Source organism: Amblyomma americanum, chromosome 8 (genome assembly GCF_052857255.1).
Source record: "Amblyomma americanum isolate KBUSLIRL-KWMA chromosome 8, ASM5285725v1, whole genome shotgun sequence".
Classification (NCBI taxonomy): domain Eukaryota; kingdom Metazoa; phylum Arthropoda; class Arachnida; order Ixodida; family Ixodidae; genus Amblyomma; species Amblyomma americanum.
Genome location: NC_135504.1, coordinates 108,557,328 through 108,701,506, shown reverse-complemented (window position 1 = coordinate 108,701,506; position 144,179 = coordinate 108,557,328). Strand labels below are relative to the sequence as shown.

The 144,179-nt window shown below is 44.4% G+C and overlaps 1 protein-coding gene across 1 annotated transcript; it reads left to right on the top strand.

The window, feature by feature from the left end:
* The first annotated feature begins 37,514 nt into the window (after positions 1 to 37,514).
* CCAP-R (Crustacean cardioactive peptide receptor) lies at positions 37,515 to 119,850 on the top strand. The gene is made up of 7 exons (XM_077633505.1): positions 37,515 to 37,950; positions 83,274 to 83,403; positions 99,720 to 99,823; positions 108,072 to 108,165; positions 110,040 to 110,291; positions 114,211 to 114,312; positions 115,921 to 119,850. Exons 1-7 carry the CDS (start codon positions 37,885 to 37,887, stop codon positions 116,151 to 116,153), a joined length of 981 nt encoding a protein of 326 aa, XP_077489631.1. The 5' UTR covers positions 37,515 to 37,884; the 3' UTR covers positions 116,154 to 119,850.
* The last annotated feature ends 24,329 nt before the right edge of the window (positions 119,851 to 144,179 follow it).

The following is a 144,179-nucleotide window of genomic DNA, read 5'->3' as shown; positions in this document are numbered from 1 at the left end:
TAACTGGTGCATTTATCGGCAGCTGGCGCCCAATTACTACCACAACAGGATGGTCAACTGCTGTTGCTGCTGGAGGAATGAGTTGTTGGCTGTGGTCACCGGGATCAAGCCGCTCCAGAGGCCTGCTTGTGCATTTCCATCAACCTCCGTTTTTTTTTTTTCAAATACACCTTATCCATAATTCCATTCCCTTCGAGAGATGCCAAACACTGTAGGAGGAGTGCCTTTTGAGAATACCCATTACCAAATTTCTACAATACTTTCTTCAGTTGATCTTCACATCCTCTCTTTAAGTATTTGAAATGGGTTTCTTCGCTGCCTATCATGGCGGCTTGCACTGCTGTTCCCGTGTCCTTTCGAGGCACGTATTGACCTTATATCTATTGCAGTGCCATGTCGATCTTTTCACTTCGCAGTTCTTTCGGCGTCTGCAAAGCAATACTGTTTTTCCGAGTTAACTTGAGCGTCTTTGGCTAGCGCTTCTGCACATAGATTGCGCTGCACTGTAAATTGTTCGAAAGTTTTCGCAACGCATCGACTGCAGCACCTTGAGTGACTTTTTCATCTAAGCTGTCGTCCAACGATTCAAACTCCCCTAACTCAGCTTCGAAGAAACCTTTTGAGTAGCCCTCTCCAATGTCGCCTTTTGAAGTGCCGCAACCTTTTTATCTTTCGCTTTGGTTTGTATCATGTACTGCACTCCTCCTAGTTCTTGAAACTCAAAAGGTTATTTTTGAAATCTCGCGTACGTTATGGATAATCTTGATGTTTTTGTTTGCTGGCCTGTCTTCTGAATTCAATGGGAGGAATGCCGCGAGATAGCCAGAAAAGGTTTCGGATGCGTATTCACTCAAAAAGTTTATTTCCGCGTTCCTTCACGAGTCCTTCACTCGGTATTCGTCGAGAGCGTAGATAACACAATCCCTCTCGATCGTTGCAGTTTTCATTCAACTTCTTTGTACGACTGCTTTCAAGTAAATATTTTTCCTCGAACTGACATTGTGCGAATTTTTTATCACAACTCTGCATTGCAGGTTTAGAAAGAGCATTGTGTGATATTCTGTCTAGTCTCACCATTTGGCTGAAATTTTAGATTCAATCAGTATACCTACGTTTTCTTTTCTAAGAACTCACCGCCTCAACGTGCTGAGCTTTGAAGATTCAGTCCGAGAAATAGCCGGCCTGTAAAAAGATTCTCTTCACTTTACAGAAAACCAGCAACGGGATAACGCAGGAACGAACCGTTAATCTTTACATGTGAAGTATAGAAATATGCCTCTAAAATTCAATAGCAGCACAAACATTGCTGCTAAGCTTTAAAGATATACATTCACACTGGTCTTATACCAGTTTTTTTTATCTCTGCAAATATTTCATTAGGAGAGTTATTAAAGATACAATTCAGTCTGTACAGGCAGATTCTGCGGCCTAGAGGACATTATGGCTGCGTTGTTAGACAGCTGAAAGGGAATTTGTCAATACGGATAATAATAATAATTGCTTTTGGGGAAAAGAAATGCCGCAGTATCTGTCTCATATATCGTTGCACACCTGAACCGCGCCCTAAGGGAAGGGATAAAGGAGGGAGTGAAAGAAGCAAGGAAGAAAGAGGTGCCGTAGTGGAGGGCTCTGGAATAATTTCGACCACCCGGGGATCTTTAACGTGCACTGACATCGCACAGCACACGCGCTAAAAAATTCTTGTTCTGTGTTTTATTTTTGGGCACAGTGTTTTACTACGAAATTGGAAGAATTTTAAATTGTAGGCGTATCTGCTGCTCAAATTTTTAAATCGACACTGTGGTTCAATGTACAGAGCGTATATTTACGCGTGCAATGTGAACCATGACTAAACTAGACTCTCGAGAACGGCAGCAACTTGTGTAGCCTCCATTCAAGCCGAAGGGCTGTAGATAATCATACCATAATGCACGCCCTAAATATGTACTCTGAGAGCCGTGCACTTGACTCGCAGCTTTCCTCATTAGGTGTTCTCGACTCGACCACTAGACAGAAAAACGACGGAGGGCTCTTAGGACTGCCTACGTGATGTGAATGCGAACGCATTCAAGCGGGGTGTTCGGCTGCGGCGATGGCGTACTGTAATGCAGTGCCCAGCGAAGCTCTTATGTTGCGGCCTCCCGAATGGAAGATGATAAATGCAACAATAACCAAACCCAGCGCTAGATTCTGGCAGTTCAGCGGTTGGCATATTGGTCAGCGGTGATGTGCGGAACCCTTTGACGTTTTCACTATAATTGGATTACACAGACATCGTGAATCTGTTGTTTCTAAAAAGACCACGTCCGTCGAATGATTGCAGACCAAAAAAAGTGTATGCCCAGGCCTATTTCAAGCAGAAGAGGCACTCACTCTTAGTGCTGGGTTTTTCACTGCCTTTTTTCTATTTATTTGTTGCTTAGGTGTGTCTTGTTATGCATTGGGATGATCTATCATTGTTTCCTATTCTTTCAACATAGTTCATGAGCAGAAAACATTGCATCACTGCACGAAATACCATCTTTAAAAAAACGATGATGGGGTTTGTGGCCAGCGAAGCTGACCGGTTCACGCTAGCATTGGATTGAAACCCATTTAGGGAGACATTTTATTTAAGATGTTCTGTTTTTCTTTCTTTCGTTATGGTATAAGCACTGTGGATGACGTCATGACGAGACATCAGATTTTGGTTCGTTTTTAGTTGAGGGTCGTTCAACGTCATGTTGTGTGATTGATGAGCCATATAGTGTTTGGTATTAATATACGTTTTCATCATCCCACCATACTGTGCAGTCAGGACGGCACTCACTGCATGGCAGACGCGCTTCATTTCACCAGTACTGCATGCTTCCGCAGCGTTCTTGCGAATAGTGAAGCGGAGAAGGAAGAAAGGGCGACCAGATTCGCTTGTCGCTTCCACCATGCTGGCCACAGAATTTATCCCGCTGCGGAGCTACTAAGCATGGCCGCCTGTTGATGGGGGTGAAACGCCAACGCGCTAGCGGCGGCTGTATTTTGATGTCCTCCCTTGAAAAATTGAGGGGTGGTTTAGCTCTAATTAAACATGGAGTGGAGCGATAGCTATAGCTGGCTGAACGGAACTTGCTCAGTTGAATTGCAAAGTCAGTCTTTCGCCGCTCTGTTTACCTGGGTGTTCCATCTTCATCTTCGTCCCACTTGACACGGCGCATGCGCAAAGATGTGGCAACTCGGTTTCACCGGCGCGCGCCGCCGCCGGCAGCAGTAGCTGCTCCGCATCACGTGACCAACCATGCGACAACGTGGCTCGAAGACTCGAAATGCTACTGTAATGTAGCTATCGCTACAAAAATTCACTACTTCTCTGACACAAAATATTCTGATTGGTCGAGAGCAGTCACGTTAGTTTGTGACGTCATCACAACCTGCCCATCGTGACAGTTGGCAACCTTCTCACCAGACTATGGGCAAACTGTCCATCGTTGACAAATTCAATGCATTTACCACCTGCCAGCTCTCGCGCTACACATAGACCTCACGGGAGCTCGGGAGGAGGAACCTGGGTATCACATTCATCATTGCTGGCTATGTTCGAAACAACCACTCAGCCTGTGCAGTCCCGCATCTCTTAACCGCTGCACTTCTGCGCCAGTAGAACTACGAGGAATTTTTTGCCATCTATAAACACGAGTGGGGGATACTGACATCTATAAAATCATGTCGCCAGCAGAGGAGAAATAATTGGGCACCGCCATATCTGAAAATCTCAAAACCCCATAACGTGGAAGTTGTCCAATTTCACAAAATTTCAAAAAGACACCAAAAATTTTTGAATAACGCCCTCCCCAGAAAATGAATTATAGTGGATTAGTTCGGATTAAAAGGTTTTAATTATAATAAATAAATTGGCCATAAGTATAGTCTCATAGGATAATCCAATGGAAAGTACTAGAAAATTCTAGAAGGTGCTGACTAGTAAGGGCGATAGAACCAGTTTCGACTTAAATTTTGGCAGGAAAATCTCAAGAACTGTCTGTATACACTCAATCTAGACGCCATAGAAGCAATGTATATGCTATATCATTTTCTTTTTTAAGAATGTGGTCAAGACGGACACCAAGTTTTTGCCGGCGCATGCCTCGCATTTGTTGGATATAGGCTCGTTTCACGCGCATAGTTCCAAGTTATATACATCTCTAACCGCTATGGCTATTTAGAAGTTAAAAAAAAAAACTGAATTAGCTCGCAGTCCAGTCTACCTTCGATTCTGCTTTATATTAATGTATTATATTATAAATAATAAAAATATGATTTTTAATGATAGTTAACCGGCCGCGTTTCATATGCTTACAATAACAAACATAATGTCTCTCAAACCGCAGTAGTAGACCACATTGTGGTATATTTTATAGAATTTGATCGAAAAACCCCTCAATAAGCAAGCATGCTAAAGATAAAAAGCAAATATGTCAGTCGATTTGGATATTTAGGCCAAATGCGGATGTATGTGCTAGCATGACGTTAATTTTTGTTTGGAGCTACGACGTACTAGGTGGTAGCAGGCTACCGCCCAATTATAGCTCCAACTTTTTCTTCCGTTTAGCTACTGTGCAAGTTAAATTCAAATAACGCTCTCCACCTAACCACTGCTGCTCATTCAGATTAGCTAGATGTGCTTTGGGGCGGTTCCGCCTAATTAGCGCCACAGGTTCTCGCCTGATTACCACTGTCTCCATTTTTGCAAGTAAGCCATCCGGTAGGCAGGTGAACAGTGGAGGCGCTAATACAAGTGTTACCTTCCGTGGGACTTGGGTTGCTTGGGTTGGGTTGCGACACATGTTGCTAATTCCGTGCAGCCTCTTGCGATTAACTGGACTGCCGCCTGGTACGGAGGACAGGTTGCCGACCACCTGGTGGGTAGGTGGGCAGCCTTCGACAAGCCTGGCTTCAGACAAGCAGACAGACAAACACTCAAACACACATTGCTAAAATGCGGGGAAAGACCGCTATAAGTGCTATCTCAATAAAAATGTGCTTTCCAGACCATATGACTACACCGCCTTACCCATGCTTAACTGTAGGTAGCCTTTCCGCAATAAAGCCAGGATATAAAAATAGTTATCTGGGGATCCTCTGTTGTATGGGGGAAAAATATAGGGCTACAGATTGCATATAAAGGGTACTCTCCGACAACAACATCACAAAACTGGAAAAAAGATGAAAAATTGGGCGACATAGGTTTTTCTCGCAATTAACAAAAAGCCCCAACATCTTAACTTAAACACTTATTCAAGCCCTTTTTATTGCGTACATCCAGAAAACGTCCAGTTGATAATTTGCATTCATGAGCTGCGCGGACATATTTATTTATTTATTTGTAGATACTGCCATCACCACACGGTGATTTTTGGTAGGGTGGTATAAGCATAATTTCAAACAATGGCATGTAGAGAAAAAAATGCACTGAAGACTGGTTATACAATAGAAAGCACAATAAACACACAAGGCACAACTGGGCTGAACGAAAACAAAAAAATAAAATCGTTAAATTATCCCACATGTTTACTGCAAAGAAGAAAACTAGCAAATAATACATGAAATATAATTATTTTCATTTTGATAAAAACTCAGTTAACGTTGGTGCAGAGACGGCATTGTTTTTAAGTATTCATGATTCGCACGCTCCATAATCGAGTATTATCACCTCTCAGCAGCGGTTATTTTCTGCCGAAATTTTTGGTCAGTTTAGATCAGTGTATTTCAATCCTGACACCAGCGTATCGTTTGATTGGAGCATTTTATGCGATAGCGTTAGGAGCTCGTTCTGCTGAAAAGCCGCCTCCTCCCGCCGTCCAGACCGCGTTGTGGTAGTTCGTCGCACTGAAACCAATAGTGTGTATCTGTACGAGCATGTAGTGGCGTAGTATGTCGTGCAGTGTAACCTATATAGTGACGGGTGATTATAATCAATATTTATGACTAGCTGATTCGTAATCAGTAATGTTATAAATGTGATTGCAGTTAATGACTGTGATCGGTAGTGTGATTGAGAATAAGTAAAAGGTAATGATGATTTGTAATCGGTGATTAGTGATTGCTGATGAATTATTGTAATAGATAAATGGAATTAGTACTTGGTAATTAAAGGCTCTTTATGACTGATAATTGATAATTGCGGTTTCAGAAGCTTCAATTCCATCTACTCTCAAGGCGAACCGCATATTCCTAATATTTTGCAACCCTTTTGTGCAAGCGCGGTTCCGTATGCTATGTTCTTACAGTTTATGCTTATTTTTCCTGTAAACCTGATCTACTTATGTATAATCTATTATTATTGTTGTTCTTATTAAAGTATTCTTTTTCTGCGCTTGTTAAGTCGTTGTGCTATTCCATATTTTAGTGGGAGCCTCTATGGAACCAGCCGCACGTTTCAATTATGTTTCCTAAAAGCATTGAAAATACATACTAATCTGCATCTGTATCTTCCGATATTGCAGTACGGTCTAAATCAATAAACAGAATTATATATATATATATATATATATATATATATATATATATATATATATATATATATATTGAGCTAACAAACTTAAAACGTCCATCTGACGCGAGACCCCTACAGTCCTGAAGAAGACCGCACCGCGGTCGAAACGTTGATAAATAAAAGTGTCTTTGTAGAAGTGCCCACTTCTCTTAAATATTTATTCTGCGGAGCCAACGCAACCTACGTTCGTAACACACACACACACACACATATATATATATATATATATATATATATATATATATATATATATATATATATATATATATATATATATATATATATATATATATATATATATAAACTTTGGTTCAGCATGGTCAGGTGACACATTTTTGCCTGTGACTAGAAAGTTGTACAGCAACATTGTTGGAGACAGCTGAAACACTTTAACCTAGAACGTACGCTTCTTTAAGAAGCCACCTCCTTTTCAAGAAAAAAAAAATCATTCAATACTTTCATGGACCAGTCAAAATATTCGAAAATTTGTTAGCAGGAAACTAAGTAGAAATATGTGCTAATTTAAGATGAAGCTCCAGCAAGGTGAACTATACGGCCGTTAGATGCGGATGAAACTAACGGTGAAAACAGAGGCTAATGCTTTCTTCGAAAGGTATTGGTGGAGATGGGGAATCTCAACAAGTGGCAGAGGTAGTGTCTCTACAGCGGATCTGCGCACTTATATCGGGCAGGTCAGTTATGTATTGTTCAGGTCACATCACAAGTTTCAGGTCAAATTGTTCTACTAATACAGACTTGCCTGTCACTTGCAGTGGTGTTAACAGTGCCAAAAGAACAAATACGCGTGGAAAGAAGAGCAGGACGCGCTGTCTCGCGTTTAATGTATTGCAAGAGAAGCCTATGCATTGTAATAAATTGTTGCGAATCAGCGCTGGCCTTTCGCCTTCTTTCATCTTGTCTTTATTGTTTAGAGCTGCAGCTGATAGTACGGCGAACGGGGATAGACTCGTCCAACTCGCTTTTATTACGACACAACAAACTATAGAAGTTGTAGTGCCCCTAAAGCACCTTAAGGAAATACACACAAGCTTCACCAAAGCAAGAAGGAATCATGTCCAACATTCTGGGACAATATTTGGAAAATTGAATAATTCTACCATACTCTTAAGGAAATATTGAACATAATGATGCATTCTTGTGATGTGCAACAAAATATTTCCTTTAGCACGTTTTTATCGATTGCATCTAGCTGTTCAGAACCCCGTAGAAAACCAATGGAGAACGGTTTTGATGAAGGCACAAATGTTAGTAGCAAAACACATGCAAGACTGCCGTCGGGTTGTTGCGGATATATTGATTGTTGTACTGAAACCTTCCATTATATGAAAAAATTGCGTTCATAAACAGTTTCGCTCTCAAAAATGCTTTTGTCCAGAATTTCTGCGGATGAAAACGACATCTTCAAGCTCTCAAACTTGTTGAACTAAAGCGACATGCTTGAGAGGGAGATTTATTGACCGCAATAGCCGATTACAGTAGGAGATGACTTCAGCGATAGTCAGGATAGCATAAAACGAAGGTTACGGATGAGGGGATGTGAGGACTTCTCGATTATCCCGCCTGAAGCTGTTCCTTCCTGTAGTTCCAGTTTTGCTTCTTTTACAATTCATATCGCGCACAGCAAACTAGGAGAGCTATCAGCTTTACGTAATATGGTGACCACTGTCAGTGTCATCGAACAAAGCGCCCACGTTGGCACGCTCTTCTACGCGTCGTGAAACAAAAGCGTTTGGGCTCTCATCACCATGTCAGCATTGGGAAGGGAATGCGCCAGAGTGAGCCGCATTTTTACTCGCCCGTTTTAGGCACCTGTAAAGCGGAGAACCCGGCTGCGCCGGCGGCGTGCCGAGAAAAACCCGATTGGTCGATATGGTCGTGACGTCACACTTTGAGCTGTGGAAAGAAAATGATTAAAACAAGAGTTAAATTGTGATTAGAAAGTTCTTTCCTGAATCAAATGTCATTATGACATGTAAGTTATGTAAATCTGTTACGCTGAACAGAAAGTTGATTGAGAATCGAACTCATGACGTTGCGTTGGGAGTCAGACACTGTCGCAAGGCCATTGAGGAACGTTTGTTCGACTGGATTAAATGAAGAACTTGCGTGTCTTGCGGTGCGTCACGTGTTCAAGCATGATTAATGGGTGTATGCTAATGGTTGTGAGCAATCAATAATAGAGGTACTAAGTAAGAAAGTAGGAAATAAACATTGTCGTGGTGCGTCATACCCTTAACGCGCATCTTGAGTGTGCCTCTAACTATGGTAAAGGCCATATCTTTGGTGCTTTTCTTATAAGCTTTCCAGGTGGGCCATTAGTGCCGCACTATGCGTTTCTTGCCACATCATAATCCAGGCAAACGTAGTCGCACAAAATGCAAGGTATCGACAAATGATGTGCAGACAAATGACTTATTTGCGTGCTCCCTTTGGAAGGTTATCAATAAGCAGCGCGCAGCCGCTAAAGTACTTACGTGCGTGCTTCCACGCTCGTGTACACAGTTCGTAGTGTTACTCCTGCAGAAACTGGGTGGCAAAGGTTCTTCTTGGCGGATTTACTATGCAGCACTACCGGAAAGCGGAACATGTCGGGCACCACTGTTGCCTCCCTCCATATGGCTTAAGCATGTTGTTTCACGGGTGGGTTATGCTAGATCCACTCTGTGGCAGATTTCCTATGGCTGGGATGATAGCCCCCTAAAAATCGAACGGGGGCATTCCTACATGCATTTGGTGTTTACTGAAGGATTAAGTACTCATTTAAGCAAGCTTACTCATAAGCTAGGAAGCGTGTATTCCCTCCTGTTCGGGATACGAAATTGCCGTTAATAAATCTCAAAATATGAAACTGTAAACATAATTACGTCATTACTGCTTCCATCTAACGTCTAGCCATTATAAATGTATGATGAAAGTTGTAGATTTGCAGCACTTCTTTCTTATTGGTCCTTGCATATTTGAGGCCCGACCAAAATCGCACTGCTATTGATGGATGCGTTCGTGCCTTACAAACGAAGGCATTATACTTCGATAATTTCTCAACGGTCACAAAACACAAAACCTTAGACGCATACTCCACCTTGCGTATTAAATCAGTAAGAAAGTTTATAATCATTACATCACCTTCTCGTGCTCGGATACTTCCGTCGAAAATTTACGTGGTTTTGCTGCTCAGATTATCTTTCAAATCAGTGACTTTTCGAAAATACCTCACCATTTTCAGTCGCTGACATTTTCAGTTTACGACCAAAAATATATTAGGTAGTAAGTTAGGTAGCTAGTTAAGTGAGTGCAGCTGAGTTTTCATCTTCAACTTGAGCGACTCGAAAAGGCGGGCTTTCCGAGCTCACTGTTAAGGTCTGTATCCAAATTGTTGCTCAGAAAGCTCGCCAGACGGCGAAACAATGGCACCTTTTCCCATGAACCAGCTAGCCGAAATGATTATGTACTGTTACCGTATCTTCCTATTATTTTGCACAATATTAAGAAGATCTCAGAAGATATTCGTTGACGTGGTAATGTCTACGCCTTGCTGGCTTTCAAAACTCTTCAATTTGATGGGAAAGCAGACTTCAACGCCTGTATGTTGCGGCATGAGGCATTCGTAGAAGTATGTCTCATGCGCAACAGGGGTGGCTTATAGGATTCCCCTCAGCTGTGGTCGATTTTATATCGGCCAAACTGGCAGGTGTTTAAACATTCGTTTGCAAGAGCATGCGCAATCCTTGAGAAGGCCCGGAGGACCTGCCCTGCCCGTTCACAGTCGCAGTTGTAAGGGCTGCTATCTTAAGCTTAATTGCACAGAGATCTTAGGAAGACGAAAGGGGCAGTTGGAAAAGGAAGTTGTTGAGGCTGTTGCCATTCTGCCATTCTAAGATTGGAGCCAGACACGTGTGTCAGCAAGCCTTCTGTGTCTATTTTTCAGAAAGAATTAGCGTTTCTGTCAGTGTTTCACTATGTTGTTTTTGTTTGGTTCTGCGCAAGTTAGCTGTGTCATCCTTTCTTGGTTTCCTTCCCTTCGCCGTACCAATTGTTTTCGTCATGGTTGCCACGGAACTGTTTTCTCGTGCTTCATCTTCATTTTACGATTGCTTGCCAGATTACACGCGCGACTGATCCATATAAGCTCTGCGTTTTTTTTTTAATGTTCAGTTGTCAGCACTACCCTTGTTGTCGCCTGCCTCAGTCTTGTCCTGTTTTGCGGTCGTTCTTGTCACCAGATTTTTCTCTTCATTTCGAGATCGGCGTCTCACAAGCTCTTATGCTGGTGTTTACGTCTATCATGGCGCTGACGAGAATGACTCACTGCGACAGAACTACCCCGAACAATACCTCGCTTGGCTATGCACTTAAGGAAATCTTTTTCCACGAATACCAGTTCGACTCCTCAACGTTTTCATGCTTGCCTGCAGGGCAAACCTCACTTAAGGACGAGAGCTCTACATTTCTGCTGGCCACAATGTCCGCAGTGTCATGCTCTGCGGTGAAGAGGCGTTAAGAGACGACGCAACTTGCGGCGTGAGAGCTCAGCTTCAAAAATTCTTTTGTCGCTTTAAGCAAAAATTACCTCGGCAAAATTTCAGAAATAAAACGCAATAAGCCGTTGTACGTAACCCGCTATTGTATGTATTTTTATTTTCACCACCTCAAGGTGAAATTAACGGGTGTTTTTAGCTCAAAACAAACTTTTTGCAGCTTTAGAATTTTTTTACCTCGATGTAAGCAGTTTCACCACCTGTAACACTTGTTATAGGTACTAGACAACTATAGAAACAAAACGGCTATTTCCGAGTTTCCGAGAGCAAGTTCATATTTACAACGAAAAAAAACGCAAAAAAATGGTACATATTCATAATTTTATTTTTTTTAAAATAGTTGTGCCATATAAAGCTGTATGTTCTGAATTATATCAAAGGCCAGAATTTGAGAAAATGTCAATGCAAAAAATTCTGAAGTGTTTGATAATTTTTTTTAATTCTTGATCAGTGCCTGGTTTCTTTCCTTTTCTAAATATTCAAACTGCCCTCATCTCACGAATTATTGTTTTCGGCAAAAATATTTCAATCTTTGTTTACGCACATAAGGATAAGCTTCCATAAATTTTTTCAACAAATTGGAGATGGTCGAGCGCAACGTCTGGGACATCTGGCGTGGAATGACCTATACCGGTCAACATGACTCGACAGGGGCACGCAGCCGACAATCAAAACTACCAGGAGGCCGGCACGCTGACGACGCTGGAGAAATGAGAAACGCATAGTGTGCAGTGTTAATTGAGTACTGGCGCTCCGTACGTATATGGTAGGCGATGTTCTATTTTGTCGTGGGCCGGTATACGACAAAGCAAAGTTGTTCGCTCAGCAGTGCAACGTCGCTCTGTCACTGATGTTGCACTAACCAAGCTGTGTTGCGTATATTCCTAGAATAGGCACAGTTTGTGCGTGTTGTGCGATATTTGTGCACGCCAAAGAACCCCAGGTGGCCGAATTTATTCCAGAGCCCTACACTGCACTCTCTCAACGATACGCAGATTCCGGACGTTAAACCAGACATATTTTATCGTCTTTCTGATCCCGTACTAAAACTACAATGCCGTCCATGGAAAACAAGAGAGATGACTGAAAGGACCGACGCGAAGCATGTCTGCATGAGGAGTGCGCGCATGTTGGAGCCAGCACGACACGGCAGGTGGGCTGTATACAGAATGTTTCGCAAGCGACAACGCTCGCAATTTCTGCCGACACGGCGGAAAACCTGTTTCGAGTGGGTGTGGTGGCTTCAGCGGCCGTAGGGACAGGGTTCCAACAAGCTGGAATTTTGTCGCCGCGCCTCTCATTCGCTTGCATGTGAAACAGCCTTGAAGAAGGCAGAAGCAGACAACTGCGACGTATGCCACGACGCATACGCGTTCTTGCTGAATAGAGGAAGCCCTAGCTCTAGACGGATGGATGGATGGATGGATGGATGGATGGATGGATGGATGGATGGATGGATGGATGGATGGATGGATGGATGGATGGATGGATGGATGGATGGATGGACGGACGGATGGATGGATGGATGGATGGATGGATGGATGGACGGACGGACGGACGGACGGACGGACGGACGGACGGACGGACGGATGGATGGATGGATGGATGGATGGATGGATGGATGGATGGATGGAAGGAAGGATGGAAGGAACGAAGGAAGGAAGGAAGGAAGGAAGGAAGGAAGGAAGGAAGGAAGGAAGGAAGGAAGGAAGGAAGGAAGGAAGGAAGGAAGGAAGGAAGGAAGGAAGGAAGGAAGGGTGGATGGATGGATGGATGGAAGGAAGGGTGGATGGATGGATGGATGGATGGATGGATGGATGGATGGATGGATGGATGGATGGATGGATGGATGGATGGATGGATGGATGGATGGATGGATGGATAAATGGATGGAGGGATGGATGGATGGATACGACTGAATCCTTTAAATCAGGCGGTGGCTCAGGCCACCTAGCCATGGCTTATGAAATTTTACTCTTCTCTTGATTTTAGCCACCAATCAGATAACCTTCGCTTGGTTACTTCTACCCACTTGAAATATACTTTCGCTTCGCTGTCTTTAAAACCCAATGCCTTGGATAAATCAGCCCCGCTGCTTTACACTGTAGGGTGAAGCCCTTTACAGAAAAGTATCAAGTGTTCAGCCGTTTCCTCCTCCTATCCACACGCAACGCACAACGTGTCTATCTCCTGGTTCCTGACTATATATGTCTTAGTACGCAAAACTCCCGTCCTGGCCTCAAACAACAACGATCTTCCCCAAAAATTATCATAGATATTTTCTTTGGCAATTTCCTGCTTGAAAATCCTGTATGTTCCCAGCGCTGATTTCGTCAGCATCCCTGTTTTCCACAGAGCTCTCTGTTTCTTTAACCTTTTTTTTTTAACCGATAACTGCTGATATGCCCCCTACTGCTGTCCAGATATTTGCTTGTAAATTTTATAGTTCGCTTTCTCCATTTGGTATGAACATTCCTTATATACAGGTATCTGAAAACTTTCCTAACCCGCTGCTATTCCCCTATTTTTCTCAATTGCTCCTCAAATGCTATCTTACTGCTAGCTTCTCTGCTCTCGAACGACGCCCATCCCATATCACCCTGTATTCCCTGATTTTTTGTGTTGCCATGTGCTCCCCAAGCTAGCCATTCTAGGTCACGTTGTTTAATTTCTAATCTTGCTTGAACATCTGGTCTCATGCACAGCACCGCATTACCGAAAGTCAGGCTAGGAACAATCACCCTTTTCCGGATCCCTCTCACCATTTCATACCTATTGTAATTCCACCGTGCCCTATTTTTATGACAGCTGCATTCCTACTAGCTTTATTCATTACATATTTTTCATGCTCTGTCAGATACTTAGCACCGTTATTTATCCACACTCCAAGATACTTGTACTCATCCACTACTTCTAGCGTGAACTCCTGTATTCTATGTTCGCCGACATCATCGTTAAATATCATGAGTGCAGATTTTTCCTTACTAAACTTGAAACCTAATCTATCTCCCTCTGTACCACATATGTCTATCAACTTCTGTAAATCTTCCTTGTTGTCAGCCATTACTACTATATCATCGGCGTATATTAGTCCCGGCAATGACTGTTTATTCAATTCTCCTTGCTTGAAAAAAGAAAGGTTGAAGCCTAGTCCGCTCCTCTCTAGCTTGGTGTTCAACCCTTGCAGATACAACATGAACAACAAAGGAGACAGAGGACATCCTTGCCTAAGCCCCCGCTGTATCTCTACAGGCACTGATATATTTTTTTCCCCATTTTATAAGCACTCTGGTACCCTTATATATATCTTTTAAAAGATTAATTACTCCCACTTCCACATCCAATATTCCCAGCATGTCCCACAGATACTCTTGATTAACGTTGTCGTACGCTTCCTTAATATCCAGAAATGCCAGTCATAGGGGCCTGTGTTCCTTTTCAGCAATCTCTATACACTGCGGCAATGACAACAAATTGTCCTCCAACCTCTTTTGTTTCCGGAACCCATTTTGTAGCTCCCCAAACACCTACTCGTTCTCCACCCAAGCCTGCAATCTGTCCTTTATAATCTGCATCACCACCCTGTAAACCACAGATGTCATTTTTATGGGACGGTAGTTACCTACGTCAGCTTTTCCCCTTTCCCTTATATATCATATTCATTCTACTTTATCGCCATTCATCGTGGACTTTCCCATCCACTATCATTTTATTCACTACCTGTATTAATGTTTGCTTGGATTTTGGTCCTAGCTTCTTTATGAACATAATCGGAATACCATCTGGTCCTGTACCCGCCGCGGTGGCTCAGTGGTTATGGCGCTCGTCTACTTATCCGGAGTTCCCGGGTTTCAACCCGGGAACTCCGGGAAAAACGGTAAACGGGAAAAACGGTAAGGCGCCCGTGTTCTGTGCGATGTCAGTGGAGGTTAAAGATCCCCAGGTGGTCGAAATATTCCACAGCCCTCCACTACGGCACCTCTTTCTTCCTTTCTTCTTTCACTCCCTCCTTTATGCCTTCCCTTACGGCGCGGTTTAGGTGTCCAACGATATATGAGACTGGTACTGCGCCATTTACTTTCCCCAAAAACTAATTATTATTATTATTATCTGGTTCTGTTGACGTGCCACTAGGGACCTTCTTCTCTGCCCTTTCCCACTCGCTTTGCTCAAGTGAAGCTATTGCAGTAACCGGTCTATCCTCCGTCGATAAATTATGTGCAACATTTCTTTATTTAAATTTTTCTGTCATCCTTGTTCCTATGTGTTTTATCCCTTCATCCCATTCTAGTCGATTACCCTGATCTGTAACAATAATTTAAACCTTTGCTCTAACCTAGTCTTATTACTCATTGCATTTAGATGTTTCCGGAATTTTTGAGCTGCTTTTCTGTCCTTTTTGTTTACATTTGACATCCATTGGGCACTTTTTAATTTTCTCGTTAATCAAATAGGATGCTTGTCTTCTACACTTTAAGAAGGTATCCCATTTTGTCTACTTCAACTTCTGGTTCCCCCCTCTTCTTGGGATATCTGTGTTCCCTGGACGCTTCCTGACGTTTCTCTATCGCCCTCTTGACATCCTCGTCCCAACAACTCTTGGGTTTGCGCCTTTTCCCTTTTAGCTTTACTCGCACCTTAGCTAGCTCTAGCTCCAGTAATCGAGTTAATTTGGTATAAGTCCATTCTTTTTCACTATCCTCAAAAATTATTTTCTCAGTTTGTTTCGCTGCTGCTTCCAATTGCTTTTATGAGTAAAAATTCCTTTCTGATTGTTCATCTCGCTTCAGTCCTACTTTGGTTTCTCTTTTGAAACTGAACTTGATACGCTTGTGGTCACTACCTAGACTTCTGGAACCATGTTCTTCTATGCACATTACCCCTAATCTATTATACATCCTCTGTGACATTAGTGCATAATCTATCGTCGAGTGCAGACTCTCTGCCTCCCATGTAATGAGCCCTTCATACTTCTTGGTACTGTTGCATAAAATTAAATCATGCCTGTCACACATGTCCTGCAGCATGCTTCCTGTCGAATCTGTGTGCCCATCCAGGTCTTCTAAATCTGCGTTCATGTCGCCTAATATAATGATGTCGCCCTGTCCTCCTAGATCATTTATGTCGCTTGCAATACATTCTAACATTTTCCTGTTTTCCTCTTTGGCATTAGCTCCTGTCCACAGGTATAGAAAGCCAAGGACTGTTTGCTCCCCTGCCGATTTTCCTTTTAGCCATAAATGTTCCTTGCATCTCAGTTTAACCCTTTGGAAAGTCTTACTGTTATGAATGAATGCCCCAATTCCACTCCCCTTTCTGCTTCCCTCGGTTCTATTGCAATATTCCCATGCGTAGTCTGGGTTACAGGGTGGTTGCTCCATGTCTCTAAGATGCGTTTACACTAAACCATATACCATTAATTCCTCCTGCCTTAACTGTTCTTCTATTTCCTCCAATTTCAGTTATTCCTGACACCTTGTATGTTAATGAAACATATATCTGAATTAACTTGGCCCTGGCGCTTGTGTCTATTTCTTCTCCTATGGTTCCATCGTCCCTTTGATCTTGGTTCTTCCTTCTCTACACTGGTTCCCTCCGAGCTCTGGGTCCACCCAAAAAAGCTTGCCAGATCCGACAATGCCAGACCGAGCGCCATCTATCGGGCGCCCCAACAAGCTCTTTTCGGTGTAGCAAAACTAAGCCCCTCTTATCAGCGGAGTGGGCGCTTCTCTCAATCTTACTCGGTGCACTCAACAAGAATCTCCAACGTAGCCACAACTTGTGGCCTAACCCTAACGAGACGGTCGAGCGACACAAACAACTCTACATGCACTTACATTTCATTGCATTTTTAGCTGTATGTGTGAGTGAGGCCAGGTACCGGCCGTTTCACGAATATGTGTGGGGTGGCAAGATCATCGATTGTTGTCCGAAGGAGAAGCTGCCCACCACCTCACATGAAACTCTGGCACCACGACGAGAAGCACCATGACGTGCCATATAGAGGCTATTTCCATCCATAATACCAAGATAGAAACCTAAGGCGGGGCGACATAATTATAGGCCAACTGGGAGTTTTTAGAATTTGACGAGGTTAAAGGGTTCGAATGTGCGAAGCATGCATGAAATGTTCACTAAAGATGAATCTGAACTTGTCCTTTCACCACGGGACATCTATCTACACGTTCCGGGCTTTCTTAGAAACATGGAATTATTGTCCAGTGCGGCCGATTGCCCCGATTTCCCTGCCTTTTTTGTTTTTTTGTTATCTCAACGCGGTAGGTAGGAGGAGTCAACCAACGCGCCAGCCAGTCCCGTGGCGGCTTACCGCTCTGCCCTCGGCGGAGTGATACGTAAATCCAAGAGACCACATGTATTTTTCTTTCCGTGGCTTAATTTGCGGCTATATTGTCTGTGACTGAAATTGTTTATTCACAGAAACCAAAACCACAAAATAAAAGCAAAAGCGAAGCCGCCATTGGGCTGGCTAAAAGGCACTCCACGCGTTTGTTGACTCCGCCTACCTACCGCGATGAGTTCACAAAAAGGGCGGGGGGGGGGGGGGGGGATGTTTTATACGCTTTAATTAGGGAAATCGGCCGCATAGGATAATAGTCGAAGTTTATAAGAATTCCCGAAACTTGTAGATAGAGTTCCCGCAGTAAAGAGACGAGTTCAGATTCCTCTTTAGTGCACCTTTTATTAAAGAATGAGAAGTCTCTCTGTGTTGGCATTTGAAATGGTGTGTAATCACCTAATGAGACCACGCAGGCGTTCAGGTTTCTCCGCAGTGCCCTAGAAGTTGCCACACTAATGATGTCTTGTAAGCGGGCCCTATTTTGCAGCGAAGAAACGGTTACTTGAAATAAGAATACCAACAGCACCAAAGGCAAAGCCTAGGAAACGTTGCTCGACGGTGTCATACAACGCATATCAGCCTGTGTGCGAAGGCAGTGGTAAGAAATAATGATATCTGAATAAGATTCTTTGCACCTTTCCGACGCAGTGATCAGAAGCCTGAACATCGCTGCTGTTTTAGTCGGCGTTTACGTCACCACTTTAAATGCTTGCGCAAAACTACTTGGCAAGCTTCACCTCCAAATTTCAAACATTCGAACCTTTGAATCTCCTCGACTTTTTAAAAACCATTTTATGTCGCAGTTTCATGACATCCCTTTACTACGTAAAAAAGCCTGCTGTCTGTTTTTACGGGACGCGTTCCAATAACGCGGTCTAACTTCCGGCTTTGAAGGCATAGGTGGTAGTCAGATATGGGCACCTAAAAAGATTTTGGTGTGTGTGGGGGGGGGGGGGGGGGGGGGAGACCAAGGCCACAGATAAAAAAGAGCAGAAACCGATAAAAGTTAGAAAATTCTCTCACATCATAAGCACAATTCAATAGCTTAAACAAAAGGAAGCTCATAGTGTACGGCAAAATTGGAAAATTTTTGCTCAAATTTAACTTGTCAAGGCAGGTTAACGAAACATATGACCAGCACGTCCGCAATCCTGTTTGTTACCGTGCCGACTTGCGACATTACATGAGGTGCGTAAATTCGTCAAAGCAATTTTTTTCATGATTTACGCACACACGCACTGCCACATATGACAGAATGAGCAGTACGGGTGCGCAGCATATAACATGAGGGCTTAAAAGAAGCGGCTCTGTACAGCGCACACCTCGTGGAATTTCAGTATTAGCTCAGCTCTTCTTCCGTTTTTTTGCGCGCTATGTATGGTTTGGGCAGTGCCACTGCGGCAACTGTACTGATGCATTTTTCTTTGCCTAAAAGAAAGCAATACTGAAAGCAGCTGACAAGAAGCAACGCAAATATGCAGTCAGCCGGTCCGGGGAAAGTCGGTGGACACACAGGGTAAGCTCCAAGTACAGTGTTGACCTTGTTTCATATTCAGGACGCAGGCTCTAAGAGAGGAGCATGTTTTCCGCTCACCATGAACAAGCAAAGAGAGTACAGGAAAAGAAATTTACTCAGAAATACATGAAAGAAAAATATATAGCGTCGAAGAGGAAGAGGGGAGTCCGGCGCACAGACTGCTGCAGTCACGATGTGTTTCTTTTTATGGGAGCCAACGGAATAGCCTGTGGCGACGAAAAAGCTATTGCGTCGCCTAACCTAACGAACACAAAATAATAAATGAGGCACATGCAGAGAATCTTTAGAACACTATTTCAGACAAAGTAAGACTTGAAATGAAGCCAGAGAAACGCACGAGTAAAGGAAAAGAAAATATTTATTGCATATGAAAAGAAATCTATGCAATACCATAAGGTTATTCCTCTGTCAATGGCTCTCTCCTCTGTCAATGGCTCCTCTGTCAATGTAAAAGTGTGAAAGGAAATAGGCCAGCTCAGCAGACAGGAATCCGGAGCTGTGAAGCGTGGCACGTTTCATCAGCGTGGCATCTTATTTGCGGTTTCTACCAACGCAGGTTTTAATGTACCACAAATCCGCCTTCGTACTTCAGAAAGCCCATTTTTTAAACTTAAGTTTTACCTTCGCCTAAATACCCAGTATATGCACATGGCAGATTGCGATCACGTCACAAGGTGATATCACCTAGGCCGTAGGTAGATGATAAACAATGCAAAGCAATGGCCACACATCGCTAGCGCAACTAATTCGGATTCGGCCTAACTAGGAAAGTCGACCGTTATTTTTCTCCCTGACTGTTTTGATATTGAGGGGCCGACGGCGCTGTAATGAATCGGCGCATAATACTGCACGGGCTGAGGATGCGTCACCGTCATCACTTGGGTTCGAGCGAGTGCAAAACAGTACAACATTACTGCGTATTCCCGGCAAGTTCTTTGGCGGCAGCGCGCTGAAGCATCGCGGGAGACCAGCTGCTCGTCCATTTCGTGGGCCCGGCAGCTGGGACCAGCCTCTGGCGAGACGTTCATGGTTCGCGTTTATACGAGAGCGCCTCCTTCCCGACTCCCACTTGTGCCCGGCGTGTGTGGCTCTGATGCCGGCAGTCCCGTTGTTTGTTTACCACTCAGCTTCAAGGACTACCACTTAGTTTGTTGAAGCGGATAGCGTCTTGTTTTATCTTAACGCGTTTAGACTGTTTTTTCTTGCGACAGCCGCCGCGTATTATTCGTTCTTTATAGCGTATGAATGAACTTAACTATTTTGTCGGATGTGTCTATTATAGAGCGACTAGTGGAGGCTATTTCTTTGGACCCTCACCAGAGGTCCCTGCGCAGTAGCGTTCGGGACTTCGCAACCTATTGTGGGCATGCACTTGCGTGAGGTCTGCACTTTACTTAAGGCGCGGTGCGGAAGCTTGTGTTGATGTATGATTTGGTGTTCTTTTATTAGCCCTAATAAATGGTGTTGTGTCTGCTCGTTCTGGTGTGTTTCGTCGGGCGATAGCATGGACTGCGAATCCCTTTGAAGAGATGTCCTCATATACATGCAGGCACAGCTTTTTTTGCCTCGCATAATTGTGCTCCTTTCAATTCTCGCACGCGGTGAGTCCTTGCAGGAGGTCGGGTGAGTAAACAAAAGAGATATAATCACATACGTTAATAACGAATGAAACTGTTCAGGTGCTTCCATTGGGATCACGGGCAGATGTTGTGTGCGCATTCATTCAGCGTAATGGAGCCGATAGAGTGCATATTCATTTTATTTCATTTCAATTTATTTGTTGTAAAGGCCCCATGAGTGGGGCGTTACATAAGAGCGACGAACAAAGGATTTTTACAATTCTACATATATTTTTTTTTATCTTCGTGTAACTTCGATGAGCAGGTGATGGTGACAATTTCGCTTGGAAGGCCGTTCCAGTCTGCACCTGTGCGGAGAAATAAAGAATTGGCAAAGGTGACAATCCGCGAGAGTGAACGGGTCACATGAAAATGATGACTGGCGCAGACTGATATGGGTGCTCGAAGAGGAAGAAATAAGGAGCATGGCTTATGAACCTATTGAATATTCTATGAAATAAAGATAAGCTGGCAGTGCGACGACGAAGTGATAGGGATGGTAAGCCGGATGCTGTTTTCAAGGTGAAAACGCTAATGTTCTAAGAGTAGGATGCTATCTTTGTTTTGTTGTAAATATTAAAATAAAGAAATATATTAGCATTTTATTTGCGTAGGGAGTTGGTTTCAAGCGGCGTAAATCAAGATCTTCCCTACTCAAAGGCGTATAATCAAGCTTTCATAACAAGTGACACGTGATTAATAGAACATGGCTGATGCGGTCTGGATGTAGCTTCGCCGGCGTGCTATGTGCACTGCAATTTGGTTTCATTCGAAAGACACGACCTTTATATTGGAGGGTTTCGTCTTGAGCCAATTTAAGTCGTGCTTCACGGCAAACTTAATAAAGAAAAGAGATTGGAAGGGCAGTGAATGGGGGCTGTCATGAAGGGCAATGATATTAGCCATGGCCCAGTTCCGTCACGCTTGAGCACACATTGCAGGAAGAGCAAGCGCCAGGACAAAAATCTGATTGTTTTCACTAGTTAAGCTTCTCAGGACCCTGTTTTCATCTTTAAAGGGCGGTAATCATCGTGCACTTCAAAAAGACTTCATTAAATCGCTTTCTTGCACCACCCGTCGCATTAATTGATGATGATGGCTTCATTTCAAATGCGCTATGAAAGGCTGGCCAAACATCGTTATTCCTTGCGTGCGATTTCTTGGCGCGAGGAGGAGTCATTGATTTTAGAAATCAGTGTGATGACGTTGATTGTATTGTGCCTACGAAGATTAAGTGTGGCCGCCTGAGGGTAGAGCCCAAGTTCTTGAGAAGATATTTCTGATGCCATTTGTTCTAGTCGTAACTGCAAATAAACATTCAACTGCAATGCGCTCAGCCGCGGCCTGATTTTTTTTTCAAGCTACGAATAATTAAGAAATACTAGCCATTTAGAGCGTGTTCAGTATGAAATATTCATACGCTTGCGTTTTATTTCGCTAAAAAATGTCATAATTCTTGTTCTCAACGAGTTTACAAGTTTATTTTCACTAATATCTAGAGTTCGAAGTTTTTAATTATCTTAAATAAATATATTTTATTACGGCATAAGGCTCATGCCTGCGATGGCAAGCACTTATGTGCTGCCTTCAAGGGTGTTTAACTTTAAAAGCAAACTTATTCTCGCTATTATCTTGCCTGAGCTACATTTAACAGTGATGCTTTTCCAGACCGTGACGTCATAGTTGCAGTTGTGTCGTTAGCAGAGAAGTTCATTTAAGATGTGGAACAACGCATGCGAGCTCTGCTGAGCCTGTTGCAACGTAGCTGCCATGTAGCTTCTGCTCAGGCACGTGTTCTCCATACTGCTGATGTTGAAAGGCTGCGGAGACATACGAGCTGTGAATGGCGCTGTACTTTGTAATGATAGGAGGAACTGCGCTAAACAAGGACACTTAGAAGACAGGACGTCCAGTATTCTCCCTTGTAAAGTACCTTGGCATGCACTCGCCGAATTGTGGAAGGATTAGTTCGCAATCCTTCTTTTACCTTGCTTCTACAGCGAGGAGCTGTAATAGAGCTGACCCACTGAATGAACGTCAAGTTGTACGTCGCTCCAACCGGTTGGTCCAGCCCTCGGTCATCCCCCCGCGGCACCCGCTTGCAACGATTCGAACAGCTGCTCTTGGCTTCACAGTGGTGGCGCTGTGCGCTTCGCTGCTGATGGGCTTTACGCTGCAGCAGTTATGCTGCGTTCAGCCGGCCTTAACCAGAGCTGGCGTGCGAGATTCGGCGCATCGCTCTAGCTGTGTTGCGGAGCTGTACGCTCTTCTATATATACAGGATGTTCGAAACTGGCATTTGGGAATTTCTTTTTAATAAATATAAATACGCGTACACACAAGTCAATCTTGCATATGGGTTATGATGCGAGGGGGACACGAAAGTTGAGAAAAACTGCCATCGTTAATTGATTAAGTAATAAAATTTATCAAATTTTTTCACTGTAGTTTGCGTGCATGTTCATGTTGTAAACTTGGACACAGTGGCATTCAAAAACTTTTGTTTTGTGCAATTGTTGTGATGCCCCTGTGTCCAGAGTTATGGGCTTTAAAATTTTAGCCCTATTTGTCTCATTACGCACGTGAGATCACGGCGCTGGGCATGAAAGTTATTCCTGATGTGAGGAAGATGTGGCGTATGGCGCTTCGCCTGACAATTTTGTTGAGTTACAGGCGACGGTTATAAATGAATCTTCTTGGTCAGCAGTGTGGTAATGATGTGCTTGACGGCATGCGCAGTCTAAAGTGGCACCAGGTCTCTCTCTCAGTATAGAAGCAATTACGTAAAGAAAGAGCGCTCACCTCACGCCGCCCACATAGTGATTCTTCTGTTTCGCTGGCCAAGAACGAAGAGTTATTGACACCGCCAGCAACTCCAAATTGCGGTCAGCCGGAGCGCCGTAGGCAACAGCTGCATCACTCCAGGGAGGACTGTCAAGATTATTTCCACGATCTCGCATGCGTAATGACGCGATTTGGGCATATCTCGGGACGCAAGACCGTTACTAAAATTGTAAAAAAATAGAATAGTCTTTTATTGCCACTGCATGCCTTCAAGTTTTCAGTGAAAATATGCGCGCTAACGACAGTCAATAATAGTTAATAATGAATTTAGTAAATTACTGAGGTTACGATGACAACTTTTCTCATTGTGTCCTGGCACCATAGCCCGTTTACAGTAGTGACATTTGTGCCCATCTCTCCGTATCTGTTTTTAATCCGTAAAGACTAATTTCGAGCAGCCTGCGTAGACGAGAAGCAACGATTCGACAGTGTTATAGCGATTTTTGCCGGGCGAACTTGGTCGCTGCTTATCAGCAGTCGGGTGCAGCGCGCAAAGGTACTCATCAAAATATTGAAGGTAATGGTCCATTCTTCTGCTGTGCAGCAAAAACTTTCTTTTAAAGTTTTTCCATCGCCCACATCGAGCCGTTAAGACTGCCATAGAAAACCAATAGGCAACGCCTTTAAAAATAGCAAAAATGTTAATAGAAAAAAGTGCAAACCCGCCGACGGGAGATCAGCGGCAATACTGATTGAAACAGTGAAATATTGCAACATATGAAAAATTGCGTTCACAAACTCTTTTCTGTTCAAAAATGCTTTAGTTCAAAATTTTTGCCAATGGGAGTGTGCCTAACCTGATACATGCTGAAATATTCTTCTCAAGTTATAAAAGGGTAACGGTGAGAAGTTTTTAAACGTAGGGAAATTTTCTGGTTAGACTGAAAACAATGAAGCGACCAAGGGAAAGAAATTACAGGAATAGCGTTAAGAGGCAGGAAGACAATGGAGCAGGTACTGGAACATACATGCTTTATTCATATCCTATCCGAAATAGAGAAAGCTAATTGAGCATGAAAAAGGCGTGCAGTGTTTAGAACACCCGATGTCGCTTAGGGAAACGAAGTGCATTATATTAGAAAATAGAGGCAACCAACGGCGACAAATAGTCAGGTAGGCCGCTGACATTTAGAAAATTACGGTGACAGGGCGAGTGCAGTTAGTAATACAGAGTACATCTCATTAGAGATCACTGGGAGATGTGTTTACTTTTTTCATTTTCATTTCATTTCATTTATTTTACCGTCAGGGCTTTCTCATTACAGAAGGGTGGGGCAGTGAAAAAACAATACATAATCAAAAAGAGCTCTAACTATACTGACAATATCGAGAAATGCAAAGGCAGAAGATCAATACATTGAGAACAATTGATGTGCAATGATGAAAGGGAAGTCCACGTCAACGTGGCTCTGGCTATGGAACCAGTGGCGGAAAGTGTTCAAGGGCTTCCTACTGAAAAGCCTTTTGTGGTTTGCAAGTGGAAGCCCCGTGAGTTCTTGTGTTGTACCCGCTAGTCGGCGCAACGAATATGAAGGAATGCTTGGTATAAAACAAAGAGCAATAGCACAAGTGAAGCAAAAAATTTGGGACGCAACCGCTATTGTGTCTGCTCCTTCTAATGGCCGCAGCCACATAAGACAAAAAAAGGAAAAACATAAAGCCCATTGCTGGAATTCCAATGAAATAGAGGGCAAATCTTGTTGTTTAGTGACGACTAAACAGCAATAATGATAACCGATTGTTTCGTTCCGCTCTATTCGCAGTGCAGGTTCTGTTCTCTTGCCTAGCTGCTGCTTCGCAACGAAGTACGGTCATGTTGAGCGTAGCGGTTCTACAGGTCAGAAAGCGTTGTAGGTCTCCCTACGCTGCCGACCCTTTCAACTGCCTCAAACCGGGAGCTCGAAGGTTTGTTTTTTTATATCTGAATGAAGTCTGAAGTTCTGCAAATAGAATGAGGTGAGTTAAACAACACAACGTCAATGCCTGCCAACCGAAAACTCCCAGTTCACCTGTTTCTGAAAGGAAGCTCAGCAAGGTATGGACCCGAGTAAATAGGTAAACCATGTGCGATATAAAGCGCGCAGAGAAACACGGACGAGAGAAGACTACAGCGGAGCGCTTCTCTGTTGTCATCACAAGTCCATGTCTTTCCGCGCCTTTATATCAAATATGAAAGGAATCAAAATTTTGGGACCTCAAAAGTAGTCTTTTTTTTTCCTTCTGAAAAGTAATTTATTCCTTAAACCTGTGGCATTGGTAGATTTTTTTTAAAGCTGTGAAAATGTTTTTACTTTGCTCAAACCCGAACCAACAGCCACGTGGGCGTCAGAAAGGTTCAAGGACAAAACAATAAAACGAAAACCTAAACTTTCCTTTCATGGCACTTCCTGACCAATTACATTTGTCTCTTTGTCGGCAGCAAGCTTCCGAGTTGTTTCCTGTCAGAAATGGAGGTTCTTCTCGGTCCTCCTGTAATAAGCGACCTGCGCGAGGGAAAGAGTGAGAGAAGGAAGGAAAGAAACGATGAGAGGTTAAACAGTGGAAGGCTTCGGATGGCTACAAGCGACGTTAAGAAAACGAGCGAAAAAAATGACTTTTTCACAGGCACATAATGCATTTAACAGCGTTCATAGCTCGCCTAAGCAAGTGAACCAATAGTTAGCCAGCGTAAAAAAGTAAAACAATGAGAAAAGTAGGGAATTTAAAATTTTACTGTAACCCTCACGAAACATGGCATGGGGGAAGTTTGACATGTTTTCATGACGTCTAAACCAGGGTTTCAACTACGAGTTGAGCTGCAAAGCCGCAATACGCTTCACCCTAAACCTTTCTGGAAAAATGAACGCATTTCCCGCAGAAATGCATCCATGAGTTCCAGTGCACAGTCTGAAGAAGCAGCGGTTCATGCGCCGGCTCATGGAACCGGAGAAAAATTTGGAATGTCGCTCCTCATAAATATTCACTTGCATGTCTTCTGAAGTGAATATTCAGAAGCAATGACTAGAAGGTATGAAGTTTCAACTATTTTCTAGTAGAAAATTCAAACGTCATTCGTGATGTGTGCAAAAAGCACGGCATCATTTTTTCTTTTCTTTTCAGCGGCGTCAGTTTTTTGTTCTTTATGAGATTCGTAGCAATCCTCGCTTCATTCACTGGTCGCAGCCCACAACTCGCTTTGCGTGCGGCACCCGTCAAGGAAGAAGTTGGCCCCACTGCTCACGGCCTGAGCGGGGCAATAAACAGCGGCAGTTTGAAATCTAACACTGTCACAGCTAGTCTAGCCTTGCTGTATCAGGCGGTTTTTTTGGGAAGTAGGCAATAAAAGTCGTTCACAAAAATATAAAAAAACAATTTGGATACAAGCCCTGCTTGTCAGTGGACCGGAATGAAAGGTAAAAGCTGTCTTATTCGCTTACGTAAACTAACACGGCTTAAGAAAGCCAGTACCTCCTGTAGGCTTCCTGTCTTTGAATTGAATATTTGAATTGAAGGAATTTATTTTCCACTTGAAAAAGGATGAACTGCAGGCGAAAAGTTAAAGATATGCAGCTTGAAAGTGTGTATTGCCCAGTACAACAGCAACCTAAGGAACAAAAACAACATAAGCAACAAAAGCAGCGTGGCATACACGACAGCTCGCAAACATGACTAATCATGTGTCAGACAACAAATATGTATACATAAAAAGAAAAAAGCAAAAGCATACCGAAAAAATAACATTGCAGTACGGTAAAACACAGGAGTAGACCAAGGCTTGAAGCTACTTGGTTCTCCTAACAAAATACAATTTTAATGCCCTGACAGGTAAACTAAGGACATCATTTTTCGATGGAGTAAACGTTTTCAGCAAATGGGGCAATGAGAACTGTAACGCCTATCTTCCAAAATTTGCGCGTATCTGTGGCAGAACTCATATATCAATGCATCGGGTGGAGACATATTTCTCCTTTGGTTTTAATTTACTGACGGACTTAAGAAAAGCCAGTTGTCTCGTTACAACGATACTCTGTTACAAGGATTGCCTTTTGTGTCAATACAAGGATGGTATGGCAGTATTCTACTCAGACGCATGCGATGAAATACTGCTTCTGAGGGCACCAATAAAAAGCAGCTGTTAGGTTGAACGTTTTGTTCAAATTATGAGCTTTTATTTTTTTATGCCCAGCAGCGTTTATGTTACATGTTACCTGGTAATGCATACTGTGTTATTTTTAATGTTTTTTTTTGTTTTGCAGTGCACGCTAAAAATAATAAATCTTCCATCTGAACATACCTAGGATGTTAGCCAACGTCACATAGCTTTCAGATTTTGTTTTGCAATTTTTCTTTTGGTAACAATTGTATTATATTAATTTATTTTAGGCATATCCAGCAACATCCGTTCTTAAATGCTGGTTGTGTTTCGCCTCCTCGTTTATGCAACAATGCCACAGTGTGCGTTGCATGTGAAGAAAAAGTTGTCTACAGAAACATTCCACTCAGACTGATTTTGTGTTGTGAGCGTTAAGATCAGCGTGTTTCGAGCACTTTTCTCTGCTTACAAAACATGTTTTTATCTGACAGAATATATTCTCAAGCCTTTAAAGCATATATCCGGCGACGTACGTTACAACCGGCGGTTATCTTTCTTGCTTTCACCTCCGCAATGTGCTTTTAGTTTTAATTGTTCTCGGCAGCAGAAAAAACTCCGTCTTTACTACTAAATAAACATAAAGGCAGTTCAAAAGCGCCAGGTTTAATTGCAACAAAAAGCCTTGTTTTGGTTATTTAATTTACGTCAGCAGTCGTTCCAAGTTCCTAGTGTTGTGGTTGCATAGGCAGTCTTCTAAAGGGAGTGGTCTTAAGTTACACATCATGGTACTTATACAAGTAGCGGCTTGTGTCGATAACACTAACTGAAAAATAATATGTGTATATTGCTCCCAATATCTTGTGAATACAAGGTAAAAAGTGCTCTTCGGCGAGATGGCGCTTCTGTTAAGGAAATGATTCGGCAAATTTACTTCACTTTCATGAAAGTGCTTCACTGTACCTAAGAAGCGTCTATGATGAGGTGCAAATTCAACTTTCGAAAGGCGTTACACTGAAGAAATTCAGCTGCGGCCAACCAAATGTATGTATTTTTAAGAACGTTAGAACTTACCACTCGCATTCGAACGTTTCTTGCCCATCCGAGATTTCAAGATGGCGGCCGTTAATCTGGCGTCAACAAGAAGTTGTTAATTTTTTCGTGCTTTTCAGAGCTTTTTTTTTATCTCGGACCTCACAAATGCCGTGAATTTTTTTTTCACCGCTGCAGTGAACTGGTTACAAACTAGGTAGCGAGTTAACGATCATCTCAGCCAGTTATGACTACTACACCTCGATATTATAATTAAGACTCTAGCGGTACGTTTTAAACCTGTCAAAGCAAATCAACTTCGCTAACTCGATGATTCCTTCACTTTCTCTGCGTCCATTGCCCATCAGCAATGTCTAAGTCTGGCGGGCATAGAGTCGCTTATTGCGCGGCTGACGGTTATGAAGAGCAATTAGGAGCCCAGATTTTCCAGCACTGCACTAACAATAGAGAGAGTTGTGCGGTTAGCTGGTGGTAATCGGGTTAGCGCATGCGCAGAAATAAAAAAGGACGTTAAGTGGAGTCATAGCTCAGGGCATCATCAGCTGAATGAACGAAGGAGTGTAAAGCTTCGAAAGCAATGAGTGTGATTTTAATCACTTATAATCTTGTTATTCCTTATAGTTTTTCACGCCGGGTGTGCGAGACCCTTTAATGTTTTACTTGTTTGTGTTTCTTGTCATGCATTTAAATAAATTTGCTTAACACATCACATTTTTCATTTTTTGGCATAAGTTTTATTTGATTAGGAGGAATTTGTGTGGTCAACTGCATCATAAATGTTGCCGTCAGCACGCACGGATTGCGATGAGGTATACTGGCGTCGCTCGCATATGACCACCACAACTATACACTTTGCTCTCATTTAGACCATGCCGTTACGTCCAGGATTTCCTTAAGTGCTGGTTAATGTCACCGTTAATTTGCACTTAATGTGTGCTTTACCACCAGTGTCGGCAGGTGTATAGAGCTGCTTTCACGATACAGGCCACTCTTGAAGCTTTACAGATGATTCTTTTTTGCAACACACGAACCCTGCTCTTCTGGAATCCTCTTGATACAATTCACTTACGTGTTCTACTTCCTTGCTTGTGCATGTCCCGGAAGTCCGCATTTTTTCACCTAATGTAAGTAGCTTTGCCATGACGAGACCTGGCTCTGCGGTTTCCACACCAGAATTAGGCTGAGGTGTGTGTTTCAGTGCGCTAAGTAAAGTGATGAGGAAAGAACGTAACTTAATCAGTATGCAAGACTCCTGCGACGAATCGTGCTCGCTCACTGGTAAAGCAACTTTAGCTTCAAAGAGGGCTTGCCTAGTCCAAGTACTCACATCAGTTAGCTAAATGTGGCTGCTGTGTATGCTTTATCCTGCCACACACGCACAGTAAACGTAGTTTAATTAACGCGATTTCGAGATGCGTTAGTAGAGCTATCCTCACTACATTCACACGGGATTGGGGTTAGGTATCCTGATAGTCTTCTTCTTGTCCCGTAGGATGCTTGCATGTGCGTTAACAAACCCGTAAGATGGACACCTTGGAAGTCAAAGCCACAGAGGTTGTTGCCAAGAACGCTGTCATTATGTCAGGTAGCTTGAGTGGAAGTTAAGCTGCTAATAAATATCTAGTTTTGGTATGGAGCTCTGACACGGCTTGTGCCGACATTTCTATTCTTTGACGGCATTTTCATTTGTGGACTACCTACCCAAGTTTTTGCGGCTGGAAAAATACAAGTGTTCATCTCAAATAGAGCTTTTTTTTTTGCCATACCTTCCAACAACCTACGTTCTTCCCGACTAGGCGAATGAGAATCGCACTGATCGCGTCGTTTTCTTTTGGTTCCTACTTTATACAGGTTCTGATACACCGGAAAAACTGTTTTGTTACATCATAACATGGAACGCTGTGCGCCGAGTTTGGATAGTGGAGACCATTAATAGACTTCCGAACAAATGGTGGATAACTAACTCAAACACGAGGTAAATAATTCTTGAAGAATTGTCTATTATTGCGTATATTTTTAACTTTTTTGTTCAGTTATCCGAAGTTTACAAGAATAGTAATGCTTAAATCGAAAGAGGACTATTATGCGGCCAAACATTGTTCTTAGAATTAAATGCGCCGCAACTTCACGTCACCATCTTTGCATGACAGTCTTCCTTACTGAATTCAATTCGTGCAGTCACTGCCGTTGCATGAATATGCGTATGCGCTCCTCTTAATGATTTTTTAAATCTAGAAAACGAAGTTAGATTAAAGAATCTTCTTTTTATTTATTTAATTTTTCCTTCAAACCCAAATGTATTTAGGCCGGGAACGCTTATAATAAGAACACAAAAGCAAAAAATTGCAAAAATATAAAGGTCAGGTTCCTTGTAATGAACGATTGTCCAGAGTACTGAAATATAGGCACAATATAAATGAACAAGTAAGAACCAAAAAAAGCCCATATTTGTAGACAGCACTAGCATACTATGCTAGAAAGACTGTTACGAATATTTAAGTTGCCTTGAATGCTACCTGCATATGACCCGCACAAACACTGTTCAGCCTCAGTGCACGTGTCGAACAAGGATGAGGGATGTTTATTTCTGGGGACTTGCAATATAAGTGCCAGCCAGCGTCCGATGGGGCGTCCAACGTCAGTGAAGTTAGCTTTTAAAAAATATGTATGGGGCCGAGCAGAACGCATGCGTCAACAGCTGTGTGTTATTTTTTCTGCCCGTCGTCGTCAATCAAGACACGCTTGAGGAAAGCCGCTCTAAATTACAGATCTCCCTACTCGAAAGTGGAGCGAGCCCTTAAGCCACCGTAAACCAAGTCGTTGATCAGCGGCTTACGGACGGCAAAGATAGCCCCCCCCCCCCCCCCCCCTTTCGTCTCGTACGTTGGGCTCTTTGGATACCCACGCATGGCGCGGCCTCACTTGTGTCGTTTTCAGCAGTCTATTTTCAGCCGCTCGCTTGGCTACTTCTTCAAGCTGTCAGTTCAGAAAAGCCGCTCCGCAAGCGACACGTAAATTTATTTTGACGGTGCAGAGACACAAACGGGTGTGTGAAATTCCAGGTTATTTGAAAGTCATGTGGCCAGCGATCAAGCAGTAATGTGGCTGCAGAACCCTGCAATGTACATTACCGTCGATGAGTTAGTATTCTTCAATTAGCAGAGGAAAGCCTGGGATAAACTTTGGGCTGGCTTAGCTTTCGTGCTTGACCCCTTCGCGTCATGTCCAAAACGTTTCTAGGGAATGCAGCTGCAGTCATCACCGAATGTTAAACGCGAACAAACAGCACACCATCGACAAAATAATTTGTACGCAAGCTCAAAGTGCAAGCCGATATTTCCGCAGGAGAGTGTGTGCCTATCTTATACCTCTTTTGCAGGTATCGTTGTGAGGCTATACTAGTGGGAAAAATACTCCGATGTGTAAACTCCGAGCAAGATCTTGTCATGTTTGTCAGTTGGAGCCAAGTATCTTCCGTCGTTTGTGTATTTGCACCAATAAACAAATAAAGTAAATCGATCAAACATTGACGCGACAGGAATTCGAACCCGCGGCGACACGAAGAGATCAGCTTCGCTGGATAGAACTCACGAGCACTAGGTAATCATCGCATTTTTTTTCTTCATTGCCTGTTCCGGCAAGTACAGAAACACTCCAACGGCGTCGGTTGGTATACCATAAAAAATTATGTACTTTCATTTCAACGAGAACAATCACCACTTCAATGACTTTATCACAGAAACCTTGGTTCTTGAGGATGTCGCACAGCTTACACTAGGCTATCGCAGCAGCCAAACACGCCTCATGCTAAACTGCAGCGAACAATCGCGCTGTGCATTGCACATCGTCGCCTTCATCAACTTCTATCTGCGGCGCTTGACGCATAGAATTCTCTTCCTTCATCGTCTTCGTTAGCGTTGATGAAATTCTGCCTTCGCAATTTTATAACATGTAGGCAAAATTTTCAATGATTTCTTGGTTTCCTCCTTCTTCTCCACCGTTTTTGGAAGATTCTTATTTTTCTATCTGGCTAAACATTTAATACATGTGATGAAATTCATAAATAATTCGCGGGAGGCTCCTTAAAAAGACACTGATCTGAATATACCACGCAATCTGCTTACGCACATGTGGTCTTTTCCTCTAGAAGCCAAACGTGTGTATCCGAACCATCCAGGCCAATACTGCCAAATATCGTATTCTTGCTTTCATGTGTTTGAATATCTTCCAACAGCAATCTCAATAAAAACCGTCCCCAACATTCAGGTTACAAACTATGAAGAGAATTTTGTGCTAGCACATTAGAAGCTATTGATATTGTGCAGAACTTGAGGGAAGAGTTGAAACTTTTTTCAGACTAATGAGCCATCAATCATATTCTCCGTCGTATTACTTAAAAGTGCAATAGAGAGCTCACATTCTGACTCTAAAGGCAGGATACGAAAACTTTGTCAAGCTGGATTACACGTTTTGAAAAAATAAAGAAAGCTGGAGGTGCAAATTCTCCAGGTACGCAATAATTATGAAACAAGAAGACGAATATAACATCGACAAAAGCCATTTTAACAGCGATGCAAATGTCATTTCCTTGTGCTTGTTAGGTGACTGGTCACGGCAACGTTGAGCAGGAGCCCTACTGGCCACATCATGGCGTAGTGCAAAAACTATAGCTGAAAATTCACAACATATAACAAAAAAAATCTAAATCATAGCGAAAAAAGATGCAAAACGGGAAGCAGGTAATGATATAAAGTTCGAGCAAAAAAAATGTATCCTGCTTTTCTCTAGACGCGTTATTTTTACCCTGACTCTGGCTAGTCATTCTTGCAAAAGATGAACGCACTGCCCAGGCAAGGACAAGTCTTCCTGCCAAAACGTTGCCGAGCAACTGAGAGATGTGACACGGATTAGCGGGGATTAGAGATGTTTCGCCGCCTCGAATTTAGCGATGACGAAGGCGTATACTTAGGAGTAGTGCAAGACGCCTACAGGTACTATAGAAAATTACGAAACCTATTTGTGGTGCCGTGCTTCGAGGATTAATCTCAATGTAGAATGTGGTTTAATGTCTTCCCTAATTTCGCTTCCTTCCCGTTACGACCAGTGTGGACGCTGCCTTCATGAAGATTATGAATGTGTGTTTTTATATTGGTTTGGTGTGTCTGTAATGAATAGTATTTATTTGAAGATTATCGTCAGCGTTGTTGCTTTTCTCTCGGTCCGTCAGTTCATGCGTGACTCATTAGTTGTAAAATCTGGAAGGAAGACGCCACTGCTCGTCGAAAATACTCCCACGCGCACGATCTGAGCAGGCAGCGTACGCGGAGAGAAAAACCACGTTTTGAATAAAATGTGGCTCTCATTTTATGTTGTAAATCACACACAAAATGCGTCTTAGCATACCGGCGAACATTACTCATAAAAAAAGGTATTGTTGCCGCCAGCAAAGTGAATTATGTTTTTACGTGGCAGTAAATTACCGTCGTTCTCTGGCACGCCTTTTACCGGGCGTTCGTGTTGCAAGAACACTCAAATTAAGCAACAGTTCAGAATTTCTGAGGTTATTACCTTTGAAAAACACGAACAAACTATAGCTGCATAGGCTGTGAGGACACTGGAAGGAAGTCAGAAATGTATCAGGAATCTTAGTCTTATTTACAGGCGGCCGCAATTTTGGTGTCGTTTTCGCTCGTAAAAGCGTAGCGTATGTTGTAAATGCAGCAACACAGAGCAAACTCACGCTGGTCATGGAGTGAAACTAATCAGCATTGCTGCGCCTAATGCGCAACTATTAGACTTAGCAAACGCCATGATGGAGAATCATAATTATTTTCTCTTACTGGTACGCTCCCCCTGTTTCCGGTTAAGCAGGGCCAGCTGGTGGGAACTGGAAATAAAAATTTATGAGGAAGCATTATAGAAGAATATGGAGCGCTCGTTACAATCAGTTTTATGACGCAACGTATTAGTGGCGTTGCACAACGAAACCATCAGAATTGAGGGCTCTGGAATGTGTTGTTAACCATTCTCTCTAACAAGTAGAATAGCAAGCCGTTTTTTGGGCATGCCGCACTCTGCCATATGTTTCGTCTGGCGAAAAAAGAAAAAAAAAGTTCTCTGCTGCAATCGGTTAGCGCTGCGTTTTTGAAGGCGTAAAATAGCAGCTCTAACCCCCCTTGTTCGTAATTTATTTCAACTTCTTTTTTTCGAAAACCAACAGTTTACTAGATCCAAATCTGTTACCGCCTTTCCTGGGTATGTGACACCACTTATGTTTCATTTTTAGAGAATTTCGGTCCAGAAACGTCGTTTAAAAACTATCAGGTATTACGTGGAGTAAAGCGGAAAGTTCGTGTGCAGTGCCGTTGGCAGAAGGCAATTATGTGTTGAAGGCTGAACAAGCCTGCGGCAGTAAGCCAAAATCCCTGGATTCATGCATGGCATAGAACGCATCCCAAGGCTTCCTAACCACTGCTTTCCCTCAATGCGTAAATTCATCTCGCTGAGCATAACAAAGGCACACGTCATTGCGAGCATTAAGCGAAAAAGCTTTAACTCTATCCATTCGTAACACGTGCAGCATAGAGCACATGAGAAAAGTAAAGTGACCACCAGATATGTCTGGATCTCCGTTTTTTTCCACCTGAAGAATTCCCGAAATACCATCAAATATTTTGTACGATAACATGGATAATAACGCCTTGGCATTGCCTCTTTCACAGCAATTTATATACGCCACTTAATCTCGTTGTCGTATTTTGATTGTAGTTCAGGTTAGTTTATTCAAAAAGCATACTAACCGCTCAATCAGGAAAACTTATGGCGTATTAGCGTGATCCGCCCTAAAACTCAAGACGTAGCTTGTCCGAAGAGCACAGGACTGTGGTTCGCAAGTAAAAAAATTCAAGCGAAGTAAGTGCGTTAACTAGCAATTATCAGGCTATGAAATTTTGACCTAATAATTCGGTTTAGTGTCAAAAGAACACACGGGCTGGGTACATATGCAGGTGTACAAAGATTGAAACGGGTTCTATTGCAACGGATTGTAGAAACATAATCTAGTGGGTGGGCTGGTAATACATACTGAAGCATAGAATATTGACTATAGATTAGTGAATAATCTGTGTCTGTTTAATGAACGCTATAGTGAGCACAACTGCGACCACTTTAATGATCGATATATTGTTCCCTGCCTTAAGACTTTGAGCATCACTCGCGGATTGTAGCTTAAATTGCATTTCTGGCGCAGCAGGTCAGAGTCCGGAAATAATTTATCACAACTTGATATTATATAAATGCTTCTTCTCCTTGGCTTTGAGAGAAACTTCGTTTCATATGCACGCATGAACGGCAGAATTCCCGGTGCAAGGAAGAGTGAAGTGCCGCGTTAATATATGCAGGAAAGAGTTATGTTGTAAACATCGCATCTCTTTAAGCGTGAGATTGCATCCGAAGAAAATATAGTAGGAGGAACGCAGACCCCAGAATCGCAAGAAGCAACAGAACTCGTGTTATATATCACATGGCTTTTATTATAAACAAACCAAGCACGTTGATATATCTTCTGAGGAAGCTCGAATAAATTCGCGTCTTTCCAGGCCTTTTTTCAATTCATCAAGCATGTCAAGCACCTTTCTCAATTACTCGTTCTATTTCAATATATCAAAATCGAATTTTTTGTAAACGTAAAGATTACAACAGCAAGAAGGGGAGCATGACAGCGCTTCCTCACAAGTCCGTTGCGTATGAGCAAGACTAAGCCCGTAGAAGAGAGGAAGATGTTTTGTAGACCTCATTGTACTTATTCTCTCTACGGCCGGCTGCACACTGGCTCGTGGAAAGAAAGAGTTCTGCAGGTAACGAATTTTATAATTCATATTTTAGCAATGTAGGGGAAGGCTGTTTATTCTGTGCCGATGTCAGAAGAGTAGATAATGCGTATTAATGTTGCAACTGCTCGTTTCCGTGAAACTGCCACGGAAAATATGTGCAGGGTCTTCAATAAGGATTGTAAAGTTGCATGAATATTAAGCGGTGGAACATTAAAAACCAAGATAGGCCACAAAATGAGCCCCTGATAAGCGCCTACAGGTTTTTGATTGTAGTGAGGACCTTTCAGGTCGACGTAAGACCACTACATGGTTCCTTTTGCACCCAAGAATTTGAACATATCATGTACTCATACCCGGAAATTCTAGACAAGCGCATTTTTCAACAGGACATAGTTTATGAAAGCCATTTTTTACATATATCGCAAGATTTCGCAACAGCAATCAATATCCGCCGATCTCCATTCAGCAGGAATGCGTTTTCTGGCTATTAACGCTTTTACAATTGTCAAAAACGTTCGCTATTAGTTATCTAAGGCAGTCATAACTATTCCACGCAAGGGGTGTAAAAACTTTAAAAGATTTTCACACGCATCACAATAATGGAACATTACGTTCAATATTAGCAATCCTGGAAACGGTTTAGCATCGAATTTCATCGCTCCGATTTTTTTTTTCACACAAGCCAGAGAGGAACCAAGGCGGCCCAGAGGGTGAAGGTGAGAAGAACGCCGACATACATCATACCGCACCAAACTCCACTGTTTGCATATCCTCCTTGTTCTTGCAGAATGGCAGCATTGGAAGTGGCGACACCACAGTGCAGCCCACAGGTGAGTTAGACCCACCCCGTGCACAATTAAGACCTCGCGCAACATTTGGAGGCCTTTTTTCTAGCCTGCCGTATTTTCCACAATTAACAATATGTTTCCTCTTGGAGCCGGCAAAATTGTCCATCAAACCGAGACTCCAGGCTTCATTAACTCGCTCGCTAGCCAGTGACGCCGCCGCATCCGACAGATGGCAGCAGCTCACAGCTGGGAGGGCAAAGAGCAGCGCGAAGCGAGAGAAAAGGAAAAGGGAAAGGGGAGATAGAAAAGGCCGGGTCGGTGGGATACACTTCAGAACGCTCCTTACTTCGCGTCGGACGGCCGGAGCGGGAACGTCCACCTTTCTGCGAATTAAGCAGAGCGGGCAGCGGCGGGCGTTTTCTATGTGTCGCGCTGGAGAGACATCTCGAGATCTAGAAACAATTGGCGTGTCCGCTCTTCTAAAGTGCTGCTAATCTAAGAAAACAATTGGGAAAGAAGAAACGACATTTACTGCGCGCTCTCATTGGTCTCTTCGTTGACTGTGGGTTATTTGACTCATGTGTTCGTCTTTGTGGCTCCCGCGTTGCGTGTTTTACATTCCTGCCTCGTTTCGGCCAGTATATTGATGGTGGATGATGCGTGGGACGAATTTTTCTTGCCTCTGCCTTTGAACACCCCAACATGGCTTTGAAGGAAAATGAAACTTCCGCGAACGTCACTGAGTTGGAACCTTTCGACTTTTATCAGGTGAGATATTGCGAAGTATTTGCCATCTTGCATGTGTCCGGCATAAGAGCGGTGCTATTTACCTGTTTTTTAATATGAAAGCAGCCTCTATGAACAGATCACGGGGCTGTTATAAGCGCTTGCTGCATATCACAAAGCGAGAGGCGGTTCGCGTTCGCTCTCGCATCGTCTAGCAAATCAAAGAGCTGATTTTTTTACTATCCTGTACAGCAAGGTAGATGCTACTTTTCTGTATAACTTTTTTTCTGAACGATTGCCCTCAAAGATACCACTAACGCACTTAGTTACTCTCTTCTCGATGTACTGCGATGCACTGCTCACGGCTCATCAGAATTAAAAATTAAGCACATTATTCTCGGCTGCTTCTGCATGAAGTTTTTAAAGAAGGAAGTAATGGAACAGTAGCCTACTTCAAGTGGAGAAATGACACTGGAGCAGCATAAAAACAACGCGCAGCTGCCTGCTATGTGAGTGATTTAACGCATATCTCGGACTATAATGCAAAGCTAGAACGATGCGAGCAGGAAAGAAAGAAAATAATGTTGATGGGCCGGGCTATATTTGCAGTCATTTTTATTTATGCTAGGAAGAGAGGAATCGAATCTTAGGAATCGCGATAGCGGCAGCTACAGTGAATTCCTAGCTTTGGCGACCCTGTTTGCCTGGAATTTCGAAGAACCAACTTTGATATTTTTACTCGCCAGAACATATGCGGTTTCCCAAAAGCGGCATTTTTTTTAGTGGGTTGTTTTAAAGCACTCATTATTTGGTTCACACATTGTCACATTCACTTCCTGTGGTGAATGTAATTCACACGAAACGTCCCAAACGAACTATCCTCCTACTTTTACTTTTTGTTTAGTGCTATGCTGATTTCTGTTTTTTCGTATACTGTGTGCTCCGCTGATTGCTTTATAAAACAAGCACTGCTATGCTTTAAATCGCCTATTCCTTAATTCCTATGTGCCATTTGTAAGCTAACAACACGCAACAAATTACAAGGCTCTGTTAATTTGTTTTCATCATTATATAATTTCTGACGAACAGTGAGCTTACAGTAACAAAGTAAGTCCTTCAAAAGATTAAGCATCTGTATCAAAGGTATTGTGTTCTTCACAAGTATATTTTAGTTATTCATCAGATATGCCAATTATTTAAAGCAAATAGACATTGCTTGCGAGATGGGTGCACACTACTTCTGTTTTTTGACTTCAGAAACATAATTGCCAACTTTTGTGGGGTGTCTTTGCGAGCAAAGTAGTTTATTAAAAGCAAACGTGAAAGCAGACAATACAGGGTGTTGAAATTCGTAATTTGATCTTCGTTCACAGACAGTTATGGATACAAAAAAGTGGTTGTTTTTCGCGCTTGCTATACAGCTAGGAAGTACAAAATGACAGAATAAATTTTAACCGTCCATCGACTAAATTTTTAAAAACAAAGACCATTTCTGTGACTGCGCAAACCATTCAAGGTACTTCTACAAAACATAGGCAGTCTTGTTTCTTTACTATTTCTTTAGGCGTGTTGAATTGTCCCAACGCGTTCATGCTCTAAGACATATAGTTAGAGTTTCTAAACTGTTATTGCTCAATAACTTTTCCAAGGCGGTGATAACCGGCGATATTTTCTTCCTTTGGTGGCGCAGCTTATCTGTATGGTGCTCGATTTTACTTCACCGAAATTTGTAGGGGGGCTTTTTGCACCACCTGTTGCTTGGTGCCGCTAGCACACGCGACAAAACACGGATCAGGTGTCTGAACCAGGGAGGAGTCCTTGCACTGCTTTCTCGATATTCTTTGCGTGATTAGACTGACTGAGTTGAAATCTTGTAGCCTGTAGGAATAAGGGCTTGCTGCGAGAATTGTATGAAATAAAGAAACTTCAAGATATGACCGCTTCTGACTTTCCAATGCGAGCATGAACTCTAAATGCAAGTATGCTATAGTTCACCGTAATTAGAAGAATAATTGGGACAAATACTCTTCCTCTCTATGTTCTCCTGGTTTCCTATCTTCCGGGAGCAATTTGAGCTTGCCGTATCATCTATTACAATGTGAAACTTTCGGTGCACCTCATACTGCGACATTTACCTTATATGAATATTTGCAAAGTATTCTCAAATATTCAGCAATGGTCGTTAGTTCGCGAATTACCAAACTGCTAACCACTCTCGGGGATTCGTCGAAATAATTCGATGTGGAGGCTGTAGTTACCTAACGTATTTTTTAAAGACTCGCTTTCGATATCACTGCTATCGCGACGCACACACAGCAGTTTCGGGATTGGTTCATGCGTAACAGTTTCAAGAAACTGCCATAAAATTGACCAGCCAGATTGATAGCCCGTTTTGGCAGCCTAGATTTTCTGGAATGCGAGGTTTTTTTATAACCCAGGTAAGGTGAATTTAAATATGAAACCTTTTTGCATTCAAAGTTGTAACCGAATATAGTGTGCTTTTCTTGCTCATAAGCATAAAACCTCTTCTCTTACCCCAGTTGATTGACGCCGCCGCGGTAGCTCAGTAGTTGTGCTGCTGGGCTGCTGACCCAGCCGCGGTGGTCGAATTTCGAGGCAGGCGAAATTCTTGAGCCCCGTGTACTGTGCGATGTCAGTGCCTGTTAAAGAACCTCAGGTGGTCGAAATTTCCGGAGCCCTTCACATCGGCGTCTTTCATATCCTTAGTCGCTTTGGACGTAACCCCCCCTAAACCAATTAACTTTCGCTGCTGGTATCAAACGAGCGATAAAGTTGGAGAGAGAGTTTAATATTTCACAGCACACAGTAATGATATTTGTGTCGCGTACGCAGTGACTGAGGGGTTGTAAGGAGAATTGGAGAACTCTATTTGCTCAGGACGCTACTACTAGCACGCGATGCAATAGCGTGCTGTACACCTTGCACGTGCCGGAAGGCCGATAAATGCGTTATGAATGTATACCGTGCTTTTACGTACGAATAATTCATTCCCGCAGTGCTCAAATCTGACCTCCGGGACCCCAGCTGCGCTGCTGACCAAGAAATAAACGTATAATGGCGATGCGCGCATCCGCTTCCGTCATATATGCGTAGGTGTATATATTGAACGTTTCTTTTGCATAGATACCGCTAATTATTGCGCAGTATTTTGTGGCTCACCCTTTCGGGGGAATTCACCTTGGGCTCTGCCTACTTCTCTGCCCTTTGGATATTTTGTTATAACTTAGCATTTACTACAGGTAGCGGAAGCGTATGTGAACCGCTCATTCATCCATGATTGTAGAAAGTAGTTGGTGAAATCATCATCCTGCAAAAATGGTGTCACCGGCGTTTTAGCTATTGTTTCATTTGGTTCCCATAAAAAGGAAACCAAAGAGGCATCCTCTTACAGCACCACGATATAGTAGAAGGTGTGCCTTCCATGCAATGTAAACTTCGCGATTGCGTCGTCAGTTTTTTGGCTTGTTTAAAAGACTTAAGCCTTTTGTTCGTAACACAGTGTCTGACATTGAAGGATCAAGTGGAGAATTAATGAGAGACGAGACAAAGAGAGCACATAGACCACTGCTGGATTTGAAACTAATTTATTTTGATCTCACTCAGACTTCATAAAACGGTTTCTGGCGCACGCGCTTTTGATTAAGTGCTCCACCTAACCAAAACAAGAAACGAGCAAAGCGCTTGATGGATCAAGTTGTCACTCACGGGCGAGTAAAAAAAAAACACTCTCGATTGCATTTAGAAGCGCTTCGCTTAGGCATATTTGGCAGCTCTTACACGAGACAGATAGCAGCGGCTATCTTTCTCGTGTAAACCAACCCGATTTCAGTGCCCAGTTTCAACGAAATAAGACGCTCAGTCTTCTATTCTTTAATGCATCGACTGGTTTCGCCAATGTAAACATTACCATAGCCTTACGAGATTAGGCAACCCGCCCCCCTTTTCATATTGCGTAAATCTCGTTCCGTATGGTGTACATGAAAGGTTTCACATTAGATCCTATGGGTATTTGGTAAACTTTATACTGGGAAAAGCAGTTGATGCTTAAATGACCGGCCGAGAGAGAATCACGTGCCGCTGGAATGCGGGCAGCCGTTTAAATTTTCGCGTATATACTGCAGCCGCTTCTCGCCTTGTGTTTGTCTGACTAGGAGCATCGCTAGCGGTGGTGGTGAAAACTTTTATTTGGCGGAATAGAGTTTGGGAGCCACTGCAGAGTGGCCCCGCTACATCGTCGGCTTCCCTAGTCCGGGACACCGCATGACGAGGAACCGTCTAGCGCCCGTTTCACCAGAGCCTTTTGGAGCTCAAGCGAGGAGCAGTTGAGGAGGGCAGTCTCCCAAGCCTTTCGGGAAGGAGTAGGGGAAGAGAGGGAGGTGGGGATTTTGAGTACACGCCCACACCACGTGGAAGATATCACAGGTCTCCCCACAGTGCGGGCATCGCCTATCCGTGTGAGGATCGTAATGTTTGATGATTGCAGGACAGAGTAGAGAACCTGTCTGCAGGCGCCTTAAAGTTCGATCCTCCGTCTTACTCAGCCCCTTCGCAGGGGCCGGGAAAAGGCGGTGGTTGTCGTTGTAATGTGTTCCGATTTCCCTGAGCCGCAGCAGCGGCTGGTTTGTCTTCGAGCCAGAAGAGCTGGAATGCGGAGCCCGGTGAGTAAGCGCTCGGGCAGCTGCGTCAGTAGCCTCATTACCTCGTAAGCCTTAGTGGCCAGCAGCCCAAATTATTCTTTTCGGCGTTGGATCCGTGGAGATCCAGATATGAGCGCTAGTTGCTGGAGGCGCGCCGGAGAGAATTAAGGGAACACGAATAGGCTCGTCGTCGGTAGCTGTGACCAAGCGATAGCAGGGTTTTCATGTGACTGTGAACGACATATTCATGCATGTATTTGTCTTGTTCTCAATAGCATTCATGAACAGCATGCCCGCGTGCGTAAAGAAAGGCTTTTATTTTCATTAAAGGTGCTGAAAATCAATCAATTTAAATTGATCGGTGGTGTGTGTGCTACTTGGATGTCTGCTTTGTCCTCTTTCACTTGATTCGCCTATTAACCAACAGTCACCGCTGTTCTGATTACTGAACTACTTAAATAGTGTCCGGTTGTGGAGAGAATAAGCATGCAGATTTGTTTTAAATACACATCTCTCTCTCTGTGATTTTTTTCTCTCAAATACGCCATTAAATGACCGACTATTAGACATTAAGGGTAGTGCGCCACTAATTAGCGTAATATAACATTTCCTGAACGATATTTGCTAATATTGCTAGTTCTCCTAGCGCTTTATTTGATTTCAAAATTAAAAGTTTTGAAAGAGCTCCTATATACCACTTTTCACTGTGCTTCTTACTGTGCACGGCTGTCAAAGACGAATTAAGATGAGTGAGTTTTTATTTACAGCAAAGTATACTCGGTCACGATGAAAACTGGACAGCACTGCACAATGTGCGAGCACTAGATTGAATTCAGTTGGCTAGGGCTGACATTGCGGCGCGTTTGTGATTTTGTAATCACACAATACACATTGACTGTGGTTTCGGTACCGCGCTCGGGCGCTGCTGATCTCGTTTTCCCTAAACTTTTTTTTTTAAATTTCAGAGAATATACGCGACCGTGTATTGTAGGTAGAACTCTGACCGTCTAGAGAAAAAGTATTCCAATCCACGACAGCATCAACTTAACTGCATTGCGTCGCAACGTATACCCAGTCCCTAGCGTCCCTAGGGTACCGTTTTATGGTGTCGGCATGCCAATCCGGTCCCCACTTCCCTCCCCATCCCAGCCCGAATAAAGAGGCTCGGAAGGCCTTAGCCCTCGGGTGGTCGACGGTCGAGGCCCAAGCGACCCTTGCCAGCCGTGCTCGCCAAGCGGCTGCCACTTGCGGCAGCCAAGACTAGGGCTGCTGACTAACTGAGGCCGCCATTCAGCGTCTTCTCCGGCCCGCGTCCTCTTTGATTGTGCCAGAGAAGTTTCACAAGCAAGGCGAAGAAGTTTCCCTGCAACGCTGCGTCACACCATTAGTTATCGAAAAATCCGAACACACGGCTCTGATGTGCGATTCAGTCGAAGCTCGCGCTGTGAACGGCACTTTTTCTCGCGACAGTATCTTGAATAAGAGTTCTCCAGTACCTGCCAGGTTAGCATAAGTTCAAAAGCAAGCCAGAAATTCCCCGCTAGTCTTTAAAAGGCTTTTGTATAACTAACGCATGCGCGAGAAGACTGGAGCTGCCCATACTTCACTGCCCTCACAGCAGCGTTTATCAACATCAATTAAATCTGCGCCATAGTATAGGACATCTACGTCCCTCAGCCTTGTAATATCAGCACTGTCATCGAGGACTAAAGAACTGCAGCCAAGAACTCATGCCGCTGGTTTCACCAGGAGTCTCGTACATTCTGCGGTCCTTGAAATGGCAGGACATAGTTGACTGCAGATAACTGCAGGAAGATCGTCACGCAGAACACGTCTAAGAATTCGCCTAATTCATCAACATATGTTCATACGGCTAGCGAAACTTTTGCAAGTCAACCAAGAAAGCCATGGTCATCAAACCAGAAAAGAATAAATATATTAGAATTTATTAATGGCGAAAATATTTTCATGAATATTGAAATATACATTTACTCGCCATTAAATCATAATGGGAATGCGATACTAATCAAATCCGACACAGAACCAACAAAAACGCACTTTTTTTCCAGACAAGCCTCGTTTTGGAGCCAAATACTACCACATAAGAAATGTTGAAAAGCCGCGGCGGGAAGCCTCATTGCGTACTTGGCTGTGTCTATACATGAGCTTTTGATTATTTTTTGCTTCTCTGAGAACGTATGCTCTACTTAAAAACACAGGGAGAAAAAATGGCAAAAGACACGTGGCAGAAGCGCCTTTGTTTCGTGTGTTCGCGCTTGTGTCTTTTGTCATTTATGTCCCCTTGTGTTTCTAAGTTGGGCATACGTTTCCAAATGTGGTAAGCCATCAGGCCACTGTGTTACCATCGTTGACTATCTCGGCCCTGTCTAGTATATTCTTTATTCTGCGCCACGCGGTATCGAAGGAAATACGTTGAGCGGATTTCATTGAATAACCGTGTACATGGAAGGAGATTTCACTCTACACAATCAAGCCCAGCTTTCTCGGGCAAAAATTTTTCGAATTGGAAAACTGTAAGACACTGTAAAAAATATTGGAGGTAATGGTCCATTATTCTGATATGGAGCAAAATCTCTCTTTTACAGTGTTTCCAGCGATCGCGTCGATCAGGTAAGAGTGCCATAAAAAAACCAACCGGGAACACTTTTGACAACAGCAAAAACGTGAATAGAAAAAAAATACAAGACCACCGTCGGGTGATCTGCGGATATATTTATTGTTATAGTCAAATCTTACATTACATGAAAAAATCTCTTTAATAAAAGGTATCCTGCTCAATAATGCTTATGGTCAGAATTGCCAGGTATGAATTGGAACGCCGTGTTTGGTTCCTTTGTAAGTTTCATCAACAGCGTAAGAAACCTTTCCACAACCTCAACCGTAGCTGGCCTCCAAAAAACTCCACCGCTACCTTTGACGCAATATATTGACGCTTTGTTCTGCAGTGTTTTTGTTTTCATAAAAAACAATGGTAGCCTTCTTGGGGCAAATAAATGCTTCATTCAAAGGGAAGCAAGGAAAAGCTAAAAGAATTCCTTGTGCATCGCTCTTCGTTTGTGCATGTGTGAAAGTAAATGTTTGCAGCATGACCTGGGACATCTTTTTATTGTTATAAGAAATCGCCTCTTTTGCATGCCTGCTGTGCAATATATTTGCTTATAGCAAACGGTTATTCATATTTTTGAAGCTAGAGAAAACTACTGGCGTTAGGCCGCGGCCTATCTATTCCCCTATCAAAATGACAAAACCCACGTTGTCATGTAATGAATGGCCTAGGAACGATCCATTACTTCAGTTCTTGGCCAAGTCAGAGAAGTGCGGCGAGTATCACAACGGATACAGGAGATCACGCCGCTGTACGCCGCTACGAATTTTTTTGTGAATGGAGCAGAATCTTCAGAACAAAAACACAGTCTCTCTTCGTATGCAGTGGAATGCAGTCCCGCATTGCGTTTTGAGATTTCTCTCTAAATATAGGATTGCCATTATTCGTTATTTAAGGTATTTGGCTAACACAGCTGCCAAAAATTCTCATAGAAGTCTGAAAAAAACAATTTATTTGATCAAAACGAATTTGCTGTACACATCTTCATACCAGCAACTTCCACAGATGGCGCCAGCTGCACGACTCAAGCTACGGCGGAGAGAGCAAAGCGTCAGGCGGGCAGGGGTGCTTCCGTGCGGTCTAACTTTTTGTCGGAATGACGCAGCTCAGGGCGCTTGCGCATGCAGCCTTCCCTTCATTCTCAAGAAATGCTGCCCCTAGTATAACTGCGTACAGGAGACAGATGCGGAAACAGCGCCACTGAAGGCGCCTACGAAAACTAGATCTAAACACACATGAAATGCTTTCACCATGGCCTCGTGCCCTGAAATCTGTTTTCAGGAAATAATTTACTGACGTATGAATATTTAACCGCCATTCTTCTCCGAATGCACATAAACTAACTAATATCAACTCATACACTCATAAACAAAAAATGCCCTGGCGGAAAAGCTGCTGCTTCAGTGGACCTTTAAGCTACTTTTTATGTGTGCGTTCCTGTTTTTGTTCTGCTAAATCTATGCACTGCAGCAATGTTCATCACTTTCGTACATCATTTTAACACATATACTAAACGTTGCCGGCAAGTTGATGTGACTTTTAAGATGCGTGGTCGATAGCGCCGTACGAAGTTTCCAGAAGTTCCCAACACTCAAGAAATACTGATATCGTGGCCATTAGGTTCAACAACAAGCCTAATTAGAATTGCGACCGATAGGACTAACATTAAGGAAAATAGAGCGGCGTGAATCAGGGAACAATACGAGGGAAGGGTATTCTAATTGAAATCAGCATCACTATACTCATCACTAGCATAACTAAGTGCACGGCAGAACAAAGGTTTCTCCTCCATCGCTACAATTAACCCGGTCACGGGCCAGCAGCGTACACCTTAGTCTGATCTGCCTACCTCCCATTCTGCCACCGCCTGCTCCCCTTACGTTTTTTTAGTATCGAGTTCTTTAAACTCAACGAACACCAATTATCTTCCTTTCGCATTACACGCCCTGCTCGAGGCCGTTTCTTCTTGGTGATAAATTCAGGCGCCCTGTTGCCGTTTATTCTTCATTGGGACTAGGATGTTAGTACATACCGCTTGTTCGCTGGCCCGCTCTGCTTTTTTCCTGTCTTTTAAGGCTAAAGCGTTTAATGGCTCATACTCGCGGCCATGACACCTGTCCGTCCGATGTAACGCTCTACAACCATTAATGACTAAATAGTCATCAGTCATAGTCATTAGTCATAGATATACTTAAACCAATTCTCATTTCATTTTTCATCTCTTACGGCGCGGTTCGGGTGTCAATCGACGTATGCGAGACAGGCACAATTTCCTTTCCTTAAATTGCCCAACGGGCAAGGCGTCGCGCCGAATGGGCGGTGACGTTCCGTGGACACCTTGGCAACTCTGCAAAACGCTTTCGCGTCGTTCAAAGCACAAGACATCACTCACCCGGAAGAGGTGGCAATCGCGCTCGTCGCCGCCGATCAGGACTCGCGGGTCGTCATTACCGACTCGCGAGGGGCCTGCCGGGATATCGAAACTGGCTTTTTATCCCTTTTGGCTTACCGAATACTTCGGCATAGTAATTATATCAGGGCTTCCGAGTCCCGCACAATAGTATGGACTTCCGCGCACACGAGTCTAGGGGGCAACGAAGCGGCCGACGCCGCTGCCCACGCGCTCACCCTCCGGGCCTCTCCCTCGCCTCCCCCCGATGCGGACTCCAACCCTAATCAGGCTTTTACCTTCATGCAAATTGTCCAATATTACAAATTCGGCTGTGCAATCTTTCCTAAGCCCTGCAAGGGCCCCACAAAATCGGAGGAACGCTTACTCCTTCGCCTTTATACTAAAGCAATGCTGTGCCCGGCAGCCATCAAACATTTCGACCCTGCGTGCACAGGGGATTGCCCGCACTGTAGGGAAAAGCCTTCGGATAGTTACAACATGGTGTGAGCATGCCAATCAACCCCCCCCCCCCCCTTCCCCCATCCCCAATCCTACTCGGGAAGACTGGGAGGCGGCCCTGCTCGGCTGTTCTGACCTGGAGAGCCAAAAGGCCCTGGACGGGCGCGCCCGAGCAGCAGCTGCCGCCAATGGGCTCCTGTAATGAGCAGCCCACCTAGCGTTTGTATGGAACGGCCCCTTATGGACCGCTCCACTCGCTCCCTGCACATATTTTGAAAATAAAGATTTTTAGTCAGTCTGTCCCAATCCAGACGCCTCCTGAACGCCGATCTGGAAGGATGCCGCCTAAACGCTCTTTGTAGTCATTCTTTAACATCTTCGCCACACATCAGCGGCACAAGCGGCAGCACCGTGCTATAGGCTTTCACCTCACCGCACCTTTGGTCAACAAAGTGCCCCCCCCCCCCCCTGAATTTTTTAATGTGTGAGATATATAGTCTTCTTTTCCGTAGATCGCTTCATTGTGGTTGAGTTATATTCAACCGAGCATGGTAGATTCCACGTTCCGGCTCCATAGGCTTGTGCAAGCAGAGTACAACTATTATATTTTTTAAATAACTTTATTAACGAATTTTAAGTAGAGAGTACCAAGTGGGTCTTTAGCAACTGGGACCAGAAGTGTGTCACGCATGGAACTAAGATCAGGATAGAAGTGGCAATAGGTAAGCCACCGCGCAGAATAGTAATGATAATCAGGGATATATATAGTCTTTTATACTTTTGTCGTCAAGAGAGGCGCTCCGAATCCACCAAACACGTGCGCCGGCGCACTTGCCGCTCCCGTTCCGAAACGGTCTACATTTCCCGAGCACCACCGACCGCGCTCGCCCTCTTCGACTAGCAGCGGGCGGTGAACCGGGAGACGCTGAGGGACATCGGGCCACTGCTCTCCAGTTACTTGGGCCTCCCTCAACATCCAGTCGGAGAGAAACAGATGCAGACAATGCCGTTTGAACCGCTCTACTAAGAGGACGTACGTGTTGTGCTCTCCGTTTTTGAGTGTTTCTTGAAAGCTCCGTCGGCTAATAAACCTGCCCATTTTCTTGTTCACTTCTAAACTGTTGTCTTCACTACCCTTTATACCTGCAATGACTTTACGTGGTTCTGATTACGATTAACACATGTAGTGGAACCTCATTCAGTTTCGATTCAAGCCGCGCAGCTGGCGCAGCCCTCGAAACTTCCAAGCTTTCTTTCAACCGCTGCTGGCAATGATCGGCAGATGGCGCCACCACCCAGTCGGCAGGGTAAGCGGAGGGAGAAATGAAGAAAGCAGATCGAAAATAAGGAAGGGGGCCAGGGGTGGGAGAGGAAGCGGTGCCCTACTTCCCGGAGAGCATCTCCCGGGAGAATGTCCTTTCACTTCGCACGACCGTCGATGGATTGCTCTTCGTGCGCTTTATACTTCTGCGCAGCGTTTTCGTGTTATTTACCGACGGCGTCAGTAGCACATTACATGATGGCAACTGCTAAACGCTAAAGCCCTCTCGTCTGCCAAACGAACGCAATCTGAGCCGGAAATCATCATAAAGGTGTGCTACATCTTCGCTTTTAAAATAGTTTATTTTCTCCCGCGCGCAGTAACTTATGTTACTTTCGTTCTTCCTGTATACAAACTGTGCCCTCTTTCTGTCCTACACTTTAATTTTTCATGCGTCCGTTTGTAACTGCAGGAAGGAAGACGCGATTACAACGATAGATTCAATAGCTCGGCAACAAGCCTACCTATGGATAACAAGAGTTACTTTAGATTGGGCGTTGTTCTCCAATTGAAGACGTTTGAATTAGAATTTTCTGTATCAATTAGTCCTTTAAATCTCAGTTATAGCCCTTTGACCAGGTGCGATGTGAAACATGTGTTTCGTGCGCGTACCTGTTTTTACCCTTTGAAAAGAACGCTGCGCAGATAAACGGGGCACACGATCGCTGACAGCGACCTAAGCGCATTCATTGCGCAAGTGCAAAACTATCTGTGCATATAGCTTGTAGAGAAGCATAAAAAAGACAATGCCAGCAAACGAAAAAGTGCAAAGCCTTGCCACTGAAGAATTATGATGCACCACCTCTTGGCGGGACGGAGAAATTACAGGTTTTCTGACGCGAGATGACCCCTTGCTCGCGATAACACAGGCTTCACATATTTCCATCGTGCTTGAACCCCAGTAATGCGCCTGAGCTTGCGCGCCATTAAAAAAATAAAGTGAAAAGCCCTTTCCAGGTTTTTCAATGGAGCGCCAGAATGCTGTTGGAGGCAGCAGCATCTTGGGACGAAAGCATGTTCGCTGGGGTGACTACTGATGCATCGTCCCGTTTTACCAACATATCAGGCCCTGCACAAAAAACAGAAGTTCGTGAGGGCACGTAAGTCTGCTTACGTGAAGGAATGTGAAAGCATGTGTTTCGAAAAATGGGGGTCTTGAGGAGAGGAAAGGGCGCAGTACATCTCAGACCTCGACATCTCCGTGGACACCTCAACCGCGCTTCAAACCATGCAATGAAGGTGCATACGTCATCGGTCCGAACGCCTGTCACAGGCTAGCCTCCAACTTGACTAAAACATACAATCATCATCATCATCATCAGCCTGACTACACCCATTGCAGGGCAAAGGCCTCTCCATATATCTCCAATGAACCCTATCGTTGGCCAGCTGCGCCCGCAAGCAACTTAATTTACTCCACCCAACTAACTTTTTTCCACCCCTGCTACGCTTGCCTTCTCTTAGAATCAGCTCTGTTACCCTTAAGGACCAGCTTTTATCTTGCCTTAGCATTACATATGCTCAACCCAAGCCGATTCCTTCCTGTTTACTTCGACTAGGTTGCCATTAACGCGTATTCGTTTCCACACCCACTCTACGTGCTCCCGGTTTCTTAACGTTGCACCTATTATTTTTGTTTCCGTAGCTGACTGCATTGCCCTTAATTTAAGCTGAAGGCTTTAGGTTAGCCTCCTCGTTTCTGCCCCATAGGTGAGTTCCTCTAGATGCAGCTGTTGTCCGTTGTATACTTTTCTCTTGGGGGATATCGTTAAACTGCCATTCATGATCTGAGAGAACCTGCCATATGCGCTCCACCCCATTCTTATTTTCCTGGTTATTTCCGCCTCATACAACCGGCGAATCGAAAGGTCAGTGGTCAAGTGGCGCGTTATCATGGTGGGCTACATATGGTAAGGTCTCTAGCCACACTTGACGTCTGGCTCACTTGAAGGTTAACAGGCAACGCACGAAGAAATCGGCTTTGTCAAGCATAGAGAAGCTTTCGCTTCAAATTAACAGATTAGGCTGGCCTCATTAGCGATTTACGCGATACTGGATAGCAATGTTTATTCTCCGTTAGACATTGACAAAGCCCTTAACAAAGAAAGGAAGGAAACTTGACATCAAAACACTAAGCCTTTACGAGGAATGTGGGCCTGCCTCAGAGTGAAGACATCAATCATGCTTCGGCATGCTTGATATAATTGATATAATGCAACGTGATTAACTATCTCGTGCTACACCAGGAATTACTGTGATCTGCTTCTTTCAACCGCTCATATGTTTACGTTTGCTCTGCGGTCTGTAGCACAGTACCGTCAAAGTTTATTATAACATAATTCCGCTCAAAATTTACTGTGACAGCCACACAAAGCATATCTCACATTTCAGCACCGATTTTTCCAGAGGAAACAGGCATGGTGGTAGTGGGAATATTTGTTACTTTAACTTCTCAGGTTATGGGAGTATGACGTTCAGCCAGCTTTTGCTTGATGAGTCATGCCTGCCATTCCATCTTTCGTCCTTCGATACAGATGCATAGATAGTACATATTAGCATAGGCATGCATGAGCTATATTAAAGAAGACTGATTGTATAGCACAGACCGTCGTATTCTGTCGTCCCTCCAGTAATATAATTAGCATATCTATATGCTAAGATGAAAAGACGACTAATGTTTTATCACCAATTAGATTTCAATTTCTATAGGCATTTTGTTTTTTCCGCTCTATTCCTTTTTACATGTTCTTTTATTCAGTGGCTTCCGGTCTGTATGTAACCGTGGTTCGTCAAGGTCTGCCCGTGAAAATTGCTAAACAGTCTAGTTGCAAACCGCCTGCAAACTACTACTCCGGCACAGCTGTTCTTCAGTGCTTAGGGGAAGCTGCATAAATAAGGAGTATTTGAATTCAGCGCGGGTAGCAGTCAGTTGTCCAGTATCTACTGTACAGTCAGCGTGCACCTACGCATCAGGAGAGATCATTATATGCTGGCCTCAAATAAGCCTTTCAATACAAAATTTCCCAAAATTTTCGTTCTTTAGGTTTTTAGGCGAAATTCACATATTATGAAAAAGGTTTCTGGAGACCTCACGTTGGCCCACCCCAATAGGTAAAATCATTTTGGTACGCACGAACAATAATATACATTTGGACCGAAGAATGAGAGCTTCTGGCAGCGTAGCACTCGCTTTCACGTGATATACGCTACCCTAGAAGAGCCAGTGCATTCATGGAGTGGGCTGGTATTAAGCGGGGTTATAATAGGCTAAAAGACCAGGTTAGATGCGTCTCAGACATTGGCTCATCCGTCATCTACGCAAGGGACAGGTGCTCGCTAATGGGCTACTCCATCACACACGAGGTCACAAAAACCAATAACAGAGCAAGATTTTATTCCTTCATCGGTGCATAGGTTCAGCAAGGAAAATTTGGAGCAAAATAGACCAAGAATAATGTTTACTTGTTTCTCAGGGAAAGTGTAAAACGGGTTCAACTAATTTATTTCATACGTAGCACCTAAGCTGTATGTAGCATCCTGTTTTTTGTTGATATTGCTGGACAAGCAACATCGTCTCCTAAAACACGGTGCTGACACTCGTCAGTTGTACTGATGTGCTACGCTATCACCACTGATTGACATTTATATCTAAGGGTGATATTTGGATAATTCTGTGGCGGACACCTTCAGACCTCCGGTCACGTAAACAGTGCACACCTTTAACATCCTCTCATGTAACCAGCGTTGACCTCACCACCAGGTCACGTACCGAGTCAAGTGATCGTCATGAATTTGCATCTACGTGAAAAAAATTGGCGATGGTTTAGCTCTGGTTAAGCCTGGAGTGACGCGATAGCTACACATAGCCTAGTGGAACTTCGTCACGCGCCAAACCACGTAACGAACCACGTGATCAGCCACGGTGCCGCGCCGCCGGGACCTGCTCCGCACTACGTGACCAACCACGCTGAAGGCTTGAAATGCTGCCGTAATGTAGCTATCGCTACCATAACGACTCATTGCTTTACCATCGCCAGGATCTTGAACATCCACCTGATGCGGTCATTCTGTTGGCCCATACCCAGCATCATCATCATCATCATAATCATCAGCCTTACTACACCCACTGCAGTGCAAAGGCCTCTCCCATGTCTCTCCAATTAACCCTATCCTTTGCCAGTTACATTCACAATTTGCCTGCAAACTTCTTTATCTCATCCGCCCACCTCACCTTCTGCCGCCCACTGCTACGCTTACTTTCTCTTGGAATCCACTCCGTTGCCCTTAAGGACCAGCGGTTATCTTACCTTCGCATTACATGCCCTGCCAAAGCCCATTTCTTTCTCTTGATTTCGACTAGGATGTCATTAACCCGTGTTTGTTCCCTCACCCACTCTGCCCGCTTCAGATCTCTTAACGTTACACCTATCATTTTTCTTTCCATGGCTCGCTGCGTTGTCCTTAACTTAAGCTGAACTCTTTTCGTTAGCCTCCACGTTTCTGCCCCGTAGGTGAGTACCGGTAAGATTATGCTGTTGTACACTTTCCTCCTGAGGGAAATTGGTAAACGGCCACTCATGATCTGCGAGAACTTGCCATATGCGCTCCACCCCATTCTTATCCTTCTAGTTATCTCCCTCTCATGATCCGGATCAGCTGTCACTACCTGCGCTAAGTAGACGTATTCCGTCACAATGTCTAGGCTCTCGCTGCCAATTGTGAACTGTTGTTCCCTTGCTAGGCTGTTGGACATTACCTTGGTTTTCTGCATGTTAATTTTAGCCCCATTGATCTGCTCTGCCTGTCTAACTCGTTGATCATGATTTGCAGTTTACCTCCTGAGTGACTCAGCAAGGCAATGTCATCAGCAAATCTCAGATTGTTTAGGTATTCTCCATTTATTCTTATTCCCAACTGTTCCCAATTCAGGCCTCGAAATACCTCCTGTAAACATGCGGTGAACAGCATTGGCGAGATCGTGTCTCCTTGCCTGACGCCCTTCCTTATTGGAATTTTATTGCTGACTTTATGGAGGACTATAGTAGCTGTGCAGTTGCTATATATATCTTCCAGTATTTTGACATAAGGCTCTTCTACCCCCTGATTACGCAATGCCTGTATGACTGCTGAGGTTTCCACTGAGTCGAATGCTTTCTCGTAATCAATGAAAACTATATATAGAGGTTGGTTATATTCTGCGCATTTCTCTATCACCTGATTAATAGTGTGAATATGATCTATTGTGGAATATCCTTTATGAAAGTATGCCTGATCATTTGGTTGATTAAAGTCTAACGTTTCCCTGACTGTATTAGCGATTACCTTAGTAAATACTTTGTAGGCACCGGATAGTAAGCTGATCGGCCTGTAATTTTTCAAGTCCTTGGCGTCTCCCTTCTTCTGAATTAAGATAATGTTTGCATTCTTCCAAGCTTCTGGTACAGTCGAGGTCATAAGGCATTGCGTATACAGGGTGGCTAGTTTTTCTAGCATGATGTCCCCTCCATCCTTCAACAGACCTGCTGTTACCTGATCCTCCCCAGCTGCTTTTCTCCTTTTCATTGCTTCTAAGGCTTTCTTTACTTCATCTTTCGTTACTGGCGGTATGACGCATTGCTGTGCACTGCAGTCTTTCTCATTAACGCTCTGATTACATTGGCTACTGTACAGGTCTGTGTAGAACTCTTCGGCTACGTTAACTATCTTATCCAGATTGCTAATGACATTGCCCTGCTTGTCTCTTAATGCATACATCTGATTTTTACCTATGCCTAGTTTCCTCTTCACTGTTTTTAGGCTACCTCCGTTCTTTATAGCATGCTCGATTCTCTCCATATTAAACTTCCTTATGTCGGCTACCTTGCGCTTATTTATTAACTTTGATAGCTCTGTTAGTTCGATTCTATCGGTAGGGTATGATTTTCCTATAACAATCAATATATTCGCAGACCACCCGGCGGCAGTCTAGTTTTTTTTTACTCATCAAGTTTTTGCTATCGTCGAGAGCGTTCCCCAATGGTTTTCTATGGTAGTCTTAACTGCTCGTTGCGATCGCTGGAAACTCTTTATAAGAAAGGTTTTGTTACATATCAGAATATTGGACCTTTAGCTTCAATATTTCTACAAGAGTGTCTTACAATTTGTCGCCTTTCCAAATTTTTCATGAGAAAGCTGGACTTATAAGTTTATTAACAAGATGATGGTTCGGGCTAGTGAGTATGCATTATGTTCCATAGCGCAGCAAGAACTAAGGAGACCAACACAAGCGCTAACTTCCACTAAGGCTTTATTTGGTGCACACAGAATTTATACATGAAGAAAAAACAATACGTGTCAGATTAGACAAGACAATTTGTGAACAACAAACTTAAAAAGCAAATGCAACACGTTTCACCTCAAAGCCTAAAAAAGCCATATCTTTCTTTGTCAGCGACAATTACGGACTGCTGACGCAGCTTTCAGGTCCAGCTCTTTCGATTGCAGCGGCCTCGATAATTTCTCTTGGTAATCTGTCCGCATTCCTGCCATTCACCTCGCATTATTTAAAACCAGGCTTGCATATATGAGCTCGACCGTGCCGTGCCAAATTGCTGGAACCGCCATCCCCAACTTCCCTATGGTGCTCGCTTAACCGCTCATTAAGACATCTGCCTGACTGGCCAATGTACTCCTTGCCGCATGAAAGCGGGATACTGTAGACTATTTCTTCAGTACACTGCACGAAAGGGTTTCTATGCCGAATCGTACAACTATTCTGAAGCCTGCTGTCAGCACAGGTGGCCTTGCAAATGTGGTACAATATTTCCGGTGCAGACATGCACACCTTAACTCCCACTTTTTGTGCTACCTTTTTGAGGGAGTGTGACAGCTTGTGGATATATGGCACCACCACTACCTTGCTGCCCCTTTCGCCAATAGCTACAGTCCTCTTGGCATTTTCCTGCTTACTCAAGCTCACAGCGACCGAAACTAATAAGTGTCTCGGGAATCCTGCTGCTCTGAGGCGGTCCACCTGCTTATAAAAACTACTCTTCATCGGGCATGCGCAGGACTTGGTAACTGCATATGACAAGCACGTCACACAACTCCTCGCTTGATCAGCTTCGTATGCGCAGACGAAAAGGGTAATCGGGGCTTCTCAGTTCTGGGCTTATACACCCAACAAACATGCTTCTTAGAAACCAGCTTTAGGTCAAGAAATCAAAGTGCCCTAAACCGGAAGCTTATGGATGATGTTGAGAGGTTACAGATACTCAGAGAAGGTAGAAATTGCGCTTGTGGTTTTTACAGAAACGTCTCTATGGCTCTTACGAAGGAGCATTAGGTCCTTCGTTTCAAGTGGACTTATACTTAATCTGTACTGTTTACAGGCGTTCAGCCTTAGAAAAAAACAAGCAGCAGAATGCTGACAGCTTTCACTGGTTTTATCCCGTTAGGCACAAAGCGTTAAAATTTTGCAATTTGTTTGGTTTCCATTTGAAGGGTCTGTTGAAAGAATAACTTAAGCACGAAAGACTCTTCGTAAGGCGCATGCTTGGTTTTCCTAACATGCTGCCAAACTTCTGTGAAATAATTCTTTATTATCCATTTCAACCCCCCCCCCCCCCCCCCCCGCCCTCAGCACAGGAAAATATTAGCGGAAAGTTTATCTATTACTCTTGCTGCTTTGCATAAGATGACGGCCACTACCTTTCTGTGATGACTTTTTTACAGTCCTTCAAAATGAGTGGAGGAATCAAGAATTGCTGAACTTTCAAAGGTAAGTTCTGTAATGCACAAGTTTGAGTGCAACACTAATGTAGGAGCGCTACAGTGCGCACAAGTGGTTTAGAGCTTTTCTATATAAATAAGAAAATCTGATGACATGATAAAGCAACTGTAATAATACAGCGTTAGCTTGCGAGGAAAGAATCGCGTCAAAAGAGTTAGAAAATATTTGTAATATGTAAATTTCGTGACTAACTTTGGGAGAGATTCGAGCGTTTGCATTGATCATGCATGAATTGACCCCAGAGTGCTCAAGCTTGATCTGGTTTAGGGCTGATTGGCTAGTGTAAGAAACTGCAGCTATTCAAATAACACGTCCTTTGAAGGAAAGAAAGCGATTGGTCTTGACAGTAGTCAGTATAATAAATTATCAAGGAAGGATTTTCATAACTGGGCAGTAAGTATTGCTAGTGAGAAGATGCGAAACAGTATCAATAAACTGCCTAGTATATGCGAATATATCTAGATTATACGAGCGGGAAAAATGGCGATAGACAAGCCCCAAAAGAAAGTAACCAAATAGTGCCTGACCGGGCCTTAAATCTCCCCCAATGACCATTAGCACCTCAAACTCGTACCATCATCAAATAAGATAATTGGAAAATTGAAATGCGCTTTTGAGGCCAAACTGTTAAAACTAAGGCGGCACAAAGACCAAAAGTGAGTGCACGCGTAGAAGGTGGAGCTCACGCTGTCGCATCTCAAAAATGATGCTTGCTGCTGAAAAATCCGGATTACTGGTTACAAATGTCGGTCATCACAAATACGTGCCGTCTTTGGGCCGAGTTTCAATAATGACCATGTCTTCCCTTTTTCTCGCCAGAACACGTTTATCTGCGTATGCTTTCCTCGTTAATGTTGGAAAGTATTTCACAGATACAAAACTGTAGTTGAAAAACTATATTGTGCGTAACAGCACAAGGTGCCATCATAGCTTCTATACTTGACATTTAAGATATAAGCAGAGTGCTCGCGCTCTTGCACCAAACATATAGTTCGACATAGCCTTATTTAAAATAATATTGTTTAAAATGGTATTCAACTTCTTAAACGATTTTACCTTCGAAGTTTCTTTTACCAAGCATTTCACTCAAGAAAATATGAGTACAAGGCCTGGGAAAATCGAGTACGCACTAGAAAAGCAGTGGGTACCCGGCGTATGATTTCAGTTATTTAAATAGCTAAAATATGGTTACGAGTTCAAGTATAACACGAACGTTATAAATTAAACATGTGAATAGTAAGGAATGCAAGGACTGCCATGACACAATATTTCATTGTTCACGCCTGCCGCAATTTGAATCTCGTTATAACTTCTACTCATTCAGGAAGACTGAAGTGAATAGGGTTAATAAACCATAAGCTATTTATCCACAATCATTGATAGCACAGAACTTTTAACAAACATAGGAATAGTGCCTTTGGTGCCTCCGTGATTGTGTAATGTGGATGTGTTTGTGGAAATAAACTTATTCTCAACAGTCTTAGAAATCAAGAAGTAAAGCTCAGAGTAAAATAGCACATAAACGCAATACCTGAAATCATAATAAACAGAAATCTTTGACTCAGACCTGTGCAAGGCTTATTTTTTTTATGTGCTTGCGCATTGCTTTCAAAAACCTAACTGAGCCGAGACAGAGCAAATTGTCCTTAAATATTGTATGCCCGTTCGTGAATTTTGCAAGAGAACGATGCTCATAAAACGTAAGACATTTTTAGACTTACAGTTGAGCGCCACTCCTCTAAAGTTTTCCATCAGTACGTATATCTTGATGGCATCATTCCAGTTGCAGAGTACGCCTCGGAAAACCTAATTAATATCAGAATGAGAGTTAAAAAAGGAGGTTATTCGCCTCTACGAATAGAATTGTGCTGTCTTAGACCTGACACATGAAACTGCCGAACTTTGTGTGTGCCATTCAAGCTTTTGCGGGAAATCAAGTGGTTTGGTTCAGCACAGTCTATTCCAATTTGACGTGGCAGAAAATTTCCACCCTTCATTTAAAACGACACGCGAAAAAAGTTTCAGAGAATTTTCTCTTGTTCTGATGCGAAGAGGTATACGGGAAATGTGTGTGGGTTTCGGTTTGTTAAAAATTTATGGGACCGATGCTCTCATTTTTTTTTAATGCGTTTTTGAGCAAAAACAGAGCAGATAGATAAAAGGAATAAACTAGCGTGCAACCACTCAATTCAGTAACACTCCTCTCCTATAAAAGTCTCGGTCAATATTTTCGTATGTAAGAAAATCGTATATGCTCCTGGTTAGATGATGTGACCGGATAAGCTAAGATCATCAAGTGATTCTTCTCACAACATCTGCGCAACATAAATTATAGCATCTTCTTGCAGGGAACAATAAACTGTTGCTCCATTCAGTACGCACTGAAGCGTTCAAATCATGTTCGCTGTGCTGCAGCTGCAAAATAATCCAAAGGGATACAGTGAATATGAGCGAAGTGAACGTGGCGTGCTTACGAAAACATGAAATCTAACTTATGCAATAATATAATCCGCGTTTGTTTAGAATTTTGGCCTGAAAGCGGGGATCAGCCTTCTTTCGGTGTTTACTTACTTTTCCCAAAAATGACTTTCTTGGACGTCGTAATCCACATCTTGTTTTCCTCCGCTTCACTTTTCGCATCAAGTGAGTCCTTGAACAAGGCCAAGGCTTCCCTTGAAGAGGCAACGCTGCGAGAAACATGGATGTTTATACAAGAAACAGCCTCAATGACACAACCATCAAGGTCAAGGGCAGAGGCAGTTGCTTGGCGGTGCCGTCACAGAAGCACAATCACATACAAGGCAGGAGAAGATAAAGAATTTCAGATAGTTAAAGCATAACGGGGTGCTTTCAGACCGAGCTGCATGAAGCCTGCTTTGAGCGCGACGGAAAGGCGGCGTCTGCATTGAATGAAGGGTGACGGATTGAGCATGCCGGATGAGCGTTCGATGCAAGTCCGGCTGCTACTTTGTCGCGGCAAGCTCGACTGTACATACTGAAAGCATGTAGTCTGATGCCACGGCGCGTCCCTACTTCTTATGCATGCGCGAACTCCGCACACTTACAGGATTTCACGATGCCCCACTGCCCTGGCCGCCTCGATAAAGTTAATCGCGTTATATCCAGATTTTACAAGCAATATTAAAAACTATTTTTGATGTCTAAAACCTAAATAAACTCAGGATTTGTCCTAAAATGTAAACCATATTTGCTAGAACTAGAAACCCAACATTTAGAAAAGAGACAATGCAGAGCTGAGCACCAAGAGTGAATTCCACTCCGTTTAGAACTCGGTGTGCTCATACACTTCCTTTAGACTAACAGTAATTTTACTGAAGCCGTCTTTTGCCGAAGCAACAGGTACAAAGTCGGTCTATAACGCGTGTATTCCAAACGCTCTACGTTCCCAAAATAAAGTACTATATGTCTTAGAGTTCATCAACAGATGGCAGTGTACTGCGATATCCCAAAAAATGCGTGTCTATCTGCTGCACTCTCGCGCTGTGCTTTAGATATTGTCGGGTTCAAAAACTTCCTTCCGTGTGCAATGAATCCAGGACACACCGCTATCGCATCGCCCTCTTAGGGTGCGTTACGCGGTCCCGATTATGTTATGGGGCTAGCACTAAGGCCCTGAATTCCCTATTTCAACTGTCTTTGTCTGAAACCGGCCTCACCTTGAAAACCGACCCTCGAACCAAAACCCAAACTGATGTGAAAACCGAGTGCTAACACACCTAATTCCAGTTTGGCCTAGCCACGCTAAATGGCGTTTCTTGCTTGAAGTCATGCAACCTCACAGTCAACAGAGTGCTCCCTGGAGAAGAGGGCTTGTTCGTGGCCCCCGTCTTGAGATTGCCGAGGAAGCCTAAAATCACTCGGCGGATGTTCTATTATCAAACCACGCAATTAGAAGCAAATTATTCGCGTGTTATGAGAGTGGTCTCTTTTCGCAGTCAAGTGTTTCCTTATGTGAAAACCTGCATGTACCGTGTCTGCGTGCACCCAAGCGCACCTCCAAGGGCGAGGCGGTGACGTTGCGTTGTCGGCTACCAAGTTCCTGCCAGCTACTCCGTCAGCTTAGAATGCAAAGCTCAAATTATTCCAAGGAGACAGTAGAGGAAATCTTGCCCTAAGAAAGGACCAAAGAAAACTGTGGAATTTTAAGGGTTCCTCACTCCACGCATATTTAAGAATCTGTGCTAGCGCGCTTGTTAGTCTGGCATGCCGTTTTTCTCAAAAGTGTTCAGGGTACAAGGTTTTCTGCTAACCTGTATATTGCAACCCTAACGGTACCCATAAAGATCAAAATGATTTGAGAGGTGAGGACAAGGGTTCTGCTAACCTTACAAAGATTTAGATCTTAAGAGGAGGCACAAGCTCTCGCTATATAACTGAGAAGCAGTCCTTGCAGTGTGGACACTTGGTATAAGAACGGCACATTTTCTTCGGCTCATAGAAGTCTTTTGCAATGTTCAACGTGACTTCTCCTGCACCGAGCAATGGCCGCCGGCGTCTTCATTTCGCCCTGCCTCCAGAAAGCCGCGTCTACGTTCCGGGTCCGAAGGCTATGTGTTTTTCGATATTTTTTGTTGTGTGTAAGCAAATAACTCATATGTTCTATGAATTAGTGGTTCGTGAGAATTGTGCACCTTATGGTAACTACTGGGAGAGCAGCAATTCATGCAGGCATGAGCAGAATAAGTCGTCTGAGCCCCACCGCAACGACTTTTACGACTTCCTGGCTACAAACAATTATATACTGCAAGTTTGCATGGCATATTCATATGTCATGCATATGTTATTCTTACTGATTTTTTGTGTTACCTCTTTAGTGCACTGTTTTGGTCCTTATATGAGGCCTTTTCACGGCGATGTGTTCCCCCCGCTCCTCTTATGTAATGTCATTGATGAGATCCTTAAGGAAACAATGAATGATGATGATAAAGATAAAACGGAAGCTCAGCTCTCATTATTTAAAACATTATTTTATATTGCTGACAAGCTGTAGGTTTATTTGTATATGCTAGACAATAACGTGGGAACAAGAGCATTTGTCGGAGAGTCTTCATAGTCGTGTTGTTGAGACCGCGTATTCCAGATAATTGTATCTCCTTTCTACGATGTGAATATTATTGATTCTAGGTTGCTTTATTCTGATGTATGCTCGGCGACCGTTTGTTTCAAATAAAACGGCCAAATTTGTTGTCCGCAAGCGACACCTACGACTCCTGCTGTCTATATTCAGCACTAGTCGGCAGACGGGGACATACATTGTTTTCGCTTGCTGAAAACGCGTTCTGCGATGCAAACGACCGTACATATGAGGTGATTGTTGCCAAACGTGCACTTGCTACCATTTTAGCATTCGCAAAAACTTGTGAGTGCGCTACTCCGCAATCGTTCAGAAACCTCACACACGAGTCATGGGGCTTTCTGGCCTACTCGCCCCGGAAGGAGCCGGTGCGCCGGCCTCGACTAAAATTTAAATTGGAGCTCATCGCTGCTGAGAGCGAAACTGTGAACATGCAAGATGTAGCCGAGCATTTCGCTTCTTTCTGATGCGGATAAAGCCAAGGCAAGCTGAGCTATTCTGGCCGAAGCCTCATCTGCCGCGCAGTTTTGTTTCCTCACGGTCTCCGATCTTCCCAAGACAGAGCGGCCGGCCGTCTTCCGATCGACTTCGGCGACGTCGCTGGCCAGAAATCCTGTCACCCTACTCCGATAGGCGATCGTTGGTCGTGCTGACATCGCCGCTGGTATATTGTGACAGACCGCTGCAGTGGTTCTTAGTTCTGTTACTGCTCACGATTAATAAAGCGTTGCCTGCATATTCCTCAGTTATTCTTATATGAGGGACAAACATTACTTCGATCGCCCATGAATGGACAGGAAAGATACTCTCTGTCATCGTAGGCTGCACTGTCGCGGGAGCATTTCAATACGGCTGTCGCTATCATTGGCAAAAGTTTCCCGATTCCCGCTGAAAAAAAAAAAACCTTGCCGCTGCCTTTGAAACACACATCATCAGTATTTCAAGACGTTTTCCCTGTCTGTTGTGGTATTTACAACAATGTCGTGAAGCCTTCAGGTCAGTATTTAAGTTCAGGTACCTGTTCTATGTACAAACGTTAGCGCAAAATAAGAGACAATCACAAGAAAGGTGGACAAGACAACGCGCTGTACAAAGAACTATGTACGTCTTTCCTACTGTCCACTTCTCACGAACCACTGCAATATATCTGTGCCCAGTCTGCTGACACTTGCTGGTATTATTGCAATTTAAGCTTATTGAGTGCCTGCTCTTGGAAAATTATTTATTGTAGCTCTGCCTCGCAACTGTTACGTCTCGCCTTCGACGCGCGGTATAGCCGGCGCGGATGCAACGGACGCCGCGGCTTCGTTCATCGCGGCCGCAACGCCTCCCGCCAAGCGCGTCCAGGCAGGTTTCAGTGCCACGTGTCGTCGTGCGTGCGTGTGTGTGTGTGTGCATGTTTTGCCCACGCTTGTCAAAGCGCGGCAGCCGGGGAGAGGAGCCCCCCAACTGGGAGGCGAGGAGGTCTGACCGGCGCCGGCCTGGCGGACGCGCCCGTCACGCCTGAACATGTTCATGCGTCGCCGTCTTGTGCGACTCATCCCAAGCCGCTCCCCCTTGCCCTCGACTCCGAGGGTATATAAAGAGAGCTGCCCCGGACGCCAACGAGAGACTTCGATTTCGCCCTTCGAGTAACGTGGTCGCCCTGACCGGCTGCTCTTTTGAGATGCCAGAATAAACAAGTTGTTCTGTTGCCAGTCGACTCATCCTTTGCCGGCACCTTCGGATGTTTCCAGCTTTGCCCCAGGCCGCCAGGCCAACGCTACCTTTGGGGCTTGCAACCCAAATGCAACAACTGGTTGCCAGCGGTGAGATCCCGACAACGGAGGCCAGCAGCGAAGATATGCGGTCAACTGTATGCTGAGCAGCTCAACGACCATCCGGGAGCAGTGCAACGAGCCCTGTGTGATGACTGGTTGCCTGCAGCGGAGCGACTGCGCTGAATTCTTGGCTGCGAGGTTTGGTGAGTGCGGGACTTTCTTCTTCTGAGTTTTGCCAGGCTTTTGTTAGTGTCAGAAACAGAGCTGGTAATTGTGGTTGTCGTTGCTGCCGGGTTAGTTTGCGGCAAGACAATAGTAGGCAGTAGAGAAAGCAGCATTCGGAGCAGCCATGGATTTGAAGTCGTTGCGCAAACCGAAATTGCTGGAGCTTGCAAGAGAGTTGGGTCTGGATGTCTCAGACAAACTCAGAAAACCAGAACTGCTAAGGGCTATTCTTGAGTTGGAGGCTGAGGATGACGAGCTGTCGGAATGCCTTGAGACCATTGAGGAGAGGGAGCAAAAAGAGGAGCGCGAGCGTAAAGAGCAAAAAGAGAAAGACGAGCGCGAACGTAAAGATCAAAAAGATAAAGAGAAAGAAGAGCGCGCTTTGGAAATGAAGCGTCTCGAGGTAGAGATGGAACGCGCTCGTAATGGAAGTCAGGCACACGGTGCAGGAGAACGGGTATCGTTCAAAATGACTGACCTGATGCGGCCGTTTAAGCTTGGAGAGGACATTGGTTTGTTCCTGGTTAACTTTGAGCGAACGTGCGAGAAGCAGGGGTTCTCTCGGGAAACGTGGCCACAGCGCTTGCTCACTTTGTTACCCGGCGAGGCGGCCGACGTAGTCGCTCGCTTGAATAGAGAGGAGGCAGAGGATTTCGACCAAGTGAAATCAAGTCTGCTAAAAAAGTACAGGCTGTCAGCGGAGGCGTTCCGTCGGAAGTTTCGGGAAAATGAAAAAGGCAGAAATGAGTCATATACAGAGTTTGCCTACAGGCTTATGTCAAACATGCAGGAGTGGCTCAAAGAAGAGAAAGCGTTTGGTGACCACGAGAAAATTCTGCAGTGTTTCGGGCTGGAACAGTTTTATAGTCGGTTACCTGAGAACGTGCGGTACTGGGTCTTGGATAGGCCAGACGTTAGTACAGTGGCTAAAGCCGCCGAGCTAGCCGAGGAGTTTGTGACGCGTCGGGCTCGCGGAGCTAAGGACGGTCAAAAGGGTGAATTTGGCTCCAAGTCTGAGAGGCCGAAGTTCACACCCATGAGAGCAAGGGGGGACACGCGTAGTGCGGATGCGAGTGAAAGCAGTCCGACCGAACGTAAGGAGACGGCGGCAGCCGAAGCCGAACGCAGAAAGCGGTTCGAGGCGAGGCAAGCGCGCGTGTGTTATACGTGCCAGAAGCCGGGTCACTTTTCGGCGCAGTGTCCAGAAACAAAAAGAGAACTCGTGTGTTTGTCATTATGTAGCACTGACGAGAACATGAAGCTTCTCGAGCCGTACATGCGAGACTTCCTCGTGAACGGGAAAGAGTGCCGAGTGCTTCGTGATTCCGCAGCTACAATGGATGTAGTTCACCCCTCTTACGTAGAACCCGATATGTTCACGGGCGAGTGCGCATGGATCAAGCAAGCCGTGGAAGCTCACAGCGTGTGTCTGCCCGTAGCAAAAGTGCTTATTGAAGGACCTTTCGGAGCACTTGAGACGGAGGCCGTAGTGTCATCTAGGCTGCCCCCCCAGTACCCGTACCTATTTTCGAACAGGTCCGATCACCTCCTGCGCCAGAAGGGGCTTTTGTTTGGTGAGGCTAGCGTTCAGGCCTTAACCAGACCGAGAGTTCGGGAGCTCGCTGCAAAGGCGGTGGTTGCGGGGCCGACGTTGTCGAACAATGAGAAAGGGTCGGAGGCGCAGCAAGCTGATATTCCGAGCACGTCAGAACTGGATAAAATTGAGCCTGTAGCGTTGAAGGCACCAGGTACTGGAGAGGAAATGCCCGACACGGGAAAGTTAGAAGAGCTTCCGGTCGAGCTTCCGGGACTAGGCTCAGTGACGAACAGGGAAGACACTGATCAGGTCATTAGTGACTTAATCATTAAAGCACCGCTGTCGCCTGAGCAGAAAACCGAACTACACCAACTCTTACAAGAGTTTCAAGGTCAGTTCTCTGAGAGGCCTGGTAGGACTTCTGTCCTTACGCATGATATAGAACTTACCTCCCCAGAGCCAGTACGATCCAAGGCGTACCGGGTGTCACCCCGCCAGCGCGATATTATGGAGGCTGAGGTAAAGAAAATGCTACAGCTCGGAGTTATTGAGGCGGGTGAGAGTGATTATACCTCCCCTTTGATTTTAGTTGAGGTACCGTGCAAGGAACCTCGTCCTTGCGTCGACTACCGCAGGCTTAATTCCATTACTAAGGATCAAATTTATCCGATCCCTAACATCGAGGAGCGCCTTGAGAAAGTTAGTAGCGCTCAGTTTATTTCCACCCTAGATCTTGTCAGGGGTTATTGGCAGGTTCCACTTACAGAAGAGGCTAGTAGGTATGCGGCGTTCATTTCACCAATGGGAACATTCCGTCCTAAAGTTTTGAGTTTTGGTTTGAAGAACGCGCCATACTGCTTTTCAAGCCTCATGGACAAAGTGTTGCGGGGACAGGAAGAATTCGCTTTACCGTATTTAGACGACGTAGCGATATTCTCCGCCTCCTGGTCTGAGCATATGGCACACTTGCGGGCAGTGCTAACCCGCCTGCGCGAAGCGGGCTTGACAGTCAAGGCTCCCAAGTGCCAATTAGCACAGGCCGAGGTTGTCTACCTCGGTCACGTGATTGGACAGGGTCGTCGCCGCCCCTCTGAAATAAAGGTGGCCGCTGTGCGAGACTTCCCGCAACCGCGCACGAAGACCGATATTCGGTCGTTCTTGGGTGTCGCCGGCTACTATCAGAGGTACATCCCCAGGTACTCCGATATCGCGGCTCCCCTGACGGATGCTCTAAGAAAAACAGAGCCCCAAACAGTCGTCTGGAGCGAGACAAAGGAGAGAGCTTTTAGCGCCCTAAAGAGCGCCCTAACAAGCCAGCCTGTGCTACGATCGCCAGACTATACCAAAGGGTTCGTTGTTCAGTGCGATGCTAGTGAGCGAGGCATGGGCGTTGTACTGTGCCAAAGGGACAATGGAGAAGTGGAACACCCCGTCCTGTATGCTAGTCGTAAGCTGACCTGTCGTGAGCAGGCGTACAGCGCCACCGAGAAAGAGTGTGCGTGTCTCGTGTGGGCCGTTCAGAAATTGTCATGCTACCTAGCCGGCTCGAGGTTTATCATTGAGACGGATCACTGCCCTCTCCAATGGCTGCAGACCATATCTCCCAAAAATGGCCGCCTCCTGCGCTGGAGCCTCGCTTTGCAACAATATTCCTTTGAGGTGCGTTACAAAAAGGGGAGTCTCAACGGTAACGCCGATGGCTTAAGTCGAAGCCCCTAACTTGGGAATCCGCCTCAAAGTTGTTGGTTACTGATGTTTTCTTCCTGAGGCAGGATTTTTAACATATTGCTTTTGTTTAGTGTTTCAAAGTGATTATGTGCTTTCTAGTGCAATTTTCCAATTTGTGGACGCGTTCTGAGTGCTGCTTGACCACTGTAAGGAACTAGGCAGTAGTATAAAAGGGGAAAGAGCCTGGCAGAGCTTAGTGAGGGTTGTCTCGTGCTTGCTGACTGAGCGGTTGCGTTTCGGCGTAGTTTTAACGCTTGCTGGGAACGAGCACAAAAATGGCAACTCTCCCGAAGTGACTTTGCAGTGTCCTATGTGATCCTGAACCCGAGAACGAGGCCTTCTCTGTGCGCTGCGCTCAAGCAACGTCGAGGGACGATCGGTTTCGATTACGAGCATCATCGAGCGACATCCCTCTGGACAGCGGATGCAGTCCCCTGACCATCGGGATCTCCTTCTCCCGGCGGGGCGGTCTGTTACGTCTCGCCTTCGACGCGCGGTATAGCCGGCGCGGATGCAACGGACGCCGCGGCTTCGTTCATCGCGGCCGCAACGCCTCCCGCCAAGCGCGTCCAGGCAGGTTTCAGTGCCACGTGTCGTCGTGCGTGCGTGTGTGTGTGTGTGCATGTTTTGCCCACGCTTGTCAAAGCGCGGCAGCCGGGGAGAGGAGCCCCCCAACTGGGAGGCGAGGAGGTCTGACCGGCGCCGGCCTGGCGGACGCGCCCGTCACGCCTGAACATGTTCATGCGTCGCCGTCTTGTGCGACTCATCCCAAGCCGCTCCCCCTTGCCCTCGACTCCGAGGGTATATAAAGAGAGCTGCCCCGGACGCCAACGAGAGACTTCGATTTCGCCCTTCGAGTAACGTGGTCGCCCTGACCGGCTGCTCTTTTGAGATGCCAGAATAAACAAGTTGTTCTGTTGCCAGTCGACTCATCCTTTGCCGGCACCTTCGGATGTTTCCAGCTTTGCCCCAGGCCGCCAGGCCAACGCTACCTTTGGGGCTTGCAACCCAAATGCAACACAACCCATTAGCATGGTATTGTTACCGGAGAATAGAGCTGTGTCCTGCTACAGAAACTTGCATCGATACAATTGTGGATTGCCATGCACGTTTGTTGCCGTTAAAATAACCAGAAAAAAAACTTGTGCAGCGAAGCAGAAATAAAACTCCAGGCAACTCCAAGAGCCTTATCTTTCCTACTGTCCACTTCTCACGAACCACTGCAATATATCTGTGCCCAGTCTGCTGACACTTGCTACTATTATTGCAATTTAAGCTTATTGAATGCCTGGTCTTGGAAAATTATTTATTGTAGCTCTGCCTCGCAACCCATTAGCATGGTATTGTTACCGGAGAATAGAGCTGTGCATGTCCCTTCATACCTCAAATCATTTCAGATGAATGGATTATGTGACCGCCCAAAAATAAGTTTTTTCTGCATCTCTCGTCGCATAAATTTTTGCTCAGATTCTCACAAAAAAGTATACTGGAATTTAAAATCTATGGAATTTAATAATAGCACAAAAAACAGTCTTTCTGCCTGCAACTTGATTTGCATATATGCAATCGAACACTGGCTGTGCAAACTACATACTGCTATTACGTCTGCCACGTTGCAAAGCAGGTTTCCAGAAACTCATGACAGCAGCTGTACATAGGGCATAGATATACGATGTGTTTCAGCGAAGCTCACCACTAATTTTTAAAAATAGGGCTTTTGAGGTAAAGAGAAGCATTCTGCGGCACTTGTACATAGAACTATACACCAACTAGCCCAGCAACAAGTGTTACTCAGGTACCTGTCTTCTCATTGGCAGTCTTCAAATTTATCTTGAACGGAGGCCCATCACAGGATGAAAAACGATAACGAGTCTTTAGCGAAACGAACAGTCGCCAATTCTAAACACTTCTGCCCTATGGGCTGTACCTTACCGTTTTAAGCTGTGGTTATTATCGTTATAATAAATTCAGTGAGGCATTTTAGACTGATACAATATTAATCTCAATGTAGCTGGTTAGGAATCAGTTACGGTGCACATTTTTTTTCTGTGCTGCTTTTTTCGGCTTCCTGTTCGGTCTCGGGGTGTTTCGTGAAATGTATTTAGTGTCTCGTCAGTGCTGTACGTTAAATTAGAAGTTATAGCTCACGCTGTCTCTTTTTTAGTACTCGGACACATGTTTGATGAAATAGCGCAAGGGACAAGGACGTAGACAAAACAGGACAGACAAAGCGCGGACTTACAACTGATTTATTAGCAGAAATTCACATGTACAGGGTCGGTCAACAGATCCCAGGCCACAGGGCCTGCTTTTCAACCGCATATCCTGCCCTTTATGATATCAATAAAGCTATCAACGTTCTCTGTGGTGAGAATGATACTTCTCCTCTACTCTACAGAGATTTTGGGACTCTGGGATTTCATAACCACCCAACCAGAGTGCTCGAAACTGACCCTCTGGCCTTGGAACTTTTGAGCGATCCAGTACATATAATAGCTTCATGTGTGAAAAATGAAAACTGGTGCGATGCGCAAGCCGGAAAGCGATGCTACTTATCTCTTTTATGCCTTGCCTAGTAATCCAGATCTTTGTCCGATAACCCCCGGGAACGGGTGCTACCCAGCAGCCCCCGAGATTTCAAATTCTTCGAGTGTCATTTATATCTCCCGTGATGCGGTCTTTGCTTTTCCTGTGAGTTCTGCGCGTACCAAGCGAAGTATTTGCACCCTTTTTCATGTTTCCTTGTGCATTCTAGGCTGTGAAGTGGCAAGTTCCGGTCCTTGCAATCTGCTTCCTCGTTTTTATGTAATCCTAATGTTTCATTCAGGCGATACCACAATGATTGATGCGGACACATGCATGCAACATTACGAGGAATTCAGGACAGGGACCTAGGTAAGTTTTTCAGCCCCAACAAAAACTATGGACTTGAGAATTCAAACCGGTGCATCAAGATGAGTAGTGAAAAAAAAAAAACTATACTTTAGGAAACTGATAATCCTAGGGGCATTTGATAGGTGCAGTACATGGTTACACTATTTGGTTACAGCGCGATGGTAGCAGTGCGTGAGGGCGCATAGGCTCATAAACCTACAACGCAAAGTGGGCAGTAAATTATTATTAAAATGCAAGGTTTGGCTGTTTTCCACTGCTGGTTCCTGAAACGCGGTTTTGAAAAAAACGGAACCTTAGTCCCCGCTCTATTGGCAGCCGCTGGAGAAAAATAATTGCAGCTATTCATTCTTCAGGAGTCTAGTTTTCGTGACCGAAAAATGGCTATAGATTCCGGCAGTTCTTATATCTCGCCAAACGCCTCGGTGTCTTACTACCTATGGCATTCAGCTACTGAGCCGAAATTAGCGGAAAGAAATCGCGGCCATGACGGTTCTATTTTGGCCCACGAGAAATACAGACATGTCCAACATTCTCGGACAAAATCGTTGAAAACTGGAAAATTGTTAGACACTGTTATAGAAATATTGAAGGTAAAAGGGTCCATTCTTCTGATATGTAGCAAAATCTTTCTTTAAAGTATTTCAATCGATCGCATCGAACAGTTAAGACAGCCGTAGAAAACCAATGGTAAGCGCTTTTGACCATATCAAAAAAAAAAAACGTCGATAAAAAAAAAACTGGCTTCAGATGATCTGCGAATATACTGATTGATATAGTGAAATTTTACATTACATGAAAAAATTGCGGCACTAAACGGTTTCCCGCTGAAAAAAAATTGATGATGGCCTAGCTCTGTTAGGCCAGGATATACGTAGCGGAAGCGCGGCGACATCTGGTTCGGAAGAGTTAATATATGCAAGCCGCGCATTCACTACATGCCCCTTTATTCATGACTAAACCTTCAGCCGTCTTGGAGGAGTGCTAGCGTCTCCGTCTCAAACGCCAAAGACCCCGGTTAAATTCCAAGCCACCACACAGGGTTTCTTTTATTTAGTGAGCGTGCAGGGGTTTCAGTGGCTCCCGCCACCGACCACGTGGTTTGTCACGTGGTGCGGAGGAGCTGCCGGCGGCGCGCCGCCGTGGCTGGTCACGTCGTTCGTCACGTGACCAGTCAGGTGGTTGGTAACGAGGTACGGTGCGACCACAGTGGGAATGCGAGCACGGCGAAAATGCGAGTTCGTGGCCAATGCAGCTCTCCTTACAAACTGCTTTTGTCCAGAATTGTTGGTATGAGACGCCTATGCACTGTGCGATGCCAAAGCATGCTAAAGAACGCCGCGTTGTCGAAATTAATTCATAGCCCTTGAGACCAAAGCCCTTGCCCAAACTTGGTACGTTAAACCGCACATACTGTATTACCACACCATACATCAAAGGAGCCAACTGCAACCAAAACAATGAAGCATAGGAGATGTTTTCTTTTTAATTTGTGGTAATAATTACCATAAAATGTCCAATTCATGGACACCACAAATTATTAAAAATATCCCCTTTTTTTCGTTGGTTTTGGTGACTTCGCTTCTTTCATGTGTGTCATAACGAGCCCCTTTTTTCCTTTCTCCTCTCTGCTTTATACTATTCAGTACATACGAAACTATACATTGCCATTTCATAGCATACCATACACTACCCTATCACGCCACGCTATACCATACCGTATCACAGCACAACAAACAGTACCATTTGTGATATGTCCAACCACGCCATACCATACCATACCACGTCACATTACACCATACCTTAACATACCACATAATATACTCTCATTGTTTAAACCTTATATGCGTGTCAAACAACTGGACGGTGAGCTATCGAAACTTCTTAATATCACGTCTGCGGAATATTATATAGAACCTAAATCGTGTCGAAAACTGCAGTCCATGATGAGCATATTTCTTTATTGAAATAAAAAAAACACCATCCAGTAATCAGTGTTCCACGGGCAATCAGTCAAATCGCCTCAAGTTAGGCGCTGTGCAAAATACTGGTAGCGATGAACCAAGATATTTTTTTACCGTATACGACCGTCAAAAAGGGAAACCTAGAGGTATAGCCTCAAGCAAAGGCAGCATATCTGCACTTCCGCCTGATACGGCACACAAGAGACGATTGAAACTTTGTGTCCTATAGAGCAAGACAGAATGTTGCCGTTGAAGGGATTATTAGCTGGCTTCACGGAGAAGAAATCAGCGAGAAGGCGAGAACAACGTACCCATATATATATATATATATATATATATATATATATATATATATATATATATATATATATATATATATATATATATATATATATATATATATATATATATATATATATATATATGCAACGTTCAAGGTTTTTGTCTCTAAAACGTAAACCTGCGCAATCGTGGGTACGTTGAGTGATTTCTGTGTTGATTATCTTTTCTTCCTTCGTAGGGAATGCTTTTCTCCAAGCTCATTAAACTGCCAGCCTCTGGCGCATTGCTCACACTAAAGCACTATATTTGCACAGGTGCTCACAGAGGGCGCCAAAAATTTGTGCCGAATGCGCTAGTTTGCTTCACTGTCAAAATCAGAGCCCATGTGCCAACGCATAGCCCTCGGCATTGATTGCCCATGAGGTTTGCTCTGACTGGAAGGTTTCAGGATAACCTGTAGCTTTCGTCTAGAGATGTGCAACTTGGCTTTGCTGGATATGAGACGCCAATCACTCGCATGAATAAGCATCTCCTGTTCCATTAAAGTCCTTCTCTTCTCTCTCGCACGAATAAGGAAGGCGTATTCCAAAATTTCGCCGGAGGAGTGAAACATGCATGCCGCCCTGCGGCTCATTGATGGCTTAAATAACACTAGAATTTTCTTGTTTCACCTTCAGTGATGTCACGCCAAAATGTTTAATTTGTTATTAAGGAAGTGTTTACGACGTTCAGAAAAATTTCGCGCTGTGGATAGGCATCGCACATTGTGTCCAATCGAGGCGAAGATATCGCTGAAACACCTGATTAGATATATGCAAACTATGTTCAGTGTGGTGCGGCTCATGACCTATTCCCTGTGCAGAAAAATTTAAAGATGATTCACATCGTCAGAGTTATCAGCTGCTTCTAGTTCACCTTCGGTGGCCTGTGGACCTTTTTGCTTTTTCGCCATCCTTACTGTCGTGAAGGCTTGCCCTCTATCCAGCACTGCAAGATTTTTTCCTCGTTCCAGGCTGAACATGGCCCTCATACATCTCTTTTTCTCTAGCGCTCATTAAGGTTTTCTCGTTTTATGGCGAATGTATACGACATGCAGGCGCTCTCCAAGGTCCTCGGCTATCCGTTGCAACAAGTGCAAGTCAGCTGCAACCCACTAATATCACCAGCTTAATACATCTCACGGGAGATGCAGTTATCATCGGAAGAGAACAAGGGATCTCCCTCATGGTGCCCCACCAAGATAACTATATTCATGATCTAATCATTACGTCCCCCTCCCCCCGAGAACAAATACTCCTCTAACCAGCGCACTGTGTTGCTCTGGCCTATAATGAAAAATGAAGCAAAAACAACTCTCTCAGACCTTCTATACACCTCCATCATATTACGCAGTACGGTGGGCTCACTAACTGCTCCGAACTTTGAGAAAACCTCCGCACTCTCTTCTTAACAAAGTTCGCAAAGTGTTCGAAAAGCAATCACGAAACATTGTCTGCCGATCTACCGATCTCAGCAGCAGCGCTAATGAAGTTTTCTCCGAGCGTTATTTGGCGCGTAACTCGATTACGGCGGCTATGGAGTGGCGCCTACCTAGTTTGCTCGCCGTGCTTTCTCTCGAGTTCTGCTTCCTGTTAATACCCGCCGTCTTTAACACTGAAGAGATCCCGGCTCTGCGACGTGTCTTGTTTGAGCTGACAGCGGCAGTAACTGCCTCGTAGAAACAGGAAACATTAGGCGAAATGAAAAACTCGAAGAAAATCGCAAATTAATTTCAGATTGAAATTGAAGATCCTGTATCGCACTCAAACCAGCTTCGCATGCTCTCAGTGCCTGTTCTCAATTCATCAATTACTGAGTTGGTTTTCATACAGTGTTGGACATGTGTTTGATGCCACATTTAAGATAAGGGATGCGCTAATTATTAAGGATAACAGTAGGCTGAAATTCAAAGGAACACACGGTAAAATTTGGAATGACGCTAACACAGAAAAAACAGTATTTAAGCGAAAAACAAAAAAACGTTCTGCAGCTCTCGCACTCAGCACAGAAGAAGGTCGCGCATGTTTTATATATATTTTTTTTTTGCTGTGGCTTGACATTAGGGGAGAACGGAAGCTGAGAGACGCCCTGGAGCCTATGCGCGGTCATAAGCTACTGATGAGGCCACAGTTGTTGATTTGATCTGAAACGTTGTGCCGCAGCCCTAATGTATGTTTGGACGGTATTTCTACCCTTTTTCGTAATTAGAGAGAATTATTTATGACTGCGGCCCTTATAAGTTGGCTCGGCTGAAATTTTAACGCATCGGTGCAAAGAGGCGTAGTGATGCTTCAGCCAAAACATGAACTGAATTATTTCGTAAAATCATCTAATCAGGACTTAATATAGGAGCAATATACGTGTCTTGCAACAACATAATCACTTGATTATTGTAGTGGTAAGATATAAAGCAATATATGTTAAGTTAATACCGCTATAATTACCCCAAACACTTAAATATCATTAAGAAAATAATACCACACATTCGAATTGTGAAATACAGTGAAGCATATAGAATGGCATGAAGTGGAAAAGCAAAGAATAACAAAGCATACACGCCTCCAGTTTTCTGCTGTGCACATGTCTATTATGTCTGCCCTGCTTCCAAAAAAAGAAACAAAGTGTATTATGCTTTGTACATTACCTGCAGCACCAAAGCAGAACTGCGTTCTTCGTGTCACGTTGCAGAGGAAGTCCATATAAAGTATGGTTGCGCCTACTGATTTATTGGATTCAGACTGCTGCCAAAATTAGTTCCGCTCTCCGATCTCTATCGTATGATCTGGCACTACCATTCAGATTGAGGCCACATATTAATAAGGTAGCGCACAGTCCTTTTACTTCTCCATGCAGGTGGCCCTCTGGGTGGCCAGAGCCCTCACTAACATTTTGAAGGACGCGGCCATCAGAAAAAAAAACAGAACACGCAGGCAATCCAACCACACACACTCCATCTTCATTAATTATGCTGTCACCGTCTTTCACACCGCGGCGATGAGAAGGGGCTTCATGTGACATGAACCATAAATATACATTTCTGTCTCAGTAAGTAGAGCAGGTCCCGCAGCCATCATAAACCACGTCGTTCATCACCACCTTCTGGACCATAAAAATTTTCCACTTGATTTTTTCCGGAGCGTTGCTCACGAGCCATTCCCCTTTCTTAATATTCTGCGGTATCGTTTCAGTTGCCACGTTTATTCTCCCTCTTTTGTGTTCAGGTTTTCCTTAAAGCCTAGTCCGTTTTTTCTGATCCCTGTAGCTGCATGCGTTATCGATACTGCGAATGCCACGCGGCGGTAGAAGTCGAGGAAGGGGTGAAAACGCGTATGCTTCGCGGCGCAATAGAATTGGCTTTCAGTTTGCGGTCAATTGGATTGGTTTCCTGTGAAAATGATGCCTACACGAAGATGTTAGCGTTTTTCTGCGCCCGTATTGAATCGTATTCCTCGCCTGCAGGAAAGTGGTCCTCTGACTTTGGAAACATTTTCAACATTTCGCTTGTTGGAGGCTCGTAGTTAATACTTCTTGCGGCAGTTGAGAAGAAACGTCCCAGACAACCAGCGGTATTTTTTAGCAGACCTAGAAATAGACTTAAGCCCATGAGCACTTGCGTCTGCTTCTCGCTTCGCTTCAAGCTTTTCTATCGTTTACTGTCTGTGATCTCAGAGCAGTTTTTGTCATTTGTATGCGCTTATAGTCAAGAGAAGCGGAATGAATACGCGGCTTTTGCGGAACCACGAAATGTCAAACTAATTATAGACGCGCAAAAATTTGTTATATGGCCTCTATCCAACGGTATCCAGAGTTAGGTTTTCGCTATCAAGTTCCTTTCTTTAAAGACGCCGAAGATAATTATTAAACGCAGCGAGCAATGTGTTTCTTTTCCTTCATTTTTCTTGCCCTTGGTTAGTACATGCTACATGAGTGTTTGTAAACTGCATTCCAGTCAACGTGCGACAGGGTTTTAAGCTGGCTTTATCTAAACGCGTTCAGTGCGCCCCATAATTTCACAAAATGTTAGTCTATACATTCAGGATAAAGAAATGAATGAAGAGACCAAGTAGAGAATGACCAATTGCAGATATATAGACTTCAACCCATTAACACTAACGCGTCATATCCTTAAGGCGGAGCTTAAGTGCCATAGCACTAAGTCCGTCGCAAACCAATTTCGCTGAATTTTGTCTGAAGCCTGCTTGACCTTGCAAACCGAGCCTCGAAGCCAAGCCGTAGTGAAAGCCGAAGTGCTAGAGCAGCTAATTCTTATTTGGCTTAACCACGCTGAATCGTCCGTCATTTTTGTTAGCGCAGGCAGCTAGGAGTTTGTTGATAGAATTTTTTCTTGTAACGACTGCAGCTCAACGTCATATCTTTTCCTATCATCATATCTTGTCATTAAATGTGCTTCTTGCTGCACATTTCATATCTTATCGCCCGCAACCTTGCTTCCAGGGCTCTTATGAAACAATATTTCTCTTGACTGTCTCTATTCCGTTTTCACTCTCTGCTCAATTCGTCACCCCATTAAAACCCGTCTGGGTTTCCTATCTAAGTATGACCCAATAGGATTACTACACCACATTGGTCCGGCGAACTGCCGACGTGCTCTGGATTAATATTGTGTTGCTGTTAAAATGATTTCCTTCCTTCAGCAATACAAAACCTGCCAATCAGCTGTGTCCGCGTCATTTCTCGAGGTGCATGTTTATTCGTTCCGGAATCTCTTACTGCTTGCGGAGCTCAAGGTTGAAAGTTTGTGTTCTAGCGCGGCAGCCGCGCTCGCTCACTGTCGTGAACTGTGTGTGTGAAAGACGACGACGAACCCGAGGTGTGAAGCTCGCTCGCATCCCGAGCCTTTCGCCTGAACCTTTGCAACTTTTGCAAAGTGACCTAGGTTCTGCTGAGCCACAACCCCATCTTACAGTGTCAATAAACTGAAAAGCACTCATAGTTTGTGCGACGGTGGGAAACGTTAGTTCACTCTGCTTGAGCAGCGTTAGCGTCACGTTTGTCACCGATAATGTGCATAAACTACATATCTCGAATATGTAGTCAGACCAACAACTTGTCATACTTGATCTCAACGTGAAAAATCTGTGCGTTATAAACCCTGTGACATTACGATATTTTGGAATTCTTGTTTTTACTTACTAATGAATGCAGCTCAAGAAAATATGGACGAAAGTAGACCGCGGACAGCGCAGCTAATTATGGGAAGGAGAAATATAGCGGGAAAGTTTAAAGCTAAGGTACGTTATTTGGTGAGTGAACAAGCGTTACTCAATGATAACATAGCTGAAATAGAGTTATTGAAGGTACCTTTATCAAGAGGAGGTGGCTCTTAGGCCTGAACAGCTGAAATACAAGAGAAATGGAGGGACATCAGGCATGTTGAGCGAATAAGAATGGATTTCATCCAAGGCGCCAGAGAACGGCAGGTAAGTAGCAGATATTAGGAGTTTGCTTGGTCGGGCTGGCATCTATGGGCGAAGGAGACACTTTGAGATTGGAGATCAATGGTATACAATTTCAACACTCAGGTGAAGCAGTGCGGCACGAGGTGAGGATAAATGAACGGACTGCTTTGTGTTTCGCTGACGGAATACTTTATGACAGCAGGCAGGCTGCCTCAATCTCCTGTATATGAGGACCAGTATATGTGTTTTTTTTTTCTGCGAAGAGCGAAACGAACCCTTTCTGACGTGACCCTCCACTTCTTTATCGCTTGCCTCTGAAGTATATTCGTGGAAAACGGCAGCGCTAGAGAACTTGCGAGAGCATTGCAGTGTTGTGATTAATTCTATTTGTTTTGTTTGGTATGCGCACGTCTTTGCCATTCTAGCCCAGTAAATGGAAACGTGAATACTGAAACTCTGGGTTTTAACTCACCTTTTCTTTTTTAAAGAATGGGCGTATAGGCAATTTACATCTAACACCCTTTGCAGCACCCGCTGGCTCTCGCTAGATGGCTTCGCATTCTTTAGCCTATAGCACATAACACATAAATCTCTTTGCGGGCCACCTTTCGTTTCCGTAAAGCTGTTTCAGCTACAAAAGAGTCAAGTTTAATATATTCGATGTTGATTTTAAGCTATACAGTGCGTAAAAAAGGCTGCTAGCACAGTGGCCGGGAAAATAGAGCTTCCTCGGAAGAAAAACATTGTAAAATAATGTGCGGGCATATAGTAAATTGGCAGCACGAAGTGACGTGCTTTCGTTATTGGTTAAATGTAGAATTTTTTAATGCATTCTGATACATTTCGGCAAGAGGGAAGGCAACCAGGCCTTTTAATATCAATCTTGCAGTAACTGCAACTTTTCTTGCCTTCGGTCCTTCTAGAGGAAAACATAATCCAGAGAGGTTAGAAGGCGGTTTCGTTACTTTTGGTAAAGATTTTAAGGAATCGTATTGCACATTATAGCACTTGTTTTCTTTAACCGCAATGGCGCTCCCTTCAGTTAACACCGTCCTGCCTCGTTGCTTTGAGAGGACTTCTATTGCAAAGGTAATGCCACCGCGTCTGCTCCGCTTCGGCCTTCTATTCCCTCGTAAGGCAATCCCGTACGTTACCCTACGTAGTTACCGGGTCACTGCGACTGAGGTCTAAAGTTGCATAGTGCCCTTTCCTGAAAAAATGGCGCAAGACTTCGTGAAGGATGCTCATTGGTTTTGCAATTGGTTTGAAAGCTAGAAGCGAGGGAGAGAGTTCTTTAAAGGAAAACGCAAATTTTAGCCAGCGTGATTATTCGCTCGCATGCTAATCTGCGCAGAGGAGGGAATTGGGGAGTAGGAATAGAAGAACGGTGCTAGAAAAGAGTGCGGTCAGTGAAGAGTGTTGTAAAGCAATAGTTCACTGCAGTATATGTTAGTAAATGGGATGATGCAGTAGGGTGCAGGCCGCTACTAAAGGTATTTTCTGAACGAGTGGCCGTCATCTCAAATCCGCTTCCTCATTTCACTGCTCCTAGTTATGCTGCTTAGTCCTCTAGAAGAGACAGATCCCTCGTAAATGCAGCTCCAGCTTCTGCGGAAGGGGAGAGGATCTCGATCTTTAATTAGTTTTAAGCACCCTGAGTGTATTAGGTTTCCAATTGACTGAAGAAGCACGGCGTACAAGTAGCCTAGATTGCGATCAAGTAAAGACTAGAAATTTATCTCTCCTTGCGTCCGAACTAACATATACTTATGATGGAAACTCGTTGCTACTTGAATATTTATAGACTGAGTTTTAATACCATTCCAAACATTTCGTGCATATCTTTGCGAATGAGATCTACGAAACTAATGCATCTACTAACGCAAACCATCCTCTAATGCTTCCTCCATTAGCGGTATTACGCGGAATGTGTTATGTATTCTCGTAGGAGATGCATTCAGTAAGGCAGCCTCAGGAAGCCTTACATGGTGCTTCTCTCAACGCGTGGTGATTATCACGGACTCGAGGACAGCAGGAGGTTTGCTGCCCTAAGCAGGAGGCGGCACCCTTTTCGTTGGTGTATTATCAAATAGGTCGTCTGAAAATCATAAACAGGTGGCTGACATCTTCGTCCATTAAGCGCTATCTACTGAGCCAAAAAACTGAAACTGCCTTAAAGGGCCAAGATTTAATTAAAAGCAAAGAACTCCGCCCTGGGGTTGTAAAACCACGGCGCCAAGCATGAGGACGACGAGAGTTGAAAGCTACTAGAGTGGCACTGAAGGGCAAAACTTTTATTGGATCGAGATTGTACTGTTTAATACACATTGCTGAGGCATCACACGATCATATAACAATTTCATGAGCCTAAGAACGAATGAACATGCGCAGGCTGTTTTACAGAGGGCTATTGTAGAGCCGAAAATTATTTTGTGAGCACGGTGTAGGATGATTTTACTGAATACGTGACGAAAACATGGCAGAATAACCAATGTAACGTCCTGTAAATTAAATGGAAACTGAAAACCTTATAATCAATAAGCACTAAAAAAACCCGACAGAGGGGCTGCGCTTCATGCTATAACGCGAATCTAGAGCGCAGCTGGTGGTGGCGCTCGACCTGCTCCAGATGACGTGACGAATTCTCCTAAGCACTGCAGTGAGCACAAGTGCCTTTCTTACATAAAAACGCTACCATTCCTGGACTAGTGAAAACGAGCTGTCAGCAAGACATTTTGGAGGCATACCATATTATCAAAAAAGCAGGTGCTTGTACTAATGACACGTCAGTGAGCCTGTTTGACAAGGAAATTAGATTTTCACCTCTTGGGGGCACCCATAGATAACTATCGAAAACGCGTAGCTCGGGCGTACTTGGCTGGTTTTGGTGTTTTTGTCTTTTTGGTGAGGATTGCGATTATTACGCATGCCTGGTTTTTCATCGCTCAAGGGTATACTAAACGTGTAATCTGATCTGAAATAAAGTCACTTGATTTCCTAGCGTCGTCCTGTATGTTGCTGTATCTGCGTACTTTGCGCTAGCTTTATTCTTCTAAAGACGAAGAAAGATAGCTTCATAAAAGCATTTCTTCCTTCACAAAAGAAAATAAGACATTGATTACAAAGCTGTGTATGCTTTGTGGCACAAATTTAAATCTTTGAGACTGGATATTTTACATTGCCGGTAAATACGACCATTGCTGTTTAACTGTGCGCAGTGAACGGCCGAATTCTGATTTCTTGCTTAAAGATTCGATACTTAGAATTATATTAGTGCCGCAATTAAGCTAACAATTCAACACTTGCACGTTGTGGTTAAAGTGAAACTAGTGGCATGTATATTAGTATGAAACAGGGCCTCGCGTTCCGCACGTCTTGAAAGGAAGGCGGTATAAGTTTCGCTCATGATTCAGGTTGAATGCATTTGTGTCTGAAGCGAAATTTTCTCGCAAAGCGGATTACAGCCTCCTGAGTGCGAAGCTCAAGTTTCTCAAGTAATGTGCATTCAGAAGTGCACGCAGGCATTTTTGCAAAATTTACATTCGCATTGAGAGCGTTAGAGCTGGCGCACCCGTTTGCAGTTCTCTCGCGCAAGGTCAACCTGAGATTTTAATTAGTCGGCCTCTTTAGGGAGCGCCTTTACAGACGACTGCTGTATTGCGGGGACTGCGACTTACTGAAAGCTACGCCCAGCGTCTCGAGCTACGTAGGTCTTTAAGAAATAGGGCACAGAGCGTTGAGGCATGCTTTCAGTCGAACTTCTAAGCATTGGACTGCTGCCACCCCACTCATCGCGGCGGGCACGGCGCATCAAAACTCCCAGACAGAAGAGGACGTGGGGCACACAAACAGAGCTGTGTATTAAATCGGTAGCTGTGCGGCTTATCTTTGGTTCACCTCGCGCGCTGCTTTCCCAATGTTTGCGTGGAACGATGCTTGGCGAACTTTTCTCAATGGTTAATTAGAAAACTTGAGTATTTTTTTAAACAGAGCTTTCTTTGTGCAGTTCGAGAGGGATTCTTCGAGCTCCTGAGTTGTTTAATTTTAATATGATTAAATCGATTAAGCTGCTCAATACTGACCACTGTGGTGAGTTTGCATGCAAGCGCTGGGACCAGATGGGACTTTGGGCACACAAACAGAGCTGCGTATTGAATCGGCAGCTGTCCAGGTTCTGTTTCGTTGTTCTTCCTCAGTGCTTTCCCAATGTTTGCATTGAATGGTGCAGAAATAAACGTTTATTAAGAATTATTTGGAAGCCATGAGTTGCCTAGTGCAGCTTCACTTAACTCTTCAACAGGAATCCTTCGAGTACGATAGTTGACTTTTATTGAAAAACAACTGAATCGACTGAGCTGCTGTTAATTGTCCGCTCTCTGATGACACAGAATTTCTTCACGAAAAAAAACAAAGCTAAAATTTTACCTAATTCGCGCCTATTGTCATCAGGCAATATCAGGACGAAACCAAGCAACAAAACATGAATTCAACACAAGCTGCTTTCACAACTTTACAAAGAGCTTCGCTTACTACTTTCTCTCAGCATTGTTTTCATTATTATTTTGAATATTTTTGCTATTTTATTGCTTCTAACAAACTTCTAACTCACCTCGATGGGAACCGCTGTTTAAAGACAGGATATAGCCCCTCTTTACTTGTTCATAACCGGAAAGTTTATAGAATGAAAGACAAACTAACCTTCTCAATGAGCCGCACTAGAAATATATGCAGATTAAAGAGGTTACGAGAGAAATACCTGAGAGAGATATAAACGGCGATATCCTTATATAACAATTCATGGTTAGGCTCCACGTTAGGAATGCTGTGCTCATGGTGCTCTCTGTTGACTAACCACATCATTAGTATTGAGAATTAAAAAATTAAATCACCTGCAAAGTGTCAAAGACTTACGCACTATTATTCTCACCTTCTGCCAATCACCTTCACATAATTTCAGACTGCATTTACGCAGGTAAGCACACTACGTTCCCAAAGGATGACCACTTTCCAATAATTATGCGGTATTCTCTTTGTGGTTGACAGTAACTGCGCATACATGCTGTCTAGGTCTGGTTGAAGATCCTTTTAGTGTTTTGAAACATTCCCCCTGCTCGCGAAAATTCTGCAAAGGGAGCGATGCGCAAAGAAATGGCTAAAGCAGGCCAGCAACGCCACTTTCCCTTCTGCTTCTCGCAGGTGGAGACGCTGACATTCCTGTGGATCCTCTTCGCATGCATCGTGCTCGGCAACAGTGCGGTTCTCGCTGCGCTGCCCAAGGGCCGCAAGTCACGCATGAATTTTTTCATCATGCACCTCGCCATTGCAGGTGATGAAGCAGGCTTTTTTTTCGACAAAAGCTGCTTTGCTTGTTCTCTTCAAGCTAAATCGCTTCGACGAGCGAAAATGCAGTCCAATGTGGTTTTCAGTGACCGTATTTTGCAGCGTAGTTGGCACTAGTTCATGTGTTTGCTGAGCGGGGTTGGAGTTTGTGCAGTGCACGTAACTACGCACCCATCACATGACACATAAAGCGTTTCTCATTTATACCAAGCATTACTTCATTAGCATTTATTCCATCACCCATTCTATCCTTCCAAAGCCTGTGATGATCACTCAAAATTAGTGGTTCGTTCCGAGAAATCCGTGAATAACTAGTACATATGAATAAACTGTCTTTTATGTGGGGTTTAAAAATGAAATATATAAATTCAATTGCAGAAATAATCCTACAAAGCTGCACTTTAGAACAAACTACGGAGCGTTGTAATCGTCCAGTCAGTTTTCGTTTCGGGTCAAGTAGAGTTTCTTAATTTTCAGGGAAAGGGCCTTACACAGTACGTATATATGCACGAGCTTGCGAAATCAGGAAATTTCGCAAACCATCTTAATAAAGAGCAGTTCGTGGAAGAATAATTACAAGTGGTAGTCTAAAAGGAAAACATGTACTAATTAATATTATCAGGGTGAGTTCATGGGGTACATACAAGCCTTATCAAATAACAGAGAACATTTTTGAAAAATTAAGTAGCGTCCGTGAGCACCACATAAATACTCTGATATTGTTTATGCTATGAAATCACGCTTAAAGAATATACGCTATGAAGCGTGGTACTTAGAGAGCCTGTAGCCACTAAAGTGAGGCGGAGATGATTGCGTGATCAGTTTTATTCTACGCGCAGCGACTGTCGTCAGAGTGTAATATTTGGTCACAGGATCGCGAAAATGGAAATGCTAATTTGAAAGATTCACATATACCCCGCAGGGGCATCTGCTACATGCAGATGTTGGCAAGTTGCTACACCACGGGTTCCCGAACATCAGCAGGGACATCCTCGCAGGGGGATGATGGTGAACAGTGCATAACCACGGACCCGAGCACCCGCGCTTAGCTGTGCGTGGCATCGCCGTGCCCGGGGAAGAGGGGACCCTAGTGGTTGAGCCGATGCCGAGCGTTTGGACCTTTAAGGCCTCTCGGCGGAGGCAACACGCCACTTTGGCCCCAACCTCCTGTAGACGGCACCACCGACCTCACCCGACCGGGGGAAATCGGCAGTCGCCTTTTCCTCTCCTCCTCTCCATCTTTTGCTTTCCTACTTTCTTTCTCACAACTCTCCGGTCTCCTGCTCTCTTCTCGTTTGTTTTATTACAGTTTTCATAGGCGGGTAGGGTTAACCTTGTGTGGCGTAACTACCATGAGTTGCCCATATTTGGTTAAGGCAGTGGTGTACAGCTGGCGTGGGCAGGACTTACTTCCAAGTTCGTGTCCCGTCCCCTTGTTGGGCTCCATAGTGGGTGGTTGGCAAAGTGGCCGAAGAACACACTTTCACATTTTTATGGCTGCCTCTCTCCTTTCAAATGATCGCCCTCTGAAAAGAGGGCTCGCCGATGTCACCTCTCAATTTTCTGCAAAAAGAAAACTACGTTCAAAGTATCAGATCGTTCGTAGCGAATAAAGAGAAAAGTCAGCCAGACTAATATCACCGTTTCTAGTGTCAAAAGTTCTCACAGATTCCCTGGACCCTAAGTATAAAGTGACAAAACTAACCATTGGTGACCTTTCGCACGAACTACTCGATATCATTCAGCTTTCAAAGCCGGCAAGCATCGAAACTATTGGTGATATCTCTGTCTCCGTGACCCCACACAGATCATTAAACACAAAACGCAGTGTCGTTTCTGACAATGACTTTCTGCTTCTAATAGAAGAAGAAATGCTTGAAGGATTTTTAGATCAGACTGTGACTAATGTACACAGAATCAAAATTCGTATTAAAGACAAAGAAATTCTAACAAGGCACTTGGTTCTGTCCTTTGACTCCTGCACCCTGCCCGAGCCAATCGAGGTAGGATACACAAAAATCTCCGTACGCCAGTATATACCTAACCCTCGACGCTGCTGCAAATGCCAGAGTTTTGACATCTGAGGTTTAGCCGCGATACTTGCGCCAAATGTACCTCAGATTATCATCAATAAAACGACTGCGATGCTGTGCCGCGCTGCGCAAATTGCGAAGGCTGCCACGCCGCTTATGCAAGGTCGTGCCAGCATGGAAAAAAGAAAAGGAAACAATTATCATAAAGACCAAATACAATATAACATTTAAGGACGCAAGAAATTATTAAGCAATGAGTCAGGGCACATTCTCTTTCACTGCACATACAAATTTCGCCGATGTGGTGCGTGGGCACGGCACGTCGCACTGGCCTTCTGCCCCTGCCCAGCTCACACCTATTGAGGCTGAGACAGGACCATCCGCGCCCTTGGCAGATGCAGCGAGAGCTGCTATGCCACCCCCGAAAGAGAGCCTGCCGGCTACCAAGTCGGCAGCCCACAAGGCTTCTCCCGTTCGGGAGAAATCCACACCCGCCCTGCCCGCGGGTTCTGCGCGGAATTCCAGCGCCTCCACTGAGGCGATGGATACAAGTCAGAGGTCGCCTCTGCCGAAGCGGTAGCGGAGCTCGCTTGACTGAAAAAAAAAAAGAACCACGACAACAGGCCCTCAACAAGGAGGGAACTTAGGCTCTGAATACATCCCCCTAAAAAAAAATTATCATGGCGTTCCTCATCCACTTTAACTGCTGTGGAATTTTAAAAAACTATAGGGATGCAACAGATCTCTCACATTCTCTGTCTCCTGTAGCCCTGCGCCTTCAGGAGACCAATTTAGGACCTTTACACAAAAATATTTTTAAAAATTATAAAGTCTTTCGCCGTGACCGTGAGCAGGCGAATAGGATCTTTGGAGGCGCTGCTGTTGTAGTTAAGGGCGGTGATGCAACCCATGACATAAAGCTCCGACGAATTATGAAGCACTTGCAGTCACCACCCTTAGCTTAGAGAATTACCGTATACTCAGTATATCTTCAACCGCACCTCACGTTAGCACTCCGTGACCTAGAATCACTTTTTATTCAGCTACCAGAGACATATCTGGTAGTTGGGGATTTTAATGCCCACGCTCCGTTTTGGGGGAGCGAACAGACGGGCACTAGGGGCCGCATAATAGAAGACTTTATTCTGCGCAATAATGTTTCCCTACTCAATAGAGGCAAACCCACATATTGCTCTCCAGCCTCAGGAAAAATGAGTTGCATAGATTTGTCATTTCGTTCTTCATCTGTTTTTAGCAACGCAACACTGTTTATTATAAAAGTGAATTCTATAGCCGAAGTAATCCAGAAGTCAACTGTGCATTAAGTTTCTGTTGACGATCTGCAAATAGCCTGCACGTCCTCAAACCTAGTAACATGAAAGAGACAAATACAGTTGACAATGAATAAGTTTAACTAGTGACATGTGCAGATGAAAACGGTTGGCAGTTTTCCACACAAAAACAGTCGACATTCCTTTCTCACTCAAAAGAGGCATACAAGCCGACCCATTATTACCGCTGAACAAAACACACCTACCCGTAGAAAATGAACACAAATTCCTTGGCATAACCTTTGACAAAAAACTCAGTTTCCTGCCTCATATAAATGCACTGAATAAAATAGCCTCCTGATGCCTTCACATATTGATAGTACTGTCAAATAAACATTTGGGGTGCCGACAGGACATGTCTTTTACAAATTCACCGCTCTGTATTACGCTCTACCCTCGATTATAGTTGTATAGTGTATGGGCCAGCGAGACCATCATAGCTTAAACAACTGGATCCAGTACATATTTTAGGTTAGCGTCTTTCCACTGGTGCATACCCTTAAACAGTATGTTGTAAAAACGCAAACGAGCCCTCACTCCACTAACAGAAGCACCATGCTCACATGCTCGTACATTTTAAAAATCCGTTCGCTGCCCAAACACCAATGTTAACCTATAGTCATAAAGTGCCCATGTGGAACACTGACAACATACCGCTAGCTATAAGGCCACTCCTCCTGCGTTTTGAAGAGATGCGCCAAAACCTCGGAGTAATAGATACATTACCTGGTATTGCTCGAAGACGAGATCCACTGACTCCACGGTATAATTTTCCTGCATTGTGTGATTTAACTGTGCGTTTTAATGTGTGATTTAACGAAAAATAGAAGGAACGCCAATGGGAGCCTCCATCACTGTCGTCATGGCCAATTCAACCATGGAGCACATCGAACAACGAGCGCTCAACTAATTCCACCCGATACCAAAAATTTTCCTCAGGTATGTCGACGACTGCTTCGCCGTCATCAAAAGATCTGAGATTCAAAATTTCTTTTCTCATTTATACTCCGTAGAACCTGACATTCACTTCACGCTATAGGTGGAACAAGAACACTCACTGTCGTTTTTGGACGTCCTCTTGTCCCGAAACCACAGTACCCTTCAATTCTTTGTATACAGCAAATTAACTCACTCAGGCCGGCATCTCCACTTTTCTTCGAACCATCCGACAGTTCATAAAGCATTAGTGGTGAAGACGTTGTTCAGAAAAGTTGAGACACATTGCAGCACAGAACTTCACAGAAAAAAAGAACAACGCACGATAATCAAAAAACTCTTCATGAACGGCTGCCCAAAAGAGTTTATTCAAAAATTATCCGACGTCAAAAACACAACATTCGCCAAGAAATCAACGCACAAAGACCAACGCCACCACCAAAATACGCCACTTTACCTTATGTCGGAGGTGTCAGTGAAGCCATCACCCGAATCCTGAAAAAATGGGCTCTCCAGGTTGCGCACAAGCCCACAAACACTGTTGCGCTTTGACTACCTGTTCCCAAAGACCGGCTGTGGAGAGAAAGAGCCCAAGCCATTGCCTACAAAATTCTTTGCGCCGACTGCGACGCAAGCTACATCGACGAAACCAAAAATTAGAAAGAAATAATTCTGCAACATAAAAACGATGTCCGCAACTTCGCAAGAGAGCGCAATCCAGTAGCCGAACATTCCGAGGACTCCGACCATAGAATCAACCTCTAAGAAACCCGCATCCTCGGAACCGAAACAAATTACCACAGAAGGCTCCTTCTGGAATCCTGGCACATGTAATCCACCCCGAACGACATCAACCGTACAAAAGAAAACCTTCCCTCAGTATATGCCCAGGGACTTCGCTCTTCAACTCAACGAAAAAAAGTCGCTATTGATCGCCTCCCTGCAGTGCGACAACGTGACTAACAGCCTTAACCCCCACCCCCTCCCTCTCCTCCTCCCTCACGCTTTTCGCATCACAGCTGTCGTTCCTTTGACCCCCTCCTCGCTTCCATATTTAAAAGACGCGAGCTACTGCCCTCAGTCACACCTGATGTAAGAGCCGAGTCGGCTTCGAAACGTTGGGTTAAAATTAAAATTCTTGGTTGGAGATGTGCAGTTTATTAGTCTTCAAACCTAACCAGGCAGGCAAATCTGTCAAAATGTTTAGTCTTCAGTAATTTAACTCTTACACAGTTCCGTAAAAAACAAACCCCACGACATCATAAATTATAAGAATCCCTCGCACTCGAAGAAAAATACCGCAGTTTTACGGACTTGTACACCGAAGGTTCAAAAACGAATGTTTGCGTAGGAAGTGCAGTGGTGCGAGGGAATGCGGAGAAAACAGTACGTCATCCACAGTGAGCATCCTTCTCTGCACGATGGCGACGACAACGACATAACCGCACCGTCAAAAAGCGCATAGCGCAGATTACCTTACAAGCTCAGGACTACGCAACGCAACTCTCCACCCAAACCTTGCATCAATTTTGCCACTCCCTTCGTGGCACCCTGAGTACCTCTAAAAAATTGGCCATAATGCGCAGTCTTCTACATCCTGAAACAACGAAGGCGTCAACCAACAGAACCTTGCAAGCAGTTGCCCATCAATTCACCGGCACTGAGCAAGAGCTTCTGGACACCCTCCGCTCCAAATAATTCGACGCTCGACAGCCACTTACCTCATCTGCCGCTTACGCCGGCCACACCAAGCCGAAACTCGACGCGCCAATCATTTACGAAGAGGTCATCGCAGCTGCACGCGCTTGTAGCCGCTCTAGTGCCCCAGGTGCCAACAAAATCACTAACGCAATATTACGCAACCTCTCCAACCTCATCAATGATGAACTGTGGACCCAAGGCAAAATACCCCCTCAATGGAAACACGCAGAAGGGATACTCATCCCTAAGCCCAACAAGCCACCCTCCCTCTCAGCTCTCAGGCCCATATCGCTCACCTCCTGCTTGTGCAAGCTATACGAGCGAGTCACCCAGACACGCCTGCAAAACTGTGTTGAAGATCATAATCTCTTTCCCCCTTTTATGCTCGACTTTCGATCACGCCTTTCAACGCAAGGCACCTTTCTTCTTATCAAACATGAAGTCCTCACAGGGATACCTCCCGGCGGAGGGCACCTTCTTCTAACACTTGACATTATGGGCGCCTTCGACAACATTTCCCATTCTGCAATCCCAGAAGGCCTAAATCACATACACTGTGGACATCGCTTCTTCCAATATATCTACACCTTCGTTACTGCTCGCACAGCCGCCATAGGTATCGGATCTACTAGATCGTCTCCCTATATTCGAATTTAAATTCAGGAGCGAACCATCAGCAACAATGATGGCGTGAATAAACACAGCTAACCGTCGATACCAGGAAGTCGAACGGGCAGATTGTTTCTTCGTTACAGCCATTGCTTTTTTAATACCGTGAGGGATCTTGGCCGCAACCGCTGCTTGCTCACGGGCTTGCTAACCACTGTGCAGACCGAAGATAACGCAGCTAGTGTTCAGTTTACCGGCGATATATACCAGCGTTGATTTAGCCAGCGTAATTACGGATCTGAAACAGCCTTCCAAACGGAATCCTCTCGGCGAAACTACAGCGGCGCTCTCGCATTTACCGCGACCTGCACCGGCTTCAGGCATGAATACGGGGCCAAAAATTCGAAGGACCACTTTTGGTGTAGAGATATTTTTAAAACTGCCTTGTACAAGCATGCCGAGCGCCTTCGAAGTTGTGGATCGAGGGTACACAAGCCGAATACGAGAGCCTCTCCGACGGGCCTCCGTTTATTCCGCCGCACTCATAAGCTTCAGCATTTACAAAACGGCACTCGGAAGAATCATGTTGTAGTGAGCAGGCAGAGACCTCTTGTGAATAATTAGCTTTGTTTTCTTCGCACTGTAGCAGACACGTGCCGCGGAAGAAAGGGTGCGAGAGGGAATTTGTCGTGTCTACTAATTTCGGTTGTTTTTCCCGCATCACAAAATAGTATGCTAGGCCCACCACGATCATTACACGACATCACCGAACGAAAGAGAGCACTGTAATGTGGAGTAGACAGATTGCGCCAAGCTTATGACTATCGGTGCTTTTCTCTAGGCCACCTTCTGGTGACTGAAAACCATCTTGCGGTTTCCTGCCCACTTCTGTGAGCCATCTTGGCTTCGTTCATTCTGAACGACGCCGAGACAGACGCGCACACCAAACGCACAGCCTAACTCCCAAATCAGGCGACCATATCCTAAAAACCGAAGCGCCACACAGCCACCGAGTAGACCAGTGAGCTGTGCGCCCCGTCCTTTCTGACATCGCTTGGCGGAGGGAACTCAACTTTCGGTGAAGATGGGCATGCCATAGACAAAACTTTCTCACGCCGAAGACGAAGAATCGTTTGCAGGAACGTGCCGTGTAGGAATCACTTTGCCCTTTTAAGTGTGGTGCTCGACGGTGCTAGTTATTCGCGGTAATTTTAATCTGAACATCGAATGACATTGGTGCTCCTGCCCGCCATTACAAACGAGTTTACTCAGGGTGAAATGAAAACTCCGGGGATAGAAAGGGCAAGAAGAGGGGACAGACGTTCACTAGAAGGTTTTTCTGGTCTGCTACGCTGCTTTTGGACAAAGAGTGCAAAGAACGATAAAACAAAAGAGGTAAATGTGATTTAGTTCTTTTTTGCCTTGAAAGCACTCAACTCAGTACTGGTTGCCGCGGCGGTGGCTGAGTGGTTATGGCGCTCGGCTGCTGACTCCAAAGTCACGGGTTCGGTCCCGGCCGCGGCGGTCGAATTTCTTCGCGGGCGAAATTCTAGACTCGTGCACTGTACGATGTCAGAGCACGTTAAAGAACACCTGGTAGTCCAAATTCTCGGAGTCCCTCACTGCAGCGTCCTTCATAGCCTTAGTTGCTTTGGGGCGTTAAACCTCCATAAACCAAACCAAAGCTCAGTAATGCCTCTGGCCTTGAGGGTAAACTAACGAATAGAAAGATGTTTTAAAAAGGAAGGACTCAAACCAAAACATGCGCAATGCAATGAAAATCGAACGCACAAGCACGTCGGCACCAGCAATCAGAATTGCTTTGTACGCCTTACGAAATGTTAACGAGCAGCGTCTTTTCGAATGCTCTTCTCTGGTTTTTCCTTCCTCTTTGGCCGCCACTGTTTTTCGTTTTTCAGTGATGAATATTATTCGGACCACTAGCAGTATTAGGTGCAATATGACCGAAACATGTATAGTTTCATTGCGGGCATCTGGTGTCCAAATCTCTCTTGCGCAGGTTACTAAAAACGGCTTTGAGTAGCTGATATATGATTACTAATGCGATGTGAATGTCTTCGGAGCCTTTGGGCATATATGAAAAAAGCGAACTGCAGGAAACAGAAAGATGAGATTTAATGTGTTTTGGCTCAAGGTATGAAGGCATTGAAACGGATAAAAGTATCAGAGGAAAGAGTGTGAATCAAGACTGAATTTGTGAATCAAGACTGAGACGTCAAATTTTATACAAAAATTCAGGGTATCATATTATTTCGGGCCGTTTTTTGTCAAAATAAAATGGCACGCTTTTTTCCTCGGCACGAGCACCTTATAAAGCAATTTCTCCTTTTCTAAGCACAGGCAGTCATTTACTAAGACTGCCGGCGTTTGTTTCACGTGAGTAACATAACGTGATTGGTGACCCAGGCATTCCGTGCCTTCTTCGCTATGTTCTCTATTGCGCGTGAGCAAAACCGCGAGATGAGGACTTTTCCTTCTGAGAAATATGTATTTCAGAAATCAAGGCACCGTAACTCACTTTCAGCAACAAAAAAAAAACAGCGCAGTCTTAACTTGCCTGCATAGGACATCCTTGACCTCGGTGTTGTTCAACGTGTATATTGGTGTGGACTCGCTGTGTGGCTTTTTAGAATCTTCCTTTTTTTCAGAGCATTGCTCGTAGCGGAGAGTTCGGACTCTTAGTTATCTCTCTCAGTTCCCTCATTGATAAGCTTCAGGTTAGAATCTCTAACTCCTCACCGCCCAGGGCCACTTAGCACGTTAAGGTCGACTTGCTGAAGGGATATGGTCGTTTATCGCAAAACTGATTTACGTGCTTATTAACATGGCATCAAACATAGCCTCCAGATTATCTATTTCCTTGGAAATTTTTCCACTCGACGGCATAGTGAAAACTGAGGGAACATAAGCAATCTTTAGGAGAGTAATTAACAATAACCTAACACGCACCTTTTTCTCTATTCGATGTTAGGGCAACGTATGCGTTGCTATGAAATCGAAAATTCCGGTTCTGCTCTAAAGAACTACGTCTTATACTCTAATAGGTTTCTGCGTACTTCTAATGCCACTTGAAGAACGTTGTCACCGTATCAAGGCCTGCATTTTAGGGCGATGCTGTTTTCTTATGTTTTTCCTTCTGTCGCTCTCTGTCGCCGTCTCATGTGGCGCCACGTGCCACCACCGCACACCTTGAGCTAAAAATAAAACTGTCTTAAAGCGCTCTTGTTTTTTTTTGTTTATTGACTTGTAGGGGGGGGGGGGGGGGGCTTAACGTCCCAAAGCGACTCAGGATATGAGGGACGACGTACTGAAGGGTTTCGGATAATTTCGTCCACCCGGGGTTCCTTAACGTGCATTGGCGTCGCACACTACACGGGCCTCTAGAATTTTAGACTGAATCGAAATTCGAGCGCCGCGGCAGGTATGGAACGCGCGTCTTTCCGGTCAACAGCAGAGCGCGATAACCACCGAGCCACTGCGTGTTTTTTTTGTGTGTTTCTCTGACCTTCTTTGCCCGCTCTATATGACACAAACCATCAAAAGCGTTTTGTAGACTGCCAGTGCAGTGTGGTGTATTATGTCTCACTATTGATTGGGGAAAACACGTGTCGGGCAGAGAGGCCGCAGTTTAAATAAAAGATTAGCGAACACAACGAATTGCTAAAAAAAGATCTCGCCCCCGTCTGGCAGACGAAGTAACGAGCGTTAGCTGTTCGGTTTACTAGAATTGATATGAATAAGATTAAAGTGAGGTTCCCCAAAGAAAATACGAATTTGACATTTTGGATTTATAACTGACATCACCATTCAATCACCAATCGTTTATATCAGTGACGTCAGCAATCAAAAACCAATTCGATATACTATTGATGTCACCAGTTAATCACCAATTGGGTTTCTATACCGATTTACTACTGGGGCCGCGATCTTGAATTCCTCGGACTTCAAAAATTCCACGCCGATAGGAGGTGGTAGCAGACCCTAAGAAATGAAGAAACGTGATGAGTAAGAGCTAACGCTGTTACTGAACCATCCCCAGCAGTCCAGCCGTATATTGAAAAAAAAATGCCTTTCAAGGACCTGCACACCTCTTCTGATTGGCACAGGAGGGCTTAAAGATAAAGAATCCAAAAATCAAGAGAGATCTTTGAAGACCTGATCATTCACCAACGAGTCCAGAACTGCGGTAGAAATCCATCGGTGAAGCTACTTGAGATGAGAAATAGATTAATTCTCTGAGCAACTAGTACAAAGCGCCTACAATTATTACATTCTCTCGACTGTTCGGCTTTTCATATATATATATATATATATATATATATATATATATATATATATATATATATATATATATATATATATATATATATATATATATATATATATATATATATATATATATATATATATATATATATATATATATGGTCTCGTGTAGGCACTTTTTCAGTTGTATATAATTCGCTGCAGGCGGAATGAAAGGTTAGGCGATAGCGCTTTGTTGCGTCTGTTTGTTTTATTCTCCGGTGAGTTGCGCTGTAAATTGTTTCCCAAAAACAAGAAGATGACACATGAGTCGTGGCCTGTCTTGACGCAGAAACAAAGAGCAGAAAAACAACACTGAACCGAAATGTAACAACTGCCTCCCAGCGACCTCCTGCTCATGTTCGAGGATTTGCGTGCGGTGATTCTTTATCAGGTGTACCTGTAGAACCCGGAGCCAGGCATAGCACAATGAGGGAGCTCTTTTCTCGCCGCCAACGCGCGCTCGTTCTCCGAATACGTGTCGGGTTGTTTGTGGTGAGCAGAAAAGCGGCTGCGCCGAGCGAGCGCCAGTGACTAGCGACGAGTGCCACGATTGTGTTGAGGTTGGGACTCCTCCTGCAGTGCTCCGCATTTGCGCAGTCGCGTCGTGAGATGCTCACAGCTTACTGGGAGCTGGTGCTTATCGCGGCCAATCTGACGGCGCACCTGTGGCCGTGAAGCCGTGCGTGCTGCCGGGAGAGAACAATGGTTAGCCTCTGTGCATTCGTACAGAAGACTGTCGTCATCTACCGTTCGCTGCCACGGACAGATGCAGGCGGACGCCGCGCCCCGGTTGCTTTATAGTAAACAGCGAGCCGCACGCGTAATGACACGTGACACCACACGACACGCGTACTGCTTGTGTAGATAATATATGTTGGGGCAACGAACTGAAAAATGAAAATAGGCCTCTCCCGCTCCACATATGAATAGCGCGTATAATCCGAATAATGATATAAAATATGTGGCCCTTGGGCAAATGGGAAATTCTCAACAGGAACTGGAAAGAAATCAATAATGGAATTGCTACCAAAGTGAGCCACAGCCGGATAGCAGGCCCGGCGGCGCTCCCCTAATCTCTCCTAAGAAGTAGCACGTTGGGGTGGGATGTAGGAATGGGATATGGGAAATATGGGTAGGGTTATGGGAATTAGGAGGGCTTGGGGACAGCGGCGTTTTTTCCGTAATTCTTATTCCTTTTGAGCAGTGTGTACAGAGGTGAGATATTAGACCGGAATGATAAGAGAACCAGACTTATGAAGGAATACAATAGTTTGCCTTTTCACGATCAGCTGCTGTATATAGCTGGTGGCATTCGCGTTTTTGTGGAGTCGAGCCAGAGAAGTAGGCTATATTCGTGAAACCGTTTCAAAGCAGAAAATGGCGGCATATGCGTGCAAACGTTTAATTCGGCCCGTTATTTAATAGCCTCAAGTTGTCCGCACGCATGCGGTGCCGAAAAATGACACGAGTGCTGCGCGCGAACGTTTCGTCTTTTATTGCTGGGAAACTTACTGCGGCTGTTGCTTTCTACAAAGTTGAGTATATCTGGTCTCCCTGCCTTTTCCCTCTATCCATCCGATCATATTTTCAGCTCTCTACTTTCTTCGCTCTTTCTTTCATTCTCGCAGCCCGCCGATCAGCTTCGTGATTTTATAGATACCCGTTTCCACGGTAGTCCTTAATGCTTTCCTTCCGTTAGGCTGTGTACTTTTAATCAAATTAAAAACCAATTCCAACACAAATTTGAAATTTGAGCAGAATCTGTATATTACTCCGGCCCGAAGGGGAGGGGTGGGGGGAAGAATGTCTGGGCAGTGACTCCCCTGCGTCTTTTGCCCCCTTTCTGCGCGCTCACTTCCTGCTGTTTTGGGCGTTCTAGGACAGACGCCACATGCTTCACGGCTCAGACACCCTTGTGTGTACGCTTAATGTGGTCGAGCCGCTCTCACGAAGCCTTTTTTGTCATCCAGCTCGTAAAGGCAAGAGTTTAAGATTACGACTTCATACGACGCCGACGTCAGCTGTCTTGTTGCCCGAGAAAGCTCTCAATTCAGTTAGCCTCGTAAAAGCGTACAGTTCCGCGCAATAAAGGCTGCTGTCGCACGGTAAAAAGATGTGTGGTGTCAAAACAGTAAAAGAATCAAGAATTAACCAAAAATATTATTTTGCATTACAGTGCCGAAATACAAGACGTTTGTAGATGTTTTTTTTCCGCAGTTAGGAGAGAGAGCATTTATGTCAAATGAAGAAAACAGCGCAAACGACGGCGCGACACGACTACACGCCCCTGTCTTTTGCACTGTTCCCTTATCTTCGTCCACCAACCAGCCCACCAAGAAGCCCCATTGCAGAACATTTATGGTTACTATCGTTTGAACGGCGATGTGGAAGCCATGCCTGAGGGTGCCGAGTTCAGAGAGATAGGCATTGAAGAAAGCCTTCACTCAATTCATCACACACGTGGAGTTGGAACGCCGTCAGCGCGAAGTATATGTGCACTGTCTGCTTGCATGTGATAGTCGAACGCCAGGCAGCGCTCTTTAAGGGGGGCGACGAAAAGGCACCACAGAGAATAACAACATATACTGCGCTGTTTAGTCTAGGTCAATTACATTCAGTGGGGTACAGACTGTGTCACCTAATTTAAAAATATGTTTGCTACTTCAGCAACTCTATTGACTCGAACACGAAACGATATTTTCTGTGTTGGTCAACTGTTTTAGGGGAATATCTAAGGGGGGTAGATTTGAAATAAGGGAGAAATTACCCGTTGGCATCGACCCAAGCGCAGCTGTACGCCTCGAAATAAAGGCTATACAGCTTTCTCAGAAAGTTTGTAGCTAAAAAAAATTTCGGCCAGGTCTGGGATTCGAACCCAGGACCACTGCTTCACCGAAAAAGTTGCTGTGCTAACTGAGCTAAGCGGGTCAACTAGAATTTGGCAGGACGAGAGCGAATTGATCAATAACTCGCAGTGCCAACAGTGTTGGTCAAATGGTTTAAGGCAATCCCCAAGGTGGACAAGATTTCAAATAAGGGAGTAATCACTTATTAGCATCCATTGATGCGCAGTCATGCTTCTACAAAGGAAAGCTGGAGAGCTTTCTCAGACACTTCGTAGTTAAAGAAATATTCATCCCGGTTTAGGATTTGAACCCGGGACCAACGCTTCACCGGGTCAGTCACTCTGCCAACTGAGCTAACCGGGGACTCTTTTTTCCAACTTAGTATTCAGAAGGGGCGATATACAGATTATTTACAAATACCTCAGCTAGTGACGGCACTCTAACAGCTTGACAGCAGACCACACCACTAAAAGAGCGGCAACGATATATACCGTGTCAACAGCGGAAACCAGTCCCGTAGAAAGTCTTTCATCATAAATATTCCTGAGCTGGAGCATGATTCCGCGAAAATAGCTTCTTAGTTAAACGAGAGGTTCAGCATTGTGGTCTAACATGCGCGTTTTCCACAGGTTATGAAGTACAGAGAGAAGAAAAACCGGTCATAGGGTTCGTAATCACGTTGATTAGCCACAATGTAAAGTACACTGTAGGAAATTAAAACGAAGTTCTTAAGCGTCATTTGCAGCACATTCCAAAATAGAGCAGCATCCTTGTAGTTGATAAAGCATTGTTAAATCGTTCCAGATACATTGCAAAGACGACCGTTAACAGAAGATACAGGAATGTTCTTCCTGTGGAAACACGTGTTAACAGGTAGAGCTTCGGTGTGTAATTTATACAAAAACGTTTTGTTCCAAGGAAGAAGCGGCATTTTACACACGTGCTTTAACAAATCATGACCGATGACGCCAAAGTACAGAGAACGATACAATGGCGGCGGAAAGAGCAACGCTATCAAATCTCTGTATAGTCTATTATGACAAACAGAAACTCGTTAGAAAATCTAACTATCAAAAACCTCACAGATCCTTGGCTTCTATATTTTGGGTCTTGAAGTCAAGCTGCTTGCATATGCTAACAATAATAATAATTTTTTACACAGACAAGCGCACCATCGACACAACTGTATCTACAATAAGTCAATTCGGCATTGTCGATGGCGCTGCGATGAATCTCTCTAAAAATTCCGGCCTGTGATTTGTTTTTGGGGCTCTTCGCTGAGCACTGCGTTTTGCCGCAAAAGAATGGTCGTGTGTACCCGCCAAATACCTTGGCGTTCCGCTGTAGTCATTAAGTCAAGTGCACATTACAGGAAGGAGCGAGTTCCGGCCGTTGGGCATTACGCTCAGAGCTTTGTTCCTCATCGCCTATCGATCTTTGGTCGTGCTCAGACCTGCTACACCTTTCTGGCAACAATAATGTATTATGTATTGCAAGTCGTGCACTGCGCTAGGTCTTATATTCAGTGTTTTCATCGAATATTTACAACTCTAATTTGGGCATCCAATTCCGAGTCGATGCGAAGTGATAATCTTTTCAGGTCTGTTCGTGCTGGAGGATTGGGGCTAGTTAACTTCTATGTACATAGTTAGTTGCCCGTTTCTTCTTTTTTTCACGATGGTTTGCATCTGATTTTTACAGCATTCTTGCAATTTAATTTCATGACCCTGTTTCCAATCTTAGTGGTTTCTTCAAATTTTATTGAATGCCTATCTTTGCTTGGCTTGGCTAGCATTTGGCCGGGCGAGAGGGAATTGATCAATAACTCGACGTGGGTACAGTGCAGTCAAATGTTTCAGGGGAATGCCCCAAGGTTGAGTAGAATTCTAATAAGGGAGTAATTACTCATTGACATCCCCCCAAGCGCAGCCGTACGGCTGCAAATGATAGCTATACAGCTTTCTAAAAAACTTCGTAGTGAAAGAAAAATTTGTCCTTGGCTGGGATTCTCATGTGAGGCTACTGCTTCACCACTACTGCAACACCGGCGCAGTCGCTCTTCCAATTGAGCTAACCGCTCAGTGTGTAGAATTTAAATTTTCGGTGTCTAAAATGGAGCATAAAGCAATTATTGTCTGTTATCGGCGTTGTGGTCTTCGGCGCATTTGGTCCCAGAGGACCATTGTACCATTTCCAACTACTCTTTCTCTCTCAGCTATGAATCCATCTGGTGAGGAATGCCTCATAAATAAAAATTATCGTTACACAGATGTGCTTTGAACGCTGTTTAAAGGCTGTATTCGAATAATATGAAGACTTGCCGCACAGATTATGGTGCCAGTATCTCCGGGTTTATATAGATACACCTCCGGCATATGTTCTGGTCAGTGGAAAGTCCGTAAAAGTATAAATAACGCTACTCCTATTGTGTCTCCTCTCTTGAACGAGATGAAATGTTACGGAATATTTTATCTTTCATGGCTTTTTCTCTAATTTCTTTCTTTACTTAATGTGCAGATCTCGGCGTGGGGCTGGTCAGCGTACTGACGGACATTATATGGAAGACGACCGTGGACTGGCACGGCGGCAACTTTGGCTGTAAAGCTGTGAAATTTGCACAGGTGAGCCGACCTTTTCCTATCGTGTCTTCCATGTCTGATTGCAACGACTTGAAATGCATGAAAGTTTTGTTAAATGCTTCCCCTTTCAGGCTAGAAGGTGAAAGTATTTTTCTGTTTAATATGCGCGTCTAATGCAGGAACAATCTATACTAGAAGCCTCTTATCAGAAGTTTTGCCGCGTTTCCAATATATCAGTGCCTAAGTATACCTCTCTTGTACGCAGTCCGCACCGGCTGACAAAAACGGGATAGCGGTCAGTGCAATCCTACGATTGACTTCATTCCCTTGAAAGCAAGCCAGCATGTCCGATTCATTAAAGAGTGTTTCCATCGATTAAGTTATTGCATCCTTACGGAAAGCCATCAGGCTGAATGTAAGCAAGACCAGACAATCAGCCCACGGCGCTCAGTGGAGAGCTGCACTCGCCAGAAATAAGCACTTAGTGAGGCACGGAGACTCAGTCTGTCTGATATCCTGCGGGAAGTGAGGAGCCATTTCTCTCATGCCTCCGGTGACTCGGCGGCGTAAACAAGTTCCGGTATATATTCGCTAGTGTTCCATTGTCATAAAGATCAAGGGCGTGGCTAATGAGACTGATTTTATTCCCTCTTGATCGCGGCAAGCCCATAACGATAAGTGAATCTACAGAGATAGGTAAACAAAACTAGAAAGGCCAGTGAGACATAGACGACCAACTACGCACTAAGGCACTCGTTAACCGGAAAGCAATGATAATAATAATAATAATGTCATTAGCGAGAACAAGTGTTCAGCAATGATCCAATACCGTTGAAAGACGCCAAGCGCACTATCATATTTACCAGCCTGGGCACTCTCGGATCGGAGTTATTCGAAAACTTCGAGCAACAAATTTAGCGGAAACCTATGCGTTCCTTCCCCACAAAAATCAAACTTTATAACTTTAAATATAATTGCGCCCATTTTTGAACTGAACTGAGAATTGAAAATACTCATTAAAAGAGCTTTCGTCTGATGGCTTTCCCTAAGGTTAGATAATATATTGTAAATTATTCAAGTCGTTGACATTCACCTTAACGACGCACCTGCTTACCGACGAAATCTAGCTTTAAGCATTTTATCCGCTACTAAAAAGAAATCAAAATTTACCAATTTTTTTTATCGCCGTTGCTTGATTACATTTCTTTATTCAACCTAAATGTACAGGCCGCCAGGATTGCTTACGGTTTAGTCGGATATTATTCTGGGACTTTTAGTATGTATTGCCCGAAGCTAAATTCCACAATCTAACAAGACATCTCCTCGTTTGAAAAAGAAGATGATATTATTGTCACATTGCAATATTGCCGCGAATATTTGCAGTGTTTATTCGTTTTTCAAATCTGCCGCGACACCACCTTATCGCTTTGTTTGCGACGCAAGACGCGACTAGATTTATCTCGATTGATCGCAGCCAGGCAAAGCTGATTCTACGTTGTTCCGGAATGGTCTAGTAACTTTGCGCCCTTTATCTCGAATGCTCGCTATCAGCTTTAAATTGAGCACGGCCGACAGCGGCGGGCATTCTGTTCGACGACCGCCGAGCACGCTTGTCGCTTCGCCGCCGCCGAGTGATTCAGTCCATTTTGGGTCAGCCCAATAAACAGTTCTTTTAGAAGATCCTTTCGTCCGTATTCATCGCTGCTTCGACTGCCGTCACCACTACGTGACAATATAGACCACGAAACCTGATGCCTTTATAGGCTTTGAATTACTTAGCCCCATTATTTCGGGCTCTACGCATGTTACTCCCCGGATGCTTGCTCTGCACGTTTTTATGGAGTGTTTTCTGGAGAGAGCTATAACAGCCGTTAATCTCAGTACAAATTCAGCAGATGCAACGAAACAAGAGACACGGGATAGGATAAAATAGTAAAATAATTGGGGATTTGGGAGCTTTTAGATATTTTTCTATTCGCTATTCGCGTATTTGAAAGAGGAACCAAGAGCACGTCTTTCATCTAACCTTAGGCCGAAATGCCAAAACAGGCATGGGTTAAAACAAATGAAATTATCGGGACGAATACCGCAGAGAGCACACTGTTTTGTAATAGGAGTGTCGTAGCGGGTGAGCGTTTGGCGCGAAGTGTCAAAAATACGCCCCGCCACGCGACGACAAATACATTTGGAAAGGCATAAGAAAAATGAGTGACGCTAAATATGCCGCTGGCGCAGGTGCAGCTCCAACCTGAGGTGGAAAAATACTGTCTTTCCCTCTCCGCTCCGGCTCTCTCGGCATCGGAGCGTAGAAGGTGGCCTGCTCGGCTTTATTTCTTGTAGTGGGCGAAACCATATAGGCTTGAATCTTTAGGGAGCCAGTGGTGCGGTAAAAAGTCCGTTAGCAGCATTCCGGTCTTCCCAGAACCTTCCAGGCATTGTTGCGTTGATTCATGGGCCACGCTGGAGAATATCTCTTACCATTGTGCTTCCTGGTGGGATCCGAAAGAGACTGACCAAGCTTTCACAGCACATTGTGGCACTGCTATGCGTTCAGAATGCATGAAATTATGTTTGGCAGATGTCAACACCGCTGAAAAGGAATCCCGTTGTACGACGAAAAAGTGTTGCTAGCTTGAATATTCCGTTAGCACACAGAGGGACAAAAGAAAAGAATAGGATTGTAAGGAGCCTTAGTTCTGCTTTTTGTGCATTACGCATGAGAGAGGAAAAAATGAAACAAAAAGAAACTGAGATAGAAAGAGCCCAGAAAAGGTAGCCTAGAGCTCCAAAGTAGAAATGTCATTGTGTCGTCCCAAGCACTGTACATCAGCGCCTTCACACCAAGGGCAAGCAACAGCAATAGCCATCTTACTTCCGACATAGCAAACACGCTGGAAGCAGCTGAATTCATTATTGCAAAATTCGAATGCCTAATTCCATCGCTACTGCAGGTTTTTGAATTTTCTAATGCGTAACCACGCTCCTTTCAGAGGTGCTGCCCGGGCTCGACTCTAATAAAGCAAATAAAGCGTGAAAAAATTATTAAATACATGCTGCATGCATTGAAGTCTAAAGGGTCTCGAGGCTTCGTGCTGTGGTGAAGAAATCGCGAAGCGGTCCTGGCTTTGAGTGCGAATGCAATTCTGCTAGGATTTTCCTCGCTGAGAATCGTTCTGGGCCCAGCGAACTTCAATCGCTTTCAGTAGCTAAAGAAAACAATTAAATCAGTGGTAGGAGTTCGACGGCGAAGTCCGTACGAGCGCTGGTAGCTTTTTTAGAAATGAGTTCAGATATTTCCCATGGCTTGTCCCCATCCGCAACATTGTCTCGCTTACGGAATCATCATCATTTCACGCAGCACTGCTAACCTTTTTAGAGTGTGTCAACCTGTCCGAAACCACATTTCCTTGATTATTTACTTAAACAGTGTTTTCAAGTGCTTGGCATTGTGTAAAATTCATTCCGCTTCATCTGATATGTATCTGTGTAGGCTGTTTATCTAAATGTTTATTTGATTGTATCCTTAAACTCGAGTTCCGATGGGTACTGATTGTTTGCTTCACATTTTAGGTTCTTATGTGTGTTTCACGCTACTAAACATTGTATAGACTTCGTTACTCTTTCCTTTCTTTCTTTCTTTCTTTCTTTCTTTCTTTCTTTCTTTCTTTCTTTCTTTCTTTCTTTCTTTCTTTCTTTCTTTCTTTCTTTCTTTCTTTCTTTCTTTCTTTCTTTGTTTGCTTCTGCTAGATGTTTTTTATGGTTTCTAATGCCTTCATATATTTACATTGTACAGATTTCACTCATGCTTGAACTTTTTCGTCCCCCCCTATGTAATGCCCTAATGGGCCCTTAGGGTACTCCAATAAATAAATAAGTAAATAGTCGTATACGGAAAAGTTGCTAGCCAATCAACGGTGGCGAGAAAGCATAAAACGGAATTCTTGACCGCAGAAGACAAAGAAAGCCAAGGGTGAGGGGCGCGGCGGCAGCTTCAGTCCGCAAGCTGTTTCGACAAGAGGAATTTTCCCAAGACAAAGACAAGCCTGTTATCGAAACATTTGCCCTGCTGGGTGACGCTCCTTGCTCCTCCGCACTCCCCCCCCCCCCCCCCCCTCCCCCCCCCCCCCCCGCCCCCGCACTTGCTCCGACCCTTGTTTATTTTTCTGCCACATCTAATAGGAGAAATTTGTAGCTGCCAGCTCCGGTGGCCTGCGCACGATCAATTTATGTTGGAGTGGTTTTCATAGGTGGCACGCGTAGTTCCAATGACAAGTTTACGCGCTGTTAATGACATGAAAGCGCTCATCACTTAGGAAAGAACTGAAAAAGGGTGGTATTGAAAGGAGGCTAGGAACTGCCACTTGGGCGCTGCAGAGCATTAAGCTTCCCTTTTTCAGCTTTCTAGCAAACAGCTCCTATATGGTTGCACTGGCCAGGTACTTGAGGCACAGCACTCGTAAGATTTCGCTCAGTGCATGCAAGTCAAGTTTTTTTAGGTCACCACGGCGACGCTCCTTTTACACCACTTATAGCCTTGCAGCGAAGGTCGTATCTGTGATTGGAGTGTTACTGATGCGGTGTTCATTTTTCTGAGCTTCTCGCCCCATTAGTGATTATCTCTAATCCTATCTTTGTTCTTGCTATAAAGCGCTGATGTAGACGTTCTTATTAGACGAACTTGCAGCATAAGACTTAGTTAAAGCATTTTAAAATTCCAAAGAAATATTGCTCATAACCGATGTTACTTGTTTGTAGTCGGTGTAAAACGTAATGGGTGGCATTATTTGTTTCTAATTTTTGTATACAGTTCTATTTTTGCGCAAGGCACTATGATCTGACGCATAGCGCGGGTAAGGGACGTTAGCCACTGTGAACAAAATTTTATCGCAAAATCTTCGCGGTTACACTTACAAGAAGAGCGGGGCCAAAAAGCGTATTATACTACGAAAGAAAATTGCTAGAATTTCGCGGTCCTAACGGCATATATTTGGGCATTCCCGAGGAATGGTGGCATATAGATCGGAACTTTAGCTTAAATTTTTAGGGTTTGACCGCTCTTGTAATAATTGAACAGGACAGTGACAGAAAGAGATTAATATGCAACCAGTCTTAAGAGCTAACCCGTTCGTTCTCTTTTTTTGGATAAATTTATTAAAGTTGCTGAGAAACACTGTCATATATACCTAAGAAGTTCTGAAAAAGGCAAATTTAATTGTCTAAAAAAGGCTACTTCTGGCTCCTGGCGGTGACGTAATCAAGCTTGAGCAGTCCTGTGAATTTATTGCTGCAATGTAATTATTGATATATCGCCAATGTTGTTAGGCACACCAAACCATTGACAGTGCACGATTATAAAACGTGCTCGGAAGTTGTATTTTCAGCAGCGAATCCCGACGCTGAGTACTATCTCTTTCCCTTGGAAGATTCATTCACTTTACGGAGACGTTTTTAAGATGCAGCGACAGCCATGTCCACGAGTTACTCGCCTGGTGCTTACAGATTGCCCGAAAGCCGCTCCGGCAGGGTTGAAACTTCGAGTGGAGTTCACATCAGCGTTCAGAGTTCGCCTGTGTGTCATGTGGCTAAATCATGAAGCATGGGAATGCAGTGACATCATACAATTGCGCAAACAAGGTTGTCTAAAATTTGGAATGGCCGATCCCTTGCACTTCATAGTACATATTTTTCCACGGTTTGTCTAAAACGGCGTTACAAGTTTCTTCGAGATATAGGAAAGGGGATATTGTCACTAGTTTTTCGAGACTATTTTGCCACTCCCATGCTTGCCTCCGATAAGATATCTAAGCCATACATTAGTATATACTCGGGAATCAAGACAACCGCGTGCCTAAACCAGCAGCGCTTCGTGCAATTCACTCATGTCGTGGTTTACTTCAACCTGCTTTACTGTGGCAAGTAGCCCAGCGGCAAGACTGGCAAATACTCGAATGGACAATTTATGGAGCGGGCGTATAGTGCGAGGAAGAGAAGATCATATATTTTGTTGGTTCAGTATCATAAACGCGTTGGATATTGTGTTTAAAATAAATAAAACACCAGCGCACTATCGGGGACAAAAGTTTGCAGGATGGGAATTCTTGGAAAAACGTTTATTGTAGCTCCACCTCGCTCGCAGTCACCTGATATTGTAAGGAGCAATATTCGAAGGAGCAATTAGGCCTTTAATACCTTCATACAATATCTGTCGGCTGGGTTGCGAAGGAGAGCTTCAATAAAGGCTTTTCCAAGAACTGGCGTGCTGCAAACTTTTGTCTCCGATAGTACATCACTGCTGCAAAGGCTCACAACGAGGAAGATATTCGAAGCTCGGCAGAACAATCTCGGCTTCGAGTTTAAGGAAAGAATAAGTAAGGCTCGTATAAAAAAAAATGATTGCCTTGATGCTCTACCGGCCTAGTAATCTACTCCAGCGAGAAGAACAGTTGAAGGGAATTAAAAAAAAACATAATGCACTTAGATGCCTGAAAAAAGTACAGTAGGTTTCCAATGTGCGTTGTGTGTGTCTTGCTTTTCATTCTGACTGTAATCGAAGTGGTAGCATAAAACTTGGTGCCTTTCCGTGAAATTCTTATTTGTTAGCACACTGTCTCATCCACTGCTTATTTTCTGTGTTTGCCCCCTGCGCTGTTACCACCTCTCAAGCTGGTTCTCTTGGAATGTCATTGTGCACTCGGAAAATCTGCCGAGCGTTAAATGCTGGCATGCTGCTTCTGTTACCCTTGCCGCCTCCAAATGCAAGTAAATGTATTCAAAAAGATACAGATAAAATTTATCGCCTTTGATAATTCCGTGAGTGGTGAAGACACGTCTTCTACAAATTTTGAAATTCAGAGCAATCATTGTACATGCAGTAAGCACGGCAATAAAGGTAAAACACAAATTAATAGGCCAATGCCGAAGTCGTAGAACATGATATTTAAGAACAACTTTCGGACAACACTTAAGGAGGAATTATTTTGGGGCGAAGGACTCACTGCTATTTAATATTTACTGTCACTTCAAGCAGAGTGGCACAATTATGTGCCTAGCGCGTTAGATAAGCGAACTGCTATCTGGACAGACCAGGCCTCAGATAAGCGATAAGAGCCTGGTTATTTTTGTACTGATAACTACATTACGGTGCCATTTCGAGCCTTAAGCATGGCTGCGCCGCCACGCTGAAACGTGCTTGGCCACGTGGTGCAGAGCAGCTTCCGGCGCCGTGGCTGATCACGTGGTTCGTCACGTGGTTGGTCACTTGACCAGCCACGTGGTGCGCAGCAGCTGCTGCTGCCGGCGGATGGCACTAAGCTAGCTGTAGGTATCGCGTCACTCCAGGTGTAACCAGAGATAAACCGCCGCCAAATCTTTAATTGCAATAATGGAGGGCTTAGGGAAAAGAAATGAGGCTACGAGAAGCTTACGCCACTCACAAGATAAAAATTGAAATCGACAGTTACACCACACCCTAGGTGCCACCATCCTAGCAGCCTATAAGAGTCCCTCTGCAATGCTGGATAACGAGTGGCATATTCGTAAGCGCGCTATTTCCTGAAACACTTAGCAAGCATTGCTCCGACCCCCTTCGCAGCAATTCCTGAGCAGCACGTGAACTATTTTTTTTTGTTTTGCTACTACATAGCACACCCGCGGCGACGCCGTTTATTTCGGCTCAAATGGTTAAAAAACCTACACCTCAAATATTGTAGTACCCTCAATACATGATTTCATCTTTTGAGGGCGTACCGGAATTATTTATAGCACAGAACAAAAATTTGGCATTTATTATGAATTGTTGCTACTTGCCGATCAGCTGCGTAGGCCGTTTGTCCTGCAAGTGACTGCTGCTTACCTATAAGAATGCCTCGAACTTTCTTTTAAAGTGAAAGATTTACTACCGTTTTTCGTAGCTTGTTCGGCATGTTTCATATGACCTTGAATCGAGGAGCAGGAGAGGAGGGCTGGGCCGCCACCGCCGAGCCGCATCACGTGAACGCCATGACGTCATTACACGCCAGTTGCACCGTGCTGCCCTCGTCGCCGCGCTCGTGTTGCAGCACTAGAGTGCTACAACACAACCGCTACAGAATCTTCGGTTATTAGAAAAGGAGCATTGCTGTCGTGAAAACGGCAACGGTCGGCAGCAGTTATACTATATTAAAAGACCTGAAGGTCGTTCAAGCAAGGCCGAGCTTAGCCACGTATAACTACGCATAACCTTCTGCTTTCGTTTTGTCGACTTGGTTTAGGCATGTTAAACCTTTGCTCTTTTCTTTTATTTGATGGTCAGGTCGTCGTGACATACTCCTCCACTTACGTCCTGGTGGCCTTGAGCATCGACAGATACGATGCCATCACCAAGCCCATGAATTTCTCAGGAAGCTGTAAGTACATACCCCGGCATACGTATGAATAAGAGAATCGTTTTTGCCCGTCGTAATTCAGGTCAGATATGAGTTTTACTGGCTTTCAATGCCGCACTACCTTTTGAACAATAGGCAAAACTGGTTTGCCAGGCTATACCAAATTTGATTTCGTGTTTTTTTCATTATTGCTTGCCTTAAAGACAATGATCTTAAAAACAACATTCTGTTCAAAAACTAGAGGGGACCCAAGATCCGTCTTAAGAACATAACGAGATAGCTGTATTGGATGAATGCCCATATATGCAGAATTGGTCGTTCTGTGCTCAACATTCATACATCGCTGGCAGTCCTCACACCACTCCTGGCACAGTGGTGCATAGCTTAAGCGGCGAGCCACTGCCCTGCGGCGGCATGTGCTGCGACCCGCGGAGCTTGTGAGACCCAAGGTGCTCTTCCTAAGAAGTCTTTCACGACAAATCATTAACTGCCGCCTGTACGGTGGTCAGTATTCTCTCAGTCAACTGGGCTGGTTGTCATGACGCCACAAGGTCAGATGATTTAGGGGGACTACCGAAATTGCCGGGGCCTGGTTGCTCCGGCAGCGAGGTTTCATATGACGGCCAACGCCGGACAGTTTTTTCCGACATGGGGGTATTACCGCGCTTCACTTCACTTCACTTTATTCACCTTAAAGACCCCCTTTAGGGGAAATTACATAAGGGGTGGGTTAACAGATTCATCAACAAGCACAAGCCATTTCCTTGAAATATAATTGCTTACAGCATCTGAAAATACAGAGAGATGCGTGATAGCAGCGATATCGGTGGGGAGGGCATTCAGGACCGCAACAGTTCGGGGAAAAAAAGGCTCTCGCGTTAAAACAACAACAACAACAAAATGCATGCTGGTAAGTCACATAGCCCAAGTGAATAAATTGCGTTTCATTGCATAGATATATAATACAATAGTTATTCAACGTATAACCAGGCTAGATTTAGAGAGTTTGACGTCCCAAAGCGACTTAGTCTATAAAGGACGCCGTCATGTAAGGCTGGAGATAATTTGGACTTTCTGGAGTTCTTTATTGTGCACTTATATCGCACAGAACACGAGCCTTTAGCATTTCGCCGCCATAGAAATGTGACCACCGCGGCCGGGATCGAACCTGCAGATTTGGGGTTAGTAGGCTAGCACCGTAACAAATTAGCCACAGCGGCGGCTCTTAGTTATTTCTGTGCGCAAGATTGTAATGTAGGTTAGCAATTTCCCTATCTACGACAAAATAAAAGAGAGCTCAATGATTTTTAAACTAATTTTTCAGAACGCTACAGACCTGTGACTTCATCTGTTGTGTGAATTGGGTTGCCATACATTAGAACTCGCGTGCGTCATCTACTCCTGGCTCTCTCTACGCAGGTTCATGCTAGGAAGGGGTGTGTCCCATTTATCAGAATCTAAATTCACACTCAAGCTAGAGCACACTTTAAATTGTTACTGCACTGTATAAGTTAAGCTGTGTTAAAGCACTTCATAGGACACTTTGTGCAATGCTTGAGAGTAAGCGATTGCAAACAGGTCACATTGAAAGGAGGAATTTGGGTACACACGTAGGTGAGGTGGAAATGTTCTACCAATCCCTTATAATTAACACTCTAAATGATCTCGGCACATAAGCTTCAAATTTTAGATAATTAAACGTAGCTACAGTTGAACTTTTTCCTTCGTTTTCTACGTTGTTGTTACACACAATTTTACGCAGTTCCTTCACATAGCTGGTACTCTGTAGAAGAGTTGCCGTGCTTTCCTCATAGTGCGAATTGCTTGGAAATGCGAAATTATTGCGATTTTGCAGCCTAATTCCGCTCTTGATTCTATCTCGGCGGTTACTACAGGGAAGCGTGCCCGGTGGCTGATTGGCCTGGCTTGGGCAGCGTCCGTCGCAATGTCTCTGCCTTCCATCTTCCTCAACGGGGAGGCACTGGTCCATGGCCGCCTGCAGTGCTGGATCGAGCTGGAGCTGTGGCAGTGGCAGCTGTACATGACTCTGGTCGCTGGCTCTCTTTTCTTTGTGCCCGCTCTGATGATCGCAGCTTGCTACAGCGTCATCGTGTACACCATCTGGAAGCGGAGCAAGATCCTCGGAGGTGAGCCCTCCAAAAAAGAAAGTTAAGCCCATCAGTGATGAGTTAATAATTTAGTACGAATACTACAAGGACTGAATAGAAAAGTACTGCATCATCTCCCACGTGAACCGTGACACTCGCAAGTCATAATGTTCACATTCAAGTTAAATATGTTGATTAGTAAGCTCAGCGCAGTGCTTACTCAACGTCGGTTTGCTCTTAGCTGATTACACTGTACAAGACATATCTCGATTGAAAAAGTCCTCAGAAGCCGAATAAACAGCAAAAAATGTAAACTGATAGCCAACGATTGATGTCATTGCTGACATTTTCTGCTATTTGCTCTGATTTGTGTTTGCGTAGCTTTTCTACGTCCAAGGAACTTTTAGCTCACGTGTGCGGTTCCCAGTAAAGGCTAAAGTCAAAATTTAAAAAATAAAAAATGAACGCCTTCGAATATATTCTATATGCATTTCCATATCGAAGATGACGTGGTTTTTGTTGTTTGTTTTCTCTGTGTGGCAATTTTCACACATCTTCCAGGCCAAATATTACATGCTGCGCCCAGTTTTTTTTTTCTAGCGGCTTATTTATCGTCACTTTCAATGCTGATTGCATAGTGAGAAGTTGAATTTTAAGTGCATTTCTCAAAGTGCGCCTTGCCTGCCATGTCTTGTGACATGTCCAAAAAAAAATTCTTCGGACGTGCTACCTTGCCGACAATTTTCTGGAGCTGAATTGGGAACTGTAGCCGGCGACAGTAACTCAGAGATTCCCTTCAAAAGTATCTAGCTCGAGAGTGTGTGGAACATCTGGCCCACACGGGGCTGTTCGTCATTCACGTTATACCAGTGCGTGAGGTTGAAAATTCCGCCCATTGCTGGATTGTTTTGGGACGCGAAATGCACTGGGTAATCTGCCTTTGACCAACTCCATTAGTCCGCGCACGGTGTAGTTTGCACAGCCGTACGAACAAGCAGAGGACAGGGTATCCCGATCCAGTATTTGGCTCATCCAGCTAAAAGTCCAAAACATTTTAAAATCATCCATTTTTTGGCACCGCCGAGTAGTGACAGACACTCTAATTTACACTGAGGCCCTAGAAACCATTGATTGTCATTATCTGGTAAGCGCGTCTTAAGAGATATCTAGAAGTTTCGGATAGGTGTCCAAGAACATTGATAACGAATGAGATTGGTTGGCGTCCTGAGATTACGATCGTTCTCAGATGGCTTTACTTCTGAAAATACTGAGGCATTCAAATTTTTGTTGTTTGGTGGCTGGTCTTGAATGCAGCAATTGAAATCTTGCCACACAAGTTCCAGACAGTAGTGGCGTCTTTTTTTTTTTGCGGGATTTTAAAAACTGTTAATTTGAATAGAGCGTGAAATCATTCCTTCCAGCAGTTTTTTACTGCTGCTTTTCACATTCATGGTTTAGTATCGTTTAATTCCGTACTTTGCATGAGGCTTTGGGTTGTCCACGTCGCAGTACTAAAATGACAGGGCAATCTTCAGACAAATGGCTCAGACTGTTCTGACATATGAATTCAGAGACTAAAATGCGTTGCGAGGAAAAAAAAATTTGAAACAATTTACTCAGTCTTCATGGACAACTCGACCGCGCCAAAGAAAAAGGATGAAGGAGGAGAAAATAGGTTTGCATGACTTTCATTTTTTCGAAAACTTAACTTTCTTTCTTTCTTAGGTTGATGTAGCAGTGGGTCATCTCTTTCGGTTACTGTATTTATGTGTTCATGCCACACCCCCGTAGGATAGATGCGAGTCTTGCGGTAGGAATCGAATCAAGGTGTTGTCACTATATAGCTAGCTATACATATCGCAAGGAAGCAGACTGCCAGTTACTGTGGCAGCATTGCAGGTTTAGCAGTTACGCTAGGAAGATCGCAGAATTCTTTGATGTATTCGTACGGCTGTTGCAAATGTGGTATTTTCATTCACGCATTTTCATAAAATGAGACCAATTGACTAAATGGGCTATACTGGTTACAGATACAAAATTTAGGCGGCTCAGCAAAACAAGAATTTGCTGAATATAGTGAAGTAATAGATAATGTAAAAACTCGGTCTTCGCTAAGTTATCAAACAGGACAAAAGGCGGTAAAAAATGGCGCGCATCTATCAATCAGGACAAGCGCTCTACCCTTATTATTGAATGGAAAATAGATCATCAAAGCAGGTTACCAGTACTCATCAGGAAAGCTGTTCATTAGACTTAGAATATCCTAAGATGTTTCACTGCGATTATTGCAAGTTGCGGCCGAGCTAGCAGGAATTAACAAGAGAATCTAAACCTCTGCTTTAGGAAGGCAGTACAAACAACTTATTAGCAGCATCATTCCATACTGCTCGGCATTTACCGAGCCCCGACTGCGTACAAAGAGGACCATTAAATTGTTTTTTCGCTTATATTTTTTTGCAAACCTGATTGCGGGTGTGCGCACCATGCATACCTATCACTTGGTGCAATCGCTTTAGTTCAGATAAGGAGGGGAGTAAAAGTTTACGCATGGCCGGTTTTAAGGCCTTTGTAGAATTGCATTGCTGAGATGGGGACACTGCTATAAGCCTTTCAACAGACTGTCTTCGCAAAAAATAACCTAGCAGCTGTCTTTTTTCTTGGCCATTATAGCAGAGCACTTGTAGTGCCCATTGCGCTCTAAATATCTGTAAAGTAAGAATAACACTTTTCCTCAGATTTCGAGACCACTTGCTCACGGGAATTTGATGAGAGCTCTACCATACGGCTGAGAATCAAACCACACTGCCTGGTCACTTTTGGCAGAGATGGTACGTATATGCGTACAGAATGAAATCGATAATTCAGAAAACGAAGAGATTAACTTTTTTCACCTTTATTATATTTTGTTTAGAAGGTGGCCAGTCAATGGCAGTGATTTCTGAATCACACCGCGTGTGCGAATAAAATGTTTGGACGGTCACATGACGGGACACGAGGAATCTGCGATAGCAGAATCTGTAGTTTATTTCGCTTTTACTTTGGCAGCCTCCCCTTTGCGTCTGGAATTTGATTTCACCTTAACTCTTTCATGCCGCTGCTTTTAACCCTTCTGGAGGGTAGATGTGGGTAGAGGTTTAAAGTTCATAAATGGGTGGCAGATGGGATCTAATAGATGGAAGATTCGTGTGAACCGATGGGTGTCCGGAGGTGCACCTAGGGTAGGGTGCTCTGGAGGAGGCACCTTCTGTGCCCGCAGTGTGCCCGTAGGTGCCCGATCCACTCCGATGCGCTAGGAATGCTGGTGGTAGAGGCTTCGGGCCCACACAGACTGCGGCGTTTTCTGCGAAAGAGGACTGTACCGCTAACGGAGCGAAAAGAAACAAACTGCCTGAACAAATGGCTAACCAAACCTCGATCCCAGAGGTGCCCTTTCCTTTCTATCACTTGCCCAACCGGTAAAGCTGTGCGAAGCATCAGTTTTCTTGCGTCTCTACCTAAATCACTCACTCCCCTATAGGGTGCTTACGAAAGAAAATTCCTGTCCCTCTTCCTTTGCCATACTAACTGCTATCGCTCCTCAGCCTTCTGCCTGGGCGCGCGCTTCATTAAGACATCAATTTTATTTGGATAGAGCCGTTATGTCGTCACGCTCCACTGATCCCCTTGTTCCATTGTGCAGGACTTTGGTTTCCTCTGATCACCACGCGAGCTGCTCGTTGTAGTTAGCAAACTCTGTACTTATTAATAGGTGCGAAAGTGATTTGATGACGTTGTTCTCCCTCTCTTTTATGGTATTTTGGTGCTATTCCTAATACTTTAATACTTGCATAAGGCCCATTGCCAAGATAAAGAATTTTTGAGTTCAATGAAAATTTTCTACATATATACGATGAGTGCTTTGTCTTTATTTTTTACTGGGCTGCATTTTCAAAGTGTTTCTGCTTGTGCCTTTGCGCAGGTGTTTCTGGCAAGGACATGGATACGAGGCGGACCAGTTCTAGGGGTGTCATTCCAAAAGCAAAAGTAAAGACTGTGAAGATGACTCTGATAATTGTCTTAGGTATGTGAAGCTAAGAACCCATAGGTGTGTTTATATTGGCAGAACTAGTTTGTATAATGTGAGAACCGCACTCATTGATGAATTTAAAAGTACTGTCATGTTTCACGAGGCGAAATTCGTTTTGTCCATGCCTGACTAGGTATCGGCTTTTATACACTGTCACCTATTGGCTGCTCACACGTTCTACAATCCTTGGCTATTGAAGACGCGGAAAATTCTTACCTTAGCAGAACTGAAATTCTTTCAGAGAAACAGCTTTCCCTGCAGTTTTGTTTTAACATGTGATGAGTTAACTATTACTATAGTTTCCCGGCTAAAAATCAGTTCTTGGGAGAGTAACCTAAACCTTCTGTCCATCAAATTATACTTCAGTATTCTGGTAACCAATCTATGCGAACTAATTAAGAAGTAGTGAAGGAAACAAATTTTATACGCAAGGCGGGAAACCGAAAATATTTGTGAAAATACTTAGCGGAGTAGAATAGAAGCGTAAAGAATGATATAAGGGTGCCAAGCTTGCAGAGTATGTCTCCTTGGTACATGTTCTTAGTTTTTTTTTCAGTACTACGATAGCTTCAACTCCTGCAATACTGCAGCACGTCACCAAAAAGCGTAAATGGCGTCGTGAATGCATGGTTGTTTTGAATAATTGGTCAAAATGCCAATAAATGATTTCGTATAACTTACCAAAGGCACAGATACCTAGCATATCGTAAACAGCCCTAGTCTTCTTTATATCACCTTCCAAAGATAAACTAAGGAACATGAACCCCAATCGATTTTCTATTCTAAATAACACTACTTCCAAAGTGTGCTGCAAATTACAGCAAATTAATTATTGGCCTAAGTATGATTTCACTTTGGAATGACGCATCAAGCATTATTTGGTCCTTTAAGACTGATTTGATGTGCACTTCTTAAGAGTTAGTGCTATGGAAGGATATATTATCTTATCGGCTACGGTTCTTTCATATGCTCCTGTTCAAGCCCTGTATATTCCTCTGGAAATAATTTTTATATGACCTATCTTTTGTTGTGCTTTATATTAGTTCGTCACATTGTGTCTCTATACCCGTTCTTTTTACATTTAGACCTAGCTTTCTTGAAACTTAGTGTAATGACATGTGATTCGTTTTCTGAATAGATCATTCTTGTGTGATAAGTTTCTTTTTGCCCGTCTGCTTCTGTTCGTTCTGTGTGCACATATACGTATGTAAGAGGTGTCATTTCAATATCTGCTTTGGGACAACCTGCCAAGCGTAACTGTGCTATTAGCGGTGGGCCTACTAGTAAACATAATTAACTTTCAACTTTGAACTTCGATCCGTTAAATGTGGAAACGTTTCTAATTAGGCACAGAGTTACACTGTCATTAGCGAGAGGTTTCCATGGCAAAATACTCTGCTGAATGGAGCGTTTTGATCGTGCTTCGTATTAATTTTCTTATATATTATAGTTATAGTTCTCTTCCTGTACATACAAAAGAGGAGCAGCAAGCACTTCACAGACGGAAGTTTCGTCCTTGAGGAATATAGAGCGATGAAAAATACGTCATATTGGATAGTTTAAGTGCTCTTGATTCATTTTTACTTCCTCCTCTCTTTTCAGCGTTCGTGCTCTGCTGGAGCCCTTATTTCGTGTTCGACCTGCTTCAAGTTTACGGCGCCACGCCGCAGACCCAGGCAGCCATTGCCGTGGCCACATTCATCCAGAGCCTGGCGCCACTCAACAGCGTCGCCAACCCTCTCATCTACTGCTTTTTTTCAAGCAACAACATGTGTCGGCGTCTGCGTCACGAAGCCTTGCTGACCTTGTCACCACACGAGCAGCCGTCCTTATGATCCGTGCGCCTCGCCCGTGGATCGGGCGTGCGCTCGTGCGTGACACGGTCGTCGGCAGTATCAAACTCGGTGCTCTGAGCGAAGACAACGGATTCTTATGAATGAGCAGATTGTATGCACCGGGTTCGAAGAGCACACTCATGGTGAAGGTGTTTATGCCACCGAAGATGCTCTGGTGCTGCTCAAGCGGAAACGTACTTCCGCATTCTTATGAAAAGTGTTTATGAAGTGTTTCTCAATGTTGTCAGGTCGTTACAGGTGGTTTTAAGATATAGGTTGTGGTCTTCGTCCCTGGTTTTACTTCTGTGTACTCCATCAGAAAACTGTACATAGTTAAAAAAATAAGAAACAGCACTGAGGAAACGCAAACCGAATTTGTCATCTCAATCTGTGCACATTCATGTCGTGACCCCTTCGCTTTTCAGGCAACCCTTGCGTTGCAAATCTTCTTAATTAGTTTAAAGTAAATCAGGGCGGTCATTATTAGCAACTGTCACATTCCTAGTGCAGAAATGGTGCAGATCACATACGTCATTATTTGAAAGAAAAGCAAACTTGTCGTTCATCTATCTATGACCTGACATCAATTTCCAGCGTGCATCGGTTGAAACGCGGACTTCACATAACTACGCACTTTGCGAGCTCGTCTTGGAGATGACAAACATATTACTGAATCGTTCGAAGAAATGCGTAAGTGAACTAGAGGCAAGAATTAAACGGGCAAGTTTGGCAGGTGCCGTTAAAAATAAACGAGCTGGAAACGGGCAGAATAAAATGAAAAATAAAGACAATGTGGTGGAGTTGTCCCGCGCCTGCCTGTCTTCTGGTTCAGTGGTTTTACTGCACGTTTTTTGCAATATTATGTTAACAAACTAAGCGCAAAAAGTACATCCGTAAATAAGACCCCATGCTCTGAGGATGTTGAAACGTTGCACACAACTTCCAGACGCAATGCTTGCGTACTATGGAGATATTCGTGAAAAATGTTGTAGTAGGTACAGCCTTTTTTATTTTTCTAGAGCCCTGGTGTGTTTGATTTAAAACAAATATGTAAGCCATCTACTGCCCCTAGAAGTCCTACGTGCAAAGGGCAAGACAGAAAATAGCCCTCAGAGTCAAAGGTTTCGAAGATGGAGATGAAACAAGAGATGCACCGCTTTGCAAGTAAGAAATCCGGTGGACAGGATATGTGTCACTGAAGCTGACTTGAATGCCCCCGCTTTTTCATGCTCTTTTCTTTGGCACTGAAAAACCATAGAATGTTTTTGCTAAAACTTGCGCACGATGAAATTGCTTAGAACCTTTTGGAGGGCGAGTTGTTTCGACATTATAACTAAAAGGCTCCAAAACTAGACCGCTGACAGAGAAGACACGTGACGCACGTAGGCGCCTATGTTTGTATCTCGTTCTTGTTCTTTGTCTGCCGTCGCTTTTTGGACGCCATTTAGTTATAATTGCAGGTGATGCTAAATGTGCTCTTGAATTTGGTACGCAAATTTAGCATCGCAATAAATATGTCTCTTAATTCCTGATTTACAAAGAGAATGATAGGTGGAGGTTGTAAGCATGCCAGCTCAAAAAGTTCATTAGAATTCTTCTACAAATTTTCAATCTAACTGTAAAAAGAGTCGCTCTACTGCTTCCCTGCGCTATTATAAAGTGCTTTTCTGCATATATAAAGATGAGGAAGACACCGTTGTCCTTTCAAATAATTTGTATAAAAGAATCAAATTTTGGACTCTTACTGTGAAAATTATTTACGGTGATATAAGTCCTATCAGCGGTTCAAGGGGTTCCTAGTCTGCCTGAGTAACAGCTATGTGCCTCTGCAGCATTTGTACCCGTTTGTTTCCATTTTGAGCACGTGACCGCTTGCTGCTTATGATGCATAACCTAAGGTGCCAATATTCTTAATTTGAAGAAATGACTCAGTGCTGTCCTGTCATCTTAAGGGGTGCGAATGTTAATGTGGTTGTGTACTATTTGTGCGTAATCCCCTTGTTGTGGTATACGTATTAAAGCTGGTGTATGGTCAAATGCTTACCCGAAAAAAAATGACTTGGTTGTTTGTAAATGTTTTACATTCAAGTCAATTTGACCTGTTGAGTCTGCGGAACTAGAAAGGATTACCCGAAAGCCAGCCAACGCTGCGTTCTCCTCCACAGGCGCACAAACATTGGAGCGGTTGTGGTAGCAATTTGAACTCCCAAACTTAAACTACGACATTTCCGGTCGCAAAGATAATGACCAGATTCTCACGTATCGTAATCCGAGCCCTTGTCCATACGAGTCGTAGGCCATTTCATTATAAGGCTGTGAGAAAAAGATCCCGACGCAGAGAACATAAGAAAATTATACTGCCACAAACTCGCCCTGGTTTCTACACCGGAGTCACAGGGCTCAGCCATGTTCGCAACCAGAATATTTATTCTTTTTGCTCTTGCTATTCTAGGCCGGAAATAGTAAGAGAACAACTTTTATTAAATACTCTTCAAATTTAGGTTAAAATCATAGCTATCATAATATAGGTAAATAGTTCTAGGCATAATTTTTCACTAGACAATGGGAACTGACCTGTGCCAAAAACAGACAGAAAAAGGCAATGCTTCATTGGTATTTTTTTCGATAGACTGCAGCAGTATATGAAAATGCCTGTGTCGATTATTTGTCTTTTTATAACTGCCAATACAATTTCTTCAAAATGAATTGTAAGAAAAATGAGCAATCAAGTTTCGTTTGAGTATATCCAGGAGCAATAGCTGTGGCGAGTTACAGGTTTTGAGATTAATTTTATACATCAGACCAGTATCGTCAGCCCACCGCATTTATTAAACTCAGTGAGTACCGTACAAAGCTTCAAAAGTTTAAGCAGCACAAATGCAGACCGTGTTATTTAGGCAATATTAAGAACGTGCAGCCGGTACACTTTATTGCCTATTGTGTTCCTGGAAGAAGGCGCATTGTGTTTTACTCTGCTTGCTTTTTGAAAGTTTACGAATGTAAAGATATTGTGAATTTTTATGAAGTTTTGTGATGTACAAATGAGTTATATGTTACTTCCGGCGCGTCTGTATACGTGACATCTGCACCGGCTTGCAGCTGTTGCATTACTTTTCAAAAATAAAGGTTTGCCTTAAAAAAGCAATTAGTTCACTCCTCAGGAAAATATAAAGGCGTCCTCAGGGCCCCCTCAATGTGACTAAACCTCTTTTCTTGTGTAATGTTGCAGAGTAAGACACTTAAAAGCTTCCTTCATGCCTGAACAAAAAGCAGTGAGTTGAGCGAGTTTAGCGCTTTCAATGAAGTGTTGAATTGATGCAACTTTGCATTCAGAGTGCTCTGATGAAGCGGATCAGTCGATCGATACTCTCGTGTTTTGCTGCAGCCAAAAGAAACACGGAGGCGCACTGTCTTTCCTTTTGACGCACCAAGTATCATATATTCATTGCTCCTTTTCTTGACTTTGGCAGCGGTTTTCTCGAGACAATGGTTCACTGAGGAAGCTCTGTCACAAAAGTGTTCCGGAAATTATTACATGCGTATCTCTTTTGATCCTGCTGTGAAAGGACGTCTGTGCCATGAGTTCCCATGAACACTGTTAAAGGTGACTCCATTGTAAAAATCAGTGCGAAAAGGTTCTTTTGTGCACCACTCTTTTCTTCACGTTGTTTGAAATAAAATAAATGTTTACGTGGTCACGTGGTCCTTCGCAGAAGTGCCGTCCTTGCTAAAAGTATCCAAGCAATAGGATTTGTGTTTAGTTGTTTTGGTACAGCACTTACGGTACTCCTTAAGCTCAAAATTGATGTAACAATAAGGAAAACCCTTACCCTCATTTTGGTTTTAAGGGTGCCATAAGGGATCATGTACAGGACTTAGAAGCCGATTCTATTGCCCGTATACTTTTCTTCTAGAAGATGCAGGATTTCAAATGCTTTGAAATGCAGGTCAATGTACACTAAGAGTTGCCTCGAAAAGTATGTGGGACGATACAATTCCCGTAGCACAGATCTTATTGATGAAAAGACGAAAGCCTCTTTTTCCTGCGGAAGACTTCGTCAACAATGCTTTCGATTTTCCTAAAATTGCCGTGAATTTCAAGCACAAGGTCACGCGTATTAGCACAAATTTCCCCAATAAAACACTTCCAACCGACTGCGGCTCCCTCAGTTCTATACGCAAGAATTCTGTGAGGGTTCAAGAAACGCTCTTCGAGAGACCTTACGGCGTTCGCACATGTCCTAGTAAAAATTCAATAAACGCACATTCCACCAATAAACTTTTGTGAGAACATGTTTCAACAGTACTATGACTACTGGCTTGTTACATTTCTTTCCGCAGAAAAAGTGTTAGGTTGCGCGATGCGTTTCACTGACCTTCATGTTAGTGACGTGGCGTTCACCCATTCTTTTAAACTCAGCTCTCATTTGCGGAAATTCGAAGCCAGCTTCGGGGTTTTAAGGCGAAAGCCTCTAATGTTTCATCGTTGTCCGTCCGTCCGCTGAATCTGTCAACACTACAGCTGTCAATCAAACGCGGTTCAGGTGTCCACCGAAATATGTGAGACAAGTGTCATTTTCTTTCTTTAAATATTCCAACGGGTCAGGTGTCGCGCCGAACGGGCGATGGCTTTCCGTGGACTCCTTAGAAACACTTCAACATGCGGTCGCGTCCCAATCCAGACGCCTCCTGAACGTCAATCTGGAAGGATGCCGCCTAAACGCTATGTGAAGTCTTTAATAAACAAGATCACGATACATTAGCGACACAAGCAGCAAGACCACGCTAAAGGCTTTCGCCTCACCGCACTTTAGGTGAAAAAACTGCCCTCCTGATTGTTCTTTAATGTCCTACACACTACGGTGCTGGAATGACGCGTTTCTATTTTATTCCATAGATTTAAGCGTACATATGGAAGTTTGTATGGCTTGCAATCTGCGCTCAGTATACCGATTAAGGGGGTCTTTTGGCCTCTATATTTAAAGTGTAACTACAAGCACACTGTGTGCTAAATACCAGTGAAATCACAGATCTCGCACAACTTGTTATGAACACACCCGGCCACAATGCAATGCGGATCGGGTGATCGCCACGCCTTGTTGCCATGCAACTGAGCTGTTGATAACCTTAAAGCAGGTTCGTTGTTTCATGCTGGAACACATTCCTCATAACTCTCCGCCAGTGAGAACACAATTGTGGTACATGGGGGTTGGCGGAAGATGCCGCTTCCCAAGAGTATAGGAGAAGTTGCACTATTCTAGCGAAAGCTTTACTGCTGCATGTTCCGCGAGTTTTGCCGCCTCCGTCGCTTTGACCTTCAGCGACTTGGATCCGCTCCGCAGCTGCGCCGAAACCGAGAAAGAGCGGGAGTTTCGAAAGCAAAGGGAAGGCGTCTAACTGGCCCCCTCGGACACTGGACACTTTAGTCGCCCTTTTTTAGGCTACGTGGCGGTAGTGACAGATGTGCACTACATGCGCTGACATCTACAACGTTGTGGCAGCAACGCGGCACTGAAGATATAGGCCGTCGGCGTTCATTGTGTTCATTGGAGTTGGCGTTGACAACGTTCTAGACTCTGATGATTTTGACGAAAGGAGGGCCGCAGAACTGTCCGCCTGGGTCAGTGGACGCCTCAATCGCGTTTTCAGGTACGTGGTGGTGGTGAGAGAGAGAGACATGTGGGCTGCATGCGTTTGCGCTGACAACGTTATGGCAGACACGCGGCACTACAGCATTAGGCTGAATCGTTCATTTGGTGAGCAACCTCTCGCGATCGACCATTAAACTGCCACCTGCAAGGGTGGCACGGTGCGCGCTGCCTCTCCAGTGTCCGGAGCGCAATCAGCTTTACAGACGCCAAGCCGCGCCTAGTTGCCCGGTGCACCACAGCTTTCGCTCTCTAGCCATGTTCAGCAGTTGTTAAACCGCAGCAATTTTCAAGACTGAAAACGGCGCGAAAAACAGAACAAGATAGAGAGAAGCAACACACACACAGCACCGAACTTACAACTGAGTGTATTTCATGCGAGAGCGCAATAAATACAGGAAGTACACATAAAAAACAAAAAGAACACCATGATATAAGATTGATACTATTGCAGGTCAATACTGATACTGTAGCACCCTCTCTTGGGCGGCGCCGACAACCCGGCTAGCGCGCGCCACCCTGCGAAGAGAATAAAGACGGCACCTGGTCGTGGCTCGTGCAGCCACGGCTGGCAGTTCTGTTCTGGTGTCGGCTCGTAGCAGTGGTCTCGTTTCCTTGGCTCCTGAGGCGTTAAGCCTACATTGGTGACCTAGGACGAGCCATGACCGATCCCGCAACATCCACGCAGCAGGATTCGCGTCCGCAGGCCGTCTCGTCGCTGCAGGTTCTCCTTCCACCTTTCTGGCCCCAGAACCCGCAAGTTTGGTTCCACCAGGTTGAGGCGCAATTTTGCCTAGCCCGCATCACGTCGGAGACGACGCGCTACTACCATGTTGCCTCAAGCCTGCCTCCTGACGTTGCCGGTGAGCTCTCCGACGTTCTCTCCGCCCCCATGGGTGCTACACCATATCAGCACCTGAAAACCAAGGTGCTGGAGAGATTTATGCCGTCGGACCGCACCCGCTTCCAGCAGCTCCTTACCGGGGAAGACCTTGGCGACCGGCGACCCTCCCAGCATCTGCGCCGCATGCAACAGCTTCTCGGGGAGCGTGACCTCCCCAACCACTCAGCGTTGCTTCGAGAGCTTTTCCTCCAACGCCTTCCCCAGCCCATCCGCCTCGTCCTTGCGGCGGTCGGTGACGTCACCCTCGACCGCCTGGCTTAGCTCGCAGATAACGTTCATGAGGCCACCTCCCCGTTCGTCACTGCTGTTTTGCCGCCAAGAGACCCAGCGATTTCGCGCCTTGAGGCCTGTCTCGAGGAGCTTGCCGCCTCAGTCGCCGCACTCCGGAGCCGACCTCTGGAGACCCGTCCGTCTCGTCTTGATCATCGCGCTCTTTCGCGCTCACGTCAAGCTCGGAGTCCTATCCCTACATCTCTCTGCTGGTACCGCAGGCGTTTTCGCCACCGGGCCACGAAATGAACACCGCCCTGTTTGTGGCCGGGAATCGCCCGCCGGGATCACCAACGGCGGCGTGTGGTTCCCCCAGTCATTCGAGCCGCCTGTTCATGGTCACTGACAAGTTCTCCGGCACACGGTTTCTTTTCGACATGGGCACGGAAATCAGCGTGGTTCCACCGACTAAGGCAGATCCTTCCAAGCCATCAGGACTGTCGCTCCGTGCTGCCAACGCCTCGTCTATACCCACGTATGGGCTACGATCTCTCACCCTCCACTTCGGCTTACGCCGCACTTTTCGATGGGTCTTCGTCATCGCAGACGTGGTTCGCCCCATCATCTGCTCAGACTTCCTCTCCTACTTCGACTTAGACGTCAGCGTGCGGCATCGTCGCCTTACCGACGGTATGACTCATCTCTCCATCTCTGGAGTCTCGTCCGACCTTGCTCCCATGAGCATTCGCACCCTGATACCTTCCTCTCCGTTCGAAAAAGTGTTGGCGTATTTCCCGGAGCTCACTAAGCCATGCAACCTCACTCAGGCGCCTAAACATACTGTGACACACCACATCGTCACCCGGGGCCCACCCGCAGTTGCTCGACCGCGCCGCTTGTTTGGAGACCGTCTAGCTATCGTCAAACGTGAGTTTGACCACATGCTGGAGCTCGGCATTATACGACCGTCGTCCAGCGCGTGGGCGTCTCCGCTGCATCTAGTGCTCAAGCGTGATCCCGGTGACTGGCGTCCCTGCGGCGACTATCGGGCGTTGAATGCTACCACTGTCCATGACAGCTATCCGCTGCCCCACATCCAGGACTTTACATCGCTCCTCGCTGGCTGCGCCATTTCTAGCAGAGTTGACCTGGTTAAAGCGTATCACCAAATTCCCATTGAACCCGCCGACATACCTAAGACCGCCATCACGACGCCCTTTGGTTGGTTTGAGTACGTCCGGATGCCTTTTGGACTACGCAATCCGGCTCAAACCTTCCAGCGGTTCATGGCTGAGGTCACGTGGGGCCTACCGAGTGCATTCGCGTAGCTTGACGATGTCCTCATCGCCAGCCCTACACCTCATGATCATGAGCAAGACCTACGTGCTTTGTTCAAGCGTCTACAGCACTACGGTCTGGTTTTGAATGCCTCCAAGTGTGTTTTCGGTGCTTCTGAGCTCGAGTTTTTGGGTCATCACATATCCTCGGTGGGTATCCGCCCTCTCGCGTCCCACGTCCAGACCATCGAGAATTTTCCCCTGCCCACAACCCAGCGCCTCCTGCGACAATTCCTGGGGCTGGTGAATTTCTCCCGCCGCTTTATCCCGCACTGTGCACAGCTACTTCGCCCGCTCACCGACCTCCTCCGGTCAACCGCTGGCCCGTCCTCCGCAATCTCTTGGTCATCAGAAGCCCAGGCCACCTTTACTGCCGCGAAGCAAGCAGTCGCTAACGCCGTGCTTCTAGTCCATCCGCGCAACGACGCCCCTACGAGATTGATGGTGGATGCCTCCAGCGTGGCCATCGGAGCCGTCTTACAGCAGTATATTAACTCTGAGTGGAGACCATTGTCTTTTTACTCTCGGAAGCTACTTCCTGCTGAGACCCGCTACAGTGTCTTCGGTCCAGAGCTCCTAGCCATCTACTCCGCTATCCAGGACTTTCGGCATTTTGTAGAAGGATGCAAGTTTCACGTGCTAACCGATCATAAACCGCTGGCATATGTGTTCCGGACCAACTCATCGAAGTACGTGTCACGTGAACTCCGTCAGCTCGCTTATATCTCGGAGTTTACTACCGACATCCGGCATGTGAAAGGTGCAGCCAATACCGCCGCTCACGCCCTCTCTCGTATAGTCGCGGTAGACGCTTCATCTTCTCACCCAGCGCTATGTTTGGCCCATAATCAACGCTGATGTGCGTGCTTGGACGAGCCGGTGCCTACCCTGTCATTCGACCAATATCTATCGACATACCAAGACACCTTCCCAAGCCTATCTACCCCCTGGCCGTGGTTTCGACCATGTTCATCTAGACATCGTGGGCCCTCTACCCATCTCTCGAGGCTACCGGTATATCTTGACCATAGTCGACCGCTTCACTCGCTGGCCGGAGGCAGTCCCCATTCCTGACATCACCGCAGAGACTGTTTCGCGCGCCTTCATTTCTGCGTGGGTATCTCGATTTGGTTGTCCTGGCACTGTGACAACCGACCGTGGACGCCAGTTTGAGTCCTCCCTGTTTGCTTCCCTTAATAATATTCTCGGCGCCAGGCATTGCCGTACCACTGCATATCACCCGTGTGCTAACGGCATGGTGGAACGCCTTCACCGCCAATTGAAGGCCGCCCTCGCTGCCCGCCTGAATTGCGCCTCCTGAGTCGACTCCTTGCCCCTTGTGCTGCTTGGTCTAAGGGCCGTCATCCGAGAAGACTTACAGTGCTCAGCTGCAAAGCTCGTGTATGGAAGTGCCTTGCTTCTTCCAGGCGACTTCTTTACATCCCAGCAGCTCCCAGCCCAGCCCCAAGAATTCCTCCAACGCCTGCTGGACTGCGTTAAAGACCTCCGGCCTACTCCTCCACGTCCGTCCCGCTACCATACCATTTTCGTACACCCCGACCTGGCCACTTCGACACACGTTTTTGTGCGCCGCGACGCTGTCCGAGCTCCACTCACACCGGCTTACGACGGACCTTTCCGCGTTCTCCGCCGCAGCCCGAAAACCGCCACCATCCTCCAAAACGGCCGCAAAGAGACCGTCAGTCTAGACCGCCTTAAACCGGTTTACATGGAGACCTCCCTGGAACGACTCCCAGCGCCGCCTGACCTAGTGCTCGAGTGCCATCGCCGGCCCTCCGTCCGTTTCGACTTCCAGTTTAGGCGGGGGGCCCTGTAGCACCCTCTCTTGGGCGGCGCCCACAACCCGGCTAGCGCGCCAACCTGCGAAGAGAATAAAGACGGCACCTGGTCGTGGCTCGTGCAGCCACGGCTGGCAGTTCTGTTCTGGTGTCGGCTCGTAGCAGTGGTCTCGTTTTCTTCGCTTCTGAGGCGTTAAGCCTACAATACTATTGTAGGTCAATATCTTTGACTGAAAACGGTCTTGAATCATGAACTAACTGGCCCAAAAATCTTCCCTTTCGCAGCAATTTTGTTTTTCTAGGCGAGCAAGATAACTTATCAAGGTTTTTAGGCTACCACTGCAGCAAGTACTTTTGCAGCGAGAGCTCTAAGGGTGTCGACCTGCGAACCCCTGCCTGCATCGGCGTCGACAGTGCTTGCCGCGCTACCATATCCGACACGTGATGACTGTTCACAGCACCCTGCTACTCCAACACTACCAAAGCAGCAGCCCTACAAATTACCCTGACAACATCCGCCCCTGAATGTCATGTCCAGGCGCTACGGGCGATTATCCGTCAGGGACAATGCCTGACATTCGTCAAAGCGTTCTTAGAGCGTTGACCGATGCGCTACCATACGGCGCGCACAGCATGACGAAGGTCTGATTTACACCAGGCATACAAGGCGCTCTTTGCCTACTTGAGAGCGACTGGATTGAGTGAAAAATTGTGACAGCGTTGTGCGTGTGTGTGTGTTATGCCTTTTTTCTCTTCTCTCTTCCTCCTTTTAGTCCCCTAATCCCTCTTCCTCAGTGTAGGGTAGCCAACCGGAACACCTTTCTGGTTAACATCCCTGCCTTTCCCTCCTCCTCTTTATCTATCTATCTACCTACTACACTCGCCCTCCCCGCTGCGCGCGCGCGCACGCACACACACACGACTAGCTGGGACTAGTTAGGTAAAAGAAATTCACTGATATTCAAACATGGCGTTAATGCCAAATTAGGACTATAAACGCGACATCTCACACCCCGATTTGCTACACGATCCGTCACACACACGCCCCCCTTTCTTCCAGCTTCTGACGTTATCCGCGCTACCACAAGGGTTGATGCCCACTCATCTTTTCCTTTACCCTCAGCATCTTTTCGATCGGAGGATCCTAATTTCTGCTCTTGACCATGAGACGCTACCTGCATCCAAAAAGACAAAAAGGATGGACTAAGTCAAAAAAGAATAACAAGAAAATATCCCCCCTGTTATTTGCGTGCAGTCAATATAGAAAATGCACGTCACACGATATATGACATGAAACGAATAAGTACGCTGCTAACAAAAAGAAGGCGAAACTACAGTAAAAAATCAGTCCGTGCGCTCATAGTTTCTGAAAAAAAAGGACGAACCAAAAATTCAAGCAGCTTCAAAAGTCTAGGGAACATAAGTTCTGGCTTTTCAATCAGTCATTTTATTCATTCATTTAATCGGACCTACTTACATTGTACAGCATGTGCACGAGGCGCGGCGAAAGGAGAAAAGAATGGCCCCTGACAAGGCCTGCAGCTCGGGATTACACATCATGACACCTGTTTGGCATCCTAACAATTAAATATGACACCAGGCAGAATACTGAACAACAATCAGAAAGCAAGGCAGTGAACGGCAACTCAACAATACAGTTCGGAAGGGCGTACTGCCCGGCTAGTTGGTGTTGTATAATGTAAAGAAATAGCGCAGAAACAGGGACAAAGGCCACAAAGAAGACATGCTAGTTAATCAACACATGTTTCTACATCCTTGTCCTTTCGCTCTGTTTTAGCGTGATTTCTTTATAATATGAAAAATACATGCTACTTTACACCTGAAAAATTATCTGATTAGAAAGTACAAGTTCATTAAACCATTCATAACTGACAACAACATTAGAAATGACTGCTGCTTCCCACATTGGAGGAACGCGAAAGCTTTGACGCCTCTTCGGCACTGGTCTCCTTTAAAATTTGGCACATGGTTGCTTTCCAGCTCACTTAACTGTAAATTTTTTCCCATTTGCGTAATTACTCACCTTAACTCACCAATTTTACTCTGATTGTACCCCAATTATCGATTCATTGACCGATCCTAGATTGCACAACTGGTTATCGACCGACTGCCTAGTTACCTATTGTGCATTTTTTCACTATCCAATCCTTAACTGACTGATTAATTATCGATTGATTATTGATTTATTATGACTATACCATCTATTCATCTCGATCGTCCACTTTGAGTTTTCAAATTTTGTGCCATGCTTACTTTCCCGTCCACTTACTATATACCCGTCCAGCATATTCAACCGCTCATTGACCTTTGCTTACATTTCCCTAATTACCTCACATCAAGAAAACTTTTTTTAATTGAGTGAAAAAAGTTGGGCGAGTTCGTACATATTCATTACTCACAACAGCGCAGGAAACGCAGCGAAGGTCATTAATTTTCATTCATCAAATACCTTTAAATTCACTTCAAACTTTTATTTTGCTTTTTTGCGCACTTTTCTAGCATTTTACCGTCTACTGCTTTTTCCCGTCCACTCACTATATCGACGTCCGGGTTATTTGGACGGCTTTTCACATTATTGTCTCTAATTGTTAAAATAATCGTCCTATTCATATAATTTTTGGGGGACATCATCCTCTATCGACTACAACCATTTGTTTTACGCTACTTCTTTTGAGAACGACACAAGTGCTGAGGAACGTTTTGGCGACACATTTTGGTTCCACGACCCCACCCACATAGCCTAGAAATGCTTTCGCGTTAATAAAGGTGTGGGAAAAGTACTTTGCTATTTGCAGTCACTCAAGACGAATAAAGAAAGAGCGGAAAAGTTTTGAGAGGCAGGAAAGGAAATCATGCATTTAATTGTTTTCTTAAATTGGGAATTGGTTTGCCAGCAGCACAGTGTAAAAAAAATCGATTCACAGCTTTTCCTTGCTGTTCTTGATTGAAGGATTTTGACACTGCTGTTTGCATTATATTCACAGAAGTATTTGACGGAATGCATGACATCGCATGAATAGCACACTTGAGCGGCTTCTACTCGGAATTTTTTAAGGAAAAGTCGCAAAGCGTTTGCGTTTTTTGCTGGTATTTGCCGAGGCATTGCTGAGGCGTCTTTCTGGCTCATATAAGCGTATCTTTTTGGTTTGCGCTGTAAAATAACGAATTATTTTTATTATAGCATTATAGCTGCGGTGACGCCGACTTTCAAAAGGCACACAAGTACATTTAATGTATTCGGAACACTATACTATACGTTATACTATACTATAGGTTAAGCCGCTACAATCGCGCTACCGTAATTTTTCTAAGCTGTACTTTCACGCGAGCCCTGTACCAAAGTTCTCTATGCTAATATTTAAAATGAAGTAGACTTCATTGTGTGCGCTCAGCCAAGTAATGTGCAATATGTGGAAGTCCTCGGAAAGGTTTGTTGTAGCTACCATGGGTTGCTAATGTGTCGAATTAGAGTAGACTTGAAGCGAGAATGGAAGAAACAAGTGCGAAAGAAGCCCATCGATGATTTAAGTGGTAGGAGAGAAAGTAGAGGAATTCTGGATCTATCTGCACATCAGATAATAAGAATAGCTCGATTATGATGACCCTAATTTTGAAGTAATAAACAATACTTTCACACCTATCATTATGGACTGGGTAGTTGGAGTAGACAGTAAGATTGTGCCGGCAAATTCTTTACCGACAAGCTCTTTCCGACGAATGAAAGACCTGATTAAGGATCTCCAAAACATGAAAGCTCCTAACGCTACATAGAGAATGGAACTAGCAGAGCTATCAAGCTAATAAATAAGTCAATGTAATCAACCGAAGTAAGTACAATGTGGACAGAATCGAGCACAATTTGAACCACGAAGATTGCGTAAAGCAGTGAAAAGGACACTAGGTATAGGAGAAACTCATATTTATGTTGTAGAAAAGAAAGATGGTAATGTCACTGGCGATATGGTTAACATGGTTAATGTAGCCGAAGAGTTCTACAGGCATAAGTGTAATCGGAACTTTAATAAGAGAGAGCGTGAGCACACTCTAAACACTTAAAGGAAAAAAAAAGGAGTGAGCTGCCCTCTAGTGCACTCTAGGCCCTTTAGGCAGCCTATACTGCCAGCCCTGGAGTAGATTTCTTACGCTAAATATACAGAATACTTACTGTGGGCAGCGGAAACATATTCCTTCAAAGCGTGCAAAGTTCTAACACCTACGAAGATCTTAACTGAGGCTTCCACCTTCTGTATTTGTTAGCCTCAGGACCTCCACTGCGGCGTTTACAAGCCTTCTCCCTTTGCAAACTGCAATACGTTAGTACGCTTCTCAGTGAGAATATAAATCCGGTGCGAAGAGTAAGCATTTCGTATCCTTAATGATCGAAACCTACTCCTAATCAATCTAGGTAGCAATGCCTGCTCTTTAAAGGGAGTGCGCCAGAGCATAGCTTACTGCCTTTTTATTTAAATATATCCTTTTTTGTATTTGCAGCAGAATGTACAGCAATTAGGCATCCCGCCGGTAACAAAAGAGGAAGCAAAGAAAGCTTTAGGAGTAATGCAAGCGGAAAGTAGCTACTGCGAATCATGTAGCAGCAAACATGTTTAAGGATGCTAAAAAGATTGTGAACATTGTGCTAGAAACAACCTTCAACCATTATGCGGAATGCCTAATGACATCGAGCGTACGGAAATCTTATGAAAACGCTAACGTCAACTTAATTCATAATGAAGGGAACGTCAAGGACTATAAAAACTACATTCCGATCAGCTTACTGCCCGTTGCCCGCAAGGAATTCTCTAAGGTAGTCGCTATAAGGTCAGAATATCCTTAGACATTGCCGGGGAGTATTTTTGCAAAGGCATTCAACAATATACCACATAAACACCATCAAACAGATGAACGAGAAATAAGAAGAATAATGCCGTCTGCTTTCATAGATTACGAGAAGGATTTGCCTTATTGGAAGAATCAGCAGACATTCTGGTAATCAGGTATCAAGGTATCAAGGTGTAGAAGTGGCATGCGTAAAAGTAATGGAAATATTTATGTACTTGCTGCACAGCTGCAATAGTCGCCCCCAGAGGAGCTAATGAAATCCTGCTCAAGGCTGATTCCCGACACATAAGCATGATATCTTCTGTAATATTTAGCCCTCGTTTGCAGGAGCTATTCAGTGCAATGAATTACGTAGTGTTGAGAACAGAGCTAATCGAGAATACCGTACTAATCAAAGGTTCGTGGATGACATTGTCTTGCAGCGTAACGCATGCGACGACATTAGACCACATCCACACTCTCAATCACATAATAAAGAAATGCGCTGGATGCAACAAACCCGTATATATATATATATATATATATATATATATATATATATATATATATATATATATATATATATATATATATATATATATATATATATATATATATATATATATATATATATATATATATATATATATATATATATATAGCTATATATATATATATAGCTCATAGATTACGAGAAAGCACTTGACTCGTGAAAACCTCGCCGGTCATGTACATATGACAGTCAGGGTGTAGAACAGCCTTATGTAAAAGTGCCTTAAGATAGCGATAATTTTTATTTCTTTTTTAGGAAAGAAAATGGCAGAGTAACATCTCACTTCTTGGTGGACACCTCAACCGCTCCGTGTGGGGCTAAAAAAAGGTGGCAGTGAGAGAAGAAAGAGAGAAACAGGGGCCGAAATGGAGGCTCTGGAATCCCTTCGACAACCTGGGAAATTTTTAACGTGCATTGATATCGCACAGCTCATGGGTGCTGTGCGAAACATTGCTGCCTCGGCCAGGTTCAAACGCAGGCACTCCTGGTTAGAAGCCGGGCGTGCTATTCACTGAACCACCGTCGTGGGTATAGCTATAACTGCTGGACAGCCTTTATACACCTCCATAAATGTAGCAATAAAATTGCACTGAGGACGTGTGTCCTGCCGGGAGAAACTAAACTGTCCAATGCTATTCATCGCTTGTTTATAAGAGATATTCGACCATCTTGATTGAGAACTGCTGGAAATAAGAAATATTGAAGAGCGCCTTAGTAATCCGCGATTCGTTGATGGCATTGCTTGCTAAGTCACTCTAGGGATGAATTGCTATCCATGCAGGCAAACAAGAACGGTGAGTCTGAAAGCGTTTATCTGCTGTACCTCGTCTTTTATCTCGCGGAACAAGAATTTCGAATAGTAAAATGAACCAAACCGCCTAACAGAAATTACAAGCGAAAATTAATACGTTTAAAAATAAAATAATGTTTAGAAGCCTTGGAAGGAAACGGTAGTTTACAATTTGTAAAGAAGCGCTGGAAGTGGTAAGAGCATATGTCTCTTTTGGATAGGTAGTGACCGTAGATGACGGTCTTCGAAAGTGAAATAACTGGGTTAATAAAAATGGGATGGGATGCAATGCGCAGGTATCTTATGATTGTGTAGAACCGTTTATAACTATTCGTTAAATCAAAAGTATATAGGAGCTGTATCTTACCATGGAGTGCATGTAGCAACCGCGCAAAACGACAGAGGGACGAAGAGAAGAAAGCATGGTATCTTACCTCTGGTCACCTTTGCGGCAGTCACATGCAGGCTTCCGGAGAGGGCTTAACTTAAATTTAGGACAACGCAGCGAGCCACAGAAAATAAAATAGAATATTTGACGTTTTGAGACAGGAATAGGGTGGAGTGGGTGAGGGAACAAAAGCAGGTCAATGACATGCTAGTCGTAGTCAAGAAGGAGAAACAGGCTTCGGCAGGACATGTAATGAGAATGCAAGAAAACTTATGGTCGTTAAGGGGAAGTAACTGGATTACCAAAGAAGGAACGCATAGCAGGGGTGGCCGAAAGTTAGGTAGGCAGGCGAGATTAAGCAGTTTGCTGGGATTAGTTGGCCACAGCAGGCTTAGAAGAGAGGGTAGAAAGATAAGGGAGAGTTCTATGTCCTCTTGAGGGTGTAGTTAGGCTGGTGGTGATTGTGGTGCTGGTTATAATATTAGCTTTTCTTTCAAAAAACATTTTTCGATTGTTCTTTAGTTTCTATGCGCTCGCATGCATGCAAATCCAATAAAACAATGCTTAGTCGATAGCACGAAATTTTCGACTTATTTCGCAGGCAGATGGCCATGTTGGCCGAATACCTTTGTTAATGTGTATGAAGGCTGCATGCGCAAACGATTGTTTGCGACATCTGCTTTTAGAGATGAGGTAAGGATGAATTGCATCTATCTAACCTATTTAAGCAGCATTCTTTTTCATAAGCTCGTGCTGAATTCAAGCCCCTCCGTAGTGCCTTTTTTTCATTTCGTAAGCCCCAAGCGAATCTATATATCCCCCGCAAGTGTCGGTCCATCCGCTTTACGTCTTGTGGTCCATCTGCGCCTGTGCTTTTGACAGTTACAATAGCTTCTGTGTACGGGAAGTTCATCGTATTATTAGTTTCGATAATTTCGCGTTGTATTGGTAGTTTGTTGGTTCTTGTGTGACAAGGGGCGACTTCGTTTTTTTTTGTGGCTTTTCATAACTGAGGACAATTTATTATAGGAATATTTGTTATACTCGATTATTTTCAAAACATAAAGAACTACATGAAACCCGCACGAAGAAAAACTTCCCGTTGTCCTTTGGAGCTGTTCTCTTACGCTTATTGTCGAAATGTACACTGTAACTAGAACACATGCCTGCTGAGCAGAACGTCAAGCGCATCGACGCCTCACATCCTGATGGTCTAAAGTCGCCGCGCCGCAATTATTCATAAGCAAGGAGCCACTCACGATGGAGTGATATGTCAGAAGGAATATCACTCGTATCAGTGTGAGGGGAAAAAGGTGTTCACGTTTTCATAATACGCGTGGAAGTAGTAAGAATGCGTCGTGAGAAACAGGAAAGTCATTTCCCGATATTTGTATGCTTTATATTCTTCATGCGGACGCTACGCTTTCCATATGAAACAATTGTGTCCCACGGTTTGCATTTGTAAACGGCGCATGTGAAAATATAACTCTCCGATAGACACTCAGGAGTGATCACGGAAACTGACCGCTGTATTTTCACTTCTCCGCTAATCTTCTAACGTCATCATAAACAGCCCAAAGTACTTGTCAGGGTAGCAACAATAGGCTCATCGGGCGGTGGGCTTCCGAGATTTCTTGCATCACGACAGCACCCAGGCTTTATGTACTATTTATAGTCCTTAAAAAGGGTCCCTGATGTTTGCTTCCTTTTTAACCGGTATCGTAAAAACCACAAAGACGTCCTTTTAAAATGCATGTGCGGTCTGCCAAATTTAAGCTCCTACTTCAAAATTATGTAATCCGATTAGATGAAAATGGTTCATTAGTGCGGATGGTAAAAAGACCTTAACGGAATTGTTCTAAATCGACTCTAAGTGCCTAATGTCATGTAAAACAGAAAATTATACTGCAAAGAGTAGCTTATGCCACTGAGTTTAATGTTTTGCATTAACTCCCTATGCAGCCGAAGTGGATTGATGGGGTGAATGCGCGGGCGATGGCAGGGGATTAGTCACTGCCGCGCCGAGTTTTACTGCCTGTATACAGACCACTGTTATATGGCTTGGGAAGATCGAGAATCATTAGGTTACTCTTTGTAGTAAACACGGTTTCAAATTAATGTGCGCAACTGTTTGGGCAGTTCACGTGGCCAGAAGTTCATAAATGATGGCAATATTTTCGGTCAATGGGTAAGATTCACTGCACTAACGTGAGAGTGAAGAATTCTATATATTTAAACAAATAATTAGATTATCATGATATATGCATTCAGGACATGTAGTTGTTGCGTGCTGTATTTTTAATTCTGTTACGCGAGAATAATGCCCTTTGAGTGGTTGGAGTTTATAACGAATAAGTTCACATCGCGTTCGCACCGGCACAGTGGTGACATCCGATTGGAACTGAGTGCCCTGTTTTTTTAATAAAACGGACCGCTCAGTAAGAAACCATAATTTTTCTTCTGCTGCATGCTGCTCATTGTGTGCATAAGTGCAGCTCAGTCGGTATTTTACTTCGATTGTTGCTGGCCTATCCTCGGTCAACGATGGGTCAGCTTGGTACCCGACAGACAGTAGCTATATATAGTTTGGCCAGAAAAAGCTTAAGCGGCGAGACTGACGCCATGTGACGTGTCTTGTTCTACACTCGTATCATCTCTTGCCTGCAAGAGGCGTCTCAGGGAGTGCAACTATCATCATATATCTTCTGACGTGTCAACTGGGTGTTAGGTTTATGGAGCTCGCTAGATAACGTGACAACTACCGAAAACAACTACGAGTCATTCTGTCCGCTTATCTTTGCTGGTACTTCACTCGTGACCCCTCAGACACTGCGTCGTTGCAATCTCCGCCCGTATGGTACGCTTATCGCCCCTAACTGCTCCAATCTATGAAACCAACATTCTATATGTAATGTGTCGAAAGGATTTCTAAATTTACAGTTTATCGTTAATATCAGCGCTGGTTACGTTCTCAGCATGAAAAGGGCTCCTCCCCCTGGTATTCAATACAAAACACTAGCTGTGTCCTTCACTAGCTGCGGCCACGTTTTCTCGGAAAATTAACATACGTTACCTTCCGGTATGCAGTCCTCTCCCGGTGTATAGTGCGCAAACCTCTAATTTGGGTCAAGAAAACTTTAGTTTTACCAGAACATCAGTAAATGGTACATGCGATCACTGTGAGCGCTTTATGCCATATTCGGCGATATTTAATGAGCAAATTGGACAATTTTACCTTCCTTTCATCAAGATAGGAACTCCTCCGGCGCCGCACACGCGCTCTCATCCCTCCGTGTGCGGTAACCCTTCCCAGCGGTCTTACCCGTGCAGAGGAGGTTGCGCTTAGGAGGATCCGGGTCGGGGTTGCCCTCACACCAGCCATCATTTGGAAATGGCCTTAGTACCGATAATTGTTTCCTCGGCCAGGGTGTCCGGTATGTAACACGAGGACATTGAGGCCGACATTCATCACTTACTCTGGGACTGCCCAGCTCTCAAGCCTACAAGGCTCCGGCACCTGATGGTTGCAGGTCTTTCACCAAGCAACCAATCTTCATACACTGCCTGGACGCAGGGACCTTACCATCGTTCTCTGCTGGACATCATCAAATTAGCTAACCTTTTTCCATTCATTTAGATCATTCATGACACCTTCACCTATCACTGATGCCCTGGGGCAATAAATTTTGCTTTCAAAAAAACGAAGAAATTCTTGATAGTGGATATCTGTATATAGTCCACAAAGTCAAAATTATTCACGCTTAATCATGTGCAGCCCTTGGGTTGTATTGCGGAGTTTGTGGTTTTTTATTGGCCCAGCGCGCTTTCTGCAGTCCCGTGCTACGTTTGTCTTGTATAGGAATTCACTGTTACCTAAGGAGAGTCGAATATATGTTGTAAGCATTAGATGCCACGTGGATGTCCAGTGAATTCGTTTCATTTCCGCTAAGATACGAGTAATGAGACTTGTCCCCTGACCTACTCTTCTCTCTTACAGTTTTCTAACAATACACCTACCACTTTCCTTTAAAAGTCACTGCGGTGCCTTAACACGTATCTGGCACCACTCGTAAGTTAAGTTCAACAGAAATGTCCTTTCCTCATGACTTGTGTACAAAGGCCTCAAGAAAGCCGGTTCTTTAGACTGCCGCCGAAAAACACACCAAAACTTTCTTTACGTCGTGTAAGACCACGTACAAGACTAAAAAGTTTGGAAACATTAACATTAAAGTACCATAAGCTGTCTATTAAGCGCTTGATGCGTCGTGGAATAAAATACAGCTTGAGCCACTCATATTATTCTAGAAATTCAAGAAAAAATCTGATGCTGGCAAAATGATGGAAAATTTTGTCTCCATGACAATGGTGGAGGACGCGCAACCGCGTTAAGTGCTTTAAAAAATGAAGCACTGCTCTTGATATTATGAATAAAATCACCCTCTCTTCGGTACAAGCGGTGCTAAATTGGCCGGAAACAAATTTTCAGTGATAGAAAAAGCACGCTATGAGAAAACGCTGCCGTGGCGCTGTGTACACAGTTGTGTACAGATAGCCTTAAAGTGTTAATTTATTTAGAAGCCTTGCATTAGCCTCTACTGCTAAGGTTCCTGCTCACATGAGAGTACTTGGAAAGTGCAACCAGATTTCTCCTGAGCAGCAGTGCTGACTTGCGTACTATTCGTATTTCAGGGTTCGAGCCAAATTTGTAGGAAGTTCGAGCTTTTTCTTCTCATGATTTTTTTGCGCTTAATATCGCTATTTTAGTAGATGCGCAAAAACTAACTACTTTAGTGGGCCATTACGTATCGTAAGCATTTACTCCCTGCTTAAGCTCTTAAATATTAGGTTAGCCTTTAAGAAAGAATTTATAGACTTACTTTTCCAGTATGCAACGTTAGGTCCTGATGATTGCGCTGCAGTTACTCGGCTTAAATGTCCAGCATGTTGAAAATATACTACAAAAATGCATATTAGATGGTCTTCACTATTTTGTAATGCTATTTTTTGTCATATTTATTTATTTATTGAACGCCCCAAGCGGGCTGTTAGATGACGAATGGGTCGGTCATGACCGCCCTGGCTTATGAATACATCTCTTAAATGTTAACTAAAGGATAGCTGTGAGATTGGTCCGCCTTGCCGAACACAATTCCTCACTTCCACATATTAGTTGCGCTCTGGGCGAGTATGTCCGCTTTCAAATTCTTTGATATTTTATAGGACCTGCATAACCATAGCATAAGCTATCCATGGATAGCTTATGCTGTGTCTACAGCCTGCACTGTAAACCAAGTCACACCCTTAAGGGTGGATTACAGTGTCTATAACTAACACCCTTACACCCCTCGAAAAGGGTAACTTTAGGTAACAAAGCCTCCTTATAAAGGGCCTTTTCTTACAATTCTAGCTTTCTTAACCCGAAGCCATGAAAGGTGTTTTACGTAATTTACACACTTTTATAATGGGTGTAACTGTCACACGTCACGTTTAACATTGTTTTTAAATTTTTCACTTTTATACCATGTAATTCTTTTTTGACAATTATCACTATATTTTGTGTAGCAATGTGAAGCTCTTAGATATATTTCATTCTATCAGTTGACGTTGTAGCCACCCGCACATGTAATATGTGCTAGAGAGAATAGCTCGGCTTTTCCTTTGCGTTCTGAATACCCAGAACATGAGAGGAGCATTCAAAAAGGTAAGGCACATTATACTGCATGCTCCGGCAAACATGTGAAATATGTGATGGGAACATGTGATGTGAAGCAGCAACTGCAACTGCGTGCATACTTACAAACCATCAGAGAATGCACTTTTACTCAGTCAAGTAAGCATCCAGAATGTAGAGTTTGAATATGGCACAAAAGTTGCAGGCTCCTGTTTCGTAGCTCCTGTCGAACTGGCAGTAGGCACTCGTAAATGCATTTGCACTCTTGAAAACATCAGCGACATGTCTTCTCCTGTAAAAAACGAAACAAAAGAACACAGAAAGTGAAGCTTGCACTTTCTACAAGTGGAGTCATGTACTAGTTTTCAAATTTAGGGCAGTGAAAGCTGTTACCACTAGGTTAAATTTTTTTTAGAAACTTTAAAAGCATTAAACCATTACTGGAGTTCTCCTTGCCCAATTTAGGCCATTCTTCCATGCCATATTTGTGAAGGAGAAAGCTATAATACTCGAAAACACCACCTTCAAGATAAAAAATTCTTGACCTCTTGATGTGACAGACAAAAAAGAAGGCAAGAACATTGCAAAAGGATGTCACACTATTGCCTCAAGTCTGTTTTTGTATGCAGTTATTTCTTTATATATGTTTCTTGTTGATGTTTCTGTGAATTCCCTTGCCTGTTTTCTTTTGACTGTCCTTCATTGATTTTTTTATCTAGATAAAGAGAGAAACGGGCTGAGTTTGAAAGGCAGCCATACCTGCTTGGGTGGACATACTAAAGTACCATGCGACTCAAGAATGAGAGGCAGATGAAGATCAGAGGAGGAACTCCAGCTAATGGCATAGACTGATTTTCATAAAGCGATGGTTTTCATGAAGTCATAAAGCCAGCAATGGTGAATCTTTTTTTATCTGCTGCACCTTAAAATTTTATGGTAGAAATTCTAAGAGGATCATCTTCAAGTTCATGAGAATCAGTTCATGCCATTGGCAGGAGGGTGGGGGGGGGGGGGGGGCGTGGTCCTCTTTGAGATGATTTGTGGTTTCTTCCTTGTGTTGTATGGGTCTATAGCCTACAATATTGTTACGAGGTGGCAAGCCAAGGAAAGCACGACATGATGACAGAATGAAGATATGATTTTAATGGCTCAGGGCCTAGCGCGAGCACTCCTTCCTGCGCCACTGCCCTCTTCTTCGTCTTCATAACTTGACCCCGGTCCTCCGAGCGATCGTCCCGATCGATTGCTTGAGTTACGAATGATGAGGTGACGATGAAGATGATCAGGAAAGATAGGAGAAGATGAAAGGCTTGCCACCAAAATGAAGGAGATGATCTGGTGAACGGCTGCCCCCGGAGCTTCGAATCCAGCGGTCGGTCACTCACAGCCGAAGGTCAAAGGTTGAGGGATCGCCGCACAGCTTGGGTGGGGGTGCCGTCTTGGTTCAGGTCGTAGCCGGGTCATCTTACGTCAGGTCCTGGTCATCGTGTCTTGTGGTCGGGGCTGGGGACGGGGTGGTGGAAAGCAGTTGGTCGGTTCTGGTCAGTTCGAGCTGGGGTTGGGCCGGGTGGCGGAGTCCAGGTCCGCTCGGCTGACGTCGAAGGCAAGCAGAAGGCAGCGATGCTCCGGGGACTAGGATGATGATGAGTACCCAGCACCTCGCACCAAATGTTACGAGGTGGCAAGCCAAGGAAAGCACGACATGATGACAGAATGAAGATATGATTTTAATGGCTCAGGGCCTAGCGCGAGCACTCCGTCATGCCCCACTGCCCTCTTCTTCGTCTTCATAACAATATGGTGAAATAAATTGACACTGCTTTCTACATAAAATATATGTGCATCAGTAGATGTGGTCTTACGTTACGAAGTGGGAAGGAATACTTTTGCATATATACATGCTGTAGTGGTGCAGGGGCTCACTCGAGCACGGGCTCCTTCAGGTGTCCGAGCCTTCGGGCTCAGGAAATCTGGAAATTGAAGTTTGGGAATACGAAAACCAAGTGGTTTTTATGGAACTTTCAAGAAACTAATTTATAAAATTAGAAAAGAGCAAACACTCAAATATTAAAACTTCAAAGCGTTGAGCGACTAGGTTGAACCTTGTTGTCAAGGCCCAGAGCAATCGTTCTCACTCAGGTCGCCTGCTAAATATCCCAAGGCTCCTCCCCTCCCCTAGTCGGCGGCCAATTCAACACGTAGTACAGATCGGAAGAATGTTACAGACCCCCTCATAATTGTCACGAATTCCCCCGTAAACTGCAGAACATTTTAAACGAACTTAAAACTAGGCACCCTAAGGCACACATCCTCCTTTTTGGAGATTTCAACTATCCTGGCATAAATTGGTCTACTCCTCATCAACCTGTTTTTAGACAGGATGAATCCCGTGAATTTATGTATGTCTGCCAAAACTTTAACCTAGCGCAACTAGCAACACAGCCTACACGCATCGCCGGAGATACTGCTAACATTCTTGACCTCATACTATCTAGCTACCCCGAGAGCCTCAACGCTATCACTAACCTCCGTGAAATCAACGATCATAAAGTTATTCATGCATGCTGTAATTTCTCTCCAATGACAAAAGAAACTTCCCAAAAACAATTTCTCTTTACAACAAAGGAAACTATGAGGCCTTCAACGTGGAATTGGAGGCCTTTTTTCCATCTTATCAGGAATCATTTGACGAACAAGACATCCACACAAACTGGTCAGTGTTTAAACACAAAATGAATGAATTGACTAACAAATATATCCCCAAATTCAGCTTCCGCGCTAACCACCACAAACCATGGTTCACCAGGACTCTTGGAAGATTTGAAAAAAAAAAACGCCTCTTCAGAAATGCCAAACTGAGCAGAGCAGACTACGCATGGGAAAAATATTACGGTGCTGAAAAGGCGTATTTGGTCGCACTAAAAAACGCTAAACGTTCCTTTTATCATATCGACTTGCCAAATATACTTAAAAATAACCCGACTAAATTCTGGCAGCTTTTAAATACCCAACCCCAATCTTCGCGCGTTGTTACCCTGACTGACAATTCTGGACGTGTTATTTCGGACGTTGAGTGCGCTAAGACATTTAATTCTGCCTTCGCATCTGTATTCACTAAAGAACAAGAAACATTACCCCTCATGACAACCAATGACCCCACAACTGCAATGCCATCCGTTACGTTCGCAGAAACCGGCATATCCATTCTAATCGATAAATTAAAACTTTCTTCATCCACCGGCATTGATGGAATTAACACAAAAGTCCTTAAGAACACTCGCCATGCATCTGCCAAGTTCTTATGCTTACTTTTCGCGCAGTCCATTTCAACGGGTATCATACCCCACCACTGGAAAGTGGGGAAGGTCGTTCCAGTCCACAAGTCGGGTAAAAAAGATTCGCCACTTAACTACCGCCCCATATCACTAACCAGCATACCCTGCAAGCTCACGGAACACGTCATTTACTCTTTAACAATGCAGTTTCTGGACTCAAATAATTTCTTCCATTCATCACAACACGGATTTCGTAAAGGATACTCCTGTGAAACGCAATTAGCTATCTTCGTTCATGACCTGCATGCCAACCTTGACGCTAACCTCCAAACCGACGCAATCTTCCTCGACTTTGCTAAGGCTTTTGACAAGATACCCCACAACCTCCTATTTCTGAAAATTTCCTGCCTAAGCTTGCATCCTGACATACTAGCATGGATAAAAGAATTTTTGACTCACCGTTCCCAATCAGTCGTCATTAATAATCAAATGTCTAATTTATTACCAGTTTCCTCAGGGGTGCCCCAAGGATCCGTCGTAGGGCCTCTTTTGTTTCTAATTTATATTAAGGACCTACCTCAGAAATTAGATTGCCATATTCGGATGTTTGCCGACGATTGCGTTATTTACAAAACAGTTACTGACTCCGTTAACCAGCAATCCCTACAAGATAACCTAAATCTGGTACAAAACTGGTGCAACGACTGGCTAATGACACTTAATATAAACAAATGCAAGTATATATCTTTCCACCTTCGGAGTAATCCTTTCCTGTTCCCCTACTCTATCTCTAACGTTCCTATCGACCCTGTATAGTCATATAAATATCTCGGTGTTCATCTTAGTCATGACCTCACGTGGAATAGCCATATCGCGAACATTATTTCATCTGCTAACAAAACGCTTGGCTTCTTAAAGCGTCATCTCCACTCTGCCCCCCAGCATGTTAAGCTACTCGCATACAAATCACTAGTTCGATCAAAATTAGAATACGCATCGCCCATCTGGTCTCCGAAACAAGTAAACCTTACTAACTCACTTGAATCAGTTCAAAATAGGGCAACTATATTCATTCATTCCTCATACTTTTTTGATATCAGCATGTCAGCCCTGAAATCGCAGTCCAATTTAGCTACTCTTGCACTTCGTCGCCACATTGCTAGTTTATCCCTATTTCATAAATTCTTTCATTCCGAGCTATCACAGGAACCCTATATCTGCCCTCCCCCACCACGCTTTTCTTTTCGCACCGGACATCAGCAGCAGGTATCTCGGCCACGAGCACGCACAACAACTTTTTCTTCATCATTCTTTCCCCGGACTGCTAGCGACTGGAACGGCCTTCCCCATGAACTTGCTGCCATCACATGCCAAACCATGTTTCTTAACCAAATTACGCGTTTGCTTGCATCACGATAATCATTTTTCTTTGTATAACTCGTTCAATTTTTGTGTACTTTTTTTGTTGTTAATCTATATGTGTCCCACCCCTTATGTAATACCCTCACACGAGGGTCTTTAAGGAAATAAAGTGAAGACACAGCACATAGCACGCGGAGGCACTCGAGGGAATGGGCAAGGAGGATTCGGGGTCTGCTGCTACGTCGCACAGTAAAGCGGCACGTCTCTATCGAAAACAGATGAATCGTACGGGTGCTGCGGTCACTCGTGCGGCAGGCCGTGGGTCGGCTCCTGTCAATCACAGCTAATCACTGGAAAGCATCGTCCCCTCTTCCCTCTGTCGTCGTGTCCATCGTCAATCGCGTCTCGCAGCGAACCAGACAAAGGGAGGGCCATGTCCCCCCTCCATAAGAGCCTGGGAAAGATTCCGCGGGTAGGTTCCCAGGGACATTTTTTCGCGGGGTTAACAAGGGGTCAAACGATGTGTCCCCACCGGGGTTGTAACAATGCCAATGTACAGCATGCATATTGGCCTTTCAGACCCATGCTTTGGAATGCAGGTACGTTTAGAATTTTGTTTGAACTGCACTGAAAGGCACAGCTCTAATTCAATGAAATCAATTGGTACCTGAGCAAGTGGAATAGCCACATATTCATGGCAGCCAGTACTACTTAACTGCTGTGATGGCAATAGTGTGGTAACTGAGCGAGCGGAGAGTCCATTGCAGAATTCAAAAAATCAAGTGTATGAGATAACAAAAAGGAATGGGGACATTAGTTTAGCACAGTAACATTCTGCAGTGCTTTTTAACTTTGCGGTGCCATTCATAAACTAAACTTTTTCAGAATTACATGGTCCCTGCTTCTTTTTATGCTATATTTTTCATCACAATGCAGTAACAACCACCTGAAAAGCTACAGTTCTGAATGCACACCTACCTGGAATGTTTTCGAATTGCGGAAGAGAATGTTCACGACTCCTCCTGTGTTGAATTTATTGGGGTTATTCCTCACCATACGCTAATGCAAGCCATCCCCGTTTGGGTAGAGGCAAGTCTTTCCCGTGATGTGCACTGACATAAAAAAATCATAAGTTAAAGAAAAGCAGCGAAATGCAACGTTATTGTTTAATACTGCCACAATAGCAAATGGCGCTAATGCAGATTTGCACGGTCCACAAGGTCTCTGAAAGGTGCTTTCTGCTTTCAAAA

Excerpts from the sequence above, each read along its gene's own strand:
- CCAP-R (XM_077633505.1), top strand. The coding sequence starts at position 37,885 with ATGGCTTTGAAGGAAAATGAAACTTCCGCGAACGTCACTGAGTTGGAA. Across the intron at positions 99,824-108,071 it reads AAGCTGTGAAATTTGCACAG|GTCGTCGTGACATACTCCTC; the intron begins GTGAGCCGACCT and ends TTTGATGGTCAG. Across the intron at positions 108,166-110,039 it reads CATGAATTTCTCAGGAAGCT|GGAAGCGTGCCCGGTGGCTG; the intron begins GTAAGTACATAC and ends CGGTTACTACAG.